This window comes from Ranitomeya imitator, chromosome 5, assembly GCF_032444005.1.
Source record: "Ranitomeya imitator isolate aRanImi1 chromosome 5, aRanImi1.pri, whole genome shotgun sequence".
NCBI lineage: Eukaryota > Metazoa > Chordata > Amphibia > Anura > Dendrobatidae > Ranitomeya > Ranitomeya imitator.
Window position 1 is genome coordinate 25,091,438 of NC_091286.1, and position 106,691 is coordinate 25,198,128.

At 45.2% G+C, this 106,691-nt stretch overlaps 1 protein-coding gene across 1 annotated transcript; it reads right to left on the bottom strand.

The window, feature by feature from the left end:
• Positions 1 to 3,044: 3,044 nt before the first annotated feature.
• Positions 3,045 to 70,000, bottom strand: TLR5 (toll like receptor 5). Its single transcript, XM_069768450.1, has 3 exons — positions 69,870 to 70,000; positions 32,630 to 32,692; positions 3,045 to 5,828 (listed from the first exon to the last, which is right to left on the bottom strand). The coding sequence occupies exons 2-3, from the start codon at positions 32,671 to 32,673 to the stop codon at positions 3,227 to 3,229; spliced, it is 2,646 nt and encodes an 881-aa protein (XP_069624551.1). The 5' UTR covers positions 32,674 to 32,692; positions 69,870 to 70,000; the 3' UTR covers positions 3,045 to 3,226.
• Positions 70,001 to 106,691: the final 36,691 nt, after the last annotated feature.

Genomic DNA, 106,691 nt, shown 5'->3' on the forward strand with positions numbered 1-106,691 from the left:
ATGTATAATAAAAAAATAAAAAAATTTCACACAATTCTTTAAGGTCACTGAAGAATTTAGTAAGTGCCACTGTACCCACGAGGAATCCTTATAGTATATCTATAGAAGATGATTTCCTCCAGAAACATAACATAGTAAAGTATGATATACTGGTGCATAAAACAGCCAATCAAATATTGAAAGTTGTGACACTTAGACTGATAAAACTATTAACAGAATGCACACAAAAGGTTTCGGTCTTATAAAAAAAAGTTCCAGGAAACATGTCAACTGGTAGTACTGAGGGAGATGGGCATGGTACAGGGAACAAAGCTCTAAGCAGTGACTGTCATGCTCTGCCCTCTCCAGCCTCTGAGTCTGTTTTTTTTTTGCTCTTTTAAAATCTTTTATATCATTGAAAACAGTTTTTATTGCGATACATATAATTTCAAAAATTTGCAATTCCTTTTTATTTTCACATTTTCTATTTTTTTTATTTTTATTAAACATGTTCTCCTCTTGCAGCTTGCATGCAATGCAAAACAGTGCAAGCTGCTCTGCTTTCCTGTGCTAAAGTCATTGGCTCAGTCCATAGCCCCTTACTCTCCTCTCCGTGGTGTTAATGTAACCGCCAACCCTATGAGATTTCAGGTTATTTTCTTTGATCTTATAAGGTGAAAGCTTAGATTAGAGGAGCAGAGAGAGGACTTGGCACGGGACAGCACTAAGCAGCTTGCATTGAATTGTGTTACATGCAAGCTGAAGGAGTCAAACTGGAAAACTTTTTTAATAACCAATAATAATAATAACCTTAATCATTGTTTAATAACCAGATACACATCTGTATTATTTGTAAAAGTGAATACAATGCTGATGGATGGGGGATCTGACCTACATGCCAGTCTGTGGTATTGTGGCCACTTAACCTCCAGACCCCTATATAGGGGCTGCGATAGATCAGATGATATGTCAAACATCATTTACCCCTTGGATAATTGGCCAAAAGCATTTTCAGGAAAACGTTCTTGTAAGGCCATTCAGTAGTCATAATAATACCTGCTTAATTACAGTTATTAGGGTGATAAATTCTCTTTAACATTCTGCATTTAATGATATCCATATTTACAGTGACATGTAAAAGTTTGGGCACCCCTGGTCAAAATTGCTGTTTTTGCGAACAGTTAAGCAAGTTGAAGATTAAATTATTTCTAAAAGGCCTAAAGCTAAAGATGACACATTTACTTTGCATTTCAGGCAAAAAAAAAAATATTGTTTACATTTTAAAAATTACAAAAAGGAAAGTGGGTCGATGCAAAAGTTTGGGAACCCTTGGAGATTTGTGTGCTCAGATAATTTTGACCAAGGTTTCAGACCTTAATTAACCCGTTAGGGTTATGGCTTGTTCACCATCATCATTAGGAAGGGCCAGGTGATGCAAATTTCTCAGCTTTATAAAAACCATGGGTTCTTCTAAGCAGCTGCCTAGCACTCTGAAAAATGACATTGGTGGAGACCCACAAAGCAGGAGAAGGCTATAAGAAGATAGCAAAGCACTTTCAAATTGCCCTTTCCTCACTTCGAAATGTAATTAAGAAATGGCACTTAGCAGGAACAGTGGAGGTCAAGATAAGGTCTGGAAGACCAAGCAAAATGTCAGTGAGAGCTGCTTGAAAGCAATCGACCTTCAGAAAGATTTAGCAGATTCTGTAGTTGTGGTACATTGTTCTATTGTTCAGAAACACCTGCAAAAATATGGCCTTCATGGAAGAGTCATCAGGAGAAAATCTCTCCTGCATCCTCACCATAAAATTCAGCCTCAGAAGTATGCAAAAGAACATCTAGACAAGCCTAATTTTTTTTAACACGTGCTGTGGACCAAGGGGGTTAAAATAAAACTCTCTGGCCACAATGATCAAAGGTCTATGTGGAGAAGTGAGGGCACAGAATTTCAAAAGATGAATATCTCGCCAACCCGCAAGCATGGGGGTCGATCAATCATGCTTTGGGGTTGTGCTGCAGCCAATGGCATGGTGAATATTTCACGGGTAGAGAGAAGAATGGATTCAATTAAATTTCAACAAATTCTTGATGCCAACATAACACCATCAATAAGAAAGCTGAAGTTGAAAAGAGGAAGAGGATGGCTTCTACAAATGGATAATGATCCTGAAAACACGTCAAAATCCACAATAGACGACCTCAAGAGGCACAAGCTGAAGATTTTACAATGGCCCTCACAGTCCCCTGACCTGAACATCATTGAAAATCTGTGGCTAGACCTCAAAATAGCAGAGGGTGCAAGATGACCCAGGAATCTCACAGAGCTGGAAGAATTCTCCAAGGAAGAATGGATGAAAATCACTCAAACAAGAACTGAAAGACTTGTCTGGGATCAAAAAGCTTCTATAAACTGTGATACTGTCAAAAGTGGGTGCTACTAGGTACTAACCATACAGAGTGACAAAACATTTTAATCAGCTCATTTTCCTATTTGTAATTTTTAAAATGTAAAAGATGAAAACTTTTTTGGGAGGCTAAAATACAAAGGAAATGTGTCATTTTTAACTTTAGGCATTTTAGAGATCATTTCATCTTCAACTCGCTTATTAAATTAAAAATTAACAGTCATTTTGACCAGGGGTGCCCAAACTTTTACATGCCACTGTACATGCTACATGTAGAATAGTATAGGATATAAAAGCAACTCCAGTCACTGAGGGGGGAATTTTATATAGATGTTTTTTCGCCTTAATTATCCCTCTGGGTAATTCACACATTTCATATTCTCTTTGCCATTTCATGAGTAATTGAATTAGCTGCCAAGAAAAGAAGAAATTACTCTGAGCAAAATCCCCAAATGCCTGCAAAAAAAAATATGCATGCTGACCACCATTTTATTTGTAAGGAGGAAAGAAGCACACCCACATACTTATACTCAGCTGAACATAAGGGTCGGGCATTAATGTGGGCTTGTATGGGAAGACTTAGTTTAAAATAAAGCCTAAGCTAGGGCTAACATGTAGAACACTGTCCTCTATGGATGTGAACGTGTATTAGAATTTTTTGTGACTTAAATTGCTTTTATTATACATATTTTAGAATATAAAATACTTCAATAACTTCTTTCGTAGGAGAAAACATTTTCAGATATAGTTTATATACAAATTCACATTTGGCAAAGTGCTTCACTTATAGAAACTCAACTCGCTGAAATCTTCTGTTACCGAACAGTGGCCAAACTGTCCACTCAAGAAACACCTATTTGTTGTAATTCTAAAGTGGAACTTACTGTTCGGACTTTTAAGTCCTTGTTTTTGATTTTTTCCTCTCGTAAAATTTTATAAGAAAGTCTGCTTAGAAACCATTCAACATCCTGATCATCTTCAGGCCATGTCAAGTACTCACACCTTTGTATATATGCCCGGATGGGCTTATACTTTTTCAGTTGATACTCTGATAGAGACCCAACCACGACCATTATTAAGACATTTTTGAGTTCTGTAAAGTATCGACTCTGGGCATAATTAAAGGCCTCTACACACCATCCGTCCTGTAGAAAATGTTTGGTCACAACACAAATGGTTTTCTTACTGTTCCAAATGGCATCTCGAATATTTACAATATGATCTTCTCCTGGAATGAAATTTCTTTCTTCAAAACACAAACCAAAATGATTCTGCTCACCATAGTCAGAATCTAAGTTTCTGATAAAGACGTTTTCAACCCACGGGAAATCCTTTCTGGCATAACACAAATAGGCATCAAACTTAGACGTCTTTTCTTCTTGAACCTTTTCCTCAAGTACAGATTTTATCAACCTTTTGTAGAATCCAAAGAAAAATCCTCGGAAATGGTTATATACAATCACAGTTGTCATAAAAGTCACAATGATTACTGTTGTGAAGACAAACAACGCAAACATGAGCGGCTCTAATGTTGGCTCATCACAGCCTGAAAATTCCATAAAATCAAGAGGGACAAACCTTAGCCTGTCGGGATATGCACAGTAAATGTCCTGTCGATCACCAGCTAATGTAACATTGGTTGTATTAAACCATATCAAAAAATCAACAAGGGGGCATTCACAGATGAACTGGTTATGTCTTAGATCAATGGTTCCTAAGCCAAAAAACACATCTGGGTTGGGTGACAATAGTTGGTTCTTAGAAACATCCAAAGTGTGAAGATTGACAGGTAAAAGATCTGACATGACATGGGTGAGAAAGTTGGATGACAAGTTAAGCTCTTGTAAAGACGTAAGGCCACTAAAGACTCCTTTGGGAAGGAATCGAATATGGTTATTTGATAAACTTATTGATTGAAGAGCACTAAAATTCCTAAACATGTCCCAACATTGACCATTTTCCCAAATCAGCTGGATCATATTGTCAGATAGATCTAAGTAAAGGAGTGAATGGTTTTTTGGAATACTAACGTGGTAATTACAAATGGACAGTTGGTTCTTTTGAATGGCGGCATATTCAATCATATTGTTCTTAAGAAAGTAAAAAAACTCTGCGATATTTGACAGCTGGTTCCTGGAAAAATTAACAATTGAGGTCTTCACTTTGGCAGACTGGACAGAAATTAGTTTATTTCCCTTCAAGCCAATAGAATGTAACAATGGCAGATATTCACAAAATACAAGCGTCATAATGGCGTTGTTAGTTAGATCCAAAGTTCTTAATTTTGGAAGGTTTTGAAAGGCATAATCCTGTATTATTCCAATATGATTATCATTTAGGTAAAGTTCTACTAAACTGGTCAAGCCATCAAAATAATCATTATATAATTCACCCAACAGGTTATAGGATATATTGAGCATTTGTAAGTTTTGAAGGCCATGGAAGGCATTGGTCTCAATGCGGTTTATCTTGTTTTCGGCAATATTAAGATGTAACAGTTTAGAAAGTTTTCCAAATAAGTACGGCTGCAGAGAAAAAATGAGTCCTTTCGAGATGTCAAGGATTAAAAGGTCACTGTTCTCAAGTCCAGCAAAGGTTGTATTATCTGGATTCTTAAAGTTGTTGAAGCCAAAATTTGGTCCCATCAGGTGAGAACGTAGTTGTAGGAATAAGATTTTGGTTCCATTCAACACGTTGCACAGTGCTTTTGTGGTTCTTTCGTTGAATCCATTTCCACCCAGCTTTAGAGTTTCAAACTCAATATTTCGGAACGGATTCCCACAATGTTCCCAATCAGTGGCATTCAAGTGATAAAGCAGATTGTGCGACAGATCTATAACTTTAATTTTTTTCTGTTGGAAACTGTGTAAGTCCCCTTCACAAATTCTTGATATTCGATTTTCCCTTAAATTTAGTAGTTCAAACCTGTATAAATTATAAAATTTAGGATGGGGCTTAAGATATGTGAGATTGTTAAATGAAAGGTCTATGTAGACCAAATTGGTCAAATCTTTAAAATAATTGTTTTCTAAAAAGGATCCATTCAACTGATTGGAATATAAAACAAGACTTTCAAGTGATGACAAGCCGGTGAAGGCATCTTGATCGAGTAGCAGGAGTTTATTGTAGGATAGATCAAGTTCAATCAGCTTTGTTAAATTTTTAAAACTATCCTTACGTACTGTCAACTTTTCTGTTTTCTGACCATCCAGTTTTAACACAAGTAAGTCCAGCAAAAGTGAAAATGATGAAGAGTTCACTTCTGATAAATAGTTATTACTTAAGATCAGAAAAGTAGTATTCATTGGTACCCAAGGAATTTGAGTCAAGTTGCAAGCAAAAAAAATGGCAGTACGTTCAATAATTTCGTAACGCAATTCATTACTTTCCTGGAGGAAATGTCCATCCAAAAATAGAAGCAGCAGGAGAAGGGGAATTGTTTTCCTAAATACAAAAAAAAAGAAGAAGATTAGCATGAACTAAATATTACACTAAAATATTAAACAATTCCAAAAAGCACCAAAATATTAAGTTACATAATTTAATAAAAATTTAGACTTCTTTAGAATTGCATCAATAATAGAGATAACATTGCAGTCAAGATTAAAAATAGTGTAAAAAACACAAGGGGCGGTAATCATCCCACTAGGTCTAGCAGGGCTCCTGATATAGTTGCAAAATATTCCGTAGAGCTCGTGTCATGTCCCACAAATTGTAGTTTATCAGCCATGTTGTGTCTTTGCATCTCTTGATCAGAATTGCCTTTTTTATCTACTATAATTGTACACAACTACAAGAATTCAGCTGCTTGAAAATAAACCTTCTTCTGGAATCTTAATTCGTTCCTCTGCAGACGAGTTAAGCTATCTGATGAAATCTCTCCGTGTGAGTACTTGTACATAGAGACAGCCAAGAAACTGTGTCTCAAGAGCCCTACACTCGCAGCCTAGGTACAGAGTCAGAATAGCTGTGATTAATTGCTGCAGACTTTATCCTCATCCTCTATCCACACCCCACATTATAAAGTTGCTATAAAGAGCAGCTTTGGCTCTACAACCCGATAACATTCATCTCAATGGGCGTCATATGATATAATACTATATTTTCGCTGTAGAAGCTGGAGTAGGAAAAATATGCTGATGGGTTCTTTTTACAGCTGATCACTGCATTTCAGGAGTTGGTACATGATCTTGGAGAGTTCTTGCAAAAAAACACATTTTAATGTCTTCCCGTTCTCTTCGATTTTCAGCTGATATACCACTCCAATGTGTTTTTATTGCTTTTCAACTGTCTATGTATAATAATAAGAGTGGAGCTACAAAAGCAGCACACATATAATATATATTATTATATGTATGATATATTATTTTATATACAATTCCAGGGGAGCTTTGTAACTGTGCCTTGCACTGTGCTATGTATATACTACTGCTGGCGACCAGGGGATTGCTACATACACAGCACCATAATAATATATACTATATAGTATATATATAGTGTGGATACAGCTGGAATCCACACTATATCCTACATAGTATATACACAGACGGGACCATAGTATATACTTGTACACAGCTCCAGATTAGTTTTATTATTACTATTCTGTACAAGTATATATTATGGTGCCGTCTGTGTATATACTATGTATGATATAGTGTGGCGTAACGTCCCATTATCCATACCATAGTATACATACAGTCACAACCACACTATAATCTAGTTAGACTGTAGAGAAGCAGATTGAGCAATAGATTCCTCCATCCATGGTCCACACGGTGGTAAAACCACCCAACGGACTGGTTGACGAGCTCAGACTTAGTAGTAGTAGCAGCAGCAGGAGGACTCCTGATGGAGGAAGACACTGCCTGGAGAGTCGATGGCGGACTAGGGTACCGTCCGGTGGTGGGAGTCATGGGACTGTTGTCGGCACTACAATGGAGGATACAATGAATCAATTATGGAGTACAGATGTGAGAGCCGCACGGCCTTGGGGAGCCCGAAGCAGTAGCTGCACATCAGATTCTGCCAGAATGGTGTCTTCTTGTTCTGAGGCAGAGGAGGTCGAAGGGCCGTGTAGACGGTAAGTGCGGGAAAGAAGCCCGGGCTAAGCACTGATTGGCTGATGTCTACCACTCTTCCTCGAGGCCACCTCTGCACTCTCCTCTCTCCAGTTTACTGTACTGAAGCTCCCAGGAGTGTTTGCACATGCGCAGTGGGAGGCTACAGAGAAAAAAAAAAAGTTATGGACATTGCTTTTTTTTCTGCCAGACACTATGGACAGCAGAAGAAAGGCACATGTTTTTCACTGACTGTCCGTAAATGTATGGATGGTTGGCAACCCAGATGATGGCGCAGTGGTTGAGTGTATTACCATTCAATTACTTGTCTACGGAAATGCCAAAGATGGCAGAGTATAATCTCTCAGCTTCAAGGGGTTAATCTAGAAATAACCCATTAAATCAAAGGTACCCACCCATGTCTTCACCTATAATTATAGTTATAGTTATATATATATAGATATATATATATCTATATAAATAACTAGATTGTGGCCCGATTCTAACGCATCGGGTATTCTAGAATATGCATGTCCCCGTAGTATATGGACAATGATGATTCCAGAATTCGCGGCAGACTGTGCCAGTCGCTGATTGGTCGAGGCAACCTTTATGACATCATCGTCGCCATGGCAACCATTATGACATCTACGTCGATACTGTGCCCGTCGCTGAATCAGAAACGTGGGATTTCTACATCCTTTATGACATCATCGTCACTGTGCCCGTTGCTGTGCCCGTTGCTGAAATCCCGCGTCAATCAGAGACGCGGGATTTCCAGGACAGACAGACAGACAGAAAGACAGACAGACAGACGGAAAAACCCTTAGACAATTATATATATAGATGTACCACAACTTCCGTATATACAGTCTATCCATATAGAAACTTAACAATACCATTGTACTAACAACTACAGAATGGTATAAGTTTACAGCTTCTATCTAGACTAATGTGTCTCCATGACAACAGACTACAATCAAAGCCTATCTGTAGTCTGATGCTGTAGTTTTTTCTTCTACTGTCTGTAAGTTTCAAGTATAGAAGGCAGATGGAATGGAGTAACATATCTACAAGATCAGACTACAAAGGGGATTTTGCATAGTCTGTAACCATGGAGATAAATTGGTCTGCAAAGGAGGGAGGTGTGTACACAAAACTGTAGGAAACTACATTATTACTATTATTATTATTATTATTTTTTTTTTTATGAATTTGAGCAATACAAGAAAGGACAAAGTAGCTTCCTCTGTTTAAGGGTATGTGTACACATTGGGTATTTGCAGCAGAAAAATTAGCTACAAATACCCAAGTGTTGGCAGGAAAAAGCCGGATTACTTACTGGTAATGCTCTTTTAATGAGTCCACAACAGCACCCACTTTTAGAGAGGGACCCGCCCATAGGAACAGGAAACTTACAGAGATAAAAAGGGCGGTCCCCCTCTCTTCCTCAGTTGTTTTTTAGAGTACAAGAGGAACCGCCGTTGTGAAATTAATAAATGCGCGTAATATCTTACACGTTCTGCTTATTTATATTCACCCATGAAACGTTTAATACTGTGTGAATAACTATACATAACTAACTAGGGTGGGAAGTAAGAGGGTGCTGTCGTGGACTCATTAAAAGAGCATTACCGGTAAGTAATCCGGCTTTTTACCCTTCACCACGACAGCACCCACTTTGAGAGACTTACAGAGAACCTTCACCTGGGTGGGATCACCGTGCTGAGGACAGCTCTCCCAAAGGTTAAGTCAGACGAAGAAGATAGGTCAAGCTATAATGTTTATAAAAGGTTGAGGGTGACAACCAAGTTGCGGCCTTACATTTTAGCTCAATGGAGATGTCCGCTTTCTCCACCCAAGAGGACGATACAGCGCGAGCCGAATGAGCCTTCACACCTTCTGGAGGAGCTTTGCCTTTTGCCGAGTAGGCTAGACAGATGGCCTCTCTAATCTATCGGGACAAGGTAGCCTTTGTGACTCCGAGACCTTTTCTGTCAACCTGAAAAGATATAAAACAGAGCCCTACTCTGTCTCCAGGACTGGGTTCTCTCTATATAGGTCAAGACTGCTCTTTTCACATCCAATGTGTGTAGCTTTTCTTCTTCTGGATTTGATGGATTGTCATGAAAGAAAGGAAGAAAAATTTTTTGAGACCTATGATAATTTGTTGTTACCTTCGGGAGGTATGATGGATCTGGTTTGAGAACTACCCTATCCTGGTATGTCAATAGGAAGGGAGGGTCTACAGAAAGTGCCTGGATGTCTCAAACTCTTCTGGCAGATGTTAAGGCTATCAATAAAGCTACCTTGTATGAGATAATCTTTAGAGGAATAGACTGTAATGGCTCAAAGGGGTGTTCAGTTAAAGCGTCCAGGACTAGATTCAAGTCCCAAGGTGGTAGACGTGGAATATGTATTGGGGTACTCCTTTCACATGCTTTAATGAATCTTGCCATCCACCTGTCGCACCATAAAGGGCTCCCAAAGCAGAAACATGAACTCTTAATGTATTCACTGAGAGTCCCAGTTTATGACCTCTTTGTAAGAACTCTAGGATAGATTTAATTGGAACTGTATTAGAGAGGGGTTTTGCATAAAAGCTCAAAAACTTCCTCCATACTGTACTGTATATTAAAGTTGTAGATTTTTTCCTACTTAGTAGTAGTGCATCAATCAAATCTTGAGAAAAGCCTCCATGCCGTCAAGTGGAGTCCCTTCACCTGTGGGTGATGAAATGGACCTTGAGGCAGTAGGTCTGGGATGGTGGGCAGTACCCAGGGATCACAAACCGATATCGCTCGAAGGCATGAGAACCATGAGAAGGCATAAGAACCAAGGTCTTCTTGGCCAGAAGGGTAATATTAGAATCACCCTTGATTTTTCTTCCCTTTCTTTTTTATTACTAATAGAATTAACATCATTGATGGGAAGGCATAGGCTAGGTTGAATTTCCAGGGATACTGGAGCGAGTCTATCATGTTTGCATGATCCGCTGCGTTTAGGGAGGCAAATATTTGCACCTGTCTGTTTTCCCTGGTCGCAAATAAATCTATTTGTGGAAGTCCCCATATCTTGATTATCTTCCTGAATACTTGAGCATTGAGAGTCCATTCCCCTTGGCAAAGCATGTGGCGACTGAGGAAGTCGGCTTTTGAGTTTTCTACTCCTCTGATATGAAGAGCCGTGAGTGATAAGAGGTTGACTTCTGCTAGATCGAAGATATTTGTTGCTGAAGACATTAGACTTCCCGATGGCGTTCCGCCTTGACGATTTAAAAATGCGACGACTGTCATATTGTCCTATAGAATTCTGACATGAGATCCTCAGAGCTGGGGAAGGAAACAATTCAAAGCACAATTAACTGCGTTCAATTCCTTCCAATTGGAGGACTGCTGTAACTCTACAGAGTTCCAGCGGCCTTGAGCTATATCCTGACCTAAATGGGCCCCCCACCCATCTGGGCTTACGTCAGTGGTAATTATTTTGGAAGGTTTTATCGTCCATGGGACCCCTCTGGATAAATGGTTTTTATCTAACCACCAAGACAAAGAATTACCTCTTTAGAAAGGATAATTTTGGTATTTAAACGTCCCTGACAATGGTACTGCGCAAATAGGATCTCATGCTGTAAGGTCCTAGTGTGATATTGGGCCCATTGTACCGCAGGGATGCAGGAGTTGAGTGAGCCTAAGAGAGACATGGCGTCTCTTAGTGACATTTGAGGGTTAGACCTCGCCATACCAACTTTTGAGATTATAGTCAACTTCTTGGATTCTGGTAAGAGACATCTCTGACTTACAGAGTCCAAGTGTAGCCCCAGGAAGGATTGGAGGGTTTCTGGATGAAGTCTGGATTTCTCAAAGCTTACAATCCATCTTAACGCCTGTAAAGATGAAATGGTATTAGCCAAGAGCTCTTTACACTGTGAGGCAGAGTTTCTAATTATTAAAAAATCATCCAGGTAGGGCACAATTAATGTATCCTGTTGCCGTAGATAGGCCATCACCTCGAGCATGACCTTCGTGAAAACACGAGGAGCCATTGAAAGGCCGAACGGCATTGTTATAAACTGGAAGTGACGGATCCGGCCTCCCAGGTTGACTGCCACTCGGAGGTATTGTTGATGCTGTGCATGGATAGGTAGATGATAGTACGCATCCTTTAAGTCTAATCCCGTCAGGAAACATCTAGGGAATAAAAGTTTAATAGTAGACCTGATTGATTCCATCTTACAGGTGCGATCATACAAAAAATAATTAAATATTTTAAGGTTTATTATAGTACAGAAAGAACCATCAGGTTTTTGAATCAGAAATAAAGTGGAATAAAATCCCCTTCTTTCCTGATTCTTTGGTACTTCTATGAGAACATTTTTGGCCAATAGACTGAATATTTCTGACTGCAGTGCCTCTTGTTGTTCCGGTGCTCTCAGGGATGTTACAATAAAAGTATCTTGTGGGAGTCGAAAAAATTCTAATTTTAGTCCTGATTTTATTAGGTGCAGGATCCACTGACTTGATGTTATATATTCCTACTTATGGTGAAAAAATTTTAGTCGTCCACCTACTGGGATTCCATCACTGACGGTATCTACTACGTCTAGTTGTATCGGAGCCACTAAACAAGGCACCTTTCTGCTTTGCTTCCTTCGTATCCCAGCGGTCTTTTTGTGGCTCAAACGGCCTCCTTCTGTTAAACGGCTGTCTTCTAAATGCTCTCCTATAAGAAGGAAGAAATTATTTAGGAAAACCCTTCCTTCTCTCTCCTGCTTTATTGAGTATATTATCAAGGACTTTTCCAAACAAAAACTCACCCTGGCACGGGATTGTCAAAGTCTAGATTTGGACTGTGCATCCCCTTTCCATCTTTTTAGCCAGAGGGCTCAACGAGGCGAATTCACTAGGCCCGCTGATCTGGCCGCTAAACGGAGAGAATCTGCTGATGCAGCATTTCTGATCAATGGTATTGCCTGTAGGATCTTATCTCTCGTTATTTTGCCTTTGACCTGCTACTCCAGCTGATCTATCCATACCAAAAGCGATCTTGCTGTGCATGTACTTGATATGGCAGGCTTGAAGGCTCCCGTATTTGTCTCCCAAGACCTTGTTAGCAGAGCCTCCGTTTTAGGGTCTAGTGGGTCCAACAAAATCCCTGCATCCTCTACAGGAAGGGACGATTGTTTGGAGGTGGATGCCACTGCCGCATCTACTTTTGGGATTTTTGACTATAACTCCAGCTCCTCATCACTGAAAGGGTAACGTCTTTTGGAAGAGGATGGGAGAAATCCTTTACCCCGTTTGTCCCACTCTTTTTTGATGAGATTTTTAACAGCAGAAACCATTGGGAAAGCTCGCGTTTTTTTCTGGGCTAGACCAGCAAACATAATATCTTGTGCTGACCTAGTCTCCTTCATGTCTGGGCAACCCATAGTATTCCTAACAGATTTTACAAGGAATTCTATGCTATCAATTGGAAAGCATGCTCGGCCCTCATCCTCAGAAGAGCTAGACGACAACCCTGAGGTATTAGATGACCGGATTAGGCCCTCTTCTGATCCTAAACTGGAGACGGGGGAAAGACTTCTGTCTCCCTGCTTCTTTGAGTCTCTAGACCCCAGAGATTGAATCTCTTGTCTGATTATGGCTCTGATACTGGAAGTTGTTACTGCAGATTCTTCCTGTAAGGTTTGATTAATGCAACTGGGACATAACCTCTTGGGATATTCATCAGGAAGGGGTTGCATACACAGGGCACATTCCACATGCTTTGTTTTACTGGTTTTCTTAGCCTATGAGGGAGAGTATTGAGAAGGAAGGGGTCAGCTTAATAGGTAGAGGATTATATACACTAACCCAGTTAAGCAATAACGGTACCGGTTTAGGAGGTGGAGACGCTGTGTGGCCTTTGAGTAGATCCGTTTCTCTACCTCTTGGTTTCATCTGAGTGGCAGATCTTTCACTAGAACGCCCACTTCTTTTGCCAGAGGATTTGCTTCTAGCGCTTGCTGATCCTGCTAGCGCTATCTTGCTTCCCCGCTGGTGGGTGCTCCTCATGCGCCGGGGACAACATTATGAGCACATTTTGCTCCTAGCCCCGGCGCCTTTTAAACCTGCGGCGTTCAGCGCACTTACCCCCGCCATACTGCTGCTGCTGCTCCTTAGCGGTGTGACGCCGCCGGCCCGCACTCCAGCGCTCCCTCCTTCAGCCGGGCCTGCTGCCCGGACCCTGCCGGAGATCATACAGATGAGGGGGGAGGCTGCAAGCAGTGGCTCCCCCGACGCTGCTCCACATGCCGCAGCTCCAGGTGCTCCCACAGCAGCCAACCCAGGCAGGTGCACAGCCCAGGATCCAAACTGATGCAGGTATACCTGGGGATTCCGATAGGAACAGGAAACTGTGACGCCCAGGAGACCGGGATACCCAGCACCGGACCAATGGAGTCTGTCTCTTGAGGGGGATGTCACGGGTGGCTTGACCCGGTGCTGTGGCCTCAGGCAATGCACAGTGTAAGGGGTATCATGAGGGGACAGGCACTTACTTGATCAGCAGCAGGTTCTCCCAGCGGTGACGATCTCGATCCTGGATAGATGGCTATTGTCCAAATGAAAGACTGAGGCACTGAAACGTTTAACCAGTTTACTTTAACATAAAAGGATTTACAACCAGTCCTGTCACCGGAGTCTGTATGGGAACTCTGAATTACTTTGACCCTGCCGGGGTCTTCGCCTCTTATTGTGCGCAATTTCTGTGTGGCCCTGCTGCTGTATGTGAACTGGCTGCCGGCCCAATCTGTCCCCTCCGGGTCCTGGTTCGACGGGCAACCCGAGTCCTTTTATCGGTTTACCCCCTCTGGGAGTACCGCTGAACTCTGTGTCTGTTGCTGCATCCGACCCTAGTGAAGCTGATATCACCTCACGTTTTTCCGGTTGCTGTATTATATATAATGAATACAGCCACGGATCCGGTATCCGTCTTTGCGCCTGTTCTGGGTAGTGATTAATGCTACCCGGTTCTCACAATGTCCTTTTTCTCTATCCCTCTTCTCCTCAGGCCGGTGATTTAGGCCTGGTAACAGTCACAGGGCTGTTAGAGATTCAACTGTATGACCTCTCACTATCAGCTCCTTGGCCCAACTGCCATTTCTTCTCTCAGACCAGAATGGATCAAGGGGAGTCTCTGGAGCTCCCCCTTCTGGCCGGAGGTGGTAGTGCAGTCTTGCTATTTTAGTATTTGTACTTACTGTCAGTAACTATTTTTGTGGCAAATACCCCTAGGGGTGCCACATTCCCCCTTAGTTAAGAACAGTACTCCGGGACTGTGGGACAATAACATTTTGAAATAACAATTAATATGTACAGAGTCTTAAAAATGAAAAGTTACAAAAACCACTCAAGGAAACAAAAATAGAGTTCTGTATAAAGTCACTTCAAATAGCGTCCATTAATACAGTTCTATCCTTGAAGGTATTAGGAACGGCACTGTACTTAGTGTCCAGGAATTTAGTTCCATTTTTCCAACGGAGTTATCAATATAAAGTCTAAAGAAAGTTCAAAAAGAGCAAAAAGCAAAGTTCAAAAAGCAGTCTTTCCGGAGCTTTGATTTAGTGCCTCCGGGCTGATAAAAAGTTCAAGAATATGCAATAAGTTCATACAGACAAGTCTCTGTAGGCACTGGGCTTAAACGTTGCAGACTGATAGCAATGACTATACTACATTTTCTGTTTAACTATATACGGCATAACATATATACAATTCACATTATGAGCTTTATAGTTGGTAATCTGCATACCTGGCCGGTAATTGACCCTGGGTACTACGCTGTGATCTACGTAATAGCGGTGTCTCTTCATGTGGTGTACTACTGTCTACTGCGGATGTAGTATCTGCCCGCTCTGCTAAAGATAATTCCACGACTATGGAGTTGGCAAGTCCACCGTGAATGGGATTACTCTGACCAGGAATCTGTTCTTCCTGGCCTGGAACCTCCTGTAGTACGGGGTCAGCCTCTTCCTGTCTTGGGACTTCTGGTATTGGGTTCGGTGTTGGGTAAAAGGCCACCATGGGAACCACTACTGCACCATGGTATGTTAGTAGGGTTTTGGGAAAGTCTCCTATACAGGTGTGATACACTTCCTCTTCTTTTTCCTTTACTGGTTGAACCTGTATGGGTTGAATAACTTCTGGTTCTGGCTGGACAACGTCTGGCTCTTTCAATGCTTCCGGACATAATTTAAGATTGTCTCTTGACACTAGTACAGATGTTAAGCCTCCGTTTTTGCTAATGAGACACATTTTAGGATTATCCACTCTTGTTGGTAAAACTGTGTAGGGTACGGCTTCCCACTGATTGTCCAGTTTATTGGTTCGACGATTTCTCTTGAGCACTTGGTCACCCGGTCTTAATGGGGTCGCTAGAGCATTCTGGTTGAAAGTTCGCTCTTGTCTTTCTCTAGTTTGCTGAAGGCTTCTTTCCACACTCTCTTGCACTTGGCAATACTGCTTTTGCCGTATGATATCCCAATTGGAGTCTTGAACTTCTGCGTCTGGTTTCAGAATTCCCATTTCTAGATCGATTGGTAATTGGCCGGGTCTTGCACGCATAAGGTAAGCTGGGGTGCAGTTGGTGGAGCTCACCGGGACATGATTATACAGATCCACCAAGTCAGGCAATTTCTCTGGCCATTGATTCCTTTCTGTCTCAGGTAAAGTCTTTAGTAGGTCTATTACAATATGGTTCATCTTCTCGCATAAGCCGTTTGTTTGTGGATGATAGGCCGTCGTCCGGATCTTTTTGCAACCATACATATTACAGAATTCTCTGAAGATCTCTGATTCAAAGGCTGTACCTTGGTCGGTGAGAACCTGTTCCGGATATCCATGGGGTCTACAAAAGTACGTTTGGAACGCTTTGGCTGCTGTTTTTGCTGTCAGATCTTTTACGGGTACTACTACCAAGAAACGTGAATAATGGTCCACGATGGTCAAGGCATAGACATAGCCGGACCGGCTTGGTGTCAACTTCACGTGGTCCATGGCTACAAGTTCAAGTGGTTGTTTGGTGATTATGGGCTGCAGTGGTGCTCTTTGGTTCTTTTGATCGTTTCTTCTGAGGTTGCACGGGCCACAATTTCTGCACCACTGTTCGATTGATTTTCTCATCCCGACCCAATAAAATCTTTCTCTTAGAAGTACTTCTAACTTTTTCCAACCGAAGTGACCAGCACCATTATGGTAAGCTTCGAGGACCATCTTCACATCTTGTTTAGGCACAATAATCTGCCAAACCAATTCATGTGTTTTCGGATTGGTGTATCTTCTACAGAGCTTCCCTTGATACAGGAACATTTTGCCTCTCTCTTTCCAGAGTTGATGCGTCTCTTCTGGGGCATCCTCATAGGGATATGCACTTTGCTCAGTCAACAGTTCCTTCACCAACTTCACAGCCGGATTGCTGTCTTGGGTGTCAGCCCATCTATGGTGTGCTAACGGATTAAAATTCACCTCTTGTTGTTTCTGATAGGTACTTGACTGATGATGTTTTGCCTTGGGACGATGGAAGGCTGGTAGTTCAATTTCTTCAAGCTCCCCCGTTTCCTCTTCTACATCTCTCAAGTGTGGCATCCGGGATAGGGCATCGGCATTTCCATTCTTGCGACCTGCTCGATACTTGATTATGAAGTTGTAATTAGATAACCGGCTATCCATCGCTGTTCTAACGCACCTAATTTGGCTGTGTCCAGGTGGGTCAACGGATTGTTGTCAGTATAGACAATAAATTCTGCAGCGGCCAGATAGTGTTTGAAACGCTCCGTCACAGCCCAAACTACTGCCAGTAGTTCCAATTTGAAGGAGCTGTAATTTTCTGAATTTCTTTCAGTAGGCCGGAGCTTTCTACTTGCAAAGGCGATGACTTTCTCCCGACCTTCTTGCTTTTGTGACAGCACCGCTCCTAGTCCCACATTACTGGCATCGGTGTATAGGATGAAAGGTTTATGGTAATCTGGGTATGCCAGAACCTCTTCTCCGGTTAGTGCCTTCTTTAGTTGTTCAAAGGAGTCTTCCCTTTCGTCGTTCCACTGAAAAGGAGGGTTTCGGTTTGAAGGTTTCTTCGTCTGCCCTACCAAGGTGTCTTGCAAGGGTGCTGCCAACTTGGTAAATCCTTTTATAAATCTGCGATAGTAACCCACCAATCCCAGGAATTGTCTCACTTCTTTTGCGCTGGTAGGTCTTGGCCAATCCCTTATGGCGCTTATTTTCTCGGGATCTGGTGCTACTCCCTCCGAACTCACGATGTGTCCCAGGTACTGTACCTTTGGCTTGAGAAGGTGACATTTGGATGGCTTGACTTTCATGCCATACCTGGATAAGGCTTCGAACACTTCTGCCAGGTCTATTAAGTGTTGTTCGTAAGTCTTTGAGTAGACGATCACATCATCTAGGTACAGGAGGACGGTCTCGAAGTTCTTGTGTCCGAGGCAGCATTCCATCAGCCGCTGGAAGGTACCGGATGCGTTGCAGAGTCCGAACGGCATGCGATTAAATTCACATAGACCCATTGGTGTGGTGAATGCCGTCTTTTCCTTATCTCTCTCAGCCACAGGGACTTGCCAATACCCGCTTGTTAAGTCTAAGGTGGAAAAATAATTAGCAGATTTCAAAGCAGTTAAGGACTCTTCTATCCTAGGCAAGGGGTAGGCGTCTTTATGGGTGATGTTATTAATCTTCCGGTAGTCTACGCACATTCTCATGGTTCCGTCCTTTTTTTTGACAATCACTAGAGGGGCCGCCCAGGGGCTACAGCTGTCTCTTATTACCCCGGCCTGTTTCATTTCCCTCAGCATATCTTTTGCACATTGATAGTGAGCGGGCGGTATGGGTCTATATCTTTCTTTTATTGGGGGATGGTCACCTGTGGGGATTGTGTGTTCTACCCCTTCTATCCGTCCGAAGTCCAATGGGTGTTTACTGAAGACTTGTTCATATTCCGTCACTAGCCTATACACCCCTTGTTTTTGATGGGTAGGTGTTGAATTTATGCCCACGTGTAGCTGTTGGCACCAATCCTCCATTTCTCCATCTGAGCCATTGCCTTCCACCTGACAGGTTGGTTCTAAGGGCTCAATGGTTGTGATGGCATTGTTGTCAACAGTATATAGCTTTGCCATTGTAGCATACCTTGGCAAAGTGACCTCTTCCTCTCCACAGTTCAAAAGTCGTACCGGCACTCGTCCCCGGTGTACCTCGACTATCCCTCGTGCTGTGAGTATAGTGGGCCTGCTGTCGGTGTACACTGGTTCTATTAAGGCTTGATAATCTCGTCCCTTAGTACCAATGGCTGCTCTACACCATACCAGCATTTCTGTTTTTGGTGGGATTACAATAGACGTTGGATCACTTACCCTCACACTGCCGATTTCTCCACCTGCAACTTCTACCTGTTGCCTTAACATCAATACTTTTATTTCCCTCCGGAGAACTCTCTGCTGGCAGGATTGGGCAGTTTCAGCAATTTGCTGTAAGACAGAAATGACTTCGGAAAAGCAGTTCTCTAACACATTCATTCCTATCAATACAGTTGGTTCACAGTTCCGCCGGTCAACATCAACAACAATTATACCCTGTTTCTTCAGTTCTACTTTACCAATCTTTATGGTCATCTCCCTGAATCCTAGTTTCGGTACCAACTTACCATTACTGGCCCATATATCAAGTTCAACATCAGAGGGCCCTTTATCAATATCTGCATCAGCCCAGTACCTCTTATAAAGGATATACGGTATAGATGAAATCTGGGAACCTGTGTCCAGCAAAGCGTTGAGGGGAATTCCGTCCAGCACGATAGGGATAATGGGTCGTTCTCCGATGTACCTGTCGTGCCAGGGTGTTGGGCCTTGAAAGTTCATTCCTGCGAAGCGGCCCGCATTCCCAGGGGATTCCCGTTTAAATCACAATCTCGTGCAAAGTGGCCCGGCTGCTGGCAACGGCGGCAAATGGGCTGTCCATCCGGTTGGTAGCGGTCGCGGGGTCGTCCTCTCCATGTCGGGTATCTCCGGGGTCTCATCCATGGAACATTCCTCTACAGTTTGCCAACTCCATCTTGTGTCCTCTCATCTCCTGCATGGTTTTAGCCATTGAAGCAACAACATCAGCTAAAGAGTCAAGCTTTTGTTGAAGAGCCTCATTAGTACTGGGCCCCAGGGGCTTAGCAATGGCCCCAGACATAGCTGATGTCACTGGCACTCCCTGTTGTTGAGGTGCCTCTGCCATGGGTTGCGCAGGATCCTGATCCCGAGGTGCCTCTGCCAGCTGGAGACGTATAGCGCTCTCCTTTAATTGGGCAAATGTCAATTCAGGGTTCTTAAAAACAAGCATGCTCACATGCCCCCGGTGAGAAGGGGTGTAGAGTCCCTCAATAAATTGATCTCTTAGCAGTTTATCCGCTCCGGTGTTAAAAATGGGTTCAGCCAGTGTAAGTGATTTAAGGGCTTCCTGCAGGTTTAAGGCAAAGTCTCTCACGCCCTCATTAGCTTTTTGTTTGCAACTAAAGAATCGTACTTTAGCTTTGCTGCTGGCAGTGGTTTCAAATGTAGCTTTTAATCCAGCAAATATGCGTTCAACAGTGCCTTTTAGATCAGCTGCCCATGCTGTGACTTCTCGCTTAGCATGGCCACTTAACTGCATCATCAGGAGACTAACACGCTGAACTTCACCCACAGGGAACATGTCAAAATGGGCCAGCATCTTTTCTCTGAAATCGTCAAGGGTATTAGGCTCACCTTCATACATTGGAAGCCATGGGCCACCCGGGGTATATGGCATCAGCACCGGCATGATGGGCGCCACTCCCTGCACCGCTGCGCTGCCGGACTCTCTATTGACACTCTGTCTTTCAGCTGCATTAGCGTTGCCGAGTGCTGCGGCGTCTCCGTGCTGCGACATACTGTGCCCCCTTAGTTAATCCGGACCCTTCCGGTCCTCCGCTTCCGTCGGGATAGTGTAGATTCGTTCCGCTGTGCAGCAGGATCGATTTTCCCCTTGCTCTGATGTCAGAGCGCTCAGCTTGGTGCCGCCCACAATGACACGCCCCCTGCTGCTCCCACCCACCGCGCTCTGTAATGGCGGATTCTGAAGTTTTTCAGTTAGACTGGGGCTCAGGTGATGGCGTAGCTCAATTAACAGTCTCGTGCCTAACGGTTATGAAGTGATTACCTCAGGGGATGGCGGCCATCTTTACTCCATTATAACCAATGGGGAAAAGTCACTTTCAATAGTTTTCAATGGGGAATGGATTTTTCTTTAATAAAGTCAATTTTCAAGATTTTTCATCCCAGTTTTCACAGTTTTGGGCTCCAATCACGGCACACAATACCCGGTATACGGGCTGGCTAGATCCTGTTCGTGACGCCAATTGTGACGCCCAGGAGACCGGGATACCCAGCACCGGACCAATGGAGTCTGTCTCTTGAGGGGGATGTCACGGGTGGCTTGACCCGGTGCTGTGGCCTCAGGCAATGCACAGTGTAAGGGGTATCATGAGGGGACAGGCACTTACTTGATCAGCAGCAGGTTCTCCCAGCGGTGACGATCTCGATCCTGGATAGATGGCTATTGTCCAAATGAAAGACTGAGGCACTGAAACGTTTAACCAGTTTACTTTAACATAAAAGGATTTACAACCAGTCCTGTCACCGGAGTCTGTATGGGAACTCTGAATTACTTTGACCCTGCCGGGGTCTTCGCCTCTTATTGTGCGCAATTTCTGTGTGGCCCTGCTGCTGTATGTGAACTGGCTGCCGGCCCAATCTGTCCCCTCCGGGTCCTGGTTCGACGGGCAACCCGAGTCCTTTTATCGGTTTACCCCCTCTGGGAGTACCGCTGAACTCTGTGTCTGTTGCTGCATCCGACCCTAGTGAAGCTGATATCACCTCACGTTTTTCCGGTTGCTGTATTATATATAATGAATACAGCCACGGATCCGGTATCCGTCTTTGCGCCTGTTCTGGGTAGTGATTAATGCTACCCGGTTCTCACAATGTCCTTTTTCTCTATCCCTCTTCTCCTCAGGCCGGTGATTTAGGCCTGGTAACAGTCACAGGGCTGTTAGAGATTCAACTGTATGACCTCTCACTATCAGCTCCTTGGCCCAACTGCCATTTCTTCTCTCAGACCAGAATGGATCAAGGGGAGTCTCTGGAGCTCCCCCTTCTGGCCGGAGGTGGTAGTGCAGTCTTGCTATTTTAGTATTTGTACTTACTGTCAGTAACTATTTTTGTGGCAAATACCCCTAGGGGTGCCACATTACCAACTGAGGAGGAGAGGGGGACCGCCCTTTTTATCTCTGTAGGTTTCCTGTTCCTATGGGCGGGTCCCTCTCTCAAAGTGGGTGCTGTCGTGGCGAAGGGTAAAAAAGCTACGCATAATACATGCATTTTTGATACTTTTTTAAGTGCATTTCTATTCTTGTGTTTACTTGAGTTTTTTTCCCATTCATTTGAATGGGCCAAAAATGCTGAACAAATTGACAGATTTGTAAAAATGCATTGAAGGTTCTAATCTCCAAGGAAAAAATTAGCAGCGTTGCGTGAGATTGCCGATGCTGCGTTTTTCCATGGCAAAAAATTATGCGTGTGGGGTGGGGAAGTTGCAGCAAAAATGCAACATGTGAATAAGCCCTGAGTGCACCTTGGCAATGATTCCTTTGAAACCAGTCAGGAGAAACAGAAAATGTAGTGATTCTCCAAACATATTCTAGTAAACACTGAAATTAGACGAAGTATAACTGAGAATCAGTCTGGTTTCTGTAGGACGTTTGCAGAGCTCCCAGCATTGTGCGTCTTCTTGATGATGCCATAGATGTGCCTGGCCTTTTATCACAAGTCAGTAACACTTCACCACCTGCTTTGTGTTAGGTTCTCAGTCTCATTTTCTGGTTACCTACAAATCCTGCCAATTCACGTTGTCAAACAACCAGAGCAGGGAAGAATCACTGTTCTTATTGTCTGCAGCTCTTTATAGTGACTACCAGAGGCACAACAATGAAGGAGTCATCTAACCAGAGGATATTCCTACAATATTCTGAGAGAGGAGAAAAACACATGATCACCTCTGGAGATAATCTATGAAAAAATCTTTGCATAAAAAGTTACATTTTGAACACATGATGTTACATTACTGATCCTGAGGATCCTGCATTATACTCCAGAGCTGCACTCACAATTCTGCTGGTGCAGTCACTGTGTACATACATTACATTACTGATCCTGTGCTTATCCTGAGTTACTTCCTGTATTATACTCCAGAGCTGCACTCACTATTCTGCTGGTGCAGTCACTGTGTACATACATTACTGATCCTGAGTTACATCCTGTATTATACCCCAGAGCTGCATTCACTATTCTGCTGGTGCAGTCACTGTGTACATACATTACATTACTGATCCTGAGGTACATCCTGTATTACATCCCAGAGCAGCACTCACTATTCTGCTGGTGCAGTCACTGTGTACATACATTACATTACTGATCCTGAGTTACACCCTGTATTATACCACACTGCACTCACTATTCTGCTGGTGCAGTCACTGTGTGCATACATTACATTACTGATCCTGATTTACATCATGTATTATAATCCAGAGCTGCACTCACTATTCTGCTGGTGCAGTCACTGTGCACATACATTACATTACTGATCCTGAGTTACATCCTGTACTATACCCCAGAGCTGCACTCACTATTCTGCTGGTGCAGTCACTGTGTACATACATTACATTACTGATCCTGAGTTACTTCCTGTATTATACCCCAGAGCTGCACTCAGTATTCTGTTGGTGCAGTCACTGCGTGCATACATTACATTACTGATCCTGATTTACATCATGTATTATAATTCAGAGCTGCACTCACTATTCTGCTGGTGCAGTCACTGTGTACATACATTACATTACTGATCCTGAGTTACATCCTGTACTATACCCCAGAGCTGCACTCACTATTCTGCTGGTGCAGTCACTGTGTACATACATTACATTACTGATCCTGAGTTACGTCCTGTATTATACACCAGAGCTGCACTCACTGTTCTGCTGGTGCAGTCACCCGTACATGCATTACATCACTGATCCGCTACTGATCCTGAGTTACATCCTGTATTATACCCCAGAGCTGCACTCACTATTCTGCTGGTGCAGTCACTGTGTACATACATTACTGATCCTGAGTTACATTCTGTATTATACCCCAGAGCTGCACTCACTATTCTGCTGGTGCAATCACTGTGTACATAAATTACATTACTGATCCTGAGTTACATCCTGTATTATACTCCAGAGCTGCACTCACTATTCTGCTGGTGCAGTCACTGTGTACATACATTACTGATCCTGAGTTACATTCTGTATTATACCCCAGAGCTGCACGCACTATTCTGCTGGTGCAGTCACTGTCTACATACATTACATTACTGCTCCTGAGTTACATTCTGTATTACACCCCAGAGCTGCACTCACTATTCTGCTGGTGCAATCACTGTGTACATACATTACATTACTGATCCTGAGTTACACCCTGTATTATACTCCAGAGCTACACTCACTATTCTGCTGGTGCAGTCACTGTGTACATACATTACATTACTGATCCTGAGTTACATTCTGTATTATACCCCAGAGCTGCACTCACTATTCTGCTGGTGCAGTCACTGTGTACATACATTACATTACTGATCCTGAGTTACATCCTGTATTATACTCCAGAGCTGCACTCACTATTCTGCTGGTGCAGTCACTGTGTACATACATTACATTACTGATCCTGAGTTACACCCTGTATTATACTCCAGAGCTACACTCACTATTCTGCTGGTACAGTCACTGTGTACATACATTACATTACTGATCCTGTACTGATCCTGTATTATACCCCAGAGCTGCACTCACTATTCTGCTGGTGCAGTCACTGTGTACATAAATTACATTACTGATCCTGAGTTACCTCCTGTATTATACTCCAGAGCTACACTCACTATTCTGCTGGTGCAGTCACTGTGTACATACATTACATTACTGATCCTGAGTTACATTCTGTATTATACCCCAGAGGTGCACTCACTATTCTGCTGGTGCAGTCACTGTGTACATACATTACATTACTGATCCTGAGTTACCTCCTGTATTATACTCCAGAGCTACACTCACTATTCTGCTGGTGCAGTCACTGTGTACATACATTACATTACTGATCCTGAGTTACATCCTGTATTATACTCCAGAGCTGCACTCACTATTCTGCTGGTGCAGTCACTGTGTACATACATTACATTACTGATCCTGTACTGATCCTGTATTATACCCCAGAGCTGCACTCACTATTCTGCTGGTGCAGTCACTGTGTACATGCATTACATTACTGATCCTGAGTTACATCCTGTATTATACTCCAGAGCTGCACTCACTATTCTGCTGGTGCAGTCACTGTGTACATACATTACATTACTGATCCTGTACTGATCCTGTATTATACCCCAGAGCTGCACTCACTATTCTGCTGGTGCAGTCACTGTGTACATGCATTACATTACTGATCCTGAGTTACATCCTGTATTATACCCCAGAGCTGCACTCACTATTCTGCCGGTGCAGTCACTGTGTACATACATTACATTACTGATCCTGAGTTACATCCTGTATTATACTCCAGAGCTGCACTCACTATTCTGCTGGTGCAGTCACTGTGTACATACATTACATTACTGATCCTGAGTCCTGAGTTACATCCTGTATTATACTCCAGAGCTGCACTCACTATTCTGCTGGTGCAGTCACTGTGTACATACATTACATTACTGATCCTGAGTTACATCCTGTATTATACCCCAGAGCTGCACTCACTATTCTGCTGGTGCAGTCACTGTGTACATACATTACATTACTGATCCTGAGTTACATCCTGTATTATACTCCAGAGCTGCACTCACTATTCTGCTGGTGCAGTCACTGTGTACATACATTACATTACTGATCCTGAGTTACATCCTGTATTATACCCCAGAGCTGCACTCACTATTCTGCTGGTGCAGTCACTGTGTACATACATTACATTACTGATCCTGAGTTACATCCTGTATTATACTCCAGAGCTGCACTCACTATTCTGCTGGTGCAGTCACTGTGTACATACATTACATTACTGATCCTGAGTTACATCCTGTATTATACCCCAGAGCTGCACTCACTATTCTGCTGGTGCAGTCACTGTGTACATACATTACATTACTGATCCTGTACTGATGCTGTATTATACCCCAGAGCTGCACTCACTATTCTGCTGGTGCAGTCACTGTGTACATGCATTACATTACTGATCCTGAGTTACATCCTGTATTATACTTCAGAGCTGCACTCACTATTCTGCTGGTGCAGTCACTGTGTGCATACATTACATTACTGATCCTGTACTGATCCTGTATTATACCCCAGAGCTGCACTCACTATTCTGCTGGTGCAGTCACTGTGTACATGCATTACATTACTGATCCTGAGTTACCTCCTGTATTATACCCCAGAGCTGCACTCACTATTCTGCTGGTGCAGTCATTGTGTACATACATTACATTACTGATCCTGAGTTACATCCTGTATTATACTCCAGAGCTGCACTCACTATTCTGCTGGTGCAGTCACTGTGTACATACATTACATTACTGATCCTGAGTTACATCCTGTATTATACCCCAGAGCTGCACTCACTATTCTGCTGGTGCAGTCACTGTGTACATACATTACATTACTGATCCTGAGTTACATCCTGTATTATACTCCAGAGCTGCACTCACTATTCTGCTGGTGCAGTCACTGTGTACATACATTACATTACTGATCCTGAGTTACATCCTGTATTATACCCCAGAGCTGCACTCACTATTCTGCTGGTGCAGTCACTGTGTACATACATTACATTACTGATCCTGTACTGATCCTGTATTATACCCCAGAGCTGCACTCACTATTCTGCTGGTGCAGTCACTGTGTACATGCATTACATTACTGATCCTGAGTTACATCCTGTATTATACCCGAGAGCAATGCAAAAACAAACCCCCTAAAAAAAAGTATTTTTTTCAACATTTCACTGCACTTGGACTTTACCTTTTGTTCTTCAGTATGTTCTATGGTAAATTGAACTGGTCTTGTAAAAAAAAGCTCTCATACGACTATGAGGATGGGAAAAAAAAGTTACAACTCTTTGAGAAAGGGAGAGAAAACAACAAAAGCAGTAAAATGAAAAATTGCTTTTTTCTAAAGGAGTACACTAAAATCAGCACCCGCTCTGGAAAACTTGGTGAAGGCATGTACAGAAGCAATGCAAGGGCAGACAAATATTTCTTAGCTATATACTGTCATGGCCAAAAGTTTTGGCACCCTTGGGATTGTTCCAAAATATGAAGTATTTCTCCCAGTAAAATTGTTGATATTTTTCAACAATTTTAGTTCTCAGGTCCTCCAACAGTTCTCATCTCCTCTTTCTGTTCTTCATGTTTACTGCGGCACACAGACACACAATGCAAAGATTGACGCAACTTCTCCCCTTCTTATCTGATTTCAGGTGTGATTTTCATATTGCCCACTCATGTTACTTGCCACAGGTGAGTTTGAATGAGCATCACATGCTTGAAACAAAGTTGTTTACCCACAATTTTTGGAAAGGTGCCAACAATTTTGTCTAGCCCATTTTTGGGGTTTTGTGTGAAATGTCCAATTTACTTTTTTTCTGTGTTTTTGTGTTATTCTACACAAAAGGAAATAAACGTGTAATTGCAATCGTTTTCTGGGAGAAATACTTAATTTTCTGGAGCAATTTCAAGGGTGCTAACACTTTCAGTCATGACTGTATAAGCTGCTTGCCAAGGGTTCAATGAGATGGACCCAGGGTGACAAGCTGTTTTTTTTTTTTAGAGAAGGGTCATCTTTGCATTACAACTCCTTTATTAGAGATCTTGCAAAATTTCAGAGCAGAGAAAGATGTGGTAACTCCAGGATCCTGCGGTGACTCTGACATCTGCGACTTGTGAGTGTTCTTCTATTTGCAGATTTGTGATTGCACAATTGTGTTTCTCCTGATATGACACAACAAACCCCGAGCTCAGACACAATCAGATCATTGTCTGCAGAGGTAGCGAGCAGGTGACCCCCTCGGGAGATGGCACCGTGGTCTTTCCTACTGCCGACAATGAACATATCTTGTTTTTATAATAGTTTGGAACCTTAATAAATCGCGGGCACATGTAGACTACTTCTCTATACACATCTCCACGATCTCAATTGGTGTCATATGCAGGGCCGGTTTTAGACAAAGTAGGGCTCTGGGCAAAAGTTTAATTTGGGGCCCCAAATGCTCACATAGCGCACCATCGCACAGAAACATTTTGTTGTGTTTACCTGCGCCGAGTTCAGGCTGTTAAATGAGCGTGATGGACAATATTGAAGTCGTTCAACGCTTGTTCCCGAGATTCTTTACATCAGCTGAGGAAGAATGATGAGGACAGGTAGTCCTCAATACAGCATAATGCAGCTTCCATACAGTATAATGCACTCCCCATGGTCCTTGATAGAGTATAATGCAGCCCGCTCATAGTATAATGCAACCCACCATCAGAGTATACTGCAGCCCCCTCACAGAGTATACTGCAGCCTCATGCACACACGCACAATATAATGCAGCCCCCTCATGGTATAGCGCAGCCCCTTCAGGGTATAACACAGCCCCCTCAGGGTATAATGCAGCCCCCTCAGGGTATAATGCAGCCTCCCTCAGAGTATACTGCAGCCCCCCTACATGCACCCTTAAACACACACTATAATGCAGCCCCCCACACACAGTATAGTGCAGAGACACGCACAGTATAATGCAGCCCCCACACACACCGTATAATGCAGCCTCCCACACACAGTATAGCACAGCCCTCACTCACAATATAATGCAGCCCCCACACAGTATAATGCAGTCCCCCCACAGTAAAATGCAGCCCTCACACACACAGTATAGTGCATCCCCCACACACACAGTATAATGCAGCTCCCCACTCACAGTATAATGCAGCCCTCCACAAACTATAATGCAGCCTCTACACACATAGAATGCAGCCCCCCCACACACAAAGCATGATGCAGCCCCCCCACACAGTATAATGCAGCCCCCACACAAATATTATAATGCAGCACCCCACACACATAGTATAATGCCGCTCCCACACACAGTATAGTGCAGCCCCCCCCACACCGTATAGTACAGCCCCCACACACAGTATAATGCAGCCTCTACACATATATTATTATATGGCCCACACACATTTAGTATAATGCATCCCCCACACACGCATAGTATAGTACAGCCCACACAGTACACACATATACACACCTCTCTTCCTCATTCCCTGTGCTGCTGCAAGCTCTGCTCCGGTCTCAACAGCTCCACTGCTGACACAGCTTGGCACATGATGAAGTGACATCATCGTGTACCCGCTGAGTCACAAGCAGAGCAGGAGTGATGGGAGAGTGAGCATCATCTGACGCTCTCTTCTCCATCACTGCTTTCAACTGTATCGGCATCTATGATACCGATAAGTTGAATGCGTGATGCGGGGGTGGCGCCGAGCCCCACAGTAGTTTGCCACTATTAGGCCGGAGTCACACATGCGAGAAACACGTCCGTGCTCTGGCGCCGGCACTTGGTAGTGGAGCTTGCGGCTCCATGGGTTGCTATGCGGCCACACGCGCCGCTCCGAAGTGCCGGCGCCAGAGCTTGCTTTTCACATGCGAGACACGGACGTGTTCCTCGCATGTGTGACTCCGGACTAAGTAGGAGGATTGGCCCTAGGCAGCTGCCTAATCTTCCTTCCCCTAACGCCGATCCTGGTCATATGGAAGGTCTGTGAATGAATAGATGGATATTTAATGTTTATAATTTCCCTTTAAAACACTTTCACACAGACTTTTTTTTATTTTGCGTTTTTGTACTGTCCTTTCCTTTTCTAAGAGCAGACTTTTTTTTTTACATTTTTCATTCATTGTACAGTAAAAATAATCTGGTAACATGACTTTTCAGGTCATTACAATTACTGTAACCCCAAACTTTTTTTTTTTATTTTTGTATTTTAGTGGCTTAAAAGAATTTCAGAACTTTTTTTTTTTTTTCATATTTTGAGATCCATAGCTGTTTCATTTTTCTGTTGCTTTTTTTGCACATCGAGCTATAGTTTTAGTTTTTATGAATGCCATTTTGGGGTACACATGAAATTTTGATCACCATTTATTATACTTTTTTGGCAGAGACCCTAAAAATGGCAATTTTGAATTTTTTTTTCTTTACGAACTTACCATAACAAATAAATAATTTTATTTTTTCGTAGATCTGACTTTTATAGATGAATCCATATGGATCAAGCTTTTACATTTTTTTTTATTATTTTAAAATTGGAGAAAAGGGGCGATTCAACATTTTTATGTTTAGAAATTCTACTTCTCGGTATAACTCTGCCCGCACCACTGATTGGCACGATTCTTCTTATGCTCACTGTGCACAGAAAGCTGCCAATCAGTGGTGTGGGCGGGATATACAGAGCTCAGCAATCAGGGAACTGCTAAAGGTACCTTCACACATAACGATATCGTTAACGATATCGTTGCAACGTCACGCTTTTTGTGACGTAGCAACGATCCCGCTAACGATCTCATTATGTGTGACAGCGACCAACGATCAGGCCCCTGCTGGGAGATCGTTGGTCGCTGGGGAATGATCAGGACCTTTTTTTGGACGCTGATCACCCGCTGTCATCGTTGGATCGGCGTGTGTGACGCCGATCCAGCGATGTGTTCACTTGTAACCAGGGTAAACATTGGGTTACTAAGCGCAGGGCCGCGCTTAGTAACCCGATATTTACCCTGGTTTCCATTGTAAAAGTAAAAAAAAAAACACTATATACTCACATTCCGATGTCTGTCACGTCCCCCGCCGTCAGCTTCCCTGCACTGACTGTGTCAGCGCCGGCCGTAAAGCAGAGCACAGCGGTGACGTCACTGCTGTGCTCTGCTTTACGGCTGGCGCTGACACAGTCAGTGCGGGAAGCTGACGGCGGAGGACGTGACAGACATCGGAATGTGAGTATGTAGTGTTTTTTTTTAACTTTTACAATGGAAACCAGGGTAAATATCGGGTTACTAAGCGCGGCCCTGCGCTTAGTAACCCGATATTTACCCTGGTTACCCGGGTACTTCGGCATAGTTGAAGACAGTTTCAATGATGCTGAAGTCTTTCCCCTGATCGTTGGTCGCTGGAGAGAGCTGTCTATGTGACAGCTCCCCAGCGACCACACAACGACTTACCAACGATCACGGCCAGGTCGTATCGCTGGTCGTGATTGTTGGTAATCTTTTAGTGTAACAGTACCTTAAATCTGCAGCAGATAAAGCAGTGATTTATCAAAAATACAGCGAGCAGCCCAGTAAGTGACACTGGAACCAGGCTGCTCTCAGATGGGGCAGCATATACCTCCTGGTTCAGATAACCAAAATGATCCAGCTGACCTTTTCCAAAATTAATCCAACCAGTGAGGAAGCCCAGAAGCTGAAACCTTTACCATTCTTCAACAAATACTTCTTGACAGATTCCCTTTAACATTCTGATCAGAATGTAAAAGCCCACTGTAACTTCATGGCATTGACCTCATCACTGCACCAGCAGGTGGAGCGACCCATGTGCCCTGTAGCATTAGTGCTGCTAAGCAAAGCCCTCACAGGTCCCACCTATTTTGTTCTTCGTTTTTTTGGTCGAACCTATATGGAAGATGAGTTTTTTGTAGATCACTTCACTTGGTGTTGGTGCTGTATGTTGGCCGTTGTTGCTGCAGTGCTGTGTCTGTGGGGTGGTGTGGCTCAGAGTCGTGGGGGCTTAGCTTGAGAGCATGGGTGTTGTGGAGCACCTACCTGCTGGCGTTGTGCCGTACCTAGAGTCCGATGGGCCCCAGTGCAAAATTTGGACCTGATCCCCCACATATTGGTCAAATGTATGGGCCCTTGTAGCATTCTAAAGCCTAAGGACAAACATCTTACCCACCCCACCCCATTATGTAGTAATTTCCCCCATCCTGTACTAATGTCCCACATCTTGAGCCCCTTCCAGGTATATATGTTCCCCACCCTGGGCCCCTTCTATGTGTATATGTGACCCATCCTGGGCCCTATCCTGGTATCTTTGTCCCCCATACTGGTATATATGTCTCCTATATTGGGCCTATCCTGGTATATATGTCCTCAATCCTGGTCCCATCCTGCTATATATGTCTATATATATCTATGTAACTGTTTCTGCAGATGTTCTTTAACACATAATAAAAACATATTTTTTTTTAAATTATGATGCTCACCTTCCTCCACTCCCATGGCATGCGGCATCATCTTCTGTAGCCGATGCCAGGGCCAGCAGCTGGCATCAGCAGGCAAGGGAAGGGCAGTGCAGTCTGTGACTTGCACACCGATGTCAGCTGCCATCTTCTGATTGGCATGTGGCATGTATTGCGGTGTAGGGACCCGGTAGGTCTCTGTGCCACAATACATTTCAGACACACATCCATCGCCTCCCGCACGTCAGAGGGAGCAACCTCCATCGTTACGCCCCTGCTGAGAGGTTCTCCATGACTTGGCAGTGAACTTATACATTTTGATCAAAATGTTGACTTAGAACCTCATATTCCATTTTGTAAATCATGTTTAGGCTTAGTAAGTTAATGTATAAGATTAAGATATGTGCTCCATGTCTTTTTTTTATACAGCTATGATATATGAGCAAGCATTACATGATTTGTCCAATTATTTCAATGTGGGAGGTGCAATACTTAATTTTACCTGTGGAGGCAGTATAGGGAAATTAAACAATTGCTGAAAAATTCCTCTGCAGATTATAACTACCGTAATTGCTAGGATTGTATACAGCAGGACAACTTGTGATCAGTTTAATGATAGGAACCTTTCCAACATAAAGGGACTGTTCAAATGCAAATTTTAATTTAAAACCATAGACCAGGCCTATTCACAGTAGTGGGTCCGCTTTGCCATAGTAATGGTTGCAAGAAGCCACAGATTAAAAAAAAATGAGTGTATTATTAATGGATTTTTGTAATTTATATATAAACATACCTGATGCACTTCGTCTCAGTATTTGCTTCTACAGCAGCAGTCATTGTCGCTAGTCAGAAATTGCTGCAATAAAAAGAGGAGAAAGCGTGCATTACCAAAACATGAATCGGGAAATTATCTACTAGACGCATTCCTATGACCGGCTGTTTTCTGTTTCTCTCACGTCCGGATAATAAGAAAATTCCTGGCATTTCTAGCTTCACCTGTTAATGTTAAGAGAACCACTAACGGAAGTCTCACTTTCTGATTTACACAGCATAGGAATACTACTATTTCATGCAATAGTACTACCATTAAGTACATAAATAATACTGCCATACAATGCTTAAATAATACTGCCACACAGTGCCTAAATACTACCATACATTGCATATATAATACCACCATACACTGCATACATTATATTACCATGCAATTCCTAAATAATACTACTAGCATAAACTGCATAAATAATACTGCCATACAATGCCTAAATATTACCATACGCTGCATAAATAATACTACATATACTGCATAAATAATACTGCCATACAATGCCTATATAATATTACCATACACTGCATAAATAATACCATACACTGCATAAATAATACTGCCATACAATGCCTAAATAATATTACCATACACTGCATAAATAATACTACTATACACTGCATAAATAATACTGCCATGCAATGCCTATATAATATTATCTTACGCTGCATAAATAATACTACCATACACTGCATAAATAATACTGCCATGCAATGCCTAAATAATATTAACATACGCTGCATAAATAATACTACCATATACTACATAAATAATACTGCTATACAATGCCTAAATAATACTACCATACGCTGCATAAATAGTACTATACACTGCATAAATAATACTGCCATGCAATGCCTATATAATATCACCATATGCTGCATAAATAATACTACCATACACTGCATAAATAATACTGCCATACAATGCCTAAATAATATTACCATACAGTGCATAAATAATACTACTATACACTGCATAAATAATACTGCAATGCAATGCCTATATAATATTATCTTACGCTGCATAAATAATACTACCATACACTGCATAAATAATACTGCTATACAATGCCTAAATAATTCTACCATATGCTGCATAAATAGTACTATACACTGCATAAATAATACTGCCATGCAATGCCTATATAATATTATCTTACGCTGCATAAATAATACTACCATACACTGCATAAATAATACTGCCATGCAATTCCTAAATAGTATTAACATACGCTGCATAAATACTACAATACACTGCATAAATAATACTGCTATACAATGCCTAAATAATACTACCATACGCTGCATTAATAGTACTATGCACTGCATAAATAATACTGCCATGCAATGCCTATATAATATTACCATACGCTGCATAAATAATACCACCATACACTGCATAAATAATACTGTCATACAATTCCTAAATACTACTACCATAAACTGCTTAAAAAATACTGCCATACAATGCCTAAATAACATTTCCATGCGCTGCATACATAATACTCCCATACATTGTTTAATACTACCATACACTGTATAAATATTACTGCCTTACACTGCCTAAATAATACTATCATTCACTGCATAAATACTACCATACACTGCATAAATAACAATGCCATGCACTGCATAAATAATCATGCCATACAATGGCTAAATACTGCCATGCACTGCATAAATTATACTGCCATACACTGCATCATTAATCTCGGCATACACTACATAAATAATACTGCCATATAGCACATAAGTAATGCTGATATACATGAACACAAGTACTAATTAATTTAAAGCAGCTCCCTGCCAGTATGATGCAAGAAGAGCAGTGAAACGCACTGGTTCACTTAGAAACCCACAAAAATCTTCACCAATGATGTTACAGTTGACCAGTTCTCATGCTAGTCATTCATTGCCCTGTGTGTTCTGTGATCTCCATGTGTAGATCCTCCGGTGATTCAGGACTTGGGGTGGACCTCCGCCATCTATCTATGTTCTGAAGGTGCCTTTTTATATTTGATAATATAATATATAATGTAATAAATATTTAATATAACTATGCCAGTATTTAACCTCTGGACCTTTAGTATAGAAGGCAGGGAGCCACAGGCTGCACTGTAAGATGCGAGAGCATTTTATCTGCCTAAAGATCTAAATTATATTCCTTTGCTTTAAAAGGCATATCATACTGGTACGTAAGATACATCTTTGTATACCATTTTAAGTAACAAAAAAAAAAAAGTATACTATAATAGGTAAGTTAGAGGAAAAAAAAGCTGAAAATGTAAAAAAAAATGTATTACATTTTTTTCATAAACTTATATTTTATTACTATTACTACTACTATTACTATTTATTACTATATTACAAACTCATAGTTTGTAGCTTGCGAGCAGCAGGGCCCTTATTCCTCCTGGTATCTGTTTTGAACTGTATTTCTGTTATGCTGTAATGTCTATTGTCTGTACAAGTCCCCTCTATAATTTGTAAAGCGCTGCGGAATATGTTGGCGCTATATAAATAAAAATTATTATTATTATATTCTTTTACTCTTTGTAACTCCATCTCAAGCCGATCCTGGCTTCGGTACAGACAACTCTTGTAATTGTTCCAATACTAATAATAATAAACACTCCGATACCACAACAGCAGGCAAAGATATCACCTCTTTCACAAACTCTCAGACTATACCGTCACATATACTTTGTGAACAATTGATAGAACGTTTGACAATAAACCTGCTTATTACTCGCGGTTCCTATAGACTCGCTACAATCTCGTCAATCTCTGGAATTCTCGGCCGAGGAGTCCTGCTCCCTGCCCCCGTCCTGACTTATCAGTTATTAACTACTCATTTTTTTAGTCTCCATCTCCACATTCTTGTGTCACATATTTTAAGATAAAAAAAAAATCTACCTAATATAAAACTGCTTTAACCCTGTCACCCTCGGATGCATTTTGAATCTTATTAACCATTACAATTTTTTTTTACAGTTTTTCCCATTTTTTTATGTTTCTGCATTTTTGCATTTTTTTTTTGTTACAAATATGGCACTATTATTTTCCATTTTTTATCAAATAGCCAGTTGGTGTTTAAAAAAATATTGGCCTTACCACGTAAAAAGAAAAAGGAAAAAAAAACTGTTTTGTAACATTCAAACGGTATTTTATAAAACAAAATTATGCTATTGTTTAACTGTTGATATTTTATGACAGGCCCTCGGGGGCAGGGCTTTTGTTAATGAATGACAGGTGCTTATCTACTTTAATTGTTTATTACTATTTTTTACTGTATTTTTTTTTTTCAATTTTAACCTAATTTTTATGATGTACCCCTCTTCTGCCCCCAGAAATAACCAAATTCCTAAAAGGTATTTTTTTTTATTTTCTAGAATCATATTTTCTATGCCTTTTTGTTCCACTGGGGTTGATAAAGCAGTCCTAGTTATAAGGTAAAAAAAAAGGTCAGGGCTGAGTCTAGGAAGACCCTATACCATGGCCATGTCACCTGTAACTTGATGATTATGTGATTACTGGGACTAATTTATCTAGTGGCTGCTCCTTCCTTCTTTTGCAGTGTCTGACTGTCTGCGAAATGTATGACTGCCGGGGTACAACTGAGGAGACCCCTATCTATTCAAAGAACGGAAGAGCGTGGTGCCTTATTTTAATGGTGCAGTGGCTTATGTGTACTACCACTCACATAGACATATATAGCAGCGAATGTAATGGTTGGTATTCATGTTTCCTAGTCCAGTGCGCTGATGTGTGTGTTCTCTGATCTGTCCATGTAAATTCTCCTGTACTGACATAAGACATTGGGTGGAATGTTTTCTTGGCATCTGTAGATGCCATTCTATATTTAATTAATTGATTTGTTTTTCTCATAGCTGACATTTTACCAGGACTTAAACTCAGAACCTCTTGAATGGACATAGGAGACATAAACATTAATAGTGAGCCACAGAATATGGGAGACAGAAACACTAACAGTGAGCCACAAAATGTGTGAGACAGAAACACTAACAGCGAGCCACAGAATATGGGAGACAGAAACACTAACATTGAGCCACAGAATATGGCAGACAGAAACACTAACAGCGAGCTACAGGATATGGAAGGCAGAAACACTAACAGTGAGCCACGGGATATGGAAGACAGAAACACTAACAGTGAGCCACAGGATATGTGAGACAGAAACACTAACAGTGAGCCACAGAATATGGGAGACAGAAACACTAACAGTGAGTCACAGAATATGGGAGACAGAAACACTAACAGTGAGTCACAGGATATGTGAGACAGAAACACTAACAGTGAGCCACAGAATATGGGAGACAGAAACACTAACAGTGAGTCACAGGATATGGGAGACAGAAACACTAACAGCGAGCTACAGGATATGTGAGACAGAAACACTAACAGTGAGCCACAGAATATGGGAGACAGAAACACTAACAGTGAGTCACAGGATATGGGAGACAGAAACACTAACAGTGAGCCACAGAATATGGGAGACAGAAACACTAACAGTGAGTCACAGGATATGGGAGACAGAAACACTAACAGTGAGCCACAGGTATGGGAGACAGAGACACTAACAGTGAGCTACAGGATATGGAAGGCAGAAACACTAACAGTGAGCCACGGGATATGGAAGACAGAAACACTAACAGTGAGCCACAGGATATGTGAGACAGAAACACTAAGGCCGGGATCACACATGCGAGAAATACGTCCGTGTCTTGCATGTGAAATCCAAGCTCTGGCGCCCGCGCTCCAGAGCGGAGCGTGCGGCTCCATGTGTTGCTATGCGGCAGCACGCTCCACTCCACAGTGCCATCGCCAGAGCTTGGATTTCACATGCGAGACACGGACGTGTTTCTCGCATGTGTGATCCCGGCCTAACAGTGAGTCACAGGATATGGGAGACAGAAGCACTAACAGTGAGCCACAGACTACCGTAAATTGTTAAACAAAATATTTTCTCTGCCTAAAGATCTAAATTATACTCTAAATGATATCATAAAGGTATAAAGTTACATCTTTGTATACCAGTGCATTATTAACATTTCGGCATCATACTCTTCGAACATGTGATAAACATGCAAACCGTGACATAGGGTAATGTTTTGTAGTTGATTATTTGTGTTATGTGATATGTGTATGTAAATTAACTGTTTGTTTTGCATAATTGTAAGAACATTGATGTAACCTGATACCAATGGCAGACCTCTCGGATTTTCAAAGAGGCCAAATTGTTGGTGCTCGTATGGCAGGCGCTAGTGTAACAGAAAGTGCCCAAATGCTTGGCGTGCCAAGAGGTACTGTCTCCAAAGTAATGACTGCGCTTGAAAGAGAAGGAAAAACATCCGCAGCAAAGCACAGGTCCGGCCGAAAGTCAAAGTTGACTGAGAGAGACCGTCGGACTCTAAAGCGAATTGTGAGAGAGGATCGCAAGACCACGGCTCCGAAAATCACTGCTGAGCTCAATGAACACCTACAGAACCCAGTTTCCACGAAAACTGTTAGTCGGGAGCTACACAAATCTGGATTCCACGGAAGAGCTGCAATTAGAAAACCGCTGCTCTCAATGACAAATGTTTCCAAGCATTTAGAGTGGTGTAGAAACCTCCAGAATTGGTCCCTCGAGCAGTGGAAACATGTGATATTCTCAGACGAATCATTGTTTACCCTATTTCCGACCTCCGGCCAAGTGTACGTTTGGAGACAGCCGAAAGAAGCATTCTATCCAGACTGCCTTCCCCCAACCATAAAACATGGTGGAGGTTCTGTGATGATCTGGGGTGCTATTTCGTGGAGATCCGCTGGGCCAATGATATCCCTTCATGGAAGAATTAACAGCCGAGGTTATTTAGACATTTTGGCCAACCAAGTGCATCCAATGGTTCAAGCACTGTTCCCGGAGGGGAACGCCATCTTTCAGGATGATAATGCATCAATTCATACAGCTAGAATCGTTAAAGCATAGCACGAGGAACATTCTAATGAAGTTGAGCCTCTCATCTGGCCCCCACAATCCCCGAACCTCAACATTATTGAGCATTTATGGTTGATTTTAGAGATTCAAGTTAGACGTCGATTTCCGCCGTCATCATCGCTCAAAGAACTGGAGGGTGTTTTAACTGCAGAATGGGCTAAAATTCCTTTGGAAACAATTCACACCTTGTATGAATCCATACCTCAGAGTAATCGCTGCAAAAGGTGGACCTATACCATAGTAAACTAACTTTTGTTGATGTTTCCAGGTGTTTCCATTATTGTGTCCATCCCCTGTAGTTGTAGTATGTATCCCTGCATCCGGATAGGTCATCATTATCTGGGTAGTTGAAAATCCCTTTAACCCCTTTCTGACCTTAGACGTACTATCCCGTCGAGGTGCCCTGGGCCTATCTGACCCTTGACGGGATAGTACGTCATATGCGATCGGCAGCGCTCACGGGGGGAGCGCCGCTGATCGCAGCCGGGTGTCAGCTGCCTATCGCAGCTGACATCCGGCACTATGTGCCAGGAGCGGTCACGGACCGCCCCCGACACATTAACCCCCGGCACACCGCGATCAAACATGATCGCGATGTGCCGGCGGTATAGGGAAGCATCGCGCAGGGAGGGGGCTCCCTGCGGGCTTCCCTGAGACCCCCGCAGCAACGCGATGTGAACACGTTGCTGCGAGGGTCTCCTACCTCCTTCCTCGCTGCAGGCATCGGATCCAAGATGGCCGCGGCATCCGGGTCCTGCAGGGAGGGAGGTGGCTTCACAGAGCCTGCTCAGAGGAGGCACGGTGAAGCCTGCAGTGCTGCATGTCAGATCGGTGATGTGAGGGTGCTGTGCAAACTGTCAGATCATCGATCTGTGATGTCCCGACCTGGGACAAAGTAAAAAAAAAATTTTTTCCAAATGTGTAAAAAAAAATAAAAAAAAATATTCCTAAATACTGAAAAAAAAAAAATAATATTCCCATAAATACATTTCTTTATCTAAATAATAATAAAAAACAATAAAAGTACACATATTTAGTATCGCCGCGTCCATAACGACCCCACCTATAAAACTGGCCCTCTAGTTAACCCCTTCAGTAAACACCGTAAGAAAAAAAAAAAAAACGAGGCAAAAAACAACGCTTTATTATCATACCGCCGAACAAAAAGTGGAATAACACGCGATCAAAAAGACAGACATAAATAACCATGATACATCTGAAAACGTCATCTTGTCCCGCAAAAAACGAGCCGCCATACAGCATCATCAGCGAAAAAATAAAAAAGTTATAGTCCTGAGAATAAAGCGATGCAAAAATAATTATTTTTTCTATAAAATAGTTTTTATTTTATAAAAGCGCCAAAACATAAAAAAATGATATAAATGAGGTATCGCTGTAATCGTACTGACCCGAAGAATAAAACTGCTTTATCAATTTTACCAAACGCGGAACGGTATAAACGCCTCCCCCAAAAGAAATTCATGAATAGCTGGTTTTTGGTCATTCTGCGTCACAAAAATCGGAATAAAAAGCGATCAAAAAATGTCACGTGCCCGAAAATGTTACCAATAAAAACGGCAACTCGTCCCGCAAAAAAACAAGACATCACATGACTCTGTGGACCAAAATATGGAAAAATTATAGCTCTCAAAATGTGGTAACGCAAAAAATATTTTTTGCAATAAAAAGCGTCTTTCAGTGTGTGACGGCTGCCAATCATAAAAATCCGCTAAAAAACCCGCTATAAAAGTAAATCAAACCCCCCTTAATCACCCCCTTAGTTAGGGAAAAATTAAAAAAAAATGTATTTATTTCCATTTTCCCGTTAGGGTTAGGGCTAGGGTTAGGGTTAGGGCTAAGGTTAGGGTTAGGGTTAGGGCTAGGGTTAGGGTTGGGGCTAGGGTTAGGGTTAGGGGTAAAGTTATGGTTAGGGTTTAGATTACATTTACAGTTGGGAATAGGGTTGGGATTAGGGTTAGGGGTGTGTCAGGGTTAGAGGTGTGGTTAGGGTTACTGTTGGGATTAGGGTTAGGGGTGTGTTTGGATTAGGGTTTCATTTATAATTGGGGGGTTTCCACTGTTTAGGCACATCTCCAAACGCGACATGGCGTCCGATCTCAATTCCAGCCAATTCTGCGTTGAAAAAGTAAAACAGTGCTCCTTCCCTTCCGAGCTCTCCCGTGTGCCCAAACAGGGGTTTACCCCAACATATGGGGTATCAGCGTACTCAGGACAAATAGGACAACAACTTTTGGGGTCCAATTTCTTCTCTTATCCTTGGGAAAATAAAAAATTGGGGGCGAAAAGATAATTTTTGTGAAAAAATATGATTTTTTATTTTTACGGTTCTGCATTATAAACTTCTGTGAAGCACTTGGTGGGTCAAAGTGCCCACCACACCTCTAGATAAGTGCCTTAGGGGGACTACTTTCCAAAATGGTGTCACTTGTGGGGGGGTTTCAATGTTTAGGCACATCAGGGGCTCTCCAAACGCAACATGGTGTCCCATCTCAATTCCTGTCAATTTTGCATTGAAAAGTCAAATGGCGCTCCTTCCCTTCCGAGCTCTCCCATTCGCCCAAACAGTGGTTTACCCCCACATATGGGGCATCGGTGTACTCAGGACAAATTGTACAACAACTTTTGGGGTCCGTTTTCTCCTGTTACCCTTGGTAAAATAAAACAAATTAGAGCTGAAGTAAATTTTTTGTGAAAAAAAGTTAAATGTTCATTTTTACTTAAACATTCCAAAAATTCCTGTGAAGCACCAGAAGGGTTAATAAACTTCTTGAATATGGTTTTGAGCACCTTGAGGGGTGCAGTTTTTAGAATGGTGTCACACTTGATTATTTTCTATCATATAGACCCCTCAAAATGACTTCAAATGAGATGTGGTCCCTAAAAAAAAATGGTGTTGTAAAAAAGAGAAATGGCTGGTCAACTTTTAACCCTTATAACTCACTAACAAAAAAAAATTTTGCTTCCAAAATTGTGCTGATGTAAAGTAGACATGTGGGAAATGTTACTTATTAAGTATTTTGTGTGACATATCTCTGTGATTTAATTGCATAAAAATTCAAAGTTGGAAAATTGCGAAATTTTCATAATTTTCGCCAAATTTCCGTTTTTTTCACAAACAAACGCAGGTACTATCAAAGAATTTTTTACCACTATCATGAAGTACGATATGTCCCGAGAAAACTTTGTCAGAATCACCGGGATCCGTTGAAGCGTTCCAGAGTTATAACCTCATAAAGGGACAGTGGTCAGAATTGTAAAAATTGGCCTGGTCATTAACGTGCAAACCACCCTTGGGGGCAAAGGGGTTAAACTGATTTGCATTTCCTCCTACTGTGCAGAGGTTCCTGGCAGGGTTAGTTGAGGAAAAATTTCTAATTTTTTTACAGTTGCATGCAAGGCGTGAGATTTGCAGTGGATACAATCAAATGACTTCTTCTGCTGTCGGTTTACTGAGTTTTTATTCCCATGTATAGGGTATTTTTAGAATATTTATTATGATTGCGCTTATCAATATGATCTTACATTTGTACTAATTTATTGACTCGAAGGTACGTCCTCAACCAGTAACCATCAGAGCTGAGATACCGCTGAGAAAACAAGTCACCGCCCCGAGACTAACCAGTGCAATAAAAAGTATACAAGTGACTGATAATTACTGTATAAGTATTGAAAAGCACCTACCATTTTACAAAAACGTATGTCATAGTGTAATGAAACGAGCCTCTTGGGTTTAGACCGACAAGTCACAAGTGCCCCACTGGTTATAGTTGGTTCTGGTCTGTTATTTTGAGGCCACATTCAGTATTTGGTCAGTATTTTACTCATGTAACATACTGACCAAATACTGAACTCACAGAAAGAGCTGAAAGCCTAACCGTTGTTTTAACTTTTATTGCATAAATCAATAGTGTTACAGAACCCCCCAGCATCAAGAATGTTATGCAGTATATGTATGTATAATAGTTTCCATATGAAATGCATCAATCCACAGGCTGCGCCCCTGGACAAGATATTCTCTTTCTGACCTCCCCCCACCTTTGTAATTCCCACAGTAAATAGCGGCAGGCTCCGGCCCCCTGCGGCTATTGTAATGTATGTCTGGCCAGCTGTTTTCCTATTGGCCTGCCCTGTGTATCTGTGTTATATATTCTGTGTGCTGAAAATAAAGTGTGTTCTTTTAGACTGGAAATACGTGGGGTAGCAGTCAGCTTTTATATGCTCTCACGTAACCAAGGAATTTCAGCCAGCGTCCTTCATTCAGAATCCAGCAAAAGCAGCGTGGACCTCCTGAAACACGGGGTGGTACTGAAAGAGGTACTCCAGCTTGGTAGACCCCGTTACAAATAGTACTCATGAAACCACGCAAATTTGTATTCTATCAGAGAAAGCTGCTTCTTTCTCCTCCTGGACTGATCTTCCACTCTCAATTCATGCGTAAAATCAGTACTCCGTGGATACTGTTTTCCCCATTATTGAGATAGATGACATTTGGTGCTTATAAGGTTCTATGGAGAGTGAAGGGGGGGGGGGGAGCTAGAGTCAAAGACAGACATTCTGCTACTCATTCTATGGAGAACTGTAACAGTCATTTCAGGAGAATGTGCAGCAGAATGTCTGTATTGTAGCTCCTTCCCCTCCATAGAATCTTATAAGCACTAACTGCTATCTCCTATCTCAGTAATAAAAAAATCTGTATTTACCGGTGACAGGTGTTACTCATGAATTAAGAATTTGGAGAATGAAAGATCAGCCCAGGAATATTCATGATGGTCTTGGGCAATAAGGGGTCATTGGTAGCATCTTCGTTGGCTGGACTAGTAAGGGTTTTTTTTTTTTTGCGAAAAGCTGCAGTAGTTATAAAAAACAAACTGAGTATTAGTTTTCCTCCCCTTGGTGCAGTGTTGAGTCTCACCTGCTGCCCCGCTCTCTGTTTGTCTGCAGCAGTGACATCATTGCAACAGCGCTGCAGCAAATCAATGCGTTCAGTGGCTCATACCATTAGCGGAGGCTCAGCGCAAGACCCGGGGTTGGTAAGCAATACTTAGTTTGTTTTTTTATGACTACTGCAGAAAGTTTTCTGACAGGTGAAAACCCCTTTTAACGTCAGCATCCCTCAAGATCCAGGGCAGAAGGCAGTGAACATCCCTGGTGGTCTAGTGCGGTAAGGGATTGAGCACACAGAGGGTTTTTGAGACGGTCAAAATGGACAAGTTTTCTAGTGGAAACCACTTTAGGAAATTCTCCTTCTTGGGGGAAGTTTTATTTTTAGGTGTTTTGCGTTAACTGAAGCCGCAGTTTTGAAGAATGTTTCATGTATTTTCGCAGAGTTTTGCTTCCTTAGGCCAGTCTCACACGTTCAGATAATTCCGGTACCGGAAAAATCGGTACCGGAATTATCCGTGTCCGTGTGCTCCCGTGGTACATCAGTGTGCCACCCCCACCCCCTGTGCGCCCCCCCGCTGTTACTAAAATACTCACCCGAGAGTATACTCACCCGGGAGGTGGAGCTGCATATTCATGACTGTAATCGGCGGCACCACGTGACCGCTCATACAGGAGAAGGTGCGGCGAGGACAGGACGCTGCGAGGGAGCCGGGTGAGTATTTTAGTAACAGCGGGGGGGCGTACAGGGGGTGGGAAGGGGGCGGCGACAGGGATCTTTATTTTAAACACGAGGACAAAAAAAAAAGAAGGATTTTTCATATCTTCTTTCCAGCAAACGCTGCTGGAGAGAAGATATGAATGGGGCTTCAGCACCAGTGGGGGGGACAGTGCTTACTGTAGCGCTGTCTCCTGCACGGCACACGGACTGCACATGGACAGCGTCCGTGTGCGGTACGTGTTTTGCACGGACCCATTGACTTTAATGGGTCCGTGTAATCCGTGCGCTCCCACGAACACTGACATGTCTCCGTGTTTTGCACACGGACACACGGTCCGTGAAAACACGCTGACATGTGCAGAGACACATTGATTTCAATGTGTCTACGTGAGTCAGTGTCTCCGGTACGTGAGGAAACTATCACCTCACGTACCGGAGCCACTGACGTGTGAAACCGGCCTTAAAGTGTTTGGTTTTTTTTGCAACCTTTTAATTGGACAATGTCAATTTTATAGCATTTTCCATTGAGACACGTCAAAGAAGTCACATGCATTTTACTTTCTCCCTCTGGGCATTTTTCAACACCTGAAGGGGGAAAAAAAATTGCTAAAATATTGAATATAAGAACAACAAAGTGGATTTACAATAAAAAATGAATAAGAAAAGTCTTTCAATAGTTTTTATTTATACTGATTTATCAGGTGTTTCTCAGAATGGAGGCTCCTGCGCACACACTTCGTCGTTAAAGGGGTATTCTCACCTTTAAGAACCTATCTCAATATGTAGGTGTAATAATAATAATATTAGCAAATACCTCCAATAAGATATGTAGTATAGTTCTTCTGATTCGCGATGTCGCTTACCCTATGTGCAGGGCATTGCTGTAGCTTAGGTATCCATGGTTACAACCAGCAACAGCTGTCACTTTTTTGAGTGGCCGCAACCATGGATATTTAAGCTACTGCAATGCCCTGCACATGGGGTAAGCGACAAAGTGAATCAGAAGAACTATACTACATATCTAATTGTAAGTGTTTGCTACTATTATTATTATGATTATACCTACTACATAGTGGGATATGATCTTTGAAATGAGAATACCTTTTAATAACTGCGTTCTTGGGGTTCTAGGGCAAGCAAGGAATAATGTAGCCATCACTGATGGTCTAGGGAAAGAGGGGACTCTGGGAACCAACAGCTGCAGGATCCTCTCTGAGCTGCAAATTTTCACTGCCAATTATTACCCATTAACCCTTAAGGATGTGGGATGGTTTTGTTTTTTTTTAGAATTTACCAGCACATAAAATTCAATATTTAACTTTGTATTCAATTCTGTTAATATTTTTTTTATTACCCCCAAATTTTCCAAACATCTTAACCGTATTGATATTGTAAGCCTTTTATTTTAAAGATATTATCCATAATCACTTTTATTATCTTTGCACATATTTTAACCATTCTTTAGCTATTTTTTTTCTTTTTCATCCAACAAAAGGAACTTATATTTATCAATTAACCCCTCTGTGACCTTAGACGTACTATCCCGTCGAGGTGCCCTGGGCTTATCTGACCCTGGACGGGATAGTACGTCATAGCCGATCGGCCGCGCTCACGGGGGGAGCGCGGCCGATCGCGGCCGGGTGTCAGGTGCTTATCGCAGCTGACATCCGGCACTATGTGCCAGGAGCGGTCACGGACCGCCCCCGGCACATTAACCCCTGGCACACCGCGATCAAAGATGATCGCGATGTGCCGGCGGTGCAGGGAAGCACCGCGCAGGGAGGGGGCTCCCTGCGGGCTTCCCTGAGCCCCCCGCAGCAACGCGATGTGATCCCGTTGCTGCGAGGGTCTCCTCACCTCCCTCCCTGCTCGAGCCCCGGATCCAAGATGGCCGCGGATCCGGGTCCTGCAGGGAGGGAGGTGGCTTCACAGAGCCTGCTTAGAGCAGGCACTGTGAAGCCTGCAGCGCTGCATGTCAGATCAGTGATCTGACAGAGTGCTGTGCAAACTGTCAGATCATTGATCTGTGATGTCCCCCCCTGGGACAAAGTAAAAAAGTAAAAAAAAAATTTTCCAAATGTGTAAAAAAAATTAAAAAAAAATATTCCAAAATAATGAAAAAAAAAAAAAAATATTATTCCCATAAATACATTTCTTCATCTAAATAAAAAAAAAAAACCAATAAAAGTACACATATTTAGTATCGCCGCGTCCGTAACGACCCGACCTATAAAACTGTCCCACTAGTTAACCCCTTCAGTAAACACCGTAAGAAAAAAAAAAAAAAAACGAGGCAAAAAACAACGCTTTATTATCATACCGCCGAACAAAAAGTGGAATAACACGCGATCAAAAGGACAGATATAAATAACCATGGTACCGCTGAAAGGGTCATATTGTCCCGCAAAAAAAGAGCCGCCATACAGCATCATCAGCAAAAAAATAAAAAAGTTATAGTCCTGAGAATAAAGCGATGCAAAAATAATTATTTTTTCTGTAAAATAGTTTTTATCGTATAAAAGCACCAAACCATAAAAAAATGATATAAATGAGGTATCGCTGTAATCGTACTGACCCGAAGAATAAAACTGATTTATCAATTTTACCAAACGCGGAACGGTATAAACGCCTCCCCCAATAGAAATTCATGAATAGCTGGCTTTTGGTCATTCTTCCTCACAAAAATCGGAATAAAAAGCGATAAAAAAATGTCACGTGCCCAAAAATGTTTTCAATAAAAACGTCAACTCGTCCCGCAAAAAACAAGACCTCACATGACTCTGTGGACCAAAATATGGAAAAATTATAGCTCTCAAAATGTGGTATTGCAAAAAATATTTTTTGCAATAAAAAGGGTCTTTCAGTGTGTGACGGCTGCCAATCATAAAAATCCGCTAAAAAACTCGCTATAAAAGTAAATCAAACCCCCCTTCATCACCCCCTTAGTTAGGGAAAAATAAAAAAAAATGTATTTATTTCCATTTTCCCATTAGGGCTAGGGTTAGGGCTAGGGTTAGGGTTAGGGCTAGGGTTAGGGCTAGGGTTAGGGCTAGGGCTAGGGTTAGGGCTAGGGTTAGGGCTAGGGTTAGGGCTAGGGCTAGGGTTAGGGCTAGGGTTAGGGTTAGGGTTAGGGCTAGGGTTAGGGCTAGGGTTAGGGCTAGGGTTAGGGCTAGGGTTAGGGCTAGGGCTAGGATTAGGGTTAGGGTTAGGGCTAGGGTTAGGGCTAGGATTAGGGTTAGGGTTAGGGTTGGGGCTACAGTTAGGGTTGGGGCTAAAGTTAGGGTTAGGGTTTAGATTACATTTACAGTTGGGAATAGGGTTGGGATTAGGGTTAGGGGTGTGTCAGGGTTAGAGGTGTGGTTAGGGTTACCGTTGGAATTAGGGTTAGGGGTGTGTTTAGATTAGGGTTTCAGTTATAATTGGGGGGTTTCCACTGTTTCGGCACATCAGGGGCTCTCCAAACACGACATGGCGTCCGATCTCAATTCCAGCCAATTCTGCGTTGAAAAAGTAAAACAGTGCTCCTTCCCTTCCGAGCTCTCCTGTGTGCCCAAACAGGGGTTTACCCCAACATATGGGGTATCAGCGTACTCAGGACAAATTGGACAACAACTTTTGTGGACCAATTTCTCCTGTTACCCTTGGGAAAATACAAAACTGGGGGCTAAAAAATAATTTTTGTGGGAAAACAAAAAGATTTTTTATTTTCACGGCTCTGCGTTATAAACTGTAGTGAAACACTTGGGGGTTCAAAGTTCTCACAACACATCTAGATAAGTTCATTGAGGGGTCTAGTTTCCAATATGGGGTCACTTGTGGGGGGTTTCTACTGTTTAGGTACATTAGGGGCTCTGCAAATGCAATGTGACGCCTGCAGACCAATCCATCTAAGTCTGCATTCCAAATGATGCTCCTTCCCTTCCGAGCCCTCCCATGCGCCCAAACGGTGGTTCCCCCCCACATATCGGGTATCAGCGTACTCAGGACAAATTGGACAACAACATTTAGGGTCCAATTTCTCCTGCTAACCTTGGAAAAATACAAAACTGGGGGCTAAAATATAATTTTTGTGGAAAAAAAAATATTTTTTATTTGCATGGCTCTGCGTTATAAACTGTAGTGAAATACTTGGGGGTTCAAAGCTCTTACAACACATCAAGATGAGTTCCTTAGGGGGTCTACTTTCCAAAATGGTGTCACTTGTGGGGGGTTTCTACTGTTTAGGTACATTAGGGGCTCTGCAAACGCAATGTGACGCCTGCAGACCATTCCATCTAAGTCTGCATTCCAAATGGCGCTCCTTCCCTTCCGAACCCTCCCATGCGCCCAAACGGTGGTTCCCCCCCACATATGGGGTATCAGCGTACTCAGGACAAATTGGACAACAACTTTTGGGGTCCAATTTCTCCTGTTACCCTAGGGAAAATACAAAACTGGGGGCTAAAAAATAATTTTTGTGGGAAAAAAATTTTGTTTTATTTTTATGGCTCTGCATTATAAACTTCTGTGAAGCCCTTGGTGGGTCAAAGTGCTCACCACACATCCAGATAAGTTCCTTAGGGGGTCTACTTTCCAAAATGGTGTCACTTGTGGGGGGTTTCAATGTTTAGGCACATCAGTGGCTCTCCAAACGCAACATGGCGTCCCATCTCAATTCCTGTCAATTTTGCATTGAAAAGTCAAATAGCGCTCCTTCCCTTCCGAGCTCTCCCATGCGCCCAAACAGTGGTTTACTGCCACATATGGGGTATCAGCGTACTCAGGACAAATTGGACAACAACTTTTGAGGTCCAATTTCTCCTGTTACCCTTGGTAAAATAAAACAAATTGGAGCTGAAGTAAATTTTTTGTGTAAAAAAGTTAAATGTTCATTTTTATTTAAACATTCCAAAAATTCCTATTAAACACCTGAAGGGTTAATAAACTTCTTGAATGTGGTTTTGAGCACCTTGAGGGGTGCAGTTTTTAGAATGGTGTCACACTTGGGCATTTTCTATCATATAGACCCCTCAAAATGACTTCAAATGAGACGTGGTCCCTAAAAAAAAATGGTGTTGTAAAAATGAGAAATTGCTGGTCAACTTTTAACCCTTATAACTCCCTAACAAAAAAAAAAATTGGTTCCAAAATTATGCTGATGTAAAGGAGACATGTGGGAAATGTTACTTATTAAGTATTTTGTGTGACATATCTCTGTGATTTAATTGCATAAAAATTCAAAGTTTGAAAATTGCGAAATTTTCAAAATTTTCGCCAAATTTCCGTTTTTTTCACAAATAAACGCAGGTACTATCAAAGAAATTTTACCACTATCATGAAGTACAATATGTCACGAGAAAACAATGTCAGAATCACCAGGATCCGTTGAAGCGTTTCGGAGTTATAACCTCATAAAGGGACAGTGGTCAGAATTGTAAAAATTGGCCTGGTCATTAACGTGCAAACCACCCTTGGGGGTAAAGGGGTTAATTTTTTTTTTTTTAATAATGCATAGGAATCCATTACTTTCTGTAAAATGTTCCGGAGCATGCCGCTAGGTCAGGCCTAGCTTGTTGTTTGTTACACTGTATGTGTGTGTTTTTGTTTTGTGAAGCACTTGGTTTTATTTCCACTGTTAGGGCTCGTGCACACCACAGATTTTCGCAGGTAGCACTCGTACCTATGATATTCTATGGGGCTGTGCGCATGTCCTATTTTTTACTTGGACCCAGTGGTCCGCAGAGCAAAACGGAGACCAGTCCTGTTTTGACCAAAATCATCAACGCAAGTCTATGGGTCCATGAAAAAAAAAATCTGACTGCACTCGGATGACAGAATGGAGAAGGTGGAGAACCTTTTTTTTTTTATCTCCACATTTGAGAAAAGCTGATCCCACAATGATCAAACGCTGATCAGGGTGTGATCAGAATAATCGCACCGTTTTGCTCCGATGTGGAGAAAGTGGTGGTGTGACCCTATGCTTACTGTTGGCTGTATTGTAATTTTGTGGCTTGGAGGAGGATCTCCTGAAAGGTTGGGCCTTGAAATGGGTCACAATGTGGGACTTCTGGTTTGCTCCGGCTGAATGGCGTCATAGGACACGATGTTGCCCTAGGATGTCATGGTCCTAGGTCAACATGCAGTGAGGGGTTTGATGTTTATGACTGGGAACACAGAGGGCGCATAGACTTGGCGTTTCAATGGGTGGAGAATAAAGGACCTATAAAGAGGAGCAAGTTGGCACCAGATTTCGGGTTGAGCCTACACCTGTGCCAGAGCTCCAATCACCTATATTATGGTCAGGTCCCTGGATGTGACTTGGGTGCAAGACAGCAATGAAGAAGAAAGAGTGTTAACCCCTTAATGACCGCCAATACGCCTTTTAACTGACCTGAGATATAAGAGAATAGCCTCCCCATACAGGTGATAATCCAGCAGCTGTCGGCTGTGCACTATAGCTGACAACTTGCTGCATCAGCCACAATCAGTGTTTGCACCGTCCAAATCTGTTTAACCCCTTAGATGCTGCTGTCAATAGTGACTACATCATTATAAATGGTTAACAGAGTGTGGGGGCTTCTTCTTTATCCCAATTGGTGCCCTCAGATCATGATTGTGTGGTCCTGATGTTTGTCATGGCAATTCACGACCAAATAGCAGCCTTAGAGTCTGACGGCTGTTGTAACCTGTTCAGAAGTTAGAGACCTTTAGGTGGTAAAAATACACATTTTCATTTCTGTCATGCCACTTTGCATTAATTCCTGAAAAGCACCTGAAGGGTTAATATACTACCTGACAGCAGTTTTCAGTATGTCAGGGGGTGCTGTTTTTAAAATGGTATAACTTTTGGTGGTTTCCCAATATATGGGTCCACTAAAGGCACTTCAAACATGGATAAGTCCCTAAAAACATAAATTTTGTAAATTTCCTTGAAAAAATGAAAAATTACTGCTACATTTTTAAACCTCCTAAAATGCTAACAAAATAAAATAACATTTTACAAATGATGCTGATGTAAAGCCGACATGTGGTAAATGTTATTTATTAATGGTTTGCTGTGGTATGACCATCTGGATTAAAGGGATAATCATTCAAATGTAGAAAATTGCTAATTTTTTTACATTTTTCTCAAATTTGTCATATTTTTTATAAATAAACACAAAACATATCAACCTAAATTTACCATTATCATAAAGTATAATGTGTCACGAAAAAACAATCTCAAAATCACTGGGATTTGTTGAAGTATTCCAGAGTTATTACTACATAAATTGACACTGGTCAGATTTCATAAATTTGGCTCCGTCACTAAGGGGTTAAAGGTCACAGAGACATATGAACTGTGCAAAAATAGTAGGAGAGTGTAGTTATTGCATTATGTGTCTCTTGAACAAGTGCAGTATTAGGGTATCCCTGCCATGCAAGAGAGGCCCCTTACTGTAGGGATAGCCACCACCGACTCCATGCAAGAGAGGCCCCCTTTCTGGAGGGATAGCCACCACCAACTCCATGCAAGAGAGTCCCTCTTACTGGAGGGATAGCCACCACTGACTCCATGCAAGAGAGACCGCCTTACTGGAGGGATAGTCACCACCGAGTCCATGCAAGAGAGGCCCCCTTACTGGAGGGATAGTCACCACCGAGTCCATGCAAGAGAGGCCCCATTTCTGGAGGGACAGCCACCACCAACTCCATACAAGAGAGGTCCCCTTACTGGAGGGATAGTCACCACTGAGTCCATGCAAGAGAGGCCCCCTTTCTGGAGGGACAGCCACCACCGACTCCATGCAAAAGAGGCCCCCTTACTGGAGGGATAGCCACTACTGACTCCATGCAAGAGAGAGGGATAGTCACCACCAAGTCCATGAAATAAAGGCCCCCTTACTGGAAGGATAGCCACCACTGACTCCATGCAAGAGAGGCCCCCTTACTGGAAGGATAGCCACCACCAACTCCATGCAAGAAAAGCCCCCTTACTGGAGGAATAGCCACCACCAACTTCATGCAAGAGAGGCCCCCTTACTGGAAGGATAGCCACCACCAACTCCATGCAAGAAAGGCACCCTTACTGGAGGGATAGCCACCACCAACTCCATGCAAGAGAGGCCCCCTTACTGGAGGAATAGCCATCACCGACTCCATGCAAGAGAAACCTCTTACTGGAGGGATAGTGTTATGTTTGCTAATGACAGGTGTTATGAAGGCAATCCAGAAACACAGTGTGCTAGCGATCAGAGCGCACACAGTGATCTGACAAATACCCAAAAATACAAGAACGAGCTCTGAGACGTGGAAACTCTGTAGACTGCACACCTGATCCTATCCTAAACACAACTAAAAGCGGCTGTGGATTGCGCCTAACAACTACCTAGGCAACTCGGCACAGCCTAAGAAACTAGCTAGCCTGAAGATAGAAAAATAGGCCTGACTTGCCCCAGAGAAATTCCCCAAAGGAAAAGGCAGCCCCCCACATATAATGACTGTGAGTAAGATGAAAAGACAAAACGTAGGGATGAAATAGATTCAGCAAAGTGGGGCCCGATATTCTAGGACAGAGCGAGGACAGTAAAGCGAACTTTGCAGTCTACAAAAAACCCTAAAGCAAAACCACGCAAAGGGGGCAAAAAAACCCCACCGTGCCGAACTAACGGCATGGCGGTACACCCTTTGCGTCTCAGAGCTTCCAGCAAAACAAAAGACAAGCTGGACAGAAAAAAAGCAACAAAAAAGCAAAAAGCACTTAGCTATACAGAGCAGCAGGTCACAGGAAAAATCAGGAGAAGCTCAGATCCAACACTGAAACATTGACAAGGAGCAAGGATAGCAGCATCAGGCGGAGTTAAGTAATGAAGCAGTTAACGAGCTCACCAGAACACCTGAGGGAGGAAGCTCAGAAGCTGCAGTACCACTTGTGACCACAGGAGTGAATTCAGCCACAGAATTCACAACAGTACCCCCCCCTTGAGGAGGGGTCACCGAACCCTCACCAGAGCCCCCAGGCCGACCAGGATGAGCCGCATGAAAGGCACGAACAAGATCGGAAGCATGAACATCAGAGGCAAAAACCCAGGAATTATCTTCCTGAGCATAACCCTTCCATTTAACCAGATACTGGAGTTTCCGTCTAGAAACACGAGAATCCAAAATCTTCTCCACAATATACTCCAATTCCCCCTCCACCAAAACCGGGGCAGGAGGCTCAACAGATGGAACCATAGGTGCCACGTATCTCCGCAACAACGACCTATGGAATACATTATGTATGGAAAAGGAGTCTGGGAGGGTCAAACGAAAAGACACAGGATTGAGAACCTCAGAAATCCTATACGGACCAATAAAACGAGGTTTAAATTTAGGAGAGGAAACCTTCATAGGAATATGACGAGAAGATAACCAAACCAGATCCCCAACACGAAGTCGGGGACCCACACGGCGTCTGCGATTAGCGAAAAGTTGAGCTTTCTCCTGGGACAAGATCAAATTGTCCACTACCTGAGTCCAGATCTGCTGCAACCTATCCACCACAGAATCCACACCAGGACAGTCTGAAGACTCAACCTGTCCTGGAGAGAAACGAGGATGGAACCCAGAATTGCAAAAAAATGGAGAAACCAAGGTAGCCGAGCTGGCCCGATTATTAAGGGCGAACTCAGCCAACGGCAAAAAGGACACCCAATCATCCTGGTCTGCAGAAACAAAACATCTCAGATATGTTTCCAAGGTCTGATTGGTTCGTTCGGTCTGGCCATTAGTCTGAGGATGGAAAGCCGAGGAAAAGGATAGGTCAATGCCCATCCTACCACAAAAGGCTCGCCAAAACCTTGAAACAAACTGGGAACCTCTATCAGAAACAATATTCTCAGGAATGCCATGCAACCGAACCACATGCTGAAAGAACAAAGGTACCAAATCAGAGGAGGAAGGCAATTTAGCCAAGGGCACCAGATGGACCATTTTAGAAAAGCGATCACAGACCACCCAAATGACTGACATCTTTTGAGAAACGGGAAGGTCAGAAATGAAATCCATCGAAATATGTGTCCAAGGCCTCTTTGGGACCGGCAAGGGCAAAAGCAACCCACTGGCACGAGAACAGCAGGGCTTAGCCCTAGCACAAATCCCACAGGACTGCACAAAAGTACGTACATCCCGTGACAGAGATGGCCACCAGAAGGATCTAGCCACTAACTCTCTGGTACCAAAGATTCCAGGATGACCAGCCAACACCGAACAATGAAGTTCAGAGATAAGTTTATTAGTCCACCTATCAGGGACGAACAGTTTCTCTGCTGGACAACGATCAGGTTTATTCGCCTGAAATTTTTGCAGCACCTGCCGCAAATCAGGGGAGATGGCAGACACAATGACTCCTTCCTTGAGGATACCCGCTGGCTCAGATAAACCCGGAGAGTCGGGCACAAAACTCCTAGACAGAGCATCCGCCTTCACATTTTTAGAGCCCGGAAGGTACGAAATCACAAAGTCGAAGCGGGCAAAAAATAACGACCAACGGGCCTGTCTAGGATTCAAGCGCTTGGCAGACTCGAGATAAGTCAAGTTCTTATGATCAGTCAATACCACCACGCGATGCTTAGCTCCTTCAAGCCAATGACGCCACTCCTCGAATGCCCACTTCATGGCCAGCAACTCTCGATTGCCCACATCATAATTACGCTCAGCGGGCGAAAACTTCCTGGAAAAGAAAGCACATGGTTTCATCACTGAGCAATCAGAACCTCTCTGTGACAAAACCGCCCCTGCTCCAATCTCAGAAGCATCAACCTCGACCTGGAACGGAAGAGAAACATCTGGCTGACACAACACAGGGGCAGAATAAAAACGACGCTTCAACTCCTTAAAAGCTTCCACAGCAGCAGAAGACCAATTAACCAAATCAGCACCCTTCTTGGTCAAATCGGTCAATGGTTTGGCAATGCTAGAAAAATTACAGATGAAGCGACGATAAAAATTAGCAAAGCCCAGGAACTTTTGCAGACTTTTCAGAGATGTTGGCTGAATCCAATCCTGGATGGCTTGGACCTTAACTGGATCCATCTCGATAGTAGAAGGGGTAAAGATGAACCCCAAAAATGAAACTTTCTGCACACCGAAGAGACACTTTGATCCCTTCACAAACAAAGAGTTAGCACGCAGGACCTGAAAAACCATTCTGACCTGCTTCACATGAGACTCCCAATCATCTGAGAAGATCAAAATGTCATCCAAGTAAACAATCAGGAATTTATCCAGATACTCATGGAAGATGTCATGCATAAAAGACTGAAACACAGATGGAGCATTGGCAAGTCCGAACGGCATCACTAGATACTCAAAATGACCCTCGGGCGTATTGAATGCAGTTTTCCATTCATCTCCTTGCCTGATTCTCACCAGATTATACGCACCACGAAGATCTACCTTAGTGAACCAAGTAGCCCCCTTAATCCGAGCAAACAAGTCAGATAACAATGGCAAGGGATACTGAAATTTAACAGTGATCTTATTAAGAAGGCGGTAATCAATACACGGTCTCAGCGAACCATCCTTCTTGGCTACAAAGAAGAACCCTGCTCCCAGTGGTGATGACGATGGGCGAATATGTCCCTTCTCCAGGGATTCCTTCACATAACTGCGCATAGCGGCGTGTTCGGGCACGGATAAATTAAATAATCGACCTTTAGCAGAGGCGTAGCTAGAGCTTTTGCCGCCCGGGGCTGTTCCCGAGTTTGGCGCCCCCCCCCCCCCCCGGCTCAATACACACAAAGGTTACCAAAAACGGTTTTCCTGTTTTGTAGAACTTAAACTGGGCCTAATGGTGTCACCCCCACATGCCACACCTGTGACTTAATACCACCACACCATGACCAGGCCACATAGTGACCGAATAATACTACATACAAGGGACAAATACCACAACACCATTTCCAGACCACATATTACCACCACATAGTGACTGAATACTACAATACTGATCAGTAATAAAAAAAAAACCACAATACTATCACCATAAGTGCCAGTATTCACAGGAGATCTGTACTTAGTATGCAGTGTCTGTGTAGAGGTAATACAGAGATCACTGGTGACATTATACACAGGACCTCTATATAGTATACAGTGTATAGTGTCAGTGTATAGGTAACACTGACTCACCAGTGACGTCTCTAGGTGAAGTCCTTCATCTTTCATCCAGCACAGACCGCCATCATTCCTTCCAGCCAGGACTCGTTTCTGCAGGAAATAACACAGTTATCTCGAGCTCCGCTTGCAGAATACATTACTTAATTTTTCACAACTTCTACATTACATCACATGAAGAAAAAAAGGTGATATAGTGTCACTCTGCACAGTAACAGGACCGCCCCCCCCATTTAAAACAGTATACTAAAAAAATAAAATAAATACATCACTGCAGTAATAATATCCCTTAATTAGCCCCTATGGTAATAATATTCCCCACCCTGGCCCCGTTTCTCATTCCTGGCTCCAGCCATATGTTCTCGCATCCTGCCCTCATGAGTATCCATTCTACCCCATATGATCTCCACATCCTGCCCCACCAGCCTCCATCGTATCCGTCCTGCCCCATGATCCAATCCTGCCCCGTGTCTCCAATCATGCCCCGTATCTACATTCTGCCCATGCCTCAAGTCCTGCCCCCAGTGTGTCCAGCATATTACCCCCATGTTGTCCAGCAATCTGCCCCAGTGTGTCCAGCATATTACCCCCATGTTGTCCAGCAATCTGCCCCAGTGTGTCCAGCATATTACCCCCAGTGTGTCCAGCAATCTGCCCCAGTATGTCCAGCACTGCCCCCAGTGTGTCCAGCAATCTGCCCCAGTGTCCAGCCTTTCCCCACTGTGTCCAGCAGTCTGCCCCAGTGTGTCCAGCATATTACCCCCAGTGTCGAGCATTGCCCCAGTGTGTCCAGCATATTACCCCCAGTGTGTCCAGCAATCTGCCCCAGTGTCCAGCATTGCCCCAGTGTGTCCAGAAGTCTGCCCCAGTGTCCAGCATTGCCCCAGTGTGTCCAGAAGTCTGCCCCAGGGTCTCCAGCATTGCCTCAATGTGTCCAGAAATCTGCCCCAGGGTCTCCAGTATTGCCCCAGTGTGTCCAGCAATCTGCCCCATGGTCTCCTGTATTGCCCCAGTGTGTCCAGCATTCTGCCCCATGGTCTCCAGTATTGCCCCCGTGTATCCAGCAATCTGCCCCATGGTCTCCTGTATTGCCCCAGTGTGTCCAGCATTCTGCCCCATGGTCTCCAGTATTGCCCCGGTGTGTCCAACAATCTGCCCCATGGTCTCCAATATTGCCCCAGTATGTCCAGAAGTCTGCCCAGGGTCTCCAGCATTGCCTCAATGTGTCCTGAAATCTGCCCCATGGTCTCCAGTATTCAGTGTGTCCAGCAATCTGCCCCATAGTCTCCTGTATTGCCCCAGTGTGTCCAGCATTCTGCCCCATGGTCTCCAGTATTGCCCCAGTGTGTCCAGCAATCTGCCCCATGGTCTCCTGTATTGCCCCAGTGTGTCCAGCATTCTGCCCCATGGTCTCCTGTATTGCCCCAGTGTGTCCAGCAATCTGCCCCATGGTCTCCTGTATTGCCCCAGTGTGTCCAGCAATCTGCCCCATGGTCTCCTGTATTGCCCCAGTGTGTCCAGCATTCTGCCCCATGGTCTCCTGTATTGCCCCAGTGTGTCCAGCAATCTGCCCCATGGTCTCCTGTATTGCCCCAGTGTGTCCAGCAATCTGCCCCATGGTCTCCTGTATTGCCCCAGTGTGTCCAGCATTCTGCCACATGGTCTCCTGTATTGCCCCAGTGTGTCCAGCAATCTGCCCCATGGTCTCCTGTATTGCCCCAGTGTGTCCAGCAATCTGCCCCATGGTCTCCTGTATTGCCCCAGTGTGTCCAGCATTCTGCCCCATGGTCTCCAGTATTGCCCCAGTGTGTCCAGCAATCTGCCCCATGGTCTCCAGTATTGCCCCAGTGTGTCCAGCAATCTGCCCCATGGTCTCCTGTATTGCCCCAGTGTGTCCAGCAATCTGCCCCATGGTCTCCAGTATTGCCCCAGTGTGTCCAGCAATCTGCCCCATAGTCTCCTGTATTGCCCCAGTGTGTCCAGCAATCTGCCCCATGGTCTCATGTATTGCCCCAGTGTGTCCAGCAATCTGCCCCATGGTCTCATGTATTGCCCCAGTGTGTCCAGCAATCTGCCCCATGGTCTCCAGTATTGCCCCAGTGTGTCCAGCATTGCCCCAGCCCCAGACAGTCAGACATAAAGAAAAAAAAAAAAAAAGTAAAATCCTCACCTCTCCCGTTCCTAGCGCAGGTCCGGTGCAGTCAGCGTCTCTCCGGCTCTGCGACGCTCAGGACAGAGAGGCAGAGCGGCGCGCACAGTAGTGACGTCATCGCGCCCTCTGCTCTGAGACGTCGCAGAGTCAGAGGACGCTGCAGCTGCCGGCGCCGCAGGAACCAGGAGAGGTGAGTATAGAGCGGGGGGCGGGGTCCGGTGGTGGGGGGAGCTGGCCCTGGTCGTGGCGGCGGACGGCGCCGCCCGAAGATTTAAAGGGGCGTCTTTTTTTTTTTTTTTTTCTTCTCCTGCAGCGCCGGCCGCCCCCCGCATTGTGCCGCCCGGGGCGGACCGCCCCCCCCGCACCCCCCTTCCTACGCCACTGACCTTTAGGGAATTTACTACCAGGAATCAAATTGATAGCACAATCACAATCCCTATGCGGAGGTAGAGCATCGGACTTGGACTCTTCAAATACATCCTGATAATCAGACAAGAACTCTGGGACCTCAGAAGGGGTGGATGACGAAATCGACAAAAATGGAACATCACCATGTACCCCCTGACAACCCCAGCTGGATACCGACATGGAATTCCAATCCAATACTGGATTATGGGTTTGTAGCCATGGCAACCCCAACACGACCACATCATGCAGATTATGCAACACCAGAAAGCGAATAACTTCCTGATGTGCAGGAGCCATGCACATGGTCAGCTGGGCCCAGTATTGAGGTTTATTCTTGGCCAAAGGTGTAGCATCAATTCCTCTCAATGGAATAGGACACCGCAAAGGCTCCAAGAAAAACCCACAACGTTTAGCATAATCCAAATCCATCAGATTCAGGGCAGCGCCCGAATCCACAAACGCCATGACAGAAAACGACGACAAAGAGCATATCAAGGTAATGGACAGAAGGAATTTGGACTGTACAGTACCAATGACGGCAGACCTAGCGGACCGCTTAGTGCGCTTAGGACAATCAGAAATAGCATGAGTGGAATCACCACAGTAGAAACACAGACCATTCAGACGTCTGTATTCCTGCCGTTCAACTCTAGTCATAGTCCTATCGCACTGCATAGGCTCAGGTTCAACCTCAGGCAGTACCGCCAAATGGTGCACAGATTTACGCTCGCGCAAGCGTCGACCGATCTGAATGGTCAAAGACAAAGACTCATTCAAACCAGCAGGCATAGGAAATCCCACCATGACATCCTTAAGAGCCTCAGAGAGACCCTTTCTGAACAAAGCTGCCAGCGCAGATTCATTCCACTGAGTGAGTACTGACCATTTCCTAAATTTCTGACAATATACTTCTATATCATCCTGACCCTGGCACAAAGCCAGCAAATTTTTCTCAGCCTGATCCACTGAATTAGGCTCATCGTACAGCAATCCGAGCGCCAGGAAAAACGCATCGACACTACTCAATGCAGGGTCTCCTGGCGCAAGAGAAAATGCCCAGTCTTGAGGGTCGCCGCGCAAAAAAGAAATAATAATCAAAACCTGTTGAATAGGATTACCAGAAGAATGAGGTTTCAAGGCCAGAAATAGCTTACAATTATTTTTGAAACTTAGAAACTTAGTTCTATCTCCAAAAAACAAATCAGGAATAGGAATTCTTGGTTCTAACATAGATTTCTGATCAATAGTATCTTGAATTTTTTGTACATTTATAACGAGATTATCCATTGAAGAGCACAGACCCTGAATATCCATGTCCACACCTGTGTCCAGAATCACCCAAATGTCTAGGGGGAAAAAAAAAGTGAACACAGAGCAGAAAAAAAAAAAAAATGATGTCAGAACTTTTTCTTTCCCTCTATTGAGAATCATTAGTTAGGCTCCTTGTACTGTTATGTTTGCTAATGACAGGTGTTATGAAGGCAATCCAGAAACACAGTGTGCTAGCGATCAGAGCGCACACAGTGATCTGACAAATACCCAAAAATACAAGAACGAGCTCTGAGACGTGGAAACTCTGTAGACTGCACACCTGATCCTATCCTAAACACAACTAAAAGTGGCTGTGGATTGCGCCTAACAACTACCTAGGCAACTCGGCACAGCCTAAGAAACTAGCTAGCCTGAAGATAGAAAAATAGGCCTGACTTGCCCCAGAGAAATTCCCCAAAGGAAAAGGCAGCCCCCCACATATAATGACTGTGAGTAAGATGAAAAGACAAAACGTAGGGATGAAATAGATTCAGCAAAGTGGGGCCCGATATTCTAGGACAGAGCGAGGACAGTAAAGCGAACTTTGCAGTCTACAAAAAACCCTAAAGCAAAACCACGCAAAGGGGGCAAAAAAAACCCACCGTGCCGAACTAACGGCACGGCGGTACACCCTTTGCGTCTCAGAGCTTCCAGCAAAACAAAAGACAAGCTGGACAGAAAAAAAGCAACAAAAAAGCAAAAAGCACTTAGCTATACAGAGCAGCAGGTCACAGGAAAAATCAGGAGAAGCTCAGATCCAACACTGAAACATTGACAAGGAGCAAGGATAGCAGCATCAGGCGGAGTTAAGTAATGAAGCAGTTAACGAGCTCACCAGAACACCTGAGGGAGGAAGCTCAGAAGCTGCAGTACCACTTGTGACCACAGGAGTGAATTCAGCCACAGAATTCACAACAGGATAGCCACCACCGACTCCATGCAAGAGAGGCCCCCTTACTGGAGGGATAGCCACCACCGAATCCATGCAAGAGAGGCCCCCTTACTGGAGGGATAGCCACCACCGACTCCATGCAAGAGAGAGGGATAGCCACCACCAACTCCATGCAAGAAAGGCCCCCTTACTGGAATGATAGCCACCACCGACTCTATGCAAGAGAGGCCCCCATTGAGCCCCCTTACTGGAGGGATAGCCACCACCAACTATGCCAACTAATTCTTACTGGTGTGAAGTTCTGCAGTTGGTTACCAATGGTTATTTTGAAGGGAAAGAGCTGATAACCCCTCTTGGTAGCCTGGTGAGAACAGAATCTAATGTGGTTAGAGTCATCTTCACCATAACAGGGAATAATACAGGACACCATTGTGAAGGACCATTCATGGTTCCATTTATACCTGCCAACAAAAAATGTTATGGATGAGAATAGTTGGAATAATTATTAATGTGACTGTTCTGCCTCCATACTGCATTATGTTCTTGGCTGAACATTCCCAATTTACACAGGCCGATGGGCTGCCGACAATAATGATTTTTAATTTCAGTAACTATAGAAACACTGGCACTGCCTTAGTTGCCTAAGTTGTGTGTTAACAGGAAACTAAGGTTCACGTAGAAGTCAACATCTTCTGTGGTGCTCAAACTTATTAGATACCTACCACTCCACAATCCAAGAAATATAAGGGGCACTCACCGCCAGTCCCCCTTATATTTCTTGGATTATGGAAAATGATTTTTGTTGTGGGCATAAATAACTCTTATCACCAGAAACTTAGTGTTTTATTCATTCCTCGAGTGATTAATAGCATGTTTATACAGACTAGCAGTGGGAACAGCTTGTTCGCCGATTATCGGCTCATCTACAGTAAATGACCCTTTAGACCCATGGTTGTCCTTTAAAATCAGCCAGATGGCAACAAAGAAAAATGGAGACGATATGAGATGTCCCGATCACTGCCAAAATTACCCAACAAAATTAAGGCACCAAGGCCTAATTATTATCTCCGACGCCTTACGTTAAATCTCAACTAAAACATAAATATATTAGAAAAAAATGGAGATGAAATATGATAAGGTTTTGTGTATGTAAGTCCATCAAGGAAGGAATGTGTAATATCTTTAAGCCTCTACAATAATCCTTGGTTTACCAATGTTTTTATTCTGGAATTTCATCATACTTCTTTATATCCTTCTTAATATGTTTAGTCAAACCTGATTGTAATCTGCGAAGGAGGCATCTACAGAAGACCGTAACCCCAACTCAGGGGTATGACCACAGGGATGGCTGAAGCCTGTGCTGACATTGTCCAAGCACCAATTAGTTCCATCATAGAAAATGGTACAATTTCCTAATGGAATATTTGGCCGTTACGGCATTTCCTTTGTTGTCTGCCACGTAGCACGTGTAAGTGCTGATCATTTGTTATCTCCTCATGGTTGGCACAAGCTGAAGAGAACTATAATACATTTTATATAAAAGAGAATGTAAATAAATAATAGGATGTATACAGGGCAATACTCCGCTTTCCCCAAAATAGTAAATCTGCTTGGTTAAACAGTTATGCGTTACTTCTAGAGATACTTAACACTCTATAGCAGGCAACGTCGCACCGTTCGAGCGTTTGGTGTTTGACTGTGAAGTATTCGTTCAAGCACCACTGGCCGGGGCCTTTGAGATAGGACCTCACATGCTAGGTTCACCATAACGACATTTTTCAAGTACTCGGAACAGAGTCATTGCGAACACACTGGAACTTTTGGACTCCAGAAGAATCACCAGATGGCACCGCTAGTTACATCCATATAGGAACTAGTACATCACCATATAGCGGCAGCTGGTTACTTAGCATTTCTCCCTATTAAATGTGTTTTTTTGTTTTTTTTTATCGGTCTCCTTAGTGTTTATGAATTTGCAGAACCCACCCATTTCTAACAATATGATATTTGCTTTGTGCAAATCACTTCAAATGTCCTGGGCTCTTTTACATATTGCAGAAGATTCCACAATAAGATCACATAACCCTGAGTGTGGATGAAAATGCCTCCCTATAATGCCTTACAGGTAAAAGAACAGAGGATATAGCATCGCTAGCCAAGAAAAACTATCATAGCCTGTAAATAAGTAGAGGCAGGCAATAAAGCTGCCTTTTTATGGTGAATCTTGATTGTTGGAGGGTGTCACACCTAATTGTGATAGGGACAGAAAGCCATAAAACACTGAACAAATTGTATAGATAGTGTATGACAGCTCAGCAATGAGGAAGATTAGTGTGTGAGAAAAAGAGAATTATATAGATTGAATTATTAGGAAGACAGAGTTGGGAGAGTCACTGCATCTGTGAGGCAGTAGAGTCACCGTCTGTGAGGCTGGAGAGTCACTGTGTCTGTGAGGCAGGAGAGTCACTACATCTATGAGGCAGGAGAGTCACTGCATCTGTGAGGCAGGAGAGTCACTGCATCTGTGAGGTAGGAGAGTCATTGCATCTGTGAGGTAGGAGAGTCACTGTGTCTGTGAGGCAGGAGAGTCACTACATCTATGAGGCAGGAGAGTCACTGCGTCTGTGAGGCAGGAGAGTCACTGCGTCTGTGAGGCAGGAGAGTCACTGTGTCTGTGAGGCAGGAGAGTCACTGCGTCTGTGAGGCAGGAGAGTCACTGCGTCTGTGAGGCAGGAGAGTCACTGCGTCTGTGAGGCAGGAGAGTCACTGCGTCTGTGAGGCAGGAGAGTCACTGCATCTATGAGGCAGGAGAGTCACTGCATCTGTGAGGAAGGAGAGTCACTGCGTCTGTGAGGCAGGAGAGTCACTGCATCTGTGAGGCAGGAGAGTCACTGCATCTATGAGGCAGGAGACTCACTGCGCCTGTGAGGCAGGAGAGTCACTGCGTCTGTGAGGCAGGAGAGTCACTGCGTCTGTGAGGCAGGAGAGTCACTATGACTCACAGACAGGAAGGAATAGATATTTGGCAGCTGTTGCTTGCTTGATCAGACTGGTTAGATCATATTCATACATTTAGGTACAAATACTGATTTAAAATACTGACCAAATACTCAATGTGTGAATGTGACCTTATCGTGCTACTGCAGTTCAATCACACCTGGACATCTGTTCAGTGCAATTGGAAGCTTTTGAGTAGTTTTGGTTCACGGTGAATCGATTCACTGTAAATCAACTTTCTTTGCAAAATTCGCTGAATTTCCAAATATTTTCTCATCTTTAATTACTTATTATTACTCTAATTCATGATCCTAAAAAACTTTGAGAACAGTCCATGTGGAAAAGGAAAACTAGAGTGTAGCTCTGCTGGTGTCAGCGACCCTGTCTAAGTCCTGGTGGATAGTGAGGTGATGAGTGTGGTGAAGTAGGATTGTTTGGCCAGATGAAGGGCAGAGTTATATGTTTTGAGCATGAACTTATAGTGGATGAAGTCTTCTGCTAAGAGAGATTTTCTCCACTGTCGCTCTGCACACCTTGAGCAACGCGGAAAAAAGCGTGTTTGCATAGTGTGCCAGGGCTGCCATTGTCTTTGTCAGGTCTTTCTGCATGTAGAAGGTGCTGCTTCATCTAGGGCATTCTTCAGTGTATTATTGAAGTGTGACAATGCTAATCTGTACAGGAGAGGGAGGAGATGGGGGCTAAAGATGTATGGAGATTGTCCATAAGCTGCTGGGTATTAATGGTACGTGTATTCCGATAAGTGTGGTAAGTAGGGGTGTCCCAGGTGAGGAGACAATTCTTGACAGAGAAGGAAAGAAGGTTGTGGTCCGAGAGCAGGAGAGGGGAGTTAGTAAAGTCGTGCAGCGAGCCGGGATGGGAGAAAACCATGTCAAGAGTATTCCAGTCCTCATGCATAGGAGAATTAGTAAACTGTGAGAGGCCGAATGAAGAAGTTAGAGAAAGAAGATGAGAGGCAGATTGGGAGAGGGGATCATTGATGGGGATGTTAAAGTCTCCCATGATGAGGGCTGGGATGTCACAGGATAGGAAGTGAGTAAGCTAGGTGGCAAAGTGGGCTAGAAACTGGCGGGAGGATCCTGGAGGGTGATAAACAACTGCCACTCGCAAGGAGAAGGGCTTAAAGAGTCTGATGGCGTGGACTTCGAAGGAAGGAAATGTAAGTGAGGGAACCAGGGGGATGACCTGGAAAACACATTGTGATTAAAGGAGCAAACCAACACCTCCACACTGTCTGTTCTCAGCTCAGGCGGTAGGTGTAAATTTCAGCCCACCAAACGAGAGAGCGGCAGCGGCGGTGGTGTCTGAATGCTGGATCCAGGTTTCTGTAATAGTCAGAAGGTTAAGGGAATTAGAGAGGAAGAAATCGTGAATGTAAGTTAGTTTGTTACAGACAGACCGTGCATTCCAGAGAGCACAGTGGAAAGGGATAGGAGAAGGCATGCACTGAATGTTAATAAGATTAGCAGGGTTTCTATATGTAGCTGAAGGAGAGTAATGTATCCTGGTGGAGGGGGAGGCCCAGGGTTGGGGGAGATGTCGCCTGCAACTAGTAAAAGGAGAAAAAAACAGAAAGAGCAGGTGGTGGGATGATTTGTATGAGCGTTTTGAGTGCTGAATGGAGGTATTGGATGGTTTGGAGTGGGTAAGAAATGTCAGTAGAGCCTTAGTTATACATCGGAGAGGGGAGAAGGGAGGGGTGGATATGAAGAGAGTGCACAGAATGTGTTAAAGGGCGGGCGAGTTGTGAGAAAGCAGAAGTAAAAACAAATAAGAAGCAGATTGATATGATGAATGCATAATGTAGTATGACTGACCAAGAAGCATGATTGTTTGTTAAACTTATGCACCTTACCTGTCTCCTGCCCTGTCCAACTGCCATTGTCTAACTGCCAAGCACTTGATACTGTTGCACTTAATCTCTCTTGCACGCGTCACCCTGCGCGAGTGCTATCCCAGCCAAACTAAATATATATGAAATGAAATGACTGCTAGCATCAGGCAACAAATGGCCACAATCAGCAATTAAGCAATTAGCATAAGGCCAGAGCAGGCATTACTATGCAGGGTAAACAACCAATGCTGAACAAGGCCATAAAACAGTGGGAAAAGGAAAAAAAAATAGCTTTGAACACTTTAAAGCAGAAACCAAAAAGAGAGAAAAGAAAAACAAAAAACAAAAGCACCACAGGAGTGATGGATAAAGTACCATGAAAAAAGCTTGCTAGATATGGTTCTGTTCACACTTGTCAGACAGAGCACACAAACGGATGATGGATGAAATAGCATTTTTCTATCATTCAGATACCAGCGAGTGATGATAAAGGTCCAAGAGGTCTGAAATGTTTAGTACTTTAAGGGTATGTGCACACATTCCGGATTATTCGCGGATTTTTCGCATTTTTTGTGTTTTTCAGCGGCTTTCCGTGGCAAAAACACTTAAAAAACGCATACATTAAGCATCCCATCATTTTTAATGGTTTCCGCAATTTTTGTGCACATGTTGCGTTTTTTTTTACGCAAAAAAACGCATGCGGAAAAATATGCAGCAGGTTCATTAATTTTGCGGATTTTTAGCGGATTTCCCACTATATTATTGCATTGGGAACCTCCGGAAAAAAACGCAAAAAATCCACGATAAACACGTGACAAAAGCGCGTGCAGAATTCCTTGCAGAAAACCTCAGGATTTTCTCAGGAAATTTCTGCATACTTTCCGGAAGGTGTGCACATACCCTAAAGGTTGCTTATTATTGTATACAACTTTTGAACAATTACGGTAGTGACATGTCACAACTTCCTCTGATGACTACAATGGAGGGGTAGCATCTTTTCGTGGAATCCCCTTTGGCTTTGCTTAGCTCATCTCGGATTGCCCGGTCTAAGGTGTACAGAGCCAAAGAAAGTAGAGTTCTTACATTGCTTATTCATGTCTCCAAGGAGAGTTGAACATTGGTGATCTAATCTGAGAGCATAGTGCTCAGTTAAGTGCTTTTGACCTTCGGTTTTAGTCATTAGTTGGGAAGCTCAACACCAACATTTCTGGCATGTCACTAGGATAAATCAATAACAATCAGTACTAGTGGGACATTCTACATACCAAAGTACTAGCAGATATACTGGGAATTCTTACAGGGACCTGACCAGGACCCCCTACTGGGATAGCTAGGCATGCAGAGCATAGACATTGTGGCCATTCAAATTAATAGCTTGTCCATTGATGTGGATTTCCAATCTGTGTCCCAGAAGGAGGCCCCTTTCTATTATATCCATGTGTCTTAAAACAGACACAAGTTGTCAATATAATCAAGAGAATTTTGCCATTGTCGGCATTGACAAACTTATCTACATTTCTGTGTACTCTAGGCATAACCAGGTCCGTGCAAGTGGGGGCCAGGGGCAATTTCATCTGGATGTGTGTCCAGGGAGTGGGTGAAGGTAAGAATAATAATCATCTGTTTCTTTTTAAAATGTGCTGGAGAAAAAAAGAAGGGGTCCAGGATTGGGGGCATTATACCAGGAAGGGGCCCAGGATGGAGGACATTATATCAGGAAGTGGCCTAGGATAGCGGACATTGTTATTGGATTGGGCCCAGGATGGAGACATTATTACTGGAAGAGCCCTGGATGAGGGACATTATTAATGGAAGTGGCCGAGGAAAGAAGACATTATTATAGGAGGGGACCCTAGATGAGGGACAGTATTACGTGATGGTGAACATTATACCAGGATAGGGCTCAGGCATTGTTATAGCATGGGGCCAAGGATGGGGGTATTATTATTGGAAGTGTCCAAGAAGGCATTTTTACTGGAAAGATTCCAGGATGGGGACATTATTACTGGAAGGGGCACAGGATGGAGGACATTATTCCTGCAAGAGGCCAGGATGGGGGAGAGTATTACAGGAAGGAGCCAGGACAGAAGACATCATTACATGGGGAATGGACACACCTGTCTTTATACGATCTAGAATGCTACAGGGGGCCATACATCTGATCAACATGCAGATGGGGGTCCAGGTCTAAATTTTACTCTAGGACCCATCGGACTCCAGTTACCCCTCTGTGTGTGCTGCGTAAGCAGCAACGGAGATGACAGAAAATTAGCAGCTAATGAATGAAGACCGTATTGAATAAAGTGCTGTGCGCATGATTCCATTCTACCTTCATTCATTAGTAAAGGCAGCTTTTATTATTGTTTTACTTCTTCTAATCCTAACCCCATTATCCCGAAGAATGTAAGTCCGCAGGGGCAGGGTCCTCTCCCCTCTGTACCAGTCTGTCATTGTAAATATGTTTACCGTTAGCCATATCTATAACCCTGTATGTAACCCCTTTTCACATTTACAGCACCATGGAACTAATGGCGCTATATAAATAAATAATAATAATAATTAGTGATTGCTTTAGGGTGAGATTTAGCATTAGACTAAGTGTTAGGGTTAGGTTTAGGGTCTGAGCTAGGGCTAGGGCTAGAATTAGGCTATGGATTAGGGGGTTAAATACTGAACTAATGGGAGGAACTTCTGGAGCACAGGATCACAGGTTAGGGAGCGCAAAATACTTGCCTTACCCCAGGCAACCCATGCTGCGCCACTGTGGTAGATGTACTATATAGATTTACCACTTTGGAATATATGTAATTCAATGTTTAATTATTATGATTAATTTTCTGTTAAAGTGATATACCAAAATGATACATAAAAAGAATCTAATTGTACATATGTATACATTTTAATGGCGTTTATGTAATAGAAAGTTTTGTAACAAGATTTCTGATCATTTTCCTTTACTTTAGTGATGTTTTATATTAATTTTGCTTAACTTTATTTTACTTTTTTTTTCCCAAATTGGGGACAAACCCTCATATTAGAAGTTTGTCATAAAAATCTATCAACCACATCGATCATCCTTGTGGATGTGAAGGAGAGGTGCAGCGTTCATCAAAAGGTAAATGCATAATCTATTACCTTGACTCAATTTACAAGAGAACATTTAATAATGTCTGTAAAGCGCTGCTGCATAATAATAATAATAATAATAATAATAATAATAATAAATTGGTGTGCCAAAACTAATAAATCCCATAGAGATCATCTGCAGCACTTTTTTTTTTTTTTACAGATACATTGCCGTTAATAACATACGAAACTGTATTTAGTATTTGTAAATGTTTGTAACTATTGATGTAAGGATGTTGTACGAATATGGTTGGCGTATGGATGGAAATCGTACTATTTTTCTTATGTCCATCCGGACCTGATCTGAAGTTGGTCACACACAAGAAGAAGTTTTTGTACAGATTCCCAAAAAAATATATTTTTTTTTTAAATTGTGCAATAATCACATGAGTGAAAAGGTATAAATACTAATTTTCATTCAAATTTCCGTTAAGATGGTTTATCAATATATTAGGAATTTCATTAGTACCAACATTTTTAAAAAAATGTTCCACTTTTTGGAAATTTGTTTCAATTTTGATTATGGAATGAACGTTAGAGTCTTCTTTTTTTTTGGAGGGTAGGTCGTGTGTGACGGCTGCCTATTCACGGCCTTACGAAGTATTACAAAATATGCACATAATTCCATAAAATAGAGAGAAGTTTGACCCTTCCCTACTACTTCCACCAGCAATGTTTGCTGCCCACCTCCCCCAGTCATGTTTTGGACTGGATCCACACTCTACTCACCTTACGCCAAGAACTGAGGGCCCAAATCTAGCAGCACAAACCCAACTGCGGACATATCAGTGCTCGTAGCTCCACATGCCAGCTCACATCTTGCTTCATGTTGGAATGAGTGAGTTTCAGTCTCTTCCTCGGCCCACCTCTTTCCTCCTCCTTCTCAGCATGAGCACTGAGCACTAGTGACCTGCAGCATGTTAGTAAACTTTACACTTTTGGTCACACACGTGAGAAGGCTTCATTGTCGGACTCGTTTGTCATTTCGAGTCCAAATTGAACTTCTCCTGGAAGTAGGCTGGGAAGGAATTGCGTAGTACGGCACCAGCTCCCTGGGGTTAGATGGAATTACGTGCTGTACAAGGGCTAGGCTGAAACTGCATATATTAACTCTTCTGCAGGAAAAGGGAAAAACAACAAGAAACAAAGAAGGGCTGGACGCTCTATCGAAGACGCGAAGATTAACAGTTCGAAAAGTTTTAACCTATTAAAGACTGGCCTTTAAAAAAAAACAAACAAACTAGGGCTATGCTTGAGATGCAAACAATGATCTAGTGGTTAATACAAATGCAATAAGTTTTCATTCTGCAATCGTCATTCCTTCATTCATTTTCAGACCACCCACATATACAGTTTGCACCATGATCCAAAGTTTCAGAATTTTTCAGATTTTCCTCTTGTATGAGGGTCTCTCCCTGTGATTTGAGGACTGTGTTTATCCAGTGACCTACTGTCTTCACTAGCTTATGTTGCTCAGAAACAGCTCTAATACTGTACTTTCTTCTCCTTCTCGGTAGCCTGTTTTCTCAGCTCATCAGTACTTGCTCCCCTCTCCACTGCAGAACTTTCTGCAGATATCTCTAAGGCTACTTTCATACTTCCGTCTTTTCAGATCCGTCACAATCCGTTGATTTTTGAGAATGCAGTCCCATAGACTTGTATTAGCGATGGATTGTGACGGATGGCCATCCGTTTCATCCGTCGTGCACTGGATCCGTCGTAAAATAGCGGTCCGTCGTGCAGAGAAAACGGTCATTGTAACGTTTTTTGTGCACGTCGGAAAATCGGTCAGCTACGCATCCTGCGCTGCCCGTTGTCGGCTCCAATGGATGCCTATGGGCGCAGGATCCATCGCTGACCGTCACACGCAGGAATCCAGGGACAGATCCAGTTTTTCCCTTCTGATCATGCCCGGAAGGATTTTCAAGTCCGGGAAAAAGTCTCTCTCTCTCTCGTCCACGGACATTTAATTCCCGGAATCTCTCTACGACGGATCCGTCATTACACTGGATCCGTCGCACACGTTTTTCTCTATTTTCATGATGTCCGTCTATACGTCATTTTGCTGCACCACGACAGACCCCAGAAAACGGAAGTGTGAAAGTAGCCTTAGGTTGGTTTCACACGTCCAACATTTACAGTATAGTCTGAGTATGGACTGAGTTGACTTTACTGGTTGTCACAGCTCTACTGACTTAAAGGGGATATCCAGGACTTTGTAAAAAAATGTGCCTAAACATTAACAGGCAGGTAGTTGCTACCAACATGGCTGTTCTTCTTCTTTGCTGGCACAGAGCTGGCACAGACTGTCCTGATGATTCAGTGGCTTCAGCTGATGTAACGTGGACAGAGTGGCGGCATATCTTCCGCTCTGCCGATTGTTTGGTGTGTAATTGCTCTGTGCCTTGAGTTCTAGTATTTTGTTCTTTGTTGACAGACCTTTGATTTGCCTTTGACCATCCGTTTGCCTTGCCCCTTTGTCTTGATCCACTACGTTCTTGGAATTCTGACCCCAGACTGTGACTTGACTATGCCTTTGCCTCACCCCACTGTTTATGATGTACCCTCCAGACTTTTCACCTGGGTCTCTCTGAATTTCCCACCTGTCTGTAAGTAGTGACTAGCTTCATAGTCTAACACCACCATAATATGTTGAGCTTATCTCCAAGTGTTGCATGATATTATTACAAGATTACACTTTCTTTCTGCTCAAACCTCTATGTCCAACTGTTTACAAAAACATCTTTAGACAAAGGTTGGAAGAAGAAATGCCATATCATGGCATATATCTCAATGTTGCTGTGCTGTATTGCTTCTAGTGATAGGCCTCATTCAGACGACTGCCTTTTCCACGTATGGGAAAAATGGACCAATTATTTTGATCAGAGTTTATTCAAAGTTTGGTCCGAGTGTCATCAGTTTTTCTCGTACATGGTGAAGCAAACCCAGGTAGTACTAGATTAAATCCTAGCACTGCACCTGGCTAGCTAGTAAGAACCAGGAAATGCATTCACCTTGGGTGTCATTCTGCTGGATGTTAAGCAGAATCATGTGTGCTGAGCTGGTGAGTGTCCAGCCAAAAAGAGAGCTATAGCTGGGGGAGAGACATGCCAGAGTCTCTCTCTGAATGAAGACAGCATGGGTACGAGTTCTGTCCATGAAAAACACACATAGTACTCGTACACGAACTACGGACATCTGAATAAGCCCTAAATGTGGGACTTCTGGCAGGGTCCAATTTATTAGTTTTGACAGCAAGAATATACCAGAATACCAGAATAGGATAATGAAAACGGAAATGGGAATAGAACAAGATGTAGCTCTAATAGATGCCCTTGTGCTAAGGAGTCTATGAAGATTCACATTTGATAAACTTCTATCACAGATAAAAAATTATTTTTAGATTTGAGACATACAGTCCATGATAGTGTAGCACGTTTTTATTTTTCTGCTGTCAGGGCGCCGATGGTATTGGTGAATTGGTGGATCCAATTCCCTACCATGTCTCTTTTGCACCTGGTAAACTCAGGTTTGAGCACAGAAGTCACTCCATGGTCAAAAATCTGTAACAAGATCATAGTCTTTTAAAAGATCCCCCTACAATAGAAGATATTATGGAAAGGATTGCGGCCCATAACATAAACATAACTACGCTCTTAAAAACAGTAACGTTGCAAAATACGAAAAAAATTTGTCTCTCTGGAATAGAACTTTTGGGACAACTTTGATCTAATTGCTTAGCAGTACCACCTCTCAGGCAGTTGACAACCTTATAGATAACAACAGAATTTAGGTATAATTGTTTATTATAATATTTACTGGTCAATTCTTCGACCAGTTCTGACTCTCCTTTTCCCTTTTCTTCTTCCTCTCTTTATCTGTTTTCCTGTTTCCTTCCCCCTTTCTGCCTCCCCCAACCCTGTTATTTTGTTCATACCTTTATCCCTACAACTTAGACTTCTTTTTAATACCCTCCCAACCCTTTTATAGTTAAATATTATTATTAATATTTATGTTCGAAAATGTTTTGTTACTGTTAAGCATAACAAAAAAATAATTAAAAAAAAAAAAATCTGTAACAAGGCTCCTACTTATAATGTGTTTTGCTGGTAGAACAGAAGGGCCCTTGACCCTCTTAAGCACTACAAACTGGTTGCAACGTGCAAGTGCTATTTGTACACCCCTTAAAGCGACACCTTCTGACAATAAGGTTTATTCTAAGTCGTCTAGAACATATTATTGTTATGTTATTTTGGATTATCTCAATGAGAATAACTGTTTAACTCCATATCAGCATGGGTTTATGAGAAATCGCTCCTGTCAAACCAATCTAATCAGTTTTTATGAAGAGGTAAGCTATAGGCTGGACCACGGTGAGTCATTGGATGTGGTATATCTCGATTTTTCCAAAGCGTTTGATACCGTGCCGCACAGGAGGTTGGTACACAAAATGAGAATGCTTGGTCTGGGAGAAAATGTGTGTAAATGGGTTAGTAACTGGCTTAGTGATAGAAAGCAGAGGGTGGTTATAAATGGTATAGTCTCTAACTGGGTCGCTGTGACCAGTGGGGTACCGCAGGGGTCAGTATTGGGACCTGTTCTCTTCAACATATTCATTAAGGATCTGGTAGAAGGTTTACACAGTAAAATATCGATATTTGCAGATGATACAAAACTATGTAAAGCAGTTAATACAAGAGAAGATAGTATTCTGCTACAGATGGATCTGGATAAGTTGGAAACTTGGGCTGAAAGGTGGCAGATGAGGTTTAACAATGATAAATGTAAGGTTATACACATGGGAAGAAGGAATCAATATCACCATTACACACTGAATGAGAAACCACTGGGTAAATCTGACAGGGAGAAGGACTTGGGGATCCTAGTTAATGATAAACTTACCTGGAGCAGCCAGTGCCAGGCAGCAGCTGCCAAGGCAAACAGGATCATGGGGTGCATTAAAAGAGGTCTGGATACACATGATGAGAGCATTATACTGCCTCTGTACAAATCCCTAGTTAGACCGCACATGGAGTACTGTGTCCAGTTTTGGGCACCGGTGCTCAGGAAGGATATAATGGAACTAGAGAGAGTACAAAGGAGGGCAACAAAATTAATAAAGGGGATGGGAGAACTACAATACCCAGATAGATTAGCGAAATTAGGATTATTTAGTCTAGAAAAAAGACGACTGAGGGGCGATCTAATAACCATGTATAAGTATATAAGGGGACAATACAAATATCTCGCTGAGGATCTGTTTATACCAAGGAAGGTGACGGGCACAAGGGGGCATTCTTTGCGTCTGGAGGAGAGAAGGTTTTTCCACCAACATAGAAGAGGATTCTTTACTGTTAGGGCAGTGAGAATCTGGAATTGCTTGCCTGAGGAGGTGGTGATGGCGAACTCAGTCGAGGGGTTCAAGAGAGGCCTGGATGTCTTCCTGGAGCAGAACAATATTGTATCATACAATTATTAGGTTCTGTAGAAGGACGTAGATCTGGGGATTTATTATGATGGAATATAGGCTGAACTGGATGGACAAATGTCTTTTTTCGGCCTTACTAACTATGTTACTATGTATGTTACTATATCATCAGCCGAAAAAAACAAAAACAAACAAGTGGAGGTGATTTCCTTAGTTTCCACTGACAAAAAAGTTTTATTGGGTCCTTTAATGCTCTATATTTCACCAATGGAAAAACAAATAAGAGCAGTGGTGGCCTCCTCAATGTTGACTTATGAGCTCCACAAAAAAGGCTTAAGGCCCCTTCACATTAAGCGACGCTGCAGCGATACCGACAACGATCCGGATCGCTGCAGCGTCGCTGTTTGGTCGCTGGAGAGCTGTCACACAGACAGCTCTCCAGCGACCAACGATCCCGAGGTCCCCGGTAACCAGGGTAAACATCGGGTAACTAAGCGCAGGGCCGCGCTTAGTAACCCGATGTTTACCCTGGTTACCAGCATAAAAGTTAAAAAAAACAAACAGTACATACTTACCTACCGCTGTCTGTGCCCGGCGCTCAGCTTCTCTGCACTCCTCCTGTACTGGCTGTGAGCACAGCGGCCGGAAAGCAGAGCGGTGACGTCACCGCTCTGCTTTCCGGCTGACCGACGCTCACAGCCAGTACAGGAGGAGTGCAGAGCACAGCGCCGGGGACAGACAGCGGTAGGTAAGTATGTAGTGTTTGTTTTTTTTTACTTTTACGCTGGTAACCAGGGTAAACATCGGGTTACTAAGCGCGGCCCTGCGCTTAGTTACCCGATGTTTACCCTGGTTACCAGTGAAGACATCGCTGGATCAGTGTCACACACGCCGATCCAGCGATGTCCACGGGAGATCCAGCGACGAAATAAAGTTCTGGACTTTGTTCAGCGACCAACGATCTCCCAGCAGGGGCCTGATCGTTGGTCGCTGTCACACATAACGATTTCCTTAACGATATCGTTGCTACGTCACAAAAAGCAACGATATCGTTAACGATATCGCTATGTGTGAAGGTACCTTTAGGTCTTCAAACCATTTCCATTGTGTAGCTTACTTGACCCCACAGTCGTCCTTTGTTTTTCATCCTTTCTGATGGACCTTGGACTCTACAACAAAAAGTATTTCAAGGTAAGTACCTGATGGACGAAGTTGAGGGAGGACTGCATTTTGGCCTACATTTTTTTAAAACAATTTTGTTTCTGACTACTATATATACATTAGTAGTCCCTTAGGGGCCCCAGCCTCATAACATTATAATACAGTTTACCTTTTACAAACAGGAGGGGTGCCATTTGCAACTATTTACTGTTATCAAACCCCTTCCCATTTTTCATTTTGTTTTTTTCCTCCCTTTCTTCCCACAGACATATGTTTTATTTTTCTATTGGCATGGTCATGACAGCCTGTTTGTGGACGTATGAGTTGTAGTTTTGAATGACACCATTCACATAACCATACGATGTACTTACAAACAGGAAAATAATTCAAAATGCACTGAACTGGTACAAGAAAAATTCCTCCATTGTTTTCTTGATTTTGTTTTTATGTTGTTCATTATGCGCCCAAAATTACCTGGTAAAATTATTGTTCAGGTCAGTATGGTTATGTCGATACCAAGGTTGCGGTGTTTTTTTTATTGTACTAGTCATGAAAAAGCAAAATAATAAAATTTGTTTAAAAAAAAATTAGTCTGGTTTCTGCATTTTCAGAGTCCTCTAATGTTTTTACTTTTTTGCCAACGGCTTGCTTTGATGGCTTGTTTTTTTTTACATGGCAATCTGGTGTTTTTATCACCGTATTTGTCGCTTTATAAGACACACCTGATTATAAGACGCACCTAGATTTTAGAGATTAAAATAAGAAAAAAATTATTTTGAGCCAAAGCGTGTCCAAAAACCTTTAATAAAATACAAAAATATCGCGCTAACGTTAATATAAATATATAGAGATTTCCCATTGACTTGCATTGGGTTTCGTGTTTCGGCCGATCCCCCGACCCCGACTTTTCAAGAAGATCGGCCGATTTCACTCGACTCGACTTTTGAGAAAGTCGGGTTTTGCGAAACCCGACTCGACCTCAAAAAAGGAAAAGTCGCTCAACCCTAGTGGGGACATAAGTATTTGATCCCTTGCTGATTTTGTAAGTTTGCCCACTGACAAAAACATGAACAGTCTATAATTTTAAGGGTAGGTTAATTTTAACATTGAGAGATTGAATAAAATCCAGAAAATCACATTGTATAAATTATAAATTTATTTGCATTTTGCAGTGAGAAATAAGTATTTGATCCCTCCGGCAAACCATGACGTAATACTTGGTGGCAAAACCCTTGTTGGCAAGCACAGCAGTCAGATGTTTATTGTAGTTGATGATGAGGTTTGCGCACGTCAGGAGGAATTTCGGTCCACTCCTCTTTGCAGATCATCTATAAATCTAAAGATTTTGAGGCTGTCACTTGGCAACTCGGAGCTTTAACTTCCTCCATAAGTTTTCTATGGGATTAAGGTCTGGAGACTGGCTAGGCCACTCGATGGCCTTAATGTGCTTTTTTTTGAGCCCCTCACTTGTTGCTTGGCTGTATGTTTTGGGTCATTGTCTTGCTGGAAGATCCAGCCATGACCCATTTTTAATGTCCTGGCGGAGGGAAGGAGGTTGTCACATAAAAGGTGGAAAAATTACTGAAATGATTTTTCTTGGTATGATTTTTTTTTTACATAACAAAAGACTGTTATTTTTTACCGGTTACTGTACACTTTTTAAATATACTGCATATACAACATTTTTTAAAATGTTGCACTTTTTTTTTTGGGAAGAATCTCATTTCGATAGGTGAGCGGTATGTAAAATTAAACAAACATTTTAAGACACATTTAAAAGATTTATAAAGGCCTGTGTGACATTTTGGTAATATTGGCCAGATTGCTTCCAGAGAATCTCACTTAACAAATTTCCCAAAATGTGTATTACATTTATTATCTTTTTTTTGCAGGGTTAATGGGTTCCTGAGAGAGGTAGGGAGTGATAGTGGTTGTAAACACAGTGGCCAAGATTGCTGTGGTTGAATCGAAAAATTTACTGGTATTTGTGTTTTTTTTATTTGGGTGTCATTTGTAAATACATTTTATATTATAGAAAATAAAAAAATGTAAATTTTGACATAAAAAACAAATTGATTATTTGCTATTCTTAGATTCCCTGGTATAAAGTGGAGCCAAACTTTTACATCTTCCGTTATGAGCAGTTCACATCTATAGATTTACCACAGGAATTTCACAAACCGTACAAGTGACAGCATCAGTGGGGAGCGAAAAGAGCAGTAGAATGCCTTAGTAATAATCATTGCAGGCCTTCAGGAAATAATAGATTACATAACTGGACTTCCTGTGTATAATAGAGGAAACCAGCGGTTCCTCATTGACGGGCATGTAGTGTTTTCACCGAAAAGTGAATATTTTACACCTAACTGAATGGAAGCCTCATCGAAGTCCAAGAGAATATACCACAGCCTTATAGTGGGGTTGACCTTGATTTTTTTTTGACTAGTTGTAAGTTTTTTATTTCCTTTGTTTTATTGCTTGACTACTTTATTTCTGGAAAAGAAAACATTAGATAATCAGTTTACCACGAACCGAAACTATGCAAGACAATGTCGAAATAGAGGAAGTTGGAAAATAGATTGATGCTCGGATGCCACGGGGCTGGTGTTCTCGACAGCAGGAATAGGAGAAAAATGTGAAAATCTAGCACCAAATTCAACACTAAGAAATCTTATATGAAAAGTCAATTTATTGGAATCAATTCAAATCCAAAAAAGTAGATGTAATAACACGAAAGGACATGTGAACTAAAAGTAGATGGAGGGGGGAGAACAGCATTTGAAAAATAGAGCTTTGCACTGTGCCTCAAAAGTAGTTTTCACCCACTTATGGGGTATTGATGTACTCAGGAGAAACTGCATAACAAATTATAGTATTCGTTTTCTCCAATTACCCCTTTTGAAAATTGCAAACTTGGGATCAAAGCAACATTTTAGTGGAAAGAATAGTAATATTTCATTTACTCAGATCAATGTTATACAAGTTTGTGAATCGCCTGAATGTTAAAAATACTCACTATTCCCCTAGATGAATTCCTTGAGAGGTGTAGTTTACCAAATGGGATCATCTCTGGGGGGTTTCTGCTGTTTTGGCATGTCAGGGGCTCTTCAAATGTGACATGACAGCCGCAACCTATTACAGCTAAAATGGCGCTCATTCTCTTTCCAGCCCTACCATGCGCTCAAGCAGTTTTTTTCCAACAAATAAGGGGTACCTGCATTCTTTGGAAAAATTGCACAACAAATTTTGGCATCTATTTCTCCTGTTACCCTTGTGAAAATAAAAAAAAATTAGGGCTAAATCAACATTTTTGTGGGAAAAATGTGATTTTTTATTTTCACAGCTCAACGTTATAAAATTCTGTGAAGCCTCTGAGGGTTCAAGGTGTTCACCACACATCTAGATAAAGTCATTAATGGGTATAGTTTCCAAAATGGGATCATTTGTGGGAAGTTTCCATTGTTTAGGCACCTCAGGGGCTCTTCAAACACGAAATGGTGTCAACTATTGATTCAAGCCAATTTTGTATTCCAAAAGTCAAATAGCGCTTCTTCCCTTCTGAGCCCTGCTTTGCTCTAAAATTGTAGTATTTCTCTGCATATGTGGTATCAGCATACTCAGGAGAAATTGCACAACAAATTTTAGGGGTCCATTAGTTCTTGCTACCCTTGTGAAAATAAAAAATTACATTTTTGTGGGAAAAATGTGTTTTTTTTTTTAATTTTCCTCGCCTAACATAATAAAATTCTGTGAAGCCCCTGGGGGTTCAAGGTGCTCACCACACTTTTAGATAAATTCCTTGAGGGGTCTAGTTTCCAAGGTCGGGTAATTTGTGGGGGGTTTCCACTGTTTGGGCACATCAGGGACCCTACAACCGCGACATGGCATCCTCTGTCGATACCAGCCAATTCCGCATTACAAATCTCAGATTGTGCTTTTTATCTTCTGAGCCCTACAGTGCACCCAAACAGTAATTTTCCACCACAAATGGGGTATTGGCATGCTCAGGAGAAATTGCACAACACATTTTATGGTGCGATTCCTCCTGTTACACTTGTGAAAATGAAAAATTTGTCGCTAACGTAATATTTTTGTGGGAAAAAGGTAAATAACATAGTAACATAGTTAGTAAGGCCGAAAAAAGACATTTGTCCATCCAGTTCAGCCTATATTCCATCATAATAAATCCCCAGATCTACGTCCTTCTACAGAACCTAATAATTGTGTGATACAATATTGTTCTGCTCCAGGAAGACATCCAGGCCTCTCTTGAACCCCTCGACTGAGTTCGCCATCACCACCTCCTCAGGCAAGCAATTCCAGATTCTCACTGCCCTAACAGTAAAGAATCCTCTTCTATGTTGGTGGAAAAACCTTCTCTCCTCCAGACGCAAAGAATGCCCCCTTGTGCCCGTCACCTTCCTTGGTATAAACAGATCCTCAGCGAGATATTTGTATTGTCCCCTTATATACTTATACATGGTTATTAGATCGCCCCTCAGTCGTCTTTTTTCTAGACTAAATAATCCTAATTTCGCTAATCTATCTGGGTATTGTAGTTCTCCCATCCCCTTTATTAATTTTGTTGCCCTCCTTTGTACTCTCTCTAGTTCCATTATATCCTTCCTGAGCACCGGTGCCCAAAACTGGACACAGTACTCCATGTGCGGTCTAACTAGGGATTTGTACAGAGGCAGTATAATGCTCTCATCATGTGTATCCAGACCTCTTTTAATGCACCCCATGATCCTGTTTGCCTTGGCAGCTGCTGCCTGGCACTGGCTGCTCCAGGTAAGTTTATCATTAACTAGGATCCCCAAGTCCTTCTCCCTGAAAAAATGTTCATTTTTTTCCTTCCAATGAAGTGAATGGTGTACCTTTTGGGTATTTATTGTCATATAAGCCCCTCAAATTAACTTAAAAAAAAACACTAGTGAAATGTTTTTTTATGAACTATTTTGTGTGGCATAGCACTATGGTTTAAGGGCATAAATATTAAGTTTGAAAATTGCTACATTTTCTAAATTTTCGCCAAATTTCCATTATTTTCCTAAATAAACAAAAGTTATATCAAACAAATTTTACCACTATCATGAAGTACAATATGTCATGAAAAAAACAATCTCACAATCACTGGGATCCGTCACAGCTTTCCAGAGTTACGACCTCATAAAGTGACAGTGGCCAGAATTGTAAAAATTGGCCTGGTGACAAAGGCGAAAACAGGCTCTGGCGCAAAAGGGGTAATTGGCATGGTTTATTGTTTAATTTCTCCTGCTGACTTTCTGTTTTTTTTCAAGATGCTGGTAAATGTACTGGTTCTCTAAAATGGGTGAATAATATGGAATTAAAATGACAATACCGTAAAAAATGTGATCTTCATAGGTTGTGTAACACTAAAATAACACTGTAAAAACTTCCTCTTACTGATCTTATAAAATGATTCATCTCATGCCAAGTAAGTGAGTCCCGGAAAGTTTAGAAGGTACAGTTGTCACTGGTAGTATTGTACTACTAAATAATGCTGGTGGAGATAAAGGTGAGATAGGGACAGCTTGTCAATTTTTTTTTTTAAATAAGTATTTTATTTGTATCACAAAAGTTAAAAAGAATTATTCCAATAAACTTGGAAACTTTTTTTAATATGTGATAGGTGCTGAATTGTGATGAGCGAATATACTCGTTAGTTTTTAGCGCCCCAGCTGAATGATTTACATCTGTTTGCCATCATAAGTACATGTGGGGGTTGCCTGGTTGCTAGAGAATCCCCACATGTACTTATGCTGGCTAACAGATGGAAATCATTCAGCTGCGGCGCTAAAAAGTAAAACTCCGAGCACTAAAAAATACTCGAAGGACCCCCGAGCATGCTCGAGAAATCTCAAGTAACCAGTATATTCGCTCATGACTAGTGCTGAAATGTCCAGCAGGTCGATGGAGGTCAAAAGACTTGTCAGAAGTGTGCTGCTTTGAGCAAATCTCTAGGAAGATTCAGCACCTATCACGTATTAAAAAGAAAAACAAAGGTTATTCAAAGGGATATTCTCAAGTTTGAAAGTTATCCTCTAACAATGGGGTAGGGGCTGACTTCCATATTCCTGGTGGTCTGATAATTGAAACTCTTACCGATCCTGAGAACCAGGGCTCAGAGCTGAATAGATCGGAGATCGATCATGTGCATTGTTACTCCATTCATTCATAATGAGACCGCTGATGTTGGGCACCTCCAATTAAAATGAATGGAACAGTGTTATGACCTGGTGGTCAGGACAATAATGGACCTGGTGGTTAAGAGCACACGGAATGACCTGATAGTTACTGATAATAAGGACGAGCTCTGGGACGTGGGAACTCTGCTGACCGCAATCCCTAAACCTATCAAACACACTAGAAATAGCAGTGGATTGCGCCTAACGCTCCCTATGCAACTCGGCACAGCCTAAGAAACTAGCTAGCCCTGAAGATAGAAAAATAAAGCCTACCTTGCCTCAGAGAAATTCCCCAAAGGAAAAGGCAGCCCCCCACATATAATGACTGTGAGTAAAGATGAAAATACAAACACAGAGATGAAATAGATTTAGCAAAGTGAGGCCCGACTTACTGAACAGACCGAGGATAGGAAAGGTTACTTTGCGGTCAGCACAAAAACCTACAAAAAGACCACGCAGAGGGTGCAAAAAGACCCTCCGCACCGACTCACGGTGCGGAGGCGCTCCCTCTGCGTCCCAGAGCTCCCAGCAAGCAAGACAACAAATTAAATAGCAAGCTGGACAGAAAAATAGCAAACCAAAGAAATACAAGCTGGAACTTAGCTTCTGATGGGAAGACAGGTCACAAGAACGATCCAGGAGTGAACAGACCAATACTGGAACATTGACAGGTGGCATGGAGCAAAGATCTAAGTGGAGTTAAATAGAGCAGCAGCTAACGAATTAACCTCGTCACCTGTGAAACTCAGAAACACCCACCAGAGGAAGTCCATGGACAGAACCAGCCGAAGTACCATTCATGACCACAGGAGGGAGCCCGACAACAGAATTCACAACAGAGCAGCAGTGCACATGATCGATCTCCGATGCATTCAGCCAAAGCGCTAAGCCACAATTCTCAAGATCAGTGGGGACCACAGCGGTCAGGCACTGACACAGGGCCCCCACTGCTCCAGGGCCCCAACTGCTCCAGGGCCCTTCCGCGCTCGCCCGCCTCCCTTCCACCCACCCTCCTTGAAGACGATACTCACCTGACCCTGCTCCAACGATGCCTGGTCTCGGCGTCTGCAGCTCCTCCTGAATGAGCGGTCACGTGGTACCGCTCATTAATGTCATGAATATGCGCATATTCATGACCTTAATGAGTGGTATCACATGACCGCTCACACAGGAAGGTGCTGCGCCAGGAGTCGGGACAGAGGCTTAGGTATGTCGGCGCGGCCGCGCGGTGTGGGACAGGTGACGCCGGTCAGGTGAGTATGGGGGACGCGGGGGATGAAGGAGCCTGTGCGCCGAGCGGGAGCGGGGGGCGCGGGTGGTGTAGAGAAGCCATGCATACAGGAGGGGGGAATATGAGCCAGAGCCATGCATACAGGAGGGGGGAATATGAGCCATGCATTCCGGGGGGCGATATGAGCCAGAGCCATGCATTCAGGAGGGGGGAATATGAGCCATGCATTGGGGGGGGAATATGAGCCAGAGCCATGCCATACAGGAGGATGAATATGAGCCATGCATTCGGGGGGGGGGGGGGGGATATGAGCCAGAGCCATGCATACAGGAGGGGGGAATATGAGCCATGCATTCAGGGGGGGATATGAGCCAGAGCCATGCATTCAGGAGGGGGGAATATGAGCCATGCATTCGGGGGGGGGGGGGGGGGAATATGAGCCAGAGCCATGCATACAGGAGGGGGAATATGAGCCATGCATACAGGAGGGGGGATATGAGCCGCCATGCATACAGAGGGGGGTCATTATACAGTATTGAGCATTATGTGGGATCATTATACAGTATGGAGAACTGTGTGTGGCCATTATACAGTATTGAGCATCATGTGTGGCCGTTATACAGCATGGAGCATCATGTGTGGCTGTTATACAGTGTGGAACTTCATGTGTGGCCATTATACAGTATGGAGCATCATTTGTGGCCGTTATACAATATGGAGCATCATGTGTGGCTGTTATACAGTATGGAGCATCATGTGTGGCCGTTATACAGTATGGAGCATCATGTGTGGCCATTATACAGTATGGAGCATCATTTGTGGCCATTATACAGTGTGGAACTTCATGTGTGGCCATTATACAGTATGGAGCATCATGTGTGGCCGTTATACAATATGGAGCATAATTTGTGGCCATTATACAGTATTGAGCATCATGTGGGATCATTATACAGTATGGAGCATCATGTGTGGCCATTATACAGTATGGAGCATCATTTGTGGCCATTATACAGTATGGAGCATCATGTGTGGCCATTATACAGTATGGAGCACTGTGTGGCCATTATACAGTATGGAGCGCTATGTGTGACCATTATACAGAATGGAGCACTGTGTGGCCATTATACATTATGGAGCATCATGTGGGGCCATTATACACTATGGAGCATTATGTGTGGCCATTATACAGTATGGAGAACTGTGTGTGGCCATTATACAGTATGGAGCATCATGTGTGGCTATTATGTGTGGCCATATTTCTTTTTGTTTATAATTATTGTATATAAAACAGTGTGATCAGCAGTGCTAAATGGCTGTGGTTGGTACGTGGATATGGGTGTGACTAGTTGTGAAATGGGTGTGGTCAGAGGCGTGGCCTAAAATTTTCCACGGCGCACTACGCGCGCCACAAACTTTATACCTCCTTCCCTTCTTCAAAAGTTGGGAGGTATGGTACCACATTTGCCAGATCTCGGCAAGTGCCGCAAATCCCATAGAAAATGAATGAGGCCGAACGCAGTGTTGCTGTAAGTGATCCGTTACGCGGCAGATGCAGAAAAATTGCCCGACCTGCTGCAAAAGGCGACTTTCACATCAGCGATTCTTGCCAAAGTCACTGCCGATAGTGTCATACTCACCAAAGGGGGAGGCAGCACTAAAAGTGCCTAGGGCAGCAGAAACTCTAAATACGGCCCTGGGGGGCTACATTATATTCTGTGGGGGGACTGCATTATACTCAGGATACTACATTATATTATGGGGGGCTACAGTATACTCTATGGGGGGCTGCATTATATTCTGTGGTGGAACTGCATTCTCTCAGGGGACTACATTATATTCTGTGAGGGGGCTACCCCAACCCTTGCTACATTATTAAGACGTGAACTACCTTATATTACACCCTGATATTAGCGCGTTTTACCGCACAATTGGTGGTCTGGAATCTATTTCTATGTAGCTACATAGTGGGCACCAAGAATGATTTTCTCTGGTGGGCCCAAGGTGCTCCAGTCCGACGCTGACAGCGGTTGTACCAACATCAAAACTCCATGCAATTTTCTAAAGAGGATTAAAGTTTTGACATGTTTTGCTTACTGTTTTTTTTTCTTCTTTTCTTTATGCATTTTTTCCCGTTTTGACTTTAATGTAAAGTTTGTTTCACATTCCACAGGGAATCCACTTTTTTTTTATTTCCCATTTCGAAACACATTGCTTTTTTTTCTTTTCAATTACACCAATGAGTGAAAAATCCACGCATGAAAAAAAGTCTTAAAAAAAAAACTTTTCGTTTATGATTCTTTTTTTTTACTCAGTAGTCAAATTTTGACTTTTTTTTTTCTAGCAGAAACTCTCCAAGAATTGACATGTTGCTTCTTTATCCATTGTAGCGTTTCCCTTACTTCGGGTCTTGGGGGACACTCGCTTGGCACGGGATTAACGCATACAGGCACGGTTTTTCACACATAATGGTCCATTCGGTTTATTAAATACAGCATAAACCATTTCTCGAACAGTTCATTATATCGCCATATCAGCATATCACATACGGTTTTACATAGCCTTCAGTGGTCACACTGGTATCTCTCTCCAGACACCAGATGACTACGCAGTTCAGCAACTGCCCTATGTTAGCGCACACAGTTCTTTCCCGGCACCAGGGGTTACCTCTAGAGTGGGCTCCTGCTTCACAGGTTGACTCCACGTCAGTCCAAGGTCCACAACAGGACCGTCCAGGTCGATGGTCTCACAGTGCTTCCAGGAGGACTCCACCCCCAGGAACCTCCAACACTGACCGTCCAGGTCGATGGTCTCACAGTGCTTCCAGGACGACTCCACTCCCAGGAGCCTCCAACACTGACCGTCCAGGTCGATGGTCTCACAGTGCTTCCAGGACGACTCCACTCCCAGGAGCCTCCCACACTGACCGTCCAGGTCGATGGTCTCACAGTGCTTCCAGAACGAGTCCACTCCCAGGAACCTCCAACACTGACCGTCCAGGTCGATGGTCTCACAGTGCTTCCAGGACGACTCCACTCCCAGGAACCTCCAACACTGACCGTCCAGGTCGATGGTCTCACAGTGCTTCCAGGACGACTCCACTCCCAGGAGCCTCCCACACTGACCGTCCAGGTCGATGGTCTCACAGTGCTTCCAGAACGAGTCCACTCCCAGGAACCTCCAACACTGACCGTCCAGGTCGATGGTCTCACAGTGCTTCCAGGACGACTCCACTCCCAGGAACCTCCAACACTGACCGTCCAGGTCGATGGTCTCACAGTGCTTCCAGGACGACTCCACTCCCAGGAGCCTCCAACACTGACCGTCCAGGTCGATGGTCTCACAGTGCTTCCAGGACGACTCCACTCCCAGGAACCTCCAACACTGACCGTCCAGGTCGATGGTCTCACAGTGCTTCTAGGACGACTCCACTCGCAGGAGCCTCCAACACTGACCGTCCAGGACCTACAGCACACAGGCTACTCAGTGCCAGAGCCCAACCATGTGCTATTCAGGAATTCCCAGGATTTCCAACACAGGCTTCCAGGGCCTTGCACTTGGACCATTCAGATCCAAACACAGGAACATGTGACCCACACCCTGGTCACATTATATACCTTTTAACCACTCCCCTGGGTGTGAGCGTGGGTGTGTGGCTAGTTTGTCCCGCCCATCTCACATAACTAGCCTAGTAAGTCTCCCTTCATAACTATACAAACTCTTGAGGGACTACAGGTCCCAGAACAATAACATTGCATCAGACTTACCACGCAGACTCCCTCTGCGACACATATCGGCCATTCACAACTCTGCCAGTCACTGTTTCATCACATTTATGCCTCCAAGCGCATCTTGAAGTGCACACACAGCGCCCCCTGCCTGTAACACTGGTCACTGCACCACACCATGTTGAAAAAGACTTGTGAAAATAAAAAAAAAGCACTGCGTGCTTATATAAGCTTGTTTTCCCACTGGGTTGGGGTATTAGGACTAAGACAGCATTAATGATAACAGTTATTTACTGGTATAGTAGAACGATCTTGTGTCAGTATTCTGTTCATCTGAATCACTTTTTTCCTTGTAACATAACTTGTTTCATATTCAACATTTGCGCTGTGCCCTAATGTTGTGCCAAAGGTCCCCCTTTAATTACGTTAATCAAATAAATAGTTGAATCCGCATACCTGTTAACATCTGGGCCAAAATCCACATAATAAAACCGCTTAAGTGGTTATGGGAGAACATGACTATAGTATGCATGGTGATTTTTTTTCTTGTGGTTTTTTTTTGTCAGCCTGAAAAAAAAAAAGAGAAAAATGTAAATTCTTCAGATGTTTTTCTGCCTGGAAAAAAAGCTCAAAATACAGTTCTCACAAAGTTGGAATATCATAAAAAGTTAATTTATTTCAGTTCTTGAATACAAAAAAGTGAAACTCATATTATATAGAGTCATTACAGACAGAGTGATCTATTTCACGTGTTTATTTCTGGTAATGTTGATGATTATGGCTTACAGCCAATGAAAACCCAAAAGTCTTTATATCAGTAAATTGGAATAATTAACAAAAACCACCTGCAAAGGCTCCTAAGTGTTTAAAAAAGTCCCTTAGTCTGTTTCAGTAGCTCAACAATCATGGAGAAGACTGCTGACCTGACAGATGACCAGAAGGCAGTCATTGACACACTCCACAAGGAGGGGAAGCCACAAAGGGTCATTGCTAAAGAAGTCGGCTGTTCACAGAGTGCTGTATCCAAGCAGATTAATGGAAAGTGGAGTGGAAGGAAAAAGTGTGGAAGAAAAAGGTGGACAAGCAACCGGGATAACAGCAGCCCTGAAAGGATTGTTCAGAAAAGGTAATTCAAAAAATTTGGGAAGATTCACAAGGAGTGGACTGCTGCTCCTCCTGGACCTGTCCTCTGCCTTTGACACAGTGGACCATTCCCTATTACTACAGACCCTCTCATCCCTTGGCATCACAGACTTGGCCCTATCCTGGATCTCATCATACCTAACTGACCGAACATTCAGCGTCTCCCACTCACACACCACCTCCTCACCTCGCCCCCTATCTGTCGGAGTCCCGCAAGGTTCAGTTCTAGGGCCCCTGCTCTTCTCCATTTACACCTTTGGCCTGGGACAGCTCATAGAATCTCACGGTTTTCAGTATCATCTCTATGCTGATGACACAGATCTACATCTCTGGACCAGATATCACAACCCTACTAACCAGAATACCTCAATGTCTATCCGCTATTTCATCCTTCCTCTCCGCTAGATTTCTAAAACTTAACATGGACAAAACAGAATTCATCATCCTTCCCCCATCTCATGCGACTCCCGAACGAACCTATCCATTACAGTAAATGGCTGCCCACTCTCCCCAGTCCCACAAGCTCGCTGTCTCGGGGTAATCCTTGACACTGATCTCTCCTTCAAACCACATATCCAAACCTTTTCCACTTCCTGCCGACTTCAACTCAAAAATATTTCACGGATCCGTACATTCCTAAACCAAGAATCTGCAAAAACCCTAGTGCATGCCCTCATCATCTCTCGCCTTGACTACTGTAACCTCCTGCTCTGTGGCCTCCCCTCTAACACTCTCGCACCCCTCCAATCTATTCTAAACTCTGCTGCCCGACTAATCCACCTGTCCTCCCGCTATTCCCCGGCCGATTCCCTCTGTCAATCCCTTCACTGGCTCCCCATCACCCAGAGACTCCAGTACAAAACCCTAACCATGACATACAAAGCCATCCACAACCTGTCTCCTCCATACATCTGTGACCTCATCTCCCGGTACTTACCTACCCGCAACCTCCGATCCTCACAAGATCTCCTTCTCTACTCCCCTCTTATCTCCTCTTCCCACAATCGTATACAAGATTTCTCTCGTGCATCCCCCCTACTCTGGAACCCTCTACCACAACATATCAGACTCTCGCCTACCATCGAAACCTTCAAAAAGAACCTGAAGACCCACCTCTTCCGACAAGCCTACAACCTGCAGTTACCACTAGTGTTGAGCGATACCTTCCGATATCGGAAAGTATCGGTATCGGTTTGGATCGGCCGATATTCAAAAAATATCGGATATCGCCGATACCGATACCCGATCCCAATGCAAGTCAATGGGACCAAAATATCGGAATTAAAATAAACCCTTTCTTTCCTTGTAGGTTCATTCTACATGAAGGAAAACAACTAAGAATAATGCCGGATGTATTTGGGGAGGTGGCGGAGACATTAAAGTCATAGAGGTTTATCCCAATCAAATAGAATAGCATGTTTTTTGTTTTTTTTTAAGACGTTCGGAGTGACAAAGATATTGACTATGTAAATTTTTTTTTTATTTTGTCAGATATTGATGTTTCACTATTCCACGCCCTTCCCCTTCTTTTTTTTCTTTTTTTTTTTCTTTTCCCACACTTTCATCTTCATCATCATCAGCATCTTTGACATCAACTTCTTCACCTTATTCATCTTCTTCTTCATCTTCTACCTATTTTTTTTTTTTTATTACATTCTTCATATTCATTTTATTCAACTATTATTATTCTTCTTATTCTACATATTCTTTTTATTCCACTGTTATTATTCTTCCTATTCTACTTCTTCATCATATTCTCATTTGTGACAGGCATTCCCGTAGTTGTTATCTATAAAAGTTTGAAGATTACACCTTCCGTTCTGCCAGTCACAAAAGTTACATTTGTCCGCGTTCAGTTTGGCCTGCAGCATCAGGCTTTATCCAGGGGCACCACGAGGAGGAACGGACTCACCCCCATACACTGCTTAGTCTTCTTCTGCATATAATTTAGATAATATCTTTTGCTCTGATATTAAGTCTTATGCTTAATGTTCTTCTGCTCTTTGTTCTGCAGCCTCTTGTTCTTCTGCTTCTCGGTCTTCCATGTTGTCGTCTCCAGGGTCGTCGTCTCCAGTGTCGTCATCTCCGCCGTCGTCGTCGTCGTCATCGGGGTGGTCTTCCGTGTCGTCGTCATCGTGGTGGTCTTCCGGGTCGTCGACGTTAGGGTCTTCAACTTGGAAATGTAGCAGAAGGTACAAGAAGGCTGAGAAAATGCCAAGAACCAGCTGATGGAACTGGAACTCGGATGGCTACCCGAAGGTTCAAGAGCCTATGGAACTACCGAGGACCAGCTGACGTTACTGGAACCCGGTTACTAAGCAGGAGGTACCCGTGCTAAAAAGCACTACCAAGGACCGCCTGACGTTGACGGAACTCGGATACCCAGAAGGAGGCACCTAAGCCAAAGGCTCTGCCCGGAACCAGCTGACGTTACTGGAACCAGGATGGGGAGCAGAAGGTACAAGAGCAAAAGACACTGCCGAGAACCAGCTGACGGTACTGGAACCCGGATGGGTAGCCGAAGGTCCAAGAGCCAATGGAACTACCGAGGACCAGCTGACGTTACTGGAACCCGGTTACTAAGCAGGAGGTACCCGTGCCTGAAAGCACTACCAAGGACCACCTGACGTTGGTGGAACTTGGATACCCAGAAGGAGGCACCTAAGCCAAAGGCTCTGCCCGGAACCAGCTGACGGTACTGGAACCAGGATGGGGAGCAGAAGGTACAAGAGCAAAAGACACTGCCGAGAACCAGCTGACGGTGCTGGAACCAGGTGGTGGACCCGAAGGCCCACAGGAGAGGAGAGAACAGCTAGGCCGCGAGGCAGCCGCAGTTACCGAACCCCAACAGTCCTACAGGGGGAGCTGGGCCTACTGGCACTACAGAACCAGCCTTGACTACCAGTTCACGCAGCCCACATAGGAAGCTCCTAAACTGGAGGCACCCTGGAGTTGGCTAACCCGACCGCACCACGACGAGGCAAGCATAGGTGTCTCAGTGAAGTTGACACAACCCGGAAACAGCTGACGGTGCTGAAACCAGGCTTGGCACGAGGGAGTACCTGTGACAAAAACACTGCCGAGAACCAGCTGGCGGTGCTGGAACCCGGATGCGTTGCCCCAGTGTGCAAGAGCCAATGGCACGACCGAGGACCAGCTGACGGTGCTGGAACCCGGTTACTAAGCTGTAGGTGCCCGCGCTTAAAAGCACTACCAAGGACCGCCTGGCGTTGGCGGAACTCGGATACCCAGGAGGAGGCACCTAAGCCAAAGGCTCGGCCCGGAACCAGCTGACGGTGCTGGAACCAGGTGGTGGACCCGAAGGTCCACAGGAGAGGAGAGAACAGCTAGGCCGCGAGGCAGCCGCAGTTACCGAACCCCAACAGTCCTACAGGGGGAGCTGGGCCTACTGGCACTACAGAACCAGCCTTGACTACCAGTTCACGCAGCCCACATAGGAAGCTCCTAAACTGGAGGCACCCTGGAGTTGGCTAACCCGACCGCACCACGACGAGGCAAGCATAGGTGTCTCAGTGAAGTTGACACAACCCGGAAACAGCTGACGGTGCTGAAACCAGGCTTGGCACGAGGGAGTACCTGTGACAAGAACACTGCCGAGAACCAGCTGGCGGTGCTGGAACCCGGATGCGTTGCCCCAGTGTGCAAGAGCCAATGGCACGACCGAGGACCAGCTGACGGTGCTGGAACCCGGTTACTAAGCTGTAGGTGCCCGCGCTTAAAAGCACTACCAAGGACCGCCTGGCGTTGGCGGAACTCGGATACCCAGGAGGAGGCACCTAAGCCAAAGGCTCGGCCCGGAACCAGCTGACGGTGCTGGAACCAGGTGGTGGACCCGAAGGTCCACAGGAGAGGAGAGAACAGCTAGGCCGCGAGGCAGCCGCAGTTACCGAACCCCAACAGTCCTACAGGGGGAGCTGGGCCTACTGGCACTACAGAACCAGCCTTGACTACCAGTTCACGCAGCCCACATAGGAAGCTCCTAAACTGGAGGCACCCTGGAGTTGGCTAACCCGACCGCACCACGACGAGGCAAGCATAGGTGTCTCAGTGAAGTTGACACAACCCGGAAACAGCTGACGGTGCTGAAACCAGGCTTGGCACGAGGGAGTACCTGTGACAAGAACACTGCCGAGAACCAGCTGGCGGTGCTGGAACCCGGATGCGTTGCCCCAGTGTGCAAGAGCCAATGGCACGACCGAGGACCAGCTGACGGTGCTGGAACCCGGTTACTAAGCTGTAGGTGCCCGCGCTTAAAAGCACTACCAAGGACCGCCTGGCGTTGGCGGAACTCGGATACCCAGGAGGAGGCACCTAAGCCAAAGGCTCGGCCCGGAACCAGCTGACGGTGCTGGAACCAGGTGGTGGACCCGAAGGTCCACAGGAGAGGAGAGAACAGCTAGGCCGCGAGGCAGCCGCAGTTACCGAACCCCAACAGTCCTACAGGGGGAGCTGGGCCTACTGGCACTACAGAACCAGCCTTGACTACCAGTTCACGCAGCCCACATAGGAAGCTCCTAAACTGGAGGCACCCTGGAGTTGGCTAACCCGACCGCACCACGACGAGGCAAGCATAGGTGTCTCAGTGAAGTTGACACAACCCGGAAACAGCTGACGGTGCTGAAACCAGGCTTGGCACGAGGGAGTACCTGTGACAAGAACACTGCCGAGAACCAGCTGGCGGTGCTGGAACCCGGATGCGTTGCCCCAGTGTGCAAGAGCCAATGGCACGACCGAGGACCAGCTGACGGTGCTGGAACCCGGTTACTAAGCTGTAGGTGCCCGCGCTTAAAAGCACTACCAAGGACCGCCTGGCGTTGGCGGAACTCGGATACCCAGGAGGAGGCACCTAAGCCAAAGGCTCGGCCCGGAACCAGCTGACGGTGCTGGAACCAGGTGGTGGACCCGAAGGTCCACAGGAGAGGAGAGAACAGCTAGGCCGCGAGGCAGCCGCAGTTACCGAACCCCAACAGTCCTACAGGGGGAGCTGGGCCTACTGGCACTACAGAACCAGCCTTGACTACCAGTTCACGCAGCCCACATAGGAAGCTCCTAAACTGGAGGCACCCTGGAGTTGGCTAACCCGACCGCACCACGACGAGGCAAGCATAGGTGTCTCAGTGAAGTTGACACAACCCGGAAACAGCTGACGGTGCTGAAACCAGGCTTGGCACGAGGGAGTACCTGTGACAAGAACACTGCCGAGAACCAGCTGGCGGTGCTGGAACCCGGATGCGTTGCCCCAGTGTGCAAGAGCCAATGGCACGACCGAGGACCAGCTGACGGTGCTGGAACCCGGTTACTAAGCTGTAGGTGCCCGCGCTTAAAAGCACTACCAAGGACCGCCTGGCGTTGGCGGAACTCGGATACCCAGGAGGAGGCACCTAAGCCAAAGGCTCGGCCCGGAACCAGCTGACGGTGCTGGAACCAGGTGGTGGACCCGAAGGTCCACAGGAGAGGAGAGAACAGCTAGGCCGCGAGGCAGCCGCAGTTACCGAACCCCAACAGTCCTACAGGGGGAGCTGGGCCTACTGGCACTACAGAACCAGCCTTGACTACCAGTTCACGCAGCCCACATAGGAAGCTCCTAAACTGGAGGCACCCTGGAGTTGGCTAACCCGACCGCACCACGACGAGGCAAGCATAGGTGTCTCAGTGAAGTTGACACAACCCGGAAACAGCTGACGGTGCTGAAACCAGGCTTGGCACGAGGGAGTACCTGTGACAAGAACACTGCCGAGAACCAGCTGGCGGTGCTGGAACCCGGATGCGTTGCCCCAGTGTGCAAGAGCCAATGGCACGACCGAGGACCAGCTGACGGTGCTGGAACCCGGTTACTAAGCTGTAGGTGCCCGCGCTTAAAAGCACTACCAAGGACCGCCTGGCGTTGGCGGAACTCGGATACCCAGGAGGAGGCACCTAAGCCAAAGGCTCGGCCCGGAACCAGCTGACGGTGCTGGAACCAGGTGGTGGACCCGAAGGTCCACAGGAGAGGAGAGAACAGCTAGGCCGCGAGGCAGCCGCAGTTACCGAACCCCAACAGTCCTACAGGGGGAGCTGGGCCTACTGGCACTACAGAACCAGCCTTGACTACCAGTTCACGCAGCCCACATAGGAAGCTCCTAAACTGGAGGCACCCTGGAGTTGGCTAACCCGACCGCACCACGACGAGGCAAGCATAGGTGTCTCAGTGAAGTTGACACAACCCGGAAACAGCTGACGGTGCTGAAACCAGGCTTGGCACGAGGGAGTACCTGTGACAAGAACACTGCCGAGAACCAGCTGGCGGTGCTGGAACCCGGATGCGTTGCCCCAGTGTGCAAGAGCCAATGGCACGACCGAGGACCAGCTGACGGTGCTGGAACCCGGTTACTAAGCTGTAGGTGCCCGCGCTTAAAAGCACTACCAAGGACCGCCTGGCGTTGGCGGAACTCGGATACCCAGGAGGAGGCACCTAAGCCAAAGGCTCGGCCCGGAACCAGCTGACGGTGCTGGAACCAGGTGGTGGACCCGAAGGTCCACAGGAGAGGAGAGAACAGCTAGGCCGCGAGGCAGCCGCAGTTACCGAACCCCAACAGTCCTACAGGGGGAGCTGGGCCTACTGGCACTACAGAACCAGCCTTGACTACCAGTTCACGCAGCCCACATAGGAAGCTCCTAAACTGGAGGCACCCTGGAGTTGGCTAACCCGACCGCACCACGACGAGGCAAGCATAGGTGTCTCAGTGAAGTTGACACAACCCGGAAACAGCTGACGGTGCTGAAACCAGGCTTGGCACGAGGGAGTACCTGTGACAAGAACACTGCCGAGAACCAGCTGGCGGTGCTGGAACCCGGATGCGTTGCCCCAGTGTGCAAGAGCCAATGGCACGACCGAGGACCAGCTGACGGTGCTGGAACCCGGTTACTAAGCTGTAGGTGCCCGCGCTTAAAAGCACTACCAAGGACCGCCTGGCGTTGGCGGAACTCGGATACCCAGGAGGAGGCACCTAAGCCAAAGGCTCGGCCCGGAACCAGCTGACGGTGCTGGAACCAGGTGGTGGACCCGAAGGTCCACAGGAGAGGAGAGAACAGCTAGGCCGCGAGGCAGCCGCAGTTACCGAACCCCAACAGTCCTACAGGGGGAGCTGGGCCTACTGGCACTACAGAACCAGCCTTGACTACCAGTTCACGCAGCCCACATAGGAAGCTCCTAAACTGGAGGCACCCTGGAGTTGGCTAACCCGACCGCACCACGACGAGGCAAGCATAGGTGTCTCAGTGAAGTTGACACAACCCGGAAACAGCTGACGGTGCTGAAACCAGGCTTGGCACGAGGGAGTACCTGTGACAAGAACACTGCCGAGAACCAGCTGGCGGTGCTGGAACCCGGATGCGTTGCCCCAGTGTGCAAGAGCCAATGGCACGACCGAGGACCAGCTGACGGTGCTGGAACCCGGTTACTAAGCTGTAGGTGCCCGCGCTTAAAAGCACTACCAAGGACCGCCTGGCGTTGGCGGAACTCGGATACCCAGGAGGAGGCACCTAAGCCAAAGGCTCGGCCCGGAACCAGCTGACGGTGCTGGAACCAGGTGGTGGACCCGAAGGTCCACAGGAGAGGAGAGAACAGCTAGGCCGCGAGGCAGCCGCAGTTACCGAACCCCAACAGTCCTACAGGGGGAGCTGGGCCTACTGGCACTACAGAACCAGCCTTGACTACCAGTTCACGCAGCCCACATAGGAAGCTCCTAAACTGGAGGCACCCTGGAGTTGGCTAACCCGACCGCACCACGACGAGGCAAGCATAGGTGTCTCAGTGAAGTTGACACAACCCGGAAACAGCTGACGGTGCTGAAACCAGGCTTGGCACGAGGGAGTACCTGTGACAAGAACACTGCCGAGAACCAGCTGGCGGTGCTGGAACCCGGATGCGTTGCCCCAGTGTGCAAGAGCCAATGGCACGACCGAGGACCAGCTGACGGTGCTGGAACCCGGTTACTAAGCTGTAGGTGCCCGCGCTTAAAAGCACTACCAAGGACCGCCTGGCGTTGGCGGAACTCGGATACCCAGGAGGAGGCACCTAAGCCAAAGGCTCGGCCCGGAACCAGCTGACGGTGCTGGAACCAGGTGGTGGACCCGAAGGTCCACAGGAGAGGAGAGAACAGCTAGGCCGCGAGGCAGCCGCAGTTACCGAACCCCAACAGTCCTACAGGGGGAGCTGGGCCTACTGGCACTACAGAACCAGCCTTGACTACCAGTTCACGCAGCCCACATAGGAAGCTCCTAAACTGGAGGCACCCTGGAGTTGGCTAACCCGACCGCACCACGACGAGGCAAGCATAGGTGTCTCAGTGAAGTTGACACAACCCGGAAACAGCTGACGGTGCTGAAACCAGGCTTGGCACGAGGGAGTACCTGTGACAAGAACACTGCCGAGAACCAGCTGGCGGTGCTGGAACCCGGATGCGTTGCCCCAGTGTGCAAGAGCCAATGGCACGACCGAGGACCAGCTGACGGTGCTGGAACCCGGTTACTAAGCTGTAGGTGCCCGCGCTTAAAAGCACTACCAAGGACCGCCTGGCGTTGGCGGAACTCGGATACCCAGGAGGAGGCACCTAAGCCAAAGGCTCGGCCCGGAACCAGCTGACGGTGCTGGAACCAGGTGGTGGACCCGAAGGTCCACAGGAGAGGAGAGAACAGCTAGGCCGCGAGGCAGCCGCAGTTACCGAACCCCAACAGTCCTACAGGGGGAGCTGGGCCTACTGGCACTACAGAACCAGCCTTGACTACCAGTTCACGCAGCCCACATAGGAAGCTCCTAAACTGGAGGCACCCTGGAGTTGGCTAACCCGACCGCACCACGACGAGGCAAGCATAGGTGTCTCAGTGAAGTTGACACAACCCGGAAACAGCTGACGGTGCTGAAACCAGGCTTGGCACGAGGGAGTACCTGTGACAAGAACACTGCCGAGAACCAGCTGGCGGTGCTGGAACCCGGATGCGTTGCCCCAGTGTGCAAGAGCCAATGGCACGACCGAGGACCAGCTGACGGTGCTGGAACCCGGTTACTAAGCTGTAGGTGCCCGCGCTTAAAAGCACTACCAAGGACCGCCTGGCGTTGGCGGAACTCGGATACCCAGGAGGAGGCACCTAAGCCAAAGGCTCGGCCCGGAACCAGCTGACGGTGCTGGAACCAGGTGGTGGACCCGAAGGTCCACAGGAGAGGAGAGAACAGCTAGGCCGCGAGGCAGCCGCAGTTACCGAACCCCAACAGTCCTACAGGGGGAGCTGGGCCTACTGGCACTACAGAACCAGCCTTGACTACCAGTTCACGCAGCCCACATAGGAAGCTCCTAAACTGGAGGCACCCTGGAGTTGGCTAACCCGACCGCACCACGACGAGGCAAGCATAGGTGTCTCAGTGAAGTTGACACAACCCGGAAACAGCTGACGGTGCTGAAACCAGGCTTGGCACGAGGGAGTACCTGTGACAAGAACACTGCCGAGAACCAGCTGGCGGTGCTGGAACCCGGATGCGTTGCCCCAGTGTGCAAGAGCCAATGGCACGACCGAGGACCAGCTGACGGTGCTGGAACCCGGTTACTAAGCTGTAGGTGCCCGCGCTTAAAAGCACTACCAAGGACCGCCTGGCGTTGGCGGAACTCGGATACCCAGGAGGAGGCACCTAAGCCAAAGGCTCGGCCCGGAACCAGCTGACGGTGCTGGAACCAGGTGGTGGACCCGAAGGTCCACAGGAGAGGAGAGAACAGCTAGGCCGCGAGGCAGCCGCAGTTACCGAACCCCAACAGTCCTACAGGGGGAGCTGGGCCTACTGGCACTACAGAACCAGCCTTGACTACCAGTTCACGCAGCCCACATAGGAAGCTCCTAAACTGGAGGCACCCTGGAGTTGGCTAACCCGACCGCACCACGACGAGGCAAGCATAGGTGTCTCAGTGAAGTTGACACAACCCGGAAACAGCTGACGGTGCTGAAACCAGGCTTGGCACGAGGGAGTACCTGTGACAAGAACACTGCCGAGAACCAGCTGGCGGTGCTGGAACCCGGATGCGTTGCCCCAGTGTGCAAGAGCCAATGGCACGACCGAGGACCAGCTGACGGTGCTGGAACCCGGTTACTAAGCTGTAGGTGCCCGCGCTTAAAAGCACTACCAAGGACCGCCTGGCGTTGGCGGAACTCGGATACCCAGGAGGAGGCACCTAAGCCAAAGGCTCGGCCCGGAACCAGCTGACGGTGCTGGAACCAGGTGGTGGACCCGAAGGTCCACAGGAGAGGAGAGAACAGCTAGGCCGCGAGGCAGCCGCAGTTACCGAACCCCAACAGTCCTACAGGGGGAGCTGGGCCTACTGGCACTACAGAACCAGCCTTGACTACCAGTTCACGCAGCCCACATAGGAAGCTCCTAAACTGGAGGCACCCTGGAGTTGGCTAACCCGACCGCACCACGACGAGGCAAGCATAGGTGTCTCAGTGAAGTTGACACAACCCGGAAACAGCTGACGGTGCTGAAACCAGGCTTGGCACGAGGGAGTACCTGTGACAAGAACACTGCCGAGAACCAGCTGGCGGTGCTGGAACCCGGATGCGTTGCCCCAGTGTGCAAGAGCCAATGGCACGACCGAGGACCAGCTGACGGTGCTGGAACCCGGTTACTAAGCTGTAGGTGCCCGCGCTTAAAAGCACTACCAAGGACCGCCTGGCGTTGGCGGAACTCGGATACCCAGGAGGAGGCACCTAAGCCAAAGGCTCGGCCCGGAACCAGCTGACGGTGCTGGAACCAGGTGGTGGACCCGAAGGTCCACAGGAGAGGAGAGAACAGCTAGGCCGCGAGGCAGCCGCAGTTACCGAACCCCAACAGTCCTACAGGGGGAGCTGGGCCTACTGGCACTACAGAACCAGCCTTGACTACCAGTTCACGCAGCCCACATAGGAAGCTCCTAAACTGGAGGCACCCTGGAGTTGGCTAACCCGACCGCACCACGACGAGGCAAGCATAGGTGTCTCAGTGAAGTTGACACAACCCGGAAACAGCTGACGGTGCTGAAACCAGGCTTGGCACGAGGGAGTACCTGTGACAAGAACACTGCCGAGAACCAGCTGGCGGTGCTGGAACCCGGATGCGTTGCCCCAGTGTGCAAGAGCCAATGGCACGACCGAGGACCAGCTGACGGTGCTGGAACCCGGTTACTAAGCTGTAGGTGCCCGCGCTTAAAAGCACTACCAAGGACCGCCTGGCGTTGGCGGAACTCGGATACCCAGGAGGAGGCACCTAAGCCAAAGGCTCGGCCCGGAACCAGCTGACGGTGCTGGAACCAGGTGGTGGACCCGAAGGTCCACAGGAGAGGAGAGAACAGCTAGGCCGCGAGGCAGCCGCAGTTACCGAACCCCAACAGTCCTACAGGGGGAGCTGGGCCTACTGGCACTACAGAACCAGCCTTGACTACCAGTTCACGCAGCCCACATAGGAAGCTCCTAAACTGGAGGCACCCTGGAGTTGGCTAACCCGACCGCACCACGACGAGGCAAGCATAGGTGTCTCAGTGAGCTTGACACAACCCGGAAACAGCTGACGGTGCTGAAACCAGGCTTGGCACGAGGGAGTACCTGTGACAAAAACACTGCCGAGAACCAGCTGGCGGTGCTGGAACCCGGATGCGTTGCCTTGCCTATTAAAGATTGTCTTCCTAGAGCCCCAACTAGCGGTGTTGGAGCAAAGGGTAAGCAGGGGGAGATGAGTGTAGGCCGAAGCCTGCACTGGAGGCAGCTTTGTGTCTGCGTTGCGTTTGCAGGACACTTTGCCGGCTACACACTGGGGGAACAGCTGGCGTTGCTGAACCCCACTAACACAATGGCGTGTGTTTTTCTCTGTGCAGCTAGCACTTGCGGGCAAAAACTAGCGATGTTAGAGCCCGTGTTGAAGCAGGAGGAGGAGGAGAGGAGCAGAGTGTAGGCCGAAGCTTAGTTGAACCAATTTCAAAGGAAACCTTTAACCCCCCCCTCAGGTGTTACAAAGTACAAGAGACACACCTTGTGCAGTATTAATGCTGCACAAGTGAAAGGTTGCTCTATTAATTTGTCTACTTGCACACGCTGAATGAAAGACATACACAATTTACCCCATTCTACAGTCAAACTGTAGTGGATGCGTGACTTGGTTTTTTGATGAGACGCAGCACAGGTGTCCAAAATAACGCCTTGGTGCTTGGAGCAGCTTCCTGAGCGTTGTTATTTGCTGTACAGGAGTCTGCGCTCTTGTGTTATCCCTTGGCAATGCCCTGTTAGCGCTGCCCATCTTATGACATCATTTCATGTTGGCCGGTGCGGTTAACGATGGCCATAAATCCCAGACCCACAGTGTCTTTTCATAAAGCCACACTGCGGTGCTGGGATTCGTGGCCTTGAGCAGTAAATATTTTGGCCGCTCACACACGTCCTTACACCTGCTTCAGACTGGGCGGCCTCTGCTGATCCCTTCTTGCATGCCGCGGCCATGAGGCTGCACAGTCTGAAGAAGGCTGAAGGAGATGAGTTAAGACAGGCGAAGATATGCACTGCTCGTGCCCATCAATCACACCCTCGCAGTCAAAATAATTAAGACAACGAGGAGCATTTTATTCAGGCAGGGCGGACGAACAGGCGCAAGTAGCCAACCAATGATGTCAGAAGACGGGAAGCGCTACCAAGGGGGGTGCTGCGTATCATTAGAAAGGAAAGTCACACCTCAGGGACAGTGGAATGGTCTCAAAGAGACACATTTTGTACGTGTTGAGTTCCACGTGGGCAAGGAGAAAACATCAGCCACCTTGTACAAATGCAGCAGTACTGCTGTACAAGGTGGCTGTTATACATAGAAACACCTGGGGGTGGGGGCCAGGCTCCCTTCAATTTCAGTTCATGTGCCTGCGTGGCGTTTGCAGGTCACGTTGCAAGCTGCACAGCAGGGGAACAGCTGGCGGTGCTGAACCCCACTAACACATTGGCTGGTGTTTTTCTCTGTGCAGCTAGCATTTCCGGGCAAAAACTAGCGGTGTTTGAGCCCAGGGTCAGCAGGAGGAGGAGGAGAGGAGCAAAGTGTAGGCCGAAGCCTGCACTGGTGGCAGCTTTTGGTCGGTTGTGCCAGCGTGGCTTGTGCTGGACACGATGCCGGCTACACAGCGGGGGAACAGCTGGCGTTGCTGAACCCCACTAACACATTGGCTGGTGTTTTTCTCTGTGCAGCTAGCATTTCCGGGCAAAAACTAGCGGTGTTTGAGCCCAGGGTCAGCAGGAGGAGGAGGAGAGGAGCAAAGTGTAGGCCGAAGCCTGCACTGGTGGCAGCTTTTGGTCGGTTGTGCCAGCGTGGCTTGTGCTGGACACGATGCCGGCTACACAGCGGGGGAACAGCTGGCGTTGCTGAACCCCACTAACACATTGGCTGGTGTTTTTCTCTGTGCAGCTAGCATTTCCGGGCAAAAACTAGCGGTGTTTGAGCCCAGGGTCAGCAGGAGGAGGAGGAGAGGAGCAAAGTGTAGGCCGAAGCCTGCACTGGTGGCAGCTTTTGGTCGGTTGTGCCAGCGTGGCTTGTGCTGGACACGATGCCGGCTACACAGCGGGGGAACAGCTGGCGTTGCTGAACCCCACTAACACATTGGCTGGTGTTTTTCTCTGTGCAGCTAGCATTTCCGGGCAAAAACTAGCGTTGTTAGAGCCCAGGGTCAGCAGGAGGAGGAGGAGAGGAGCAAAGTGTAGGCCGAAGCCTAGTTGAACCAATTTCAAAGGTTACCTTTAACCCCCCCTCAGGTGTTACAAAGAACAAGAGCCACTCCTTCTGCAGCATTAATGCTGCACAAGTAAAAGGTTGCTCTATTAATTTGTCTACTTGCACAAGCTGAATGCAACACGTAGACTATTTAGCCCATTATACTGTTTAACAGTAGTGGAGGCGTGACTTGTCTTTTTAAAGAAAAGCAGCACAGGTGTCGAAAACACCTTTTTGCATGGGCGCAGCTTCCTGAGCGTTGTTAGTTGCTGTACAGGAGTCTGCGCTCTTGTGATCCTTTGGCCATGCGCTGTGAGCGCTTCCTGTCTTATGACCTCATTTCATGTTGGCCGTTGCGGTTAGCGATGGACATGAATCCCAGACCCACAGTGTGTTTTTAAAAAATCACACTGCGGTGCTGGGATTCGTGCCCTGGTGCAGTAAATATGTTTGCCGCTCACACATGTCCTTACACCTGCTTCAGACTGGACGGCCTCATCTGATCCCTTATCGCCTGCCGAGGCCATGAGGACACCCAGTCTGAAGAAGGCGGAAGGAGATGAGTGAACACAGGCAAACATATGCACTGCACATGCCCATCAATCACACCCTCGCTGTCCAAAAAAATAAGACACCGAGGGGCGTTGTTTCGAGCAGGGGAGATGCACAGGCGCAGCCAGCTAACCAATGATGTCAAAAGACGGGCAGCGCTAACAAGGGTGGTGCTGCGTGTCATTACAAAGGAAAGTCACACCTCAGGGACATTGTAATGGTCTCTAATGAGACACATTTTGTACGTGTTGAGTTCCACGTGGGCAAGGAGAAAAAGTCAGCCACCTCGTACAAATGCAGCAGTACTGCTGTACAAGGTGGCTGTTATACATAGAAACACCTGGGGGGGTGGGGGGCAGGCTCCCTTCAATTTCAGTTCATGTGCCTGCGTGGCGTTTGCAGGTCACGTTGCAAGCTACACAGCAGGGGAACAGCTGGCGTTGCTGAACCCCACTGACACATTGACTGGTGTTTTTCTCTGTGCAGATTGCATGTCCGGGCAAAAACTAGCGGTGTTAGAGCCCAGGGTCAGCAGGAGGAGGAGGAGAGGAGCAAAGTGTAGGCCGAAGCCTGCACTGGTGGCAGCTTTTGGTCGGTTGTGCCAGCGTGGCTTGTGCTGGACACGATGCCGGCTACACAGCGGGGGAACAGCTGGCGGTGCTGAACCCCACTAACACATTGGCTGGTGTTTTTCTCTGTGCAGCTAGCATTTCCGGGCAAAAACTAGCGGTGTTTGAGCCCAGGGTCAGCAGGAGGAGTAGAGGAGCAGAGTGTAGGCCGAAGCCTAGTTGAACCAATTTCCAAGGTTACCTTTAACCCCCCCCCTCAGGTGTTGCAAGGTACAAGAGCCACACCTTGAACAGCATTAATGATGCACAAGTCAAAGGTTGCTCTATTTAATTTTGCTCCTTGCACACGCTGAATTAAACACGTACACTATTTAGCCCATTATACTGTCAAACAGTTGTGGAGGCGTGACTTGTCTTTTTAACGAGACGCAGCACAGGTGTCAAAATTTGCACCTAGGTACTGGGCGCAGATTCCTGAGCGTTGTTATTTGCTGTACAGGAGTCTGCGCTCTTGTGTTATCCCTTGGCAATACCCTGTTAGTGCAGGCCGTCTCATGACCTCATTTCATGTTGGCCGGTGCGGTTAACGATGGCCATAAATCCCAGACCCACAGTGGCTTTTCCTAAAGTCACACTGCGGTGCTGGGATTCGTGGCCTTGTGCAGTAAATATGTTCGCCGCTCACACATGTCCTTACACCTGCTTCAGACTGGGCGGCCTCAGCTGATCCCTTATCGCATGCCGCGGCCATGAGGCCGCACAGTCAGAAGAAGGCGGAAGGAGGGGAGTGAAAACAGGGGAACATATGCACTGCTCGTGCCCATCAATCACACCCTCGCAGTCAAAATATATGAGACAACGGGGGGCGTTGTGTCGGGCAGGGGGGACGCACAGGCACAGCCAGCCAACCAATGATGTCAGGAGACGGGCAGCGCTAACAATGGGGGTGCTGCGTGTCATTACAAAGGAAAGTCACACCTCAGGGACATTGTAATGGTCTCTAATGAGACACATTTTGTACGTGTTGAGTTCCACGTGGGCAAGGAGAAAAAGTCAGCCACCTCGTACAAATGCAGCAGTACTGCTGTACAAGGTGGCTGATATACATAGAAACACCTGGGGGGAGGTGGGGGGCAGGCTCCCTTCAATTTCAGTTCATGTGCCTGCGTGGCGTTTGCAGGTCACGTTGCAAGCTACACAGCAGGGGAACAGCTGGCGTTGCTGAACCCCACTGACACATTGACTGGTGTTTTTCTCTGTGCAGATTGCATGTCCGGGCAAAAACTAGCGGTGTTAGAGCCCAGGGTCAGCAGGAGGAGGAGGAGAGGAGCAAAGTGTAGGCCGAAGCCTGCACTGGTGGCAGCTTTTGTTCTGTTGTGCCAGCGTGGCTTGTGCTGGACACGTTGCCGACTACACAGCAGGGGAACAGCTGGCGGTGCTGAACCCCACTAACACATTGGCTGGTGTTTTTCTCTGTGCAGCTAGCATTTCCGGGCAAAAACTAGCGGTGTTTGAGCCCAGGGTCAGCAGGAGGAGTAGAGGAGCAGAGTGTAGGCCGAAGCCTAGTTGAACCAATTTCAAAGGTTACCTTTAACCCCCCCCTCAGGTGTTGCAAGGTACAAGAGCCACACCTTGAACAGCATTAATGATGCACAAGTCAAAGGTTGCTCTATTTAATTTTGCTCCTTGCACACGCTGAATTAAACACGTACACTATTTAGCCCATTATACTGTCAAACAGTTGTGGAGGCGTGACTTGTCTTTTTAACGAGACGCAGCACAGGTGTCAAAATTTGCACCTAGGTACTGGGCGCAGATTCCTGAGCGTTGTTATTTGCTGTACAGGAGTCTGCGCTCTTGTGTTATCCCTTGGCAATACCCTGTTAGTGCAGGCCGTCTCATGACCTCATTTCATGTTGGCCGGTGCGGTTAACGATGGCCATAAATCCCAGACCCACAGTGGCTTTTCCTAAAGTCACACTGCGGTGCTGGGATTCGTGGCCTTGTGCAGTAAATATGTTCGCCGCTCACACATGTCCTTACACCTGCTTCAGACTGGGCGGCCTCAGCTGATCCCTTATCGCATGCCGCGGCCATGAGGCCGCACAGTCAGAAGAAGGCGGAAGGAGGGGAGTGAAAACAGGGGAACATATGCACTGCTCGTGCCCATCAATCACACCCTCGCAGTCAAAATATATGAGACAACGGGGGGCGTTGTGTCGGGCAGGGGGGACGCACAGGCACAGCCAGCCAACCAATGATGTCAGGAGACGGGCAGCGCTAACAATGGGGGTGCTGCGTGTCATTACAAAGGAAAGTCACACCTCAGGGACATTGTAATGGTCTCTAATGAGACACATTTTGTACGTGTTGAGTTCCACGTGGGCAAGGAGAAAAAGTCAGCCACCTCGTACAAATGCAGCAGTACTGCTGTACAAGGTGGCTGATATACATAGAAACACCTGTGGGTGGGGGGCAGGCTCCCTTCAATTTCAGTTCATGTGCCTGCGTGGCGTTTGCAGGTCACGTTGCAAGCTACACAGCAGGGGAACAGCTGGCGTTGCTGAACCCCACTAACACATTGGCTGGTGTTTTTCTCTGTGCAGCTAGCATGTCCGGGCAGAAACTGGCGTTGTTTGAGCCCAGGGTCAGCAGGAGGAGGAGAGGAGCAAAGTGTAGGCCGAAGCCTGCACTGGTGGCAGCTTTTGGTCGGTTGTGCCAGCGTGGCTTGTGCTGGACACGATGCCGGCTACACAGCGGGGGAACAGCAGGCGGTGCTGAACCCCACTAACACATTGGCTGGTGTTTTTCTCTGTGCAGCTAGCATGTCCGGGCAGAAACTGGCGTTGTTTGAGCCCAGGGTCAGCAGGAGGAGGAGAGGAGCAAAGTGTAGGCCGAAGCCTGCACTGGTGGCAGCTTTTGGTCGGTTGTGCCAGCGTGGCTTGTGCTGGACACGTTGCCGACTACACAGCAGGGGAACAGCTGGCGGTGCTGAACCCCACTAACACATTGGCTGGTGTTTTTCTCTGTGCAGCTAGCATTTCCGGGCAAAAACTAGCGGTGTTTGAGCCCAGGGTCAGCAGGAGGAGTAGAGGAGCAGAGTGTAGGCCGAAGCCTAGTTGAACCAATTTCAAAGGTTACCTTTAACCCCCCCCTCAGGTGTTGCAAGGTACAAGAGCCACACCTTGTGCAGCATTAATGCTGCACAAGTAAAAGGTTGCTCTATTTGTTTTGCTCCTTGCACACGCTGACTAAAACACGTACACTATTTAGCCCATTATACTGTCAAACAGTTGTGGAGGCGTGACTTGTCTTTTTAACGAGACGCAGCACAGGTGTCAAAATTTGCACCTAGGTACTGGGCGCAGATTCCTGAGCGTTGTTATTTGCTGTACAGGAGTCTGCGCTATTGTGATCCCTTGGCCATGCGCTGTGAGCGCTTCCTGTCTTCTGACCTCATTTCATGTCGGCCGTTGCGGTTAGCGATGGACATGAATCCCAGACCCACAGTGTGTTTTTAAAAAATCACACTGCGGTGCTGGGATTCGTGCCCTGGTGCACTAAATATGTTTGCCGCTCACACATGTCCTTACACCTGCTTCAGACTGGGCGGCCTCATCTGATCCCTTATCGCCTGCCGCGGCCATGAGGACACCCAGTCTGAAGAAGGCGGAAGGAGATGAGTGAACACAGGCAAACATATGCACTGCACATGCCCATCAATCACACCCTCGCTGTCCAAAAAAATAAGACACCGAGGGCCGTTGTTTCGAGCAG

Excerpts from the sequence above, each read along its gene's own strand:
- TLR5 (XM_069768450.1), bottom strand. The coding sequence starts at position 32,673 with ATGACTGCTGCTGTAGAAGCAAATACTGAGACGAAGTGCATCAG. Across the intron at positions 5,829-32,629 it reads ACTGAGACGAAGTGCATCAG|GAAAACAATTCCCCTTCTCC; the intron begins GTATGTTTATAT and ends TTTTGTATTTAG.